The 140,778-nt window shown below is 48.6% G+C and overlaps 4 protein-coding genes and 1 long non-coding RNA gene across 5 annotated transcripts; 3 read left to right on the forward strand and 2 right to left on the reverse strand.

Annotated features, from left to right (window-relative positions):
• The first annotated feature begins 635 nt into the window (after positions 1-635).
• Positions 636-66,273, forward strand: HSPA12A (heat shock protein family A (Hsp70) member 12A). Its single transcript, XM_041742556.1, has 12 exons — positions 636-839; positions 32,267-32,352; positions 33,836-33,963; positions 37,711-37,897; positions 40,036-40,140; positions 44,493-44,609; positions 52,325-52,496; positions 56,307-56,393; positions 56,963-57,067; positions 57,976-58,234; positions 61,096-61,199; positions 62,136-66,273. The coding sequence occupies exons 1-12, from the start codon at positions 797-799 to the stop codon at positions 62,771-62,773; spliced, it is 2,031 nt and encodes a 676-aa protein (XP_041598490.1). The 5' UTR covers positions 636-796; the 3' UTR covers positions 62,774-66,273.
• On the forward strand, positions 21,309-25,080 carry LOC121484001. The gene is made up of 3 exons (XR_005985909.1): positions 21,309-22,190; positions 23,392-23,522; positions 23,979-25,080. It is a non-coding gene; the product is annotated as an uncharacterized LOC121484001 (long non-coding RNA).
• A 2,723-nt stretch (positions 66,274-68,996) lies between the features above and the next one.
• C2H10orf82 (chromosome 2 C10orf82 homolog) lies at positions 68,997-73,477 on the forward strand. Its single transcript, XM_041741348.1, has 3 exons — positions 68,997-69,051; positions 71,442-71,660; positions 73,290-73,477. Exons 1-3 carry the CDS (start codon positions 68,997-68,999, stop codon positions 73,475-73,477), a joined length of 462 nt encoding a protein of 153 aa, XP_041597282.1.
• Positions 73,478-86,290: 12,813 nt separating this feature from the next.
• Positions 86,291-107,631, reverse strand: LOC121481070 (pancreatic lipase-related protein 2-like). Its single transcript, XM_041738032.1, has 13 exons — positions 107,443-107,631; positions 107,109-107,157; positions 104,819-104,973; positions 103,316-103,441; positions 101,446-101,580; positions 100,112-100,223; positions 98,572-98,691; positions 97,097-97,216; positions 93,912-94,030; positions 91,689-91,818; positions 90,018-90,129; positions 88,949-89,116; positions 86,291-86,405 (listed from the first exon to the last, which is right to left on the reverse strand). The coding sequence occupies exons 2-13, from the start codon at positions 107,155-107,157 to the stop codon at positions 86,342-86,344; spliced, it is 1,410 nt and encodes a 469-aa protein (XP_041593966.1). The 5' UTR covers positions 107,443-107,631; the 3' UTR covers positions 86,291-86,341.
• Positions 107,632-115,289: 7,658 nt separating this feature from the next.
• On the reverse strand, positions 115,290-130,509 carry LOC121485114 (inactive pancreatic lipase-related protein 1). The gene is made up of 13 exons (XM_041745148.1): positions 130,500-130,509; positions 130,334-130,382; positions 129,595-129,749; positions 128,939-129,064; positions 126,968-127,102; positions 125,827-125,935; positions 124,069-124,188; positions 123,850-123,969; positions 122,280-122,398; positions 121,394-121,523; positions 119,335-119,443; positions 118,384-118,551; positions 115,290-115,396 (listed from the first exon to the last, which is right to left on the reverse strand). The coding sequence occupies exons 2-13, from the start codon at positions 130,380-130,382 to the stop codon at positions 115,333-115,335; spliced, it is 1,404 nt and encodes a 467-aa protein (XP_041601082.1). The 5' UTR covers positions 130,500-130,509; the 3' UTR covers positions 115,290-115,332.
• Between the last annotated feature and the right edge of the window lie 10,269 nt (positions 130,510-140,778).

The following is a 140,778-nucleotide window of genomic DNA, read 5'->3' on the forward strand; positions in this document are numbered from 1 at the left end:
TTATTAATGCCGTTATTCTCAGACTTCTCACGAGGGCCGGGCTGGGAACCCATATATGGAAAAGCGCGACTGCAGCCTCCGCGGCCAGCGTGGAATCCCGCGGAGTCCCGGCGCTCCGGGCTCGCCCCGGTGTGGCCCTTGCCCGCCCTCCCGGGACCCCGGGAGAGAAACGCACCGTGGAGGCCGGCGGGTTCCTCGGGAGAGCGCGGTCTGCGCGCGGCGCCGGCTGCGGGGCTTCGGCCCGGGCTCCCCGCAGGAGCGGACGCGCGCGGGGGCGGAGGGGACCTGAACCCCCGCCCCGCCGCTCGCCCAGCGCTGCGCCTTCACTGCGCCGGCGTCCGCCTGGAGAGCCGCCCGGCCCCGCCCCGCCCCGCCCCGCCCCGCCCCCTCCTCGGCGGCGACCGGCGCGGGGGCCAGCCCCGGGGAGGAGGGGCCGGACCCGGAGAGACGCGGCGGGCAGACGCCGAGCGGGGCCCGCGCCGGCCTTCCCCGGCCTTCCCCGCAGGCCGGGCTCCGCGGGGCGGGGGGGCGGGGCCGGGGCCGTGGGCGGGGCGAGCGCCTGGGGGCGGGGCCGTGGGCGTGGCGTGCGCCTGGGGGCGGGGCCGGGGCGGGGCGGGGCGGGCCCGGGAGGAGCGCGGGGAGGAGTCCGGGCTGCGGCGGCGGCCGCGTCACAGCAGTGCTCCCGCTGCCCGGAGCCTCAGACCCGGCCCGAGCGCCGCCGAGGACGCGGACGGGGACCCGCAGGGGCTCGGGGGCTGCGCCGGAGGTTCCTCTCGCGGGCGGGGGCTGCGCGACCATGGCGGACAAGGAGGCGGGCGGCGGCGACGCGGGGCCCCGAGGTGAGCGCGGGTCGCGGGTCCTGCGGCTGCGGCGGGCGGGCCGGGCAGGGGTGAGCGCGCTCGGCCCCGCGCCCCGCAAGCCCCCCCCCGGGCCGCGGGAGAGTGGGCGCGCGCCCCTGGACATCTGCCCCATTGGGGCGGAGCGGGGGTCCCGGGGGCCGCCTCCGGCCCTTCGGTCACGTGCTGCGCTCCCGGCCCGGGTGCGGACACTGCGGCGGGGACCGCGGCCCCCGCCCGAGCGCCCCGGCCACCCCCGGCCCGGGCCGGCGCCGCCTGCGGGGCCCCTCGCGATCCGGGTGCAGACCCCCTCCCCACGGGTGCACCCGCGCCCTGAGCCGAGGGAAGGGCCGGCAGCCCCAGCCGCTCATTTCCGTGACTCAGCGAGGCGGGGGTGGGGGCCTGGGGCAACCCGAGGGTCTGGAGCCGGCCCCTCGCCCCCGGGGTCGGCCGTCCGCGCGAAGTGGGGGTGCAGCTCCGGCTGGGCTGCAGCGCGCCGCCCGCCCCGCCCATGCCCAGGGATTCTGCGGGCCTGGGAGGGAGGAGCGGCGGGGGCTCCGCGGTCCGCTCGCTGCTCGGGGTGGGGGAGAGGACGGCGGCGCCCGGTGCGGAGGACGGACGCTCGCATCCTGCTAATGTGCCATGGCCGCTGTCTGCGGGGAGCGTGCTCGGGCTCAGATGGGGCGGGGGTGCCGGGGAAGGACCGGGAGAGGACTCGGGGGCGGGGGGAAGAGGAGGAGCGGCGCCTCGAGCACGGGGCTGTAAATCATGGTTTCGCCAGCGGAGGAGACGGCCTGGCCGGGATCGTGGGTCCCAAGTGGGGAAAGTTGGGCGCACGGAGGCGCCGCGCGCCCCTGACCTCGGGGGCTTTTCAGCAGGAGCAGCCGCTGGAGGGGAGCGTAGCCGGGTGGCTTCCGGCGAGCGGCAGGTGAAGCCGCCTGGCGAGGATGAAATTAAAATGCCTAGGACGTAAGGGAAATGCATCCAGGAAAAGCTCTGCCGGGGACCTCAAAGCTGGGGAAACTGAGTCCAGTGGCAGCGCAGCCCCCACGGGCGGGTGCTTGCAGTCTTGCAGTCTCGGGCCGCGGCCCCCGCCCTCTGCTGCGCTCTGAGAGGCACCTGCCCCCTCCCCAGCCCATTGTTCCTGCAGATCTGGGAGGTGCCTCCCCACTCGGCACTGCAGTAGTGGGGGAGTGCGGGGGGGGGGTTGAGGGGATATCCTAACGGGGCTCACTCTTGGGAGGGGCCTTGGAGAGCCCAGGCCAGAGCTCTGGCTGGGCCCTAACACGCATCCAAATCTGCCCCCGCCCCTGCCTTTCCCCAGCTGGCAAACGCCGGCAAGGGGCTGGCGGCTTTGTCTGGATATCACTCAGCAACTGGATTGATTCATTACCCCCCCCCCCTCCCCGCCCCAGCTTTTTCTTTAAATTGGAAAAAAGAAAATGTAGGATGATAGAGAGGGACATCAGATTTCCTAAGCCTAAGTTAGTGAACCAGTTTCTTGCTTCTCATGCTGGGATACATAGTGGATGGCTGTGTTGAATGCAAGGTTGGCCATAGGATGTGTGAAATCAGAAGAGCGATCAGGGATGTGCTTCCCCCCACACCATTTGTCTTGCAAAATGGAATTCAGCACCTTTAGCCTACAGACACATGCACACAGAGGCGCTGTGTGGTTGTCTATCCTCAGGCTGGGAGAGCTCCCCATCCAGGATGGGGAAGCACATGCTGGGTGTGCTGGGCCACCTGCCACTGTTCGCCTGTGTCTATTCTAGAGTGTTTCTTCACTTCCAGTGATCTGCAGTTCAAGGCAGCCTGTGAGAATATCCAGCACATGGACTTGGGACACAGAGCAGGCTGTCCCTGGCAACTTGCTGGGTCTCTCTTGGTTCCCATGCCTTCATCTCGAAAATGGGAGATATTAATAGTATCTCACAGGAGCAGAGCCTGCTCACCCATCATCTAACACATCTATTTCTAAGATTTCCTTCACTCAGTGTTTACTGTGCTGGGCAATGAGCATACATTATTTCATTTGTTAAAGCCTCAACAACAGATCTGTTACCAGAATTCATGTTTCCCCCAGGTAGGAAATCTAAACATAGGTTGAGTGACCTGTCCAAGGTCACACATCTAGGAAGTATTGATTTGGACTCAGGCGGTCCGATTCCAGAGCTCCAGCCCGTTGGGGCCATCCTAGGTAGCTCCTGTGGGTGTGGCCAGTGATTACTACTCTACTAGGAACATAAAAAGGGTGCTCTTCAGGGGATTATTTCAAGGATACTTCTGCTGCAAAAGGATGAATGTTGGAGGGATCAAACTATGTTAGGACTTGTGAGCAGTGGGAGCCCTGGGTGGTGGGATGTGCCAGAAAGGCTGGCCAGAAAATATTTTGGCAGAATATGGTAGCTGTGGAAGCTGGGTGATGGGCGCATGGTGGTTCATTACTATTCCCTTTGTATATGTGTGCAAGTTTCCTTAATAGAACATTTAAGTTAATTTATAAGGCCAGCGGGGCTACCTTTTAATCTTTAGAGCTTTGGACAGCAAAAGCTGAGATGACCTTCAATCCTGCCCCCACGAAGACCTGCAGTAGTTGACACAGGGAGCCCTAGAAGGATGAGATGAACAGGGGGGCGAGGGGTGGTCAGGCTGGGCTAGCTCCTGTGGTGATCCAATCAGGGGTAGGTGTGGGCAACAGACACCTGGTAATTTGCTCCAGGGTGGGGACAGGGTTAAGGAGAGGAATGGCAGACGGGGGCGGGGGGGTTGCCTGTGTTGGGGGTGCCTCCTGGAGGTGTTGGGGTTTAGAGACGGGATTCTTAACATCCCGGCAGTCAATCACAATAAAAAACAAACATTTTGAACATTGACATTTACTGAGGACTCAGTTTATGCTGAAATCTGAAAATATTGAATGATATCATTTGGCCCTGCCCACATTTGTTATGGAATGAATGGCTACAAGAGAGGCCCCGTTACCCCCATTTCACCCAGGAGAAAGCTGCCAGGCCTGCGTGGCACAGCCACGAGTGGGCTTGAGTGAAGGGAGGAGGTGGTCAAGCTGTCCAGCCTCTCTTAGCACGTGCCTGGCATGTCATAGGACCCTGAGGAAATTCCACCCAGGGTCCGAAAGAATGGGCACAGACTAGTGGAGTCTGGCTACCCCATGGCCCCATGGCCACCAAACTATAGATGGAAGTGGGAGGCCACTGGTCGTGGTCCTGTTTCCCAAAGTTCTGTGAACTCCCTTAGCCCTCCTGCCACCCCCTGCCAGGAACGTCCTCCCTTTCTCTAGCAAACTCCTACTTATCCTTCAAAACTCAGCTCAGGTATCACTTCTCAGGAAGCCTTCCCAGACTCATCCATCTTGGTGAGGTCTTGCCTTCGTGGTACTAGAGCTGCCGGAACTGACTGTTGGTAATCTCACCTAGTGTTCACCGAGTGCTTACAAGGTTCCAATTTTATATGTGTATACCCCACTGACTCCTCCAACAACCCCATGAGCTTGGTGTTATTATTACCCCATTTTGCCAATGAGGCAGTTGAGGCTTTTGAGGAATTGGATAGTTTGCCCAGCCAAGGAATCAAAGCACCCAGCCAGTGAACGTTTGGGGTCGGGGTGTGAATCAGTTGTGGACCATAAAAGCTGGTGCCTTTCTCTTAATGCCCCTTCTCCTGACAAGGGCAGGGAAATATGTCTTTCATTTCCATGCTCTTGGTGAGGGCCTATAGCAGGTGCTCAATAAACCCCCTACTGTGTGTCAAATGAATATCAGTAATCCACAGGGAGCACAGTGGTGGGGAATGGCATCTGCATCCTGCCTACTCTGCAGCAAAGCGGTGCTTCTAGAAACATGGGTGCTCAGGAGTGGGTGGAAGCTGTTGGGCTGAAGGGGGGTAGGCAGGGCTCAGTCAATCCTTGAGGAGATGCGACTTTGATTCCCACAAGGGTTTGAGTGACGACTCAGTATCGTGGGGGCGAAATGCTCTCTCGTTGCATAAATAGGCTTCTGGTAAGGGAGAAAGCATCTTTATTATTGCTGCGCATAATTAGAATAGCAGGGAGGAACCAGGCGCTTTAGTGAATGAGCAGCATGTGGCAGGGAGCGAGTGCCTTCCACTTGCAGGCATGTCTGGACATTGCCAGGAAAGCAGGATGAGCCAAGGAGGGGACCAAGAAGTACAGGCACTGCCCAGAATTGACGCTGACCCCACTGCACTGGGTTCTGCAAATCCTTGCTGCCTCCCCTTTAGTGGAAATGACTCCCAGTCCATTGCTCCGAGATGGGCAATAACAGGTGCAGAGGGGTAAAGGAGCAATGTGGCTTTGGAGCCCAAAGCGCATGTGAACTTCAGCTAAGCTTTCCTTCCCTGGTCTGGACAAGGGGCTTGTGAAGCCTGCCTAGGTCTGTTGTGGGAGCAGAGCAGATATCAGAGGGGCAGGAATTTAGCAAGTTCTTTCCTCCCTGGAGGAAGGGAGAGGTGGCTTTCCTGTCTCTACCTCCTAGATGCCCCCTGGGATTATCGCCGCGGGTCCAGCAGGTCTGCTTTCTTTGGAGGCTTTAGAAGGAGGGCAGATTCTGCTTGGGTTCTTCTGACTTGGGTCTGTGTGGGGATTATGTTCAGGTCCTGATGCTTTTGGATCTTCAGTGCTCGGTTCTGAAGCAAGGCCCTGCAAGTGATGAACACCTCTCTCCTGGCAAACACGAAGTCAGCCCTCCTTGAGCACCTTTTCTCCCCTGTCTGCAGAGTCCACTGGTGGGAAGCAAGAATGAAGGCAGCTGGGGCTGGTCCTGGAGCATGTAGTATCAGAAGCTACACTTTCTTGGTCACCGGAAGCCCCCTGGGGTTAGTTCCCAACCTGGCTGCCTATTAGAATCACCTGGGGAGCTTTATCAATGTCTTGATGCCTACGCCTCCTTCCAGAATTATTATATCAGGACTTTTTTTGGATGAACAGCCAAGTTTGAGAATCAGTGAGTTACCACCTATCTGGATTTCAGACTTGGGACCTCAGCATGAGGGGGGCGGAGGGCAGGAGCATCTGACACGGTTCATTCCCTGGTTCTAGACCGAGTCAGCAGAGTTTGTAAGCACCAGCTCTGTGTTAAATGCTTCACTTGTATTGTCTCATTTAATCTTCATAAATACTCCATGAAGTGGGAGGTTTTACACGAGGGGAAAGAGGCTCGGAGGGATTGAGTACATTCCTCAGGGTGAGATAGTGGCAGGGAGAGGGGTGATGTTAGGACAGAACTCAGGGCTGTCAGCAAAACCTGCACGGGCACATCTTATCCTTAGGGAACTTCTCAGTCTTCAGCCACTTGAGATGTACCTTCCTGACTCCATATGTACTGGCCACCTAAACCGCAATTTGTTAATTATTTTTAAAATTGATCTGATGTTTGTTGAAAATGCATTTATTTTAAGAGTCTGACTTATGTTAGTTCCAGAAATGGGAAACCTGTGTCACTTGCCATAAACAGAAGGTGACCACAGCGAAAATGTATGGAAACCAGGAACATGGTCAGAACACTTGAGGCAGATGCTGTTGCCCTTGGAAGACTTTGTGCTGAGGCCGCACTCTGGGTAAGAGGGAGACCAGAGAGTTTTAGAGGAGGTCAGGGATATAGGAGCACCAGACTTGAGACATTCTCTTTTCTGGAAATCGGTCTCCAGAAGGGCCTGAACAGGAAGAGAAATGCTTTAGGAATCACCTGGGGGAATGTCCTTATGATTCTTATTCCCAGACCTTCTGGAATTAGACCATCCAGGGAAAGGGGCCCTGGGAGTAGATTTGCAAAGCCTGCCAGTAAATTTTATAATCGGGTGAGAACTAGTGCCCAGTCCATGGATCACCACAGTCAACTCTGGCCATAGGGCAGTGGGCCCCCATCAGGGACCCTGAACAAGAACGTGCTGCTTTACGTTGACCATGCAGGGAGGAGAGAAGGTTTCCCTGCAATTTTACAGGGACAATTGGCTTGGATTCTAGTTCTCGCTTTACCACTTACCAGCCATGGGATTCTGGGCAAGTTACTTAGCCCCTCCCCCACCCCACCTCAGTTTCCTCATCTGTAAAGTGGGAATAATCAATAGTACCCATTTCAAAGCAGACTGTTTACTCCCACAACCTCTGGTAAGGTTATGGCTCATTTGCTGTTGTCTGTTATTATTTATTATTATGGATCCTGTAGATATAGGTAGGGCATTTATCAGTAGCTGGATTTTGTCCAGGGGCTCAGAGGGGAAGAGGGTTGGATCCTACAGCTAGGAAGGGGCAGACCCCAGCCTGAGCCTCAGTCCATATGGCTTCTTGGCCAGCAGGCCCAGAACTTTGGAGAGCTGGGTGTCTCAGGCTCTTGGCCACATTTAACACCCCTGTGGCCCTTTGCCAAGCCTCTGAGCTCCCTGTTGGGCTTCCTGATTAGAGCACTAGTAGGGTTCAAGGTCTTTTTGTATCCCTGGACTCTATCCAGGGCTGCTGACCTCTGCTCTCAGGTGGACTTCCGGTCTGCCTTTGGATGGGCCCTGTCTCTGGGCTGAGACTCCAGACCTGGAGTTTTGCAGATACTGCTCTGAGCTCTGCTAGGACTACCCCTCCTCTTCCAGCCTTGACCATGACCTGGCAGCTAGGGATGTCAGGTGGGGCTGGTGTCAGGTGGGACTCCACGGGGTCCCTCCCAAGGAACTGTGAACTGTAGCATATGGCCTGGGTTTTAATCTCCTTATTTTGAGGGTGGCCTTGTGTCCAGGTTTGCCGGGACAGTTCTGGTTTATACCTCTTGTCCCAGTGAAATTATTAATAGTGACTTCTTTCATTTTCTGGGTATCTCAGTTTGAGAGATAAATCCTGTGGTTGTGCTTCTTATCTCTCTGTCCTTTCCTCAGCCACGTGGGCCTCAAGTGGGATGAGAGTAGGATGTGTGGTTAAACCCGGGCTTTAGGCTCAGACACTTCTGGGTTCAGCTGTGTTTAACTCCTCACTGTAACTTTGCTGCTCTTCTATTTCTTCTTCTGTAAACAAGGATGACTAGTAATCTTGCTCCAGCGGGGTGCCAGGAAAATGAGATGAGAGAATATAAGTCAAGTGCTAAGCATGAGCCTGGTACATAGAAGATGTTCACTTAGTGGCTGTAATTGATTGTTCTCACTGCTGGTTTGATTTGGGAGTTGTCATGATGAAACCTGGGATCTGGAGCCAGGCTGCCCGGGTGCAACCCTGGGCTGTGCCATTTACCTGCTCTGTGGCCCTGGCAAGTTACTAAACCTCTGGAAAGCTCAGTTTTTTTCATCTGTAAGATATGGATTGTAATAGTCTTCTTCATGTGGTTTTTGTGAGGATTAAATGAATTTATATAAGAAGAGCATTTAGAACAATGCCAGCCCTAAAGCAGACACTGAATTAATATTAGTTATTATTATTAGCTGTTACTGTTATTATGATTAATAATCCTAAATTACATTCTTGCAGGCAGGGGGAATTATCCGGTGTGTTCGTTTCCTATTGCCATTGTAAAAGCTACCACAAACTCAGTAGCATAACACAACACAAACTTACTATCTTATTGTCTGCAGGTTGGAAATAAGTCCAAAGTGGGTGCTACTGAGCTGAAGTCAAGGTGTTGGTAGAGCCATGTTCCTTCTGGAGGCTCTGGGGGAGGCTCAGCTCCCTTGCCTTTTCCAGCTTCCAGAGGCTGCCTGCATTCCTTGGCTCGTGGCCCTTTTCTCTATCTTCAGAGCACATCACTCCAACCTCTGCCTCCACTTGCACATCTTCTGGCTGACTCCACCCCTCCTGCCTCCCTCTGCTGAGGGCTCTTGTGTAAAGACCTATTCTGAGGGAGGTGGGTGGGGGGTGGGGGTGATTGGGTGACGGGCACTGAGGGGGGCACTTGATGGGATGAGCACTGGGTGTTATGCTATATGTTGGCAAATTGAACTCCAAAAAAAAAAAAAAAGACCTATTCTGAGGCCACTTTAATAACCAAAACAGTCTCCTTGTCTCAAGGTCCTTCATGCAATCACATCTGCAAAATCCCTGTTGTCATGTAAAGTGACATATTTGTAAATTGGAGGGATTGGGACCGGGATGTATTTGGTGGGGTGCTGTTATTCAGTGTACTACAGCCAGGAAGGTTGGGGTCTTGCCTAAGGAGCGTTGGTTAGAGAGCCTTCAGCCTCCCTCAGGAGTCGTTTGAATGTTAGGAGCTGTTCCTCTTTGGGGTTTTATGTTTATGTCCAGCTACATGATATCTTCCTGGAATTGGGGTTGTTGGTTAGCCCTTGGCTTTTAATCACTCCTGCCTGGTAGGGTCCTTGGAGACACTACCACTTTGGGGGATTGGTTTAGCCCCTTCTCAGGGGTCTATAAAATCATTGAGACCTAAATAAAAGGTTTAGTGGCTCCCAAGTGGGTAGAGGTATTAAAATATCAAAGAATTGGTGAAATGTCTAGAAGATGTCACATTATGTTTGCTATGCAATGAACCATCCCAGAATTTAATGGGTTAAAACAGTAACCATTTTATTTGTGCAGGATTCTGTGCTAAATGCTTCTTTTCTTGGTCTTGCGTGGGGTCACTCACCGACTGCATCTGATGGTTCCACTGGGCCAGAGAGTCCAAGATGTTCTCACTCAGTGGCCCAGGGGTGGATGCTGGCTGTCAGCTGGGCTTCTTTACCGTGGTGGTCTCAGGGTGGCAAGAGGATGAGTAAGAGGTCACAATGAACGCCTTTTGAGAAGTTGTATGCTCTCACTTCTGCGTTCTAGTAGTCAAAGCAAGTCACGAGGCCCACCAGATACTGGGGGGTAGGGAGAGAGATCTACCTCTTCATGGGAGGTGCTGCAAAGAATTTGTGGCTACTTTGAATCTGAGTCAGTTTGACTAAAAGTATAAACTTTAAAAAAATTGCATTATGTTTTAGAACAGCTTGTGGGTTAGATTCACTCACTTCTTACAACTTTCTGTGAATGTGTGATGTCAAGAAGCCTGCCTGTGGTAAATCAGATGTTCCTTATAGTCAAATTATCTGAAAAGCAACTTCTAGTTATCTTACACTTGAAATTGTTGGTCAAACAAAATGTTAAAAACAAGAAAAAAGGTGGAGAGTGTCTGGGTGGCTCAGTGGGTTAAGCATCCGATTCTTGGTTTCGGCTCAGGTCATGATCTCAAGGGCATGAGTTCTATCCCTGTGGAGTCTGTCGGAGATTCTCTCTCTCTCCCTCTGTCCCTCCCCCTGCTCACACGCCCATGTGTTCTCTCTAAATAAATAAATATCTTTTAAAAAAAGCAAGAAATTACTTGGTTGTTGGTCTACAGCGTGTGTTTCCGTGATTGTTAAATGGGGGGATGATGGTATGTGTGGAAGTGGTGTTGGCTCGCTGACAATTTTTCCCAGGTGTTTGTGTTTTGATAGATTAGAACTTGTTTCTCATGATTAAGGAGCAACAGAAGAACCAAAAAAAAAAAAAAAAGGCTGAAAGTCTACAGGTACATCTTCTAGTGCAAGCTGTGGCTGTTTTAATGTCTTTCCACCCCCTCACCCTGAATGGGGAAGCCAAGAGGGCTGATGAAGGAGCCAGACTGGCATTATCTTGTTAAGACACCCTGGGTAGGGGTTTGGACTTTGATGAAAGTGCTCTTTGTAGGAAGTGAGCGCCCCCAAGGCCCGTCATCTCAAAGAAGGAGCACTAGACAATGAATGACTGGATGGGGTTTTGGGTCCAGGGGCCGGTGCAGCTCACTGTGAATGGATGTTACTAGAGCCATGACTATTTTGGGAAGGGCTCAAGTGACAAGGTCCCGTAAGTGTTGAGTGATAGGCACCAACACTGTCTTTCCCGTGAATCCTTTTATTTTTAGTGTGCGATTTTGCAGAGTGTGAGGACTTTCGGGGAAACAGACCACACTGTGGCAGAAATGCTTGTATTTCTGTTTGCTGTAGGATGAGTGTCCATTTACAAGTATTTGCCCTGTTACAGAGTGGGGCCTAAGAGGACGCGGCCTACGGGCAGAGCCTCTTCTCTTACCTGCACCTCATTTCTTCATACATTTGCTGAACTTTTGAGACTGTTTTACTTCTCATTGCATATTTTTTGAGTAGTTTCGCTTACTGCGTTCCTCTTTTACCATCAGAACACCAAGGCTCCGGGTAGGTAAGTTCCTGTACGATGCACCAGCTAAGCACCCCTAGATCTCAGAGGGAGGTGGGTTTTGCTAGTGTGTGGCAGTAAAATCCTCCTTGTTAGCTCGTGTTTTTTGTAAATAAGACCCTAGGGTTTGTGGGTTTTCCCGTGGCTGGGAACAGTGCTCTCTGTGCCCCGATTCCTGGTTTCGGCTCGGGACACAGATGATGCAGGTGCCAGGGCTCAGGCCTGCTGCCTCAGAGGTCACAAGCTGGCCTCTCTGTTTGTCCCCATGTTTCCATGGACCAGTGGCTAAATTCCTCTGATCACTTCCTTCCTTTCTTTTCCTTTCCTCATTATCCTTGAGGGGCCATCTCTGCCGGTTGGGATAAGCAACTGTGTACAGTACAGACGTCAGGAGTCTTGTTCTCAAAGAGGACACGGAAGCTGTTGAGGAAACAGAGCCGTAGGTGGCATCGCCAGCCCCGTGGGGCCCAGTCTGTCAAATGTCTGGCCTGGGCCGACCCTCTGGTGTTACCAACGGGCACACTGAGGCCAAGGAGGCCCGCAGAGGCTGCTCCCAGGTACTTGGCAAGGCCAGCGTGAGAATGCAGGCCGATTGTCTCTGCACGCTTCCCGGCTGAGCCCAGGGCTGGCCTTGGAATGTTCTCAACGCTCCTGTTGGCCAGCCCCCTCCCAAGCAGCGAGGGCTCCACAGTTTGGGGATCTGAACCTCTCTGCCATCAGTACCGTAATGACTTGACCCTCCCTGCAGGAATTACATTTTTAAAGGAGTGTTTGAAGAGATAACGGTTTATGTTAGAGGGCCCAGGTGCTCAGTCAAATTGAGCAAGTCTTTTGAGGAGTCCTCCCTGGTGAAGCCCCAAGGCAGCCTTTTCTCTTTCCTTGGCATTGTTCCTGCCTCAACAATGGTGGTGGCCCATCTTTCGTGCCAGCATTAAGGAGGGCTTTTAGTGGCGGGTAACTAAATGTTTTCCAGCTAGAGGAAGCCCAAAAGGAGACTTAAGAGAGGATCCCGGGATGGCTTCTGGAACTCCCTCCATGCTGCATGGAGCAGAGAACGAGCTGGGAGCCGGGAGTCCTCCCCCTCCACCCCCCACTCCATCCTGGTCTCTAACTTCTGCTTTACCCGGAGTTGTAGCCTCTCCCTCCCTCCCTGCACGCCCAGGGTGTGGGCTCCCCAGGCTCTTTCTCGCTTCAATCCAGATTCCCAGGGGAGGCCTGTCTGCTCCTGGAACTGTTACCCCTGGCCAGGGGCGGGGTCACTTGCTGGATGAGGGGATCAGCGGGGAGCCCTGGCCGGTGGGCAGGAAGTGATTGCCTCTTGTAGACGCAGTCACTGTGCGAGGAATTAAGTCATTGACAGTCGACGGTTCCTAGGTGAGGGCTGTGTAGACAGAGAATAGATGGAAACCTGTGGGAAATTTCGCTCTTGTTTCTAATAGCAACAGATAACCAATGCAGTCCTATTTTCCTTTCTTCTTCAACTCAAATATAATAGCAGATGATAGGTTTAATAAAAAAAAAAAGAGTTTCAGGGTGTGTCTGTCCTTGGCAAAATAAAAACTTCATACCACTAGGTCAGCAATTTGGGGCAGAGGTTTACAGCTTGGTAAGTTGAGGCATCATGGAATAAGGAATTGGTGGAGATGTGAGGGAGGGGCTCTGTACCTTTGGGTGTTTATCAGCCATCCGTTTAGCTTGGTGATCCAAGTGAGAAACGGGCAGAGCTGGAGGCTGCAGGTGGGGGCTTTCAGCACCCTGTGAGCCAGCTTCTTCGTTTTCCAGATGAAGACACAGAATCCTAGAAAGTGGCAGTGACCTTACAAGCACGCAGTGACCTAGTGACAGAATCAGGTCAGGCTGTCCCTTAACGCAAACTAACACTCCGCCTGTCTGGCTTGAGATCCTGGGGATGGGGGTGGCACTGAGGATAGGGACATCGGGGTGGCCGTACCCAGCCTGTGCCGGAGGGTGTCAGGGATACCCCAGAGGGATTTGGGAAGCAGGGGATGGTCTGACCTTGAGCATCAAGCTCCTGGGGGCCAGTCATAAAAAGAGTGGTGAGCAGAGGTGCTGAAGACCCAGCAAAGGGCCGATGGTGCCAGGGGGCTGGCTGGGTCCCATCGGAGCCATCTCAGGACGGGCTGCTGTGTGTGTGTGTGTGTGTGTGTGTGTGTGTGTACACGTGCACATGTAAGTATTCGTGTGTGTGTGTGCATGGGGAGAGAGGCAGTAACAGAGATGGAGGAGAGGGAGGGAGAGAGACAGGCAGACAGAGAAGGGAAAGACTAAGAGCCATTAGAAGAAGAAGCCATTAGGTCTTCCCTTGGAGTTTGTATAGTTCATTCAGAAATGAACCCAAAAGAACTCAACTGGTCATACACATCGTATCTGCCCTAACATTGCACTCCTTGGGTCTTCCTGAACATTCGGGAGTGAAATCCCAAAATGTCACATGCTGGCGAACAGCCTGAGGTTTTCCGGAAGGAAGAGGAGCCAGCAGGATGGGATTTATCAAGGCGCAGTAGGAAGGCCCTTTGTCCTGCTTATTATCTGTATCGCTACCTTGTGCATCGAATGCATATTCATATGGAGAAGCAGACTTCCTCGCTGCGTTATATTATGGGAGGGGCACGTCTTCCCATAGAGTAAGGCCAGAATGCAATGGGGGTCCCGTTAGGATTGCCCATCAAAAATCTGAGTGTGGGGGAGGGGTGCAGGGCCACTTTCTAATGAAACATTAATGGTGAGATTGAAATAAGCTCTAAAACAAAAACAGAAACCCAAAACACAGTGATTGTGGCAGAGGGATGGCCCCCGCTCATCCCGTGACCTACTGAAGAGCAGTCTGGGATTCCGGGTCCCGAGGTGCAGCCCCTCACCCACTTCTACCCCGAGAGCTCCTCCCTCACACCATTCCCCAGGCCCAGCTCACAACCGGTGCCCCTCTCACAGAGAATTTGCAGATTGGTTTCCATCTGTGAATATGCTTCCAACTCAAGGTGACCCTCCTGGCCCGCTTTCCCCAAGGCTCAGGGGGGCCATAGGGGGCCATATGGTCACCTCCCAGACACTGCCAGCTCCAGGCTTGTTGTGCTCAGTTCTGGCAACTGAATACCAGGGCTCTGACCAGATGTAGATGATTAAAGCCTCGGACAGTGTTGGTTGGAAAGGCTGGAGCCCAGAATGAGTCCTGGGACCCCAAACAGAGCACCCTCTTGCACCACCTTGCACCCCGACTGTGCAGGGTGGCAGGATTTGTGTCTTAGCACCAGGAGGGCCCATTTCAGGCAGGGAGCATTTGGGGACGTTGGGTGGGGGAGGGTCGAGTCTTGAAGTGACACCCATCTAGTGTAGCTCCCTCTACTCCTAGTCCTGGAGGAGGCTAGGCCAAGGCATTTTAAGATCCCCTTCTAGGAGGAGTCCTGAGGTGGTGTGGGATTGCAGGATGAGCTCAGGTCCTGAGTTCCAGTCTCAGCTCCCGCGGGAGGCAGTGTGGGGTTGCAGGATGAACTCAGGTCCTGAGTTCCAGTCTCAGCTCTGTGGAATACCTGCTGTGAGGCCGAGGGTAGACTTGGAAATCTCCCTGGGCTTCCGTTTCCTCATCTGCAGGCTGGAGCTGAAGAGTAAAGCCCATCCACGGGGCCGCTGCTGGGAAGATTTGTCTGGCAGGGAGTTGGCCCCCAGGAGGTGAGAGCTGGGTGATCACTGGGAGCTGATGGAGGCTGGGGTCCTGGTGCAGGGGAACAGAGGAGCAGGCGGGGGCCTTGGGCAGGACCAGCTCTGTCACAGACAGTAGGACCCCCAGGGGGTTGCAGGAAGTGATGCATGAAAGCCAACCTCACACCCTCCTCACCCCAAGCCACCCAGCCACCTCCTCTGTCCCCATGCTGCTATTCTGGGTCGGTACTGGGTGAAAAAAAGAGAACTCTATTTCTCACGACCAAAGCATTGCATGTTCATCAAGGAACACATAATCCAGAGAGAAGAGGGACCAGTCAGGCCCTACACCCAGAGTCAGCCCTGTTAACCCCTTGACATTCAGTCTTCCAGAATTGCCAGGCATAGGGAGACAAAGCAAATAGATGGGCATTCGTGAAACCCAGCACCAGAGCTAATGGGTATTATCCTCTTTTTATGAACAAGGACTCAGAGGCTAGAAAGTTTGTGGTCCTTGCTTAAAGTTCCTCAGGGAGAGAGTGGGTGGTGGGCCTCTTGGTTTCTGAGCCCAAAGTGTGTGTTCTTCAAAAATTTTTGTCCTGGATCATTTCTGTCATTCTCACTCTCATCCCTTGCTCCCAGTGGCAAGAATGCCACACCCAAGAAGCCTTGCTCCATTACACCAAACACCCTGGGAGCAGGGGTGCTGAGCAGTCACCAGTGCATGGCTCTGTGCAGGCGTGTGGGGGGGGGGGGGGGGGGAGGTGAGCTGCTGGAGAGCAGTCTTCACCCTCTCATCCCAGAGCTCCTGAGGTGCTTGCCTGGGGCGCTTCTGGCCATGGCTGGCTCTCCAGAGCTCTGCTAGTACCTGGGTAAAGGTGATCGGGGCCCCACATATTGGGGTGTGATCAGGGATGCTGGAGGAACATCCAGGAAAATGTCCTGGAAGCCCCAGCCCTTCTCCTTGCAGGTGCCTTGGTGGTGGGAGCAGAGCCTTTGGTCCCATCTGGAAGGTGGACCGGCTGCAGGCAGGAGGCCTCATTACCGCTGCCAGCATGGCCTTCCCCCAGGAGCTGTCTGGTCCCTTGTCACTGGGGCAATTTTATTTCCTTGCAGCAGGCTCAGTGCGAGGCCCTGCAGGGCCGAGGCTGCTGTTTGCTGGTGGGCCTGGAGGAGGCGGGAGGGGCAGTGGGCTGTGCCAGGTGGCTAGCTGGGCGCCTGTGGACAAACGCTTGCTCACCTATTTCAGTGCCTTCCCTATAATTGCAATGAATTAGAGTGTTCCTATTTTATAGCCTGGGTCTCTGCCCCCCTAGACAGGCAGGGCTCTCTGGTTTATAGCATCTGGAGTTCCACTGCCTACCTCGACTTTTCTTTTCTCATCCCCCTGGTCCCATTGTTTTTCTTAGAGCAGATTTAGGGGAAATTCTTGTACCCACAACGCAGTAAAAGTGGGGCATTAAGGGAAACCCCTTCTCCTTAGTGCTGCCTTCCTGACCCCCATAGCAGAAGTCTTTGATGAGGTTGGGGAGCAGGACTAGGGAGTCCTCAAACTTGGGACTCAGACTAGCTTCGTGTCCTGCCAGCTGCAAGAGAGGTTTTCTCTCACCTATGCCTCAGTTTCTCTAAAGCAGGGCAATGATGCAGGATGGAGTGAGGACTCAGTGAGGGGGTGCCTGCAAAGCCGTTCTGGGAACATGACACCCATAGCCCTCCCTGTGCACTCTTTAAAACTGTGATTATGGGTGTATTTGATATGCAGTGAAACATCTGATTGTGAAGTGTGCAGCTCGATGGATGTCTACATGCATGCATTCCACATGTGGTAGGACGAAGAATGGTCTCTGAAGATATCCACGTCCTACTCCCCTGGAACATCCTTACATGGCAAAGGGACTTTGCAGATGTGATGAAATTGGGGGTCCTGGGATGAGGAGATAATCCTGAATTATCTGGGTAGGCCCAGTGTCATCCCAAAGGTCCTTATATGTAAAAGAAGGAGGCCAGAAGGTCAGAGACAGGGATGGGAAGATGCTCTGCTGCTGACTTTGAAGACAGAGGAAGGGGCCACGAGCCAAGGACTGCAGACGTCCTCAGGAAGCTGGAAAAAAGCAGGCAAATGGCTTTTCTCCTGGAGCTTCCAGAAGGAACATGGCCCTGCCAGGGCCTTGAGTTTAGCCCAGTGAGACCCATTTCAGACTTGAGATCTCCAGAAGCGTGAGACCTCCAGAACTCTCTGGTTTTAAGTCATTGTGTTTATAATAATTTATTAGAGCAGCACTAGGAAGCTGATACACTGTGTAACCACCCCAGCTGGCAAGATACAGGATATTGTCATCATTCCAGAATATTCCCTCATGCCTTGTCCCAGGCTATATCTACCCACTCTGTTAGAACCATTGTTCTGACATCTTTCACTTCACATGTACCTGTTCTTGACCTTCACATAGATGGAATCTTCCTTCAGGTCCAGAGTCTTTTACTCAACATAGTGCTTTTGAGGTTCATTCATGTTACTGGGTGTATTTATACTTTGTTCCCTTTTTATTGCTGAGTACTGTTTCAGGTCTAGCTATCCCACACTTGGTTCATCCATTATCCTATTGATGGATGTTTGGATTGTTTCTGGTTTTGGGAGCTTACAAAAAACCAAAAAATCAAAAAAACCCAAAACTCACTGAAAATTCTGGAACAGATCTTTTTGTGGATGCATATGTACACTCACTTCCTTTGAGTAGAATCTTGGTTGTGGAATTGACAGGTCCTAAGGCAGAGATGTGTTCATTGTGGGTGAAGATTGTGGGGCTATGAAGTGCAGCATGAGTCAGCTTGGCCAGCCTTGGGACCGGGGGCTGGTCGTCACCCTGCTGGCCTCCCATGGTTTCTGGGGGTGCGTATGTGATGGTGTGGTTCTTTTATGGTCCAGGGCAGAGGCTTAGTGGCTCTGAGGTGGAGATTCAGGTGGAAATCCTCAGCCAGTACATGCGTGCTCTGGGCCTTGGGATAGCAGATGAGCTTGTGCTCTGTCCCCAGCACAGTGCTAGAATTTTCTTATAGGTCTTCTCTTGTATCTTCATAGAGCCCTGTGAGGGGGAGTAGTTGTTATCCACTTTGCAGCTGTGGAAACTGAGGCCCAGGACACAGTTCTGTCTGTGGCAGAGCTGGTGAAGGTGGAACTGGGTTCCAGGGGACCAGCTCTTCCTGGGCCCAGCCAACTTCAGGTTTTCCCTCCCAGCCCAAACCCTGGAAGAGTAGCCCGGGGCTTTGCCTGGTTGGAGGGCAGCTGTGAGGGTCAGCTCCTCCCAAGGGAAGGACAGTGGTGGCCTTTTCTCCCTGCAGACAGGTGCATGAGCCAGGCCTGGGGGGTGGCAGATGGCTTCCCAGATGGCAGAGAACAGTCCAGCTGGTGCAGGGGGTTATGGGGACAATAATATTGGTGGGGTGGTGGTGAGGGGCTAATGGAGGCATCTGATGGGTTAACAAGCTAGTCTGATATGTCGGGCGATAGAGAGCCACAGTAGATGCTTAAGGCTTGGAGTGACCTGATGAAATTGGTGGTTGTGATGTGATCCAGGGGAGCAGCAATGAGGCAGAGTAGGGGGCCCTCGAGAAGCTCTCCACACCTCTCTGCCTTTGCCCATGCTATTCCCTTTGCCTGGTGTTCTCTCTCCATCCTGTTCACTCAGCAAACTTGCCCTTGAAGATGCCAGTCAAGTATCACCACCCTGGGACTGCCTCCTCCACCTCAGGCCCCCTGTGGCATTTATCCCAGTGTCTAATAAAGAGTGCAAAATAGAATTTTACAGTTTTCTTAATTACAATATTTAAATTGAAATCATTCATTCTGTTTTGGCCTGATAACTCCTAGTCGGATTCTCCTGAACTAAATATGCACGTGATGCCATGTTCACTAGACAAGCCTAATGGCAGCCCGATGGGGATGGGGCATAGGAGAGCATGCACAGGCACACGGGGCTCAAGGGGGACAGGGGACTGTTTCACGAGCACCAGAGTGGAGGAACTTCCCAGGTAATGGGAAGAGATTGCCCTGCCAAGTACAGTTTCATCGTACGGCTATACCACACTCGGTTCATCCATTCTCCTGTTGGTGCATGTTTAGATTGTTTCCAGTTTTTGGTGATTGCGAAAAAAACTGCTGCGAACATTCTGGAACAGATCTCTCTGTGGACACCTATATACACTCACTTCCCTTGAGTAGAATCCTCGTCCTGGAGTTGCTGGGTCTAGGGCAGGGATGTGTTTAGCTTGGGTAGAGATTCCCCACTGCACGTTTTTAGCTTCCGGGGTCTTCTTGTTCACCAACCCGGAATGTCCGCAGAATTGTGTTTACATCATCGGGACCTTCTAGACTGGGCCTGTGGTGAGAGAGCGGCAGGGAGACGAGGGCAGGGAGAGCTGATCTGTGCTGGTGGCCCTGTCACCAGCTCCCACTTATCCCAGTCGGGAGCATTCCTGTGGGCACCTCCTGGAGGTCATCTCTTAGAGGGGAGGAGGTCACTGCCCTGTGCTCAGACATTCCCGTCTCAGAAAGGGTGTGGCTGCGGGGAGTCAGGCTGGTCACTCTGGGTCTGGAGCATTCTGCTCTGCAGAGGAGATGGCTGTTGATTAATTGAGTTCCAGAAGGAGCTGTTAAAGATAACAATGAAGTCAGAGAACCTGCCTATGCACATGGTTGGGCTTAATGAAGCAGGCAGGCCCGCATCCTGGGAGGGACAGGCTTGTGGGACAACAGTAATAAAAAGGCCACAGACAGACCACCTGGGCTTACGGATGCCCCAGCAATCTCTCCTAGTCGCCAGCTTGGGCAGTTGGCCATTTATGGATGGGGGTGGGGGTGCAAAGCCCCATTCCTTGGACCTCGGTTCTTGCCTACCTGGGCACTGCGGTGCCTGAAATAGGTAGGGGTCCTGGAGGCTGAGTGTACTGAAGTCCACATGTACACATGCTCCAGGGTGTGTGGGCAGCTAGGGCCATCTGTGTGGCCTCCCTGTGGCCCCTAAACACAGGATGTCTGTTATTTCCTGGGGATTCATGTAGTATATTTATACCTCATCAAAGCTGCTTGGTCTCAGGTGGGCCACGGGATGCTTTGGGAGATACTCTGGGTCCTGTGGCTTGGGGCTTCCCCCTTGCTCTGTGGAGTAGCCTGAGGACGTCAGCCTTGTTCTCCAGAAAGCACCTTTGCATGGCTTTTCCACTCCTTGGGAAAAGACTTTGAGCAAATTTGGTCCTGGGGGAATTGTTCGTTGGTTTTCTTTCTTTGTTTTTAATCTCCCTTTGCCACTTTGGAAGTAGATATTCTATTTGAAATCCTTTCAAGAGTAGTTTCTCTTGAAATTTTGCCATGCGTGCTTAACTTAGCAAAATCTAAAGTTAATCAATATCTTAACCCAGTTAATTCTTTCTTTGTAAGAATGCCAATCCCTCATGGAAGGTTTTGTATAAAAAAAAAGTAAGATTGAGGGATTTTAAACTTAAAAAGTATTTAAAAGTCTCTTCATGGGATTCCTCTCCTTCCTGCTACCATGGAAGTCTTTGCCACCATGTGAGCAGTGTTCTGTGTACAAGTGCCAGGGCCACCTGTGCTGAGAGGGCATTTGGTCCCTGGGGATGGATGTCCAGCATCCTGGGAAGCACTCCTTCTGCGTCACCCCCTTGGGAGCCGCTCCGTCCAGGCTGCAGTAGATAGTTCATGCATTTGCCTTCTCTCTCTCTCTCTCTCTCTTTTTAATCTTCTGGAAGCAGCAATTTCTCAGGCAGGTTCTTGAACACCTGCCAGCCCCAGGACCCTGGCTCAGTGGCAGCGGTACATACAAGTAGTTACACAGAAGAATGTTCTAGTGCTGATGCAGTTTGCCCTCCTGACAAGAGGAGGTGGGGATCCCGCTGAGGGCTAGTTAAGGCTGCAGGTTATTGGCCATCTTCTAGCATGTATTCCAGAATAGCTTGAAACTGCCTGTCTGCGGGGGAAGCACCGACAAGTCGTCTGTCTGCAGTTCTCCATCAGGATGGGGCTTGGCATTCGGTTCTGTCCAGCCGGCAGCTTCAGAGCATCCAGGGGAAAAGTGAAAACACAGCTGGTGGCTGGGGCGCCGTCCCTGCTCCGGGCCCACGTTCACCTGCTGCCAAAGGGCAGGGTGTCTGGGGAGGGGCCGGTGCCAGCCGTCACCCTGGCCCCCTCGGCGAGGCCGGGATGGGCAGCAAGCGTCACTACGGGACAAGTTCCAGGAGAATTGCTGCAAATTCTTCCAGGCAGAGAGGTTGGCGTCTGCCCAGGGATGGAGGGAGGGCAGGAGGGAGTGGTGGCCAGCGTGGTGGGAGTGACTGCTGTCTACTTCCAGGGAGGAAGGAAGGGCGCGCTTCTGAGCGCACCCGGGACAGGTGACAGTTTTCCTTCCTGGGTGGCTTCTGGAAGCTCTTTGATTTTTTTTTTTTTAATTGAGATTCACATATTATTAAAAAAAAAAAAAAATTGGGCAGCCTGGGTGGCTCAGTGGTTTAGCGCCACTTTCGGCCCAGGGCCTGATCCTTGGGCCCAGGATCGAGTCCCACGTCCCCCATGGCTCCTGCTTCTCCCTCTGCCTCTCTCTCTCTCTCTGTGTGTGTGTAAATAATAATAAATAATAAATAAAATCTTAAAAAAAATCAACCTGCCATAAAATTCACCATTTTAAAGCATACAGTTCAGTGGCTTTTAGTATATCCACAAGGTTGTGCAACCATCGCCACTGTCAAATTCCAGAATGTTTTCACCGCCCTGCAGAGGAACTCGTGCCCGCTTGCAGTCCCTCCTCAGTTACCTCCTCCGCGGTTCTCATTTCTCACCATGCCCTGCTGTCAGCTGCCCAGGGTGCAGACTCTGGCCACAGAGGCCTGGAACCCTGGGGCTGGAATGTGGTGGAGGGGAGGAGCTCAGGCATCGGAGACAGGTACTTACTCCTGTGTGATTTCAGGAAGATGCTTAACCTCTCTGTGCCATGATTTCCTCTGCTATTAAATGGTGCTAACAACCATTTATTTTCTACCCCATTGGGTTGTTTGTAAGGATGAAATGAGACACTGTATAAATAATAATAGCTACACTTGTTAAGACCTTTGCCTACATTCTTTTTATTTAATCCCCATCAATCCTGAGAGGTCAGAGTTATTACTATTATCCTATTTAATACAGAAAGAAAACTGTATTAAAGAAATACAGAAAATTGATGAGCCACAGAGAAGTTCAGGAACTTGTTGAGGGCCTGCACAGCCATGAATTAGTTTTTAGCTGCAGAGTATGGAAAATCTGACTTTATTCTGTTTCCAGAAAAAGGAAATTAAAAATGACTCGGCATGGAAAGTCCAGGAGTCCAGCAAGCTGCAAAGCAGGTTGATTTGGCAGCTCGTGGACCCCCTCAAGAATGGATGGAGGTTCTTTCGGTGGTATCTGCATCTCAGGCTGGCAGCAAGATGGTGCACAGGCTCTTCCTCTGGGCACTGGCTTTAGAGCAAGAATATTTCTTTCCTAGAAATCCCAGGTGATTTTCCTTTGTGAATCTAAACAGTCTAGTTCCCACCCACCCCCAGTTTCCCTGATCCGCTGTTACTCTTCTACAACAAAGTGGTTCCTGGCCTCTGCTTGAATCCCTCTAGTGATGTGGAACTCAGTGCCTTAACAGGCATTTCCTTTTTTTTTTTTTTTTGTTTGACTATTAAGTGCCACAGCTACCCCTCCTTTTTTTTTTTTTTTAAGATTTTATTTATTTGAGAAAGAGGAGAGAAAGAGAAAGAGAGAGAGAGAGAGCACGAGTAGTGGTAGGGACAGAGGGAGAGGGAGAAGCAGACTCTCCTGCTAAGCAGGGAGCCCAACGTGGGACTCCATCCCAGGACTCCAGGATCATAACATGAGCCAAAGGCAGATGCTTAACCACTGAGCCACCCAGGTGCCCCACCACGGCTACCTTTTATAGTGCTTTTAGATGAATTAGAAAAAGATCTGCTCTGGGGGCAAAAATTGGCAAGTGGTGCCTCCTCTAGGTGATATAGCCCTTCATCTCACAACTTGGGATGGCACCCCACCTGTGAATGGACGCAGCCCTGCTTGGGAGACATGCCTCCCCTGAGGAGGTGCCTTTGAGCCGTGCACAAACTCTCTCTTAAGACACTCTTGAGAGGGGTCTGTAATGTGGGCTCACAAGCCTCAGCTCCCAGGGCACTGGCATGGCAAGTTGGTGCTCAGGTTCCCCAGGGGGTACACCTGGGCTTAGGGCCAGGAGGTACTACCTGGAGGTGCTACAACTCTCCCTCATCAGGAAGGTTCAGCTCAAAGGGGGTGAACCAGCTGTCTGTCCCCACTCCCCTCACCCCCTGTTCAGCCTCTCCCTTAGCCCCGTCCCCACACCCAGGGACAGATGGATGTTTAGGAGGTGACGTGTGAGACCAGCGGCCCAGAATGGCACTGCCTCTGTCTATGCCTCCGGTACAGTCAGCACCGGTGTGCTGTGGCCTCTGCTGATGAGCTGTCCCCAAGGCTGTTCATGATAGAAACTGGCAAGTCTAAGCCAGGGTCTTCCAGGGGCCCAGGCAGTGGAGTCTTTCCTTTGGAGCAGGACAGAGCAGTTTCATTCACCTGTTCAGTTCTGAAACGTGCTTCACTGCAGAGAACAGGAAAGCCTACGTTTCATTCCCTGGTGGGAGTGGGCATGTGGCTTCCCCCATTCTCCTCCATCCTTCCAAAAGCACGCCTGGGTGAGCAGATGGGCTGAGCAGCGAAGTCAGGACCAGACCGTCTCTCCGACCCGTGGCAGCACCGGCCCTGTTCCCATCGCTGAGAGTTTCCCTGAGGGTTCCATATGCCAAGTTTCTGTCCGGTAGGTCTTTTTTTTTTTTTTTTTATCCTTGATTAACAAGCCTGCAGAAGCACCACGGAAAGGAAATGCATTCGCTGACTTGGCACATATGTGGGCCCTCTGCCCATCCTCTGGTGTAGGCACACGGCCTTTTTTTCAACAGCGGTTGTACCTATTTGAAGATGATGATGATGGTAAAGATAATAAGTAACATCTATAATTTACTGAGTGCTTGCCATGCATCGGGGTTTATACGTATTATTTCATTTAGTCCTTAGAGCGACCCTGTAAAACCCTATATCACCATCACCATGCTCCTCCCTTCCTCCCACTCCCCCCAGTTTCCAGGAGAAAAAACTGAGGCTCGGAGAAATAAAGTAGCTCACCCAAAGTCATGCATCGGGGAGGTGGCCATCCTGGGATTCGAACTCAGGCTTTTCTGACTCTGAGCTTGTACCTTTGACTTCCATTTATCAGCAGCCCCTCCCACGCCCTGATCTTTGGATTTGAAGAATCGAGGCTGTCATAATGCAGAGCCCCACAGTCTTCTGAGCCCGGAGGCAGAGCCAGCCAGCTGGGGCTTGGGAGTGCCCTGTGATTGTGCCCTCCTGACTCTCCTCGCACTGTTTGCTCATCTGTGAAGTGGCGGTTTATAACATCTCTCCCGCAGCTTCATCTGTCGTGAGCAGTGGCATCTGTTGGAGATGTGACATTGGGCAGAGCGCAGGCATGCAGGCTCAGAGCTGGAGAACTCTGTGCAGCTGGGTGGTGTCCTAACGGGGTGGGTTTCTTTCTTAGCCTTTTAGGCCTTCGTTTTCTCATCCGTGGAATGGGAAGAACGACAACACTTCACAGCCCCCTCACACAGCAGGATTTCACGAGCTACACCTGTAGAGCTCTTAGCTTGGCATGCAATTCAGTCTGTGAGTGCCGACTCTGATAGCTTTCCTGATAGATTTCTGGGTTTGTGCATTTCTAATAATTTCATATTAATAATAATGTGGGTTTGAATAAACTTGTACACAAGCCTCGAGTCAAAACTGTACCAAAACATCTGACCCGTTAAGGAATGCAGCCGATGGTGGGTGGGGGCTGTTATTTATTTCAGAGGGTTTCTCGTGAATTATGTCCTTTGTTTACTGAAACATAGGGATAGAGGCCCGGAGAATATGGGTTCATACTTCGCAGAGGGAGAAGGTGTGCCCCGAGAGAGGTGAGCAGACACACCTCTGCTTTCTCCAGCTGCCCACATTCTGCATCGTCGTCCGGAGCCCTTTGTTTGCCTTACATCCCTCTATGAACAACAGCCAAAGAGCCACCTCTGGCTTTGCTCTTCCTGCTCCTAAGCCGGCTTGGTTTTGAGGAGACCTGCCCCTTGGCCCTGCGGCCCAGGCTGGTGGCTGGGTCTGCCCCCCTCCTTGCCCTTTTTTTTTCTGTTCATTCGAATCACGATCCAGTAAAGGTCCATGCAATGCAATGATTTGAGAATCTATGTCTCTGAAGCGTCTTTTAAGCTGTAGGAGTCAGTCTCTGGGCCTGCTCAGGATGACCTGGGAACTCATTAGAAATGCAAATTTTCAGCTTTCCCAGACCTGTCAGAGTAGAAACTTTGGGGTGGGGGCTGGGCCAGCAATCTGTGTTAACAAGCATTCCTGGTGATTCGGATGCAAGAGTCTGAGACTTTGTTTTTTTTTGTTGTTAGTTAAAGATTTTATTTATTTATTTGAAAGAGAACAAGAGCGAGAGAGATCACAGAGCCAGAGGGAGAAGCAGACTTGCCACTGAGTTTAGAGCACCATGTGGGGCTCGATCCCAGCACCCCAGGACCGGGCCCTGAGCCAGAAGGCAGATGCTTAACTGACTGAGCCACCCAGGTGCTCCTGAGACTCTTTGATCTATCTGCTTCCCCTCCTTTCCTGTGTATTCCCTTTGTAATTTATTTCTTGGAGGAACCTGGCGCTCATCCTGTAGCAGTTTCCCCCAGTTTGGGTTTTGCCAGCTGATCCCCAGGTGCCAGGTTCCTCTTTCTTCCCTGCTGAGGATAAAGGGAGGCCTCTCCTCCCTCAAACACAGGGGGCTGACTTTTGGAGGATCCTGCAGAAGTGGGGTGCCCTCCAGGCCCAGAATGGGGCTGGAGCAAGCACAGATGTTCCAGACTCTGTGGAAAGGCTTGCTATGGCCAGGAAAGGGGAGCTGTGGAAGGAGGAGAGGTCACAGAAGGAGGTGGGGGTGGACTTCCAAGGGCCGGGTGCCGGTGCTGTGCCTCACTTCATTGTGTGGGCATGGGAATGGAAGACCCCGACAATGGTGGACTTGTATGAGCAGACCTTGGTTTGACCAGATGGGCTCTGCCTGCAGGGGAGCCTGACCTTGAGGGGCCAGACCTGGAGCAGAGAGCCTGAGAGACGCTGGGCAGGAACCCTGGTGTCAGTAGGATCTGGATTAGGCAGAGGAGGGAGTGAATGTGAAAGATGCTAAGAATCTCTCACAGGAATGAGTTGGCTTGCGAATGTAGTAAGAAGGGAGGGAGGAATCTAGGAAATCTATCTGGGAGCCATGGTGGCTGTACTGACCAAAGGGGATGTTTAAGGAGAGAAGCAGGTCTGGGTGCTTTCAGAGCAGAGCACACGTTGTTGGAGGTAACTCAGCACATGTATTACTAATATTCTGACTCGGGGGGGTCAATGCCTCAGTCGGGAAAGACCTCTGTGACCCTCCGAATCTGTGGATAGTCACTGAATCCACTTTGGGGCATAAGATACAAACATCCATCTGTCCATCTACCCAGCCATCCATTTATCCACCCAACTGTCCATCCTTTTATCTACCCATCTGTCCATCCACTCAACTCTCCACCTACCTATCCACCCACCCATCTATCCACCCATCTATTCCTTCTTTGATCTATTCCTTCCATCCATCCGTCCATCTATTATTTTATCTATCCATCCATCCACCTACTCAACATTTATTGAATGCCTGTGACATGTCAGGAGCTGAGGAATCAGAGAGGAAGTGAAACATAGCCTTGCTCAGATGAGCCCAGGTTCTGTGGAACAGAAGCCAGGTAGACAGAAGTATCTTAGTATCTTAATACTCTGTGTGAGGTGAGCTGTGGAGCCCCTCCAAATGCTAGGTTCCAGGGGTCAGGGCCATGAGGCTGCTGGATGTAATTCATGAAAGTTAGTAGGAAGACCTGTCGGTCTAGAAGCCATTCCCTCACCTCCCCTAGCAGTGGCCTGGACATGCATGTGTCTATGAACCATCCCCTGCTCATAGTCTGGGGTCGCGGGGACTTGTGGGGCTGTCTCTGGGGAAATCCAGCAGCTGCTCCCATTCTCTCTTGGGGCACTGCACCTCCTAAGCCGTCCTGGGGGGCAGACAACTGGCTGCCCAGTGTCAGCATGGGCCTGGTACAGCCCCCCACTCTCTGCGGTGCCTCGTGCTGTCAGTTTTGCCACTATAAATACTCATTTCCATAATTATTATTTAGCATTTGGAGAGCAGCTATTTTACACTCAGTGTTCTTTGTAGCCAGGAGGGTCTCCCGGTTCATGCCAATAAAATCTCCATTTACTCTGGACATCAACCATGGTGATTAAAAAAAAAAGAAACCCATAAATTATTTACTGAAATGGAAGTTCAGCTTACAGTAATAATGCATTAGTTCAGCTAGCCATGAAGCCTGTTATAGGGTAATAAAATTCTTTTATTTTCCTTCTTAAAAGATTTTTGCACGTAACCTACACATGACCTTGAGCTGATCAATTTTCAAAGATGACAGTGCAGGGAGGGCAAGTAAGGAGAGAGAAAGGGAGAGCTTCCTTTAAAAGCCTGATTTTAGGCAATTGTCAGCAAATACCTATTATCTCACAGCTAGGAGGGGAAAGGAATGAAAATATATATTGCATTTTTTAAATTGTAAGGACCAGACCTAAAAATCCTTTTGAAATTGAGCATTTATTTGATAGATACATAAATCTGGCAGCTAGAAAGAAGACCTATTCAGAAAAGCTGAGGAGTCACCATTGTTGAGACCACCTGTCATTTCACAGGAGCCTAGAGCCTTGTAGAAGAAAGTCAGCCCTACGGTTCTGTCTTTATTTTATTTTTTTTAAATGCTGTATTTATGGAGCAGGATTGGTTTTATGTATCTCAGAAAGTCTACAAATCTGCTCACGGCCATTTGCTGAGTAATGTCTTCAGCAGAGAACGACAAGCAAGTTCATGAATTACGGCTGGCTTTGACGTTTCTTATCAAGACTGTTTTTTATTTTAAGAACATCTGCTTTGATTAAAGCCATTAAATCCAGGAGCAAATAAAAATGTGTCTGACTTTCACATGTCTGGCATTTTATAACAAGAACCCCGATGAAACCTATGTCTTAATTCTCACACCCCTTAGGCCAGTGATGCATATTAACCCCTAAAGCCAGTGATGAGTAAAAAGCTAGTTTCTCCTCCACTATCTGGTTTGGGGTTCTAAAAAAATCCTGTGGCAGGAGACTTGTTGGTTGAGTCAGACTTTTACTTATTTATATCCTCTACTTTGCTGCAAAGATATTTTCCTTTATTTATAGACCTCTCTTTGCTGCAAAAATTATTTTAAAAGTGATTTGGTTGAAGAATGTGTTGGGAGGTGAGTCCTGGATTGAGTGAACCTAGAAACACCCTTACCAAATTATTTTTAGATTCACACAAACTAAAAAAAAAATTGCATAGTAAATACGCAAGACACAAGTGACGTGAAATTATCTGAAATTAAGAGCAAAGGAGATCGACAGTTATTTTCTGTTGGTTTACTAGAAAGCCTCAGGCTCTCTTTCTCCTCAGTTTGACCATCATTCTGTGGCTGATGGCATTCTTGAAATGTTCAGTGTTTTTCTAATTCTGTGATGTGAAATCACCAGATCTCTCTGTGTTACTACATTTCAGAGGGACATAGTGCTTGACATGGAAGATGCTGTGAGTGTCTATTTAATGTTGCTGGAAGAGTGGAGTAAGTTTTTTTAAAACTCCCAGGTCCCTCAGTGACACATCCTGATGGACTATCTTGCTCTCATCTCTATTTTCAGCCCGTCTTCTCTCCCTGCCTCCTTTTCCATCAGCTTCCTCTCTGGCTCCCAAGCCTGTACTCTAAAGCTCTCTATCCTTGTTGGGCACTTAGCTTTGCCTTGCTTGTCTGTTCCGATGTGCTTAGGCCTTCTGTGTCCTGAACTGGAATATCATATAGGCGGGTATATTCACGGGGCAGATGTCATTGCATTGGCTTTAACTGTCCAAGCTAGTGACAGTTGGTATTTCTTGCTGTGGATTATGGCCTATGTGTAAGTGGTCCGTAGCCAGGATATGCAGCAGGTGCCTTGTACTTATAGACATAACATATATATACTTTTTTTTTCTGTTGTCTGTTACCTCAGATCTGTCAAATATCAATAGATCAATGGATAATATTCCATTGACCCCATTGTGTTTATTCCTAATTACCTACCTATTGAATGAAAGCTCTCTAGCTCGGTTGAGATTATTAGCACATTAGAAATCACCCATACCCCTCAGGGCCTGAAGTATTTTTTTTTTCCATATCCCATATTCTTTTCTCCACAAATTTGTAAGCACCACTTGAACATCCTAAAAACTTAAATAATAGAAAACATTTGTCCCTACAGGCTCTGTGTATTCTGTTCCTGTGCGGGATTGATACACCTTAACTGGTGCATTATCTTTGATTTGGGATATACAGAGCTCTAGATGTGGGTGTGCGTGCATGATTAGCATGCATCTATAAAATGTTACTCCTCCATGCCTCTATGCAAATCAGTATTAAATCATTGCATGGTACAGCTGCATTTTCCCTTCTGATAGAGAAAGTCCATGAGGTTCAATTGCCTCTAGGCCTGGCTGAGTGAGTAATCAGCAAGGGACCGGGTTGGGGAGGTACAGGGGGCACCAAGAAAATCCTTGGTTCTTGTCCTCAAGTATCCTAGAGTCCTCTGGGGGCCTGAGGCATGTGTTCCATGTGTGGCCCAACACATGCTCTTTTGCAAGTCAATGGGACGTGCTCTGAGAAGAGTTGAGTGATGGGATAATTAGAACCAAGCAGACAGCGGGGTGGATGGTTTGTCTGTGGATAATAGCTTGTTTGCTAATTGCCAACACCAGATTTACTGGGCAATTAGACATTTGGTGTCTTCCAAGACCTTCTGTGCAAATGTGGACACATGGCCTCAGGCCTCGCAGGTAGCAGGTGGAGAGAAGGTGGCTCCCAGTGCTGGATGGCATCTCTCTGCAGGCTGCCCAAGGGGCCATGGGCAGGGCAGATTTCTCGCCGACAGGTGGGAAGGACCATCTGGCTGGACTCCCTAGCAGAGAAGTAGGATTCCCCTTGCTTTATGGAAGGGGGTAGGTACCCTTGGCTGAGAGATTAGCAAAGAAGGTGGACTTGAGTCGGCTGGGCCAGGAGCTGGGCTTATGTCTCTGTTCCCTTTTCAAGAGCACTGAGCCATGAGTGCACCTAGGACCCAGAAGTTGCTTTCCCTCTAAGATGAGCAAGTTGAGTTTTTTTAATTAAAAAACTTTTTATTGTGATTAAGTATATATAACATAAAATTTGCGCTTTTAACCATTTTTAAGTGTACAAGTCAGGAGCATTATTGCATTCTCAGTGTTGTGCAACCATCATCACTACTGTTTCCAGACCCTTGTCATAACTCAAAATAGAAGCTCGGTGCTCCGCATTCCTTCCTTCTCTCTCCCAGCCCCTGGAAACTTCTGGTCTGCTTACTGTCTCTATGACCTTGCCTATTCTAGATATTTCATATATGTGGAATTATACAATATTTGTCCTTTTGTGTCCAGTTTATTTTACTTAGCATAACGTTTTCTACATTCATCTATATCATAGCATGGATGGGGACTTCTTCCCGGTTCACAGCTGAGTAATACTCCGTTGTATAGACATGCCACATTTTGTTTACTCAACTTTTGATGGATACTTGGCTTTTGTCTACCTTTTGGTTATTATAAATAATATTGCTTCATTCTTTTGGGTAGACACCTGGGAGTGGAATTGCTAGGTCTTATGATAATTCTATATGTGATTTTTTGAGGAACCACTAAACTGTTTTCCATAGCAGCTGTACCATTTTGCACTCCCACCAGATATCTATAAGGGTTCCAGGGTCTCCATTATACTTGCCAACATTTTATTTTTTCTTTCTTTCTTTCTTTCTTTCTTTCTTTCTTTCTTTCTTTCTTTCTTTCTTTTATAGCAGCCATCCTAGTGAGTATAAAGCAGTATCTCATTGTGGTTTTGATTTGCATTTCTCTAATAGCGAATGATGTTAAACATCTTTTCACATGCTTATTGGCCATTTGTGTATCTTCTTTGGAGAAATATCTGGTGAAGTCCTTTGCCCAGCAAGTTGGTTTCGGGCCTTTGTACATTTTCTCCCAGGGGTTGGAACTGGAGCCTCCTCAGGAAAAGAGACCAGATGCCTGCAGAGAATGGAGGTGGCTGTGCAGATTTGAAGGCTCACATTCACCCTTTCATGATTCATTTCATTCCCTCAGCCCATTTGGCACCCACTGTAATGATGCTATTTGAGTTCTCACCAAGCAGGAAAAAACAAAAACCAGTAAGTGTGTGGGATTAACCAAAGTGATTTGGCAGCAGAGGGAGATGGAGCGATTCCTGCACTCCCCTAGAAGCAGACAGGACTTTCTCAGACACCTTACACCCTCTGGGCTTCCTGGACACAAGTATGTTTTAGCAGATTACCCATTCTTCCTACCAGGTTATTAGGCTGTGTACTACATGGAACAGTATTTGCAGAGCATCCCCAATGGCACCTGGGATTTGCAGGTGCCCAGGGCCGCTCATCGTCTCTACAATGGGAGCCCGCAGTCCTTGCTCTGCTGCTCTGCTGGCCCTGCCGGTCCTGGGGTGGTGGGCAGCGAGACCAGTGTGGAGCTTCCAGCAGGGACAGTGTGACTTCTCCTTGGGTGCTCATTCCTCGGGGGGAGTCACCGGGCTCTGGCAGGGTGTCACGACAAATTTCAGTCCCTGCATAATTATAAGAGTAGTAAGGCAATCAACAAAGTGATGCTGGTGCTGCTCTGCTGTTGGCTCTTCTCTGGTTTGACCTCATGTCTGTTGTAGGGCCCCATGTGCGAGGTCCAGGAATGCTGATCTACCTGACTTTCTGCTGCGGTTTTTCTTATTAAATGTCAAAAGCCTTCAGGATCACTAAGAGAGATGAGTTCCCCCCATTGTGATGTAGCCTCCTGCCAGGGGGAGCGAGGAGGTGATGTGTCCACTAAACAAGGAAGTTCTTTCTGGAAGCTGCACTCCAGTCCTGTATCCCTGTAATAGGGCTTGTTGATCTGTGGGGCAGGGTGGGGAACCTGAGAGCCGTGGATACTCTTCCCAAAACATGCACACAGACAATGCACACCATGCACACCATCATGCTGCCCAGGTTAAGAATGATGCGGGGATCGAGCAGTATCTCTGCTAAGTGGGAGTTGGTGGGACATAGTGAGAGGCCTGCTGGTCACGGGGAGAGAAGGAATGTCTCATTTGGTGGTTCTAAATACCCAGTACAAGGAGCCAGAACAGAACAGTGCCAGAACAGAACCCAGAACAGGCCCGGGTTCAGGCTTTCAGGGGCCACAGCGCCTGCAGCGGTGAAGCCTTCCTGCTCCTTTCTGCCCCTGGCTCAGCCCACACCACTTCTAAGGACAACCTTTGTCTTTCTTTTCAGAAACAGCCCCCACGTCTGCATATTCATCTCCAGCCCGGAGTCTGGGGGACACAGGAATAACACCACTGTCCCCTTCCCATATTGTGGTAAGAAATGTATATACGTGTATGGGGGTGTGTGCTGACTATCTTTGCTTTCTAGATCTGCTGTCACGAGACAGGCTGCTCGGCAGCCCCTCACATTGGTGGGTGGGGAGTACACTGTGCCGAGATTAGCCACGGGAGCCCACCAAGCCCATTCGCTACCCTGGGCCTGAAAAGGCTTTTTGTGGTGTGGTTGGTGCTTCTGGAGCTGCTGGCCTGGGTGCATAGAAGTCAGGATGGAAGCACCCTTTAGAGATTGAGGGCACAGAGACACTGGGGCGTCCTTTTGGGAGGGGAAAGCCACATCTGGCCGGTGCATCAGTGAAATGCAGCGACTTTTCGACTATAGCTAACTGCCCTGTCTGCAGGCCTGTGGCTGGGCTTGCTTCTGCAACAGCCAGCCTGGGAGAGAAAACCTGGATGAGGAAGGGGCTGGAGACTGGGCATTTGCTCCCACCCTACCCTTCCACTGAGAAGATGGATTTTGTGGAGCAGCTGTCCAAGGGACTTACATGTAGCTGACCAGAGAAGAGGGCAGAGGAAGCCTCACTCCAAGGAGGGGTGGCTTTGCAGGAGCCACCACTAGGTAGAGGCACCAGCTTGTCCTGGTTTTCCTGGAACTGGGTTTTACCTTACTTGGGGTCTTGGAACTCCCTCAGTCCTGGGGAAGCTGGAAGCCCGGCCACCGATGGCCAAGTCCTCACACTGAGGGTTTCCAGACTGCACTCTGAGGGTTCTGGGTCACCTTGGACTGTGCAGGGATGGAGGACAGTGTGAGAAGGGGGCAGATGGGTGGGGCTCTCACCCTCTGCTTGAGGCAGTACACTTCAAACCCAAACTTTATTGGTTTATAACTCAAAGTTCTGTGGATATTAAAAAAAAAGTCTACACTGCATTATTTAAAAAAAAAAAAAAAGGTTTGGAAACCTGGAATGGCCTGACCATCAACTGGCTTGATGTTGAGAAAAGGCTCTGGACCCTGAGGGGACACGACTTGCCAGGATCACATGGCCAGGGTCCCTGGCAAAGCCCTACTCCCACACACGACACGGCTGAGCAGATGGAGTGCTCACTTGGGATGTGGCAAGGCCACAGCTGGCAAATCATTCTGGGCAGTTCTGGAGGTCTGCATGGGAATTTGGGGAGGGCAGGGGAAGGATTGTGTCACTCAAGGAACCACTGGCCTTCCAGACTGGATGACTTTCCATAATTAGTCATGTTCATAAGCAGTCGATGAAGGGAGTGGTAGACAAGCTGTAGGCAAGTGCCTTCCCCCTTCAACGTGGTCCTCCACTCAGGGAGCACCTCCATGTCTCCTTGAGCCACTTGGGTGGAGAACCGAGGCTGGCTTGCCCTCTCCATAGGGCTCACCATGTGGCACACTTGAGCCAGAATTCTGTCTATAGTGTGTGCACAGCTGGCCAGAGTAGAACACCAGGCTCAGCGGCCCCCACCTACCCCCATACCTTGCTCTGTACACCTGCAGAATGATGCTGACCCGAACGTCTCAGAGCAGCAGACGTTTCTGGTGGTGGTGGCCATTGACTTTGGAACCACGTCCAGTGGCTATGCCTACAGCTTCACCAAGGAGCCAGAATGTATCCACGTGATGAGGTGAGTGCTGTGGGCAGGGAGGGCCGTGTGCAGGCGCCGGGCACCGTACCTGTGCAGATTTGGAGGAGGACCCTGGGGGAGGGGCGGGGCATTAGTTTGAGAAGCAGGTGAATGGCACTTAGTGGGTGGGTCCTGGATTCTGGCTCAGCTCAGCCCAAACCCGCGGTGCCACTTTGGGGCAAACCACTCTCATCTCTGGGCTCCAGGTTCCTGGTCTGTGTAACATCATTGGTTTAATTCTGACTCAGTGGGTCTGGGGAAAGGCCTGGACAGTGTGTTTGAAACCTGGCCCGGGTTATTCCAACATGCAGTCTGGGCAAGAGGTGCTGACTTAAAGGGTATCTGTGATGGAGGAGATCCAGGCGTCAGCTCAGCCACATACTGTGTGATCTTACGCAATTGCTGGACCTTCTAAATCTCAGTTTCCTCATCTGTGAAATGGAGGTATTGACGGTATCTGTCTCACAGGGTGTGTGTGCACATGAAATGAGATTTCCTGTCAAGGACTTAGTACAGAGTTGAATATAAGTGGAGAAGGTGCTACTTCTTACATGATAGTAACCAGAAAGCAGATTGGGGTGAATTTCAGCCAGGTAAACCTAAAGGGTCAGCCTGAAGTTGCCCTGGGTCTCTTGGGACACCTTCTGTGCTCAGGACACCGTTCCCCTTCTCCACCTCGCCCCGCCATGCACACAGAAGCCTAGAACGCCCTCTCGTCCTCTGCATCCCCACGTGATGGACTATCTGTGAGGACTCTGGTCTACCCTGGCACCCAGGCAGGCTCCTCCAGTCAGGTGCATGGTCCTCCTGCAGTGTTGTGACCCCTTAAAGCTTCAGGAGCCAGGAGTTTATCACTCTCATTTTCCAAATCCAAGGATGGCTCCAGAGATACACGGTGATTGGCTTTGGAACTCCTTTAGTTGACAATTGTGGAATTTAATTATGGCTCCCAGAGTAAGATCTTATGCATTTTTAGAGTGTGCTGCTTAAAACAGAAGTCATAATAGAAGTGGCCTCCACCCCAATCTTGGTTTAGATGTCCTAAGAGGCTCCAGAGACCCATGGGTGTCATATCATTAGGAAATAACCAAAAGCTTGTTCTCGTGGGGAACCCTGGTGACAGCATAGCCCTCTTGTCCAGTTGCCACCAGGTTTCTGCCTCCAGGTAGCTAGATACCTGCCGTGAGGTCTGCTCTGCTGTCCCCAGGGACGGAAACCCCGAAGGGAGAAGAACATGTTATTAAAAGCTAGAATGAGCATTAATAAGCTTCTACACAGTTGTTTTAAGAAACATTATTTCAAAGGGATAGACTTACAGGAAAATGGGGGGGGGGGCAGAAAGAGCATAAATAACATTAAAATTGCTTGGGAGGGATCCACGCAGTATCTGCAGTGTTTAGGCCTCTAGAGACATCGTCTCCATTCTTGTAGAGATTCTAGAGGGAGGTCGTATGTGAATTTTATTTCAATCAGAACATGTTAACCTTGATCCAGACTGACAAAATTGTGGTTGAGAAAGTTTCATTTTCTCGTATTTTAATAGGAACGAAGGAATAAAAATTGGAAGGGAGAAAACTCAGGAGGTTCTTTGCGTGAACCTAGTGAAAACGTCAGTTCTAATAGTAGCAGAAAGTCCATTTGTGACAGGTCATGTGTGGAGCACCAGGTGCCCAGCGTCTGCCTGGGAGGTGATCATCCCTGGGTCTCAGTGCAGTCGTCATGGAGACTTCGGCTCCCTGGGTAGAAGCCTGCATCTTGGTGGAGCTTGACCAGGGAACCTGCCAGGGATGATTCCAGACCCATCTGCGTGGCAAATCTAGGCTGGCTCTCCACCTGGACTGTGATGGTCCCACTAATGCTTAACGATGTCATGTCGGGAGCAGGTGTGAGCTCAGCCAGGCACCCTGCAGGCCGGGGAGAGAGGTGTGTTTCCCTTCGTGTACTGTGTCACCACCAGAGGCTTCTCATAGGTTGTGTGGCCAGTGGCAGGATGGGAGCCAGCTGCAAAGTCGGACCTGGTAGAGAAGAGAGCATCCTGGCTGCCTTGGCAGCTGTGGCTTCTCTGCCATGGTCCTGGAGAAGGAGGGGAAAGCACTGAGTCACCTGCCTTCTCTACTCCCCTTCCTATTCTTCTTTCTTCCTAAGAGAAGGAAGGAAGCTTCTCTGGGGCTCCACCTAGCCCCCGCCCCACTCCCTCACCCTGCCATCAGCTCCAGGATGTAATCCCATCACCTCTCTCTGCCTGTATTCACCTCTCTACTTACCTCTCTCCTCTTCTGGCACCTGCCTCTTCAGGACACAGCCTTACGGGACACAGTCCCTTCCCACCCCACTGCCCCCATCAGGGCTCTCCTGCCATCTTGTCACTCTCACCCCAGTGTGAGGCACCAAGTCTGTTTCCTCCTGGATCTCTCCTGTGAATGCCAGGCTTCCATCTTCAACCCCCTCCCGGGAGTTCAATGCTAGCAGGTTAGCCTGGAGTTCCCCACGTTCCCTGTCACCTCCCTGGGTAGGGCTCCAGGTTTCTGTGAAGGGTGCTTTCTCCTCTGAGCTCCCAAGTTGGGACCTCTGGGTGCCTCAGCTCCTGCTCACCACCATGGCCCTTTGGCTCAGTGCTCCCTCGGGACAGCTCATCCTCCTCCATGCCTTCCCTCTACCCTGGTCGGAACCCCTTCACCTCTGCTCCCAGACAAGGCCTGAGCCACCTCCTCAGCCTCCCAGCCTCCTGCCTAGTTCAGGACAGCTCTGATTCTGCTGTGCTCCGGCCCTACAAACTTCAGTGGCTCCCCCCATTGCTGACTAATTCCCCCCGCCCCAGGGTTTTCTGCAGCCTGGTTCCAAACACCTTCCCAATCTTATTTCTCACATTCCTTCTCTACCTCACACAATCACTCAGCATCCCCGCACATGCCCCGGGTTCACCTACCTCTGAGCAGCCCGCAGTGCCTTTCCCTCCTTCAAGATCCTGACAGCTCTGTCGGTCCTTCGAGTCTCTCCGGAGCCCTGCATTCCTCCCCCTGCCCCACCATCTGGCACCTCTGCCTTCTCTGACCCCTGAGTGCATTTCCTGGACCCCTCATTCCCGTGTGATAAGGCAAGTATGTTTATGTATACCCTACCTTGTTTTAGAGACCACATAAGCCAGCTGTACATTTGCTTTGAGGGCTTGCAAATTAAAAAAACAGACCCCCATCTCCCTGCAAAAAGATATAACCTACTGGGTTGTGAGTTATCTGAAGGCAAACACATAAATGTTTCATCTCTGTGTCACCAGCCGCTGCACCCAGTAGATGCTCCATAAACGCTGAGTGGAAGGTTGAAGCAGACCTTGTCACTGAGCAAGAACCTGGTGTGAGCAAGAACCTGGTGCTTGCTCCTTTCATTTTTTGAGAGAGAGAGAGAGAGAGAATGAGCAGAGGGGGAAGGGCAGAGGGAGAGGAGAAGCAGACTCCCCACTGAGCAGGGAGCCTGATGTAGGACTCTATCCCAGGACCCTGGGATCATGACCCAAGTCAAAGGCAGACCCTTAACCGACTGAGCCACCCAGGCACCTGCCCTTTCCTTCTTTCTGGCTGAAGTCGTGTCTCTGGTCACTACTCAACCAGTGGAACCAGAGTGCCCTGGTAGCGGCTACTGTGAGCACCCACACCTATAAGAACTGTGCACACAGGAGGTGCTGGGATCAGTGCTGCCTGAACCGGGAGGATGAAGGAAGAGCCCATAACCTCTGCCTTTCCTTGGTGTCAGGCGATGGGAAGGGGGAGACCCTGGGGTGTCCAACCAGAAGACCCCGACCACCATCTTGTTGACCCCGGAGAGGAAGTTCCACAGCTTCGGGTACGCCGCCAGGGACTTTTACCATGACCTGGATCCCAACGAGGCCAAGCAGTGGCTGTACCTGGAGAAGTTCAAGATGAAGCTGCATACCACCGGGGTAAGCCAGCCCTTCCCTGGGCCCAAGTCCTCCAGCCCTGGCAGGGGAGAGGTCTTCTCAACCCAGGGAACCCTCGGGTTTCTCCCAAGCAAAAATTAACATCCATTTGCTGTAATTTTAGGAATGACCTGGAGCACACAACACTTTGGTGGAATTCACAGCACTCTCTGATACACACGTGGGCAGAGAGATACTCAGAATATTTAATACTGTGTTTGCCTTGGAAACTGCTCAGAGTGGACGCTGGCTGGAGTGCAGGCAGAGGGGGCTGGGGGCTCCCTGCCACACCAGGAGCTCCCTCTTCAATTGCTGGGTTGCTGGGAGATCTGGGGATTCTGAAGGCAGGCCTCGGGGGCCAGGGGCATTTGGGGGACCCAGGACAGTGGCTATTAAACACAAGTTTAGAAGTAAACCATCTGTGAGGGGCAGCGGGTAGCTCAGGAAATCCGGTGCCCGGTGATTGGAGGCTCAACTCCCAAAGCAGCCCTGCTCCCAGTGTGCCAGTACTCTAAGCCGTCTTCATCAGTCGGGCCCCTCTCCCAAGCTTCAGGGGGAAAGTTTGGACCACAGGATAGGATTTTTTTTTTTTTCAGTTTGAGCATTGCATCCCACACATTTTCCTTCGCTCTCAGTACTACTTAGAAATTCAGGGTGGAGATGGTGTTTAAGACCACGCATCCTGGGACCAGACGCCCTAGATTTAAATCCTGTCTCTGACACCTGCAAGATACTTAATCCAAGTGACTTAACCTTTCTGGTTCTTGTGTAAAAGAGGGACACTGACAGTGCCTTCTTCATGGGGATGGTATAGGATTAAAGGAACCAAAATACATAAAGCTCTTAGAGCCGCGCGGGTACTTAGTGAGTTCTAGCCAATTGCTAGCTCCTGTTATTATTGCTTTCATTTCTGCTGTGAAGTGCTTGCAGATGACAAAACACATGTTAATAGGAACCCAGCAGCCAGCGCCCTGCCTCCAGGGCTCTGTGCTCCTCAGCCCGGCTGTCTCTTGGTAAAGCAGACAGGCTTCTGCCTGAAATGCAGCCTTCCTGTTTCACCTGATGACGTTCAATGTCAGAGGGGTGTCATGCAGGTGGGAGCACAGGACATTTCTTCCGTTTTGAGTTTTTTTTTTTTTTTTTTTTTTTTTCAATTCTGACCCTGTGGCTTCCCGATGCTTCGCCACCTTTCTGAGCCTGGGAGTTGCCTCCCAAAATCTGAGGTGTCTTTGTTGAGCACCAGGGGTGGGGTGTCTGGTTGGGAAGAGTGAGCTTATGCCAATAGATCAGGACAGCTGATGGGCTCCCCGAGGCTGGTTAGTAGCTTTGTGCCCCTTCAGACTCTCAAGGCAAAGCCTCATTATCCAGCCTAGATCAATCTGGAGGCTGATTTTTTTTCCCCCTCTGGTAATCATGAGCCTGTGCATCTGGGCTGCCTTGGGGGCTTCCTCCTGATGCTAGCTCCCACTCTCTGCCCGTGCCTGCCCTGTGAGCACCTGTCATTTTTTTTAATGACCCCAGTCCAGCCAGCATCTCACAGAGCATCCTCCACCCAAGGACCAGACTGCTTTAGCTTCTGGCAGAGGAAGGGAGGCAGTGATGCTGTGCTCTCAAGAGGATTAAGCACAAGCCTTAAAATAGGAGCTCTTCTATTTTGGTGACTTGGTTGGCAGCTCATCCGGGAATGAAAGCTTCATGTCTGTTTAGCATCGTGCACATCAGCGAGTTGGCATGATGACTTGGGCCTCTGCTAGGGGTCTCCCAAGGGTGACTGTGTGTGTCCGAGTGTGAAAATAGTGTGTACATTGCATCAGCAGTGGTGCCTGCTGCCTTCCTCTCTTCCTGGCCTCTGTAGCCTCCCTGAAGCCTCTGCTCTGTGAGGATCCAGGAGAGAGTGAACGAGAGGGAGGGAAGGAGGGAGAAGTGGAGATAGGGGCTGAAGGGAACAGTCAGGGCCCCCTACACAGTAGGGAGACAATGCTGCCCAGGTCCGTTTGGGGGGACACACTCTCCTCATCTAGCACATACCAGGAAAGAGGAATATGGCTCACCGGGTTCCCCAGATCTCAAGTAGCAGTTCCTGAAGCCACAAGTCGCGTCTCCCCTTGCTGGTCTCACTGTTCCTTCTGCTCCCCCACCAGGACCTCACCATGGATACAGACCTAACAGCTGCAAATGGCAAGAAAGTCAAGGCGCTTGAAATCTTCGCTTATGCCCTGCAGTACTTCAAGGAGCAGGCGCTGAAGGTAGGTCATGTGCCAGGGCCCTATGGTAGAGGGAGGTGCACCTGCCAGCGAGGGGAGCAGGTGCAGCCTCAGAAAGCAGCACGCATCCTCATGCACTGCTGGCGGGAATGGAAAATGGGACAGCTGCCTGTCAGTTCCTCAAAAGTAGAAACCCAAAGCTGCCAGCGATTCCACTCCTTGGTATGTACCTGAGGGAAATGAAAACACCTATTCACACACAAATGTGTACATGAGTGTTTATGGCAGCAGTATTTGTAGTAACTAAAAAGCGGAACCCACACGAGCATCCATCAGTGGATGAGTAGGTCACTAAGTGGGTCTATCTGTACGATGGGATATTAGCCAGAGAAAGGAACGGAGCCCTGACGCACGCCACCATGGGGATGAACCCTGAGAAATTGCGCTGAGGGAAGGAAGCCAGACAATAACTGTATGATTCCCTTTGTAAGAAACCTCCAGAGTAGGTGAATCCCCAGAGCCGGGAGGTGCCCCGGGGCTGGGGAAGGGGACGGGACTGGCCGCTCATAGGTATGGGGTTTCTCTTTGGGGTGATGGAATTAGAGAGTGTGATGGTTGCACAACCTTGGGAATATACTAAAACTCACTGAATTATACACTTTAAAAAGAGTTTTATGGTGTGTGAGTTATATCTCAGTAAGAAAACAAAACAAAAAGAAAGAACATACATGTGGTGGCTGTGGGATCTCAGGGCGAGGTGCTTAATTTCTCCAATACCCACGTTCCTAACCTGAAGAGTGGGGCAGGTCGTGTACCCTGTGGGCTGTTTGATATTAAATCGGGCATGAAACACCTCCCTCAGGGCTGGGCGCAGTAAACTCTTGGCAAACGGGTGCTCTGTCCCTCCTCCCAGTACCCCCCCCCCAGGCCCCAAGAGAGAAGCTGGTGGCTGAGGGAGCCCCTTGGATGGCTGTTGCAGTTTGCACAGTGATGACCCTGTATGTGTAGGAATTGGGTAACTTCTAAGTGGAATACAGCCATCCACTTGGTGCCTCTGCCCATGGGCATGGTGATGAGCGGGTGTAAATCAGATGCGTAAGGAGCCTCGTGTACTGAGCTTTATCCAAAAAGAATTGGGAACTTTAGAAGCATTTGGTATTATGTGATCACTAGAGGAAATTTAGTAAATTCCAGAAATAGTATAGAATTCTAGAAATAGGGCTCGAGGGAAACAAAGACGTGAAAACAGAATACTGCTTTCATCCATTCACGTACCTTCTTTTTCTTCTTCTTCTTCTTTTTTTTTTTTTAAATTTTGGAGTACCAAAATTGTGTGCCAGATCCTGTACAATTTCTGGCAGCGTCAAAATAAACAGTGCGAAGGAGTACGTAGTCACTGGATTGGTGTTGTGAGGGGGTAACTGTGGGTGTTCGGTGTTTGGTGAAGGCAGAGGTTCTGTCCAATGGGCAGCAGCAGGGAAGGCTCCCTGGAGGAGGTGCATTAGGGGGCTGTCACTGGCAGCAGCTGGAAGGGTGGGTGTTTCAAGCTGCTGGAATGGCATAAGGAGAGCACAGGGGAAAGAAAACAGCAGGCAGCTGTGGAAAGTGAGCAGTTTGTGATGGGAGAAGAGCAAGGCTGCAAGACAGAGTGGGAGCAAGATGGTGCAAAGCCTTGAATGCCAAGCTAAGGAACTTCTTGGGTCATGGGAAGCCATCCAAGGATTTCCAATAGGGGATTGCCATGGCCACAGAGACAGCATTAGAGGGAGGGGAACCACAGTGTCCCCAGGGCTGCCAGGGTAGAGGAAGGCCATATGGAAGCAGCAGACTCAGATCCTGAAGCAGGTATGTCTGAAGGCTCTGGGACTCGTGGAGTGGAGGGTCATTTGGGGAGCGTGAAAGCCCCTAGAAGGAAGAGGGGGGAAGAGGGGAGGGAAGAAGTGGATTCTGGGAAATAATTTTTCCACCAGAAGGGAGGAGAGGTGAGAGGACAGAAGGAAGGAGTAGGAGGGAGACGTTGGTAGTAAGGGGAAAGCATCATCCTTCCAGGCAGCAGCAGGCAGGCCAGGGGCTGCACAGAGAGGCGGACCTCTGCCAGCCGCGAGAGCAGGGATCTCAGAGGGATGGGCTCAGCGCCTGGTGGCCCTGACAGCCAAGTGAAGGACTGTCTGCCTGTAGTGCCCGTGGCCTCCTGGAGAAAGGTGAAGGAGCAGAGGGAGGCCGATGACCTGGAGGCCTCTGGGTTAGGAGGAGGAGCCGTGAGGACCTGGGGAAAATTTAGGACCTGAGAAAGTCCATGACATTGGATTGGGTTTCAAGTTGGTCAAGGGGGAAAGAGTGAACAGCTCATCTCAGAAGGGGAGGGGAGAGGTCGAGGGGGCAGAGGACCAGAGGACCAGCAGGGGTGCAGGAGGGTGGGCTGAACACATCAGCTCAGCAGAAGGCTTTAGGAACCTGCTAGCACCTTCTCCCAGCAGGGAACATGCTGCAGAGATTCCATGAAGAGAAGCTTTCTGAGGAGAGTTATAAGACCCAGGGCCTTCATGAGAAGGCCGGCTCGTATTTGAAGGACAGATGGATTCAGAGCAGGGGATTATTCGTGTTGGACCAGGATAAGCAACATAGAATATCTCCTCGAGCAGCACATCTCAGGAATCACAGGCTTGTGAAGCCGGCTTGACATACATGAAGGAAAGCAAGTGAAAGTGCCTGACATGATGGGATGTTTAATTAACGGCAAGGTGCTTTCCCTTCTAAGCTGTATTCCATCCACTGGTGAACAAACCGCTTATTTAAACAACCTTCCCTACAGCCAGGGAAGCCCAGCATTCACATTTCGAGCCTTTTCCTGTTTAAAGAGTTTAAAAGAGCCTGGATGGTAATCGGCAGGATGCTTAGAACCCTCCCCAACACATGTCACCACTCACCTGCCTTTAAAGCCCAATGCAGACCTGCAAGGAAATAAAACACAATAAAACAACAAGGAAACAAAACAAAAATAAAACCCGCAGTTTCACGCGGGCCTAATGCAGAGATGTTTTTAAAAATGTGTTTAAAAAAAAATTTTTTACTAAACGTACTTCACACTGCTGAGCTGTATGCTTAAAAAAAAAAAAGGTTCACGTGGTAGATTTTTCATTATGGGTTATTGTCGCAATTCAAAATGAAAAGAATTTTTAAAAGGGAAAAGAAAAATTTACTGTCTAATCACCGAGGAAGTTAATCCCGTGACAGAGTGGCTCAGTCAAGGTAACTACTGAAACGATAGAGGAAATGAGATACCTATCACAAGAAACAAATCATCAGCCTATTAATCTTCTGAAACATGTCCCCAGAACCAGCTCCGATGCAGCCGGGCGTTGGTGCGTGTTTAAGTTTGATTTCAGATTTGTCTGGTGAACGTGGCAACAGGAGGAGAGAAGTGGGAAGGAGCTTTGCTCTATCAGAGGTCTTTTCTGGGCAAGGTGCTCCCACGTGTTCTCACTTAATCTCACCAGAAACACTGGGCATTGGTTTTATTCTCCCCATTTTACAGATGGGAATACTGAGTCTGGGAACTATTCTGGGGTATTTTATCTGTATGGACTTGGTGTGGACCTCTGATTTTTCCGCCCATCCTATTGATCCATGTGGTTCCGCTGATGTGGTTTAAACCTCAACCAAAAGTTAAGGGCAGCGTGGTTCTTTGCTTAGGTCACGTTGTCCGTGTCCTTCCCATCCTGCTAGGAGAACTCCCCTGAGGTGCTGGCCTCGCAATAAGGTTGCGGACAGTGACAACTCTGACAACAGCTGTGGGCCAGGCCCTGTTCTAGATCTGAATCCACATGTAACAATTTGGTGAAGACTTTGGCCTTTAGAGTTGAGATCCACCTGGGTCTGGGTACAAATCTTGGCTCTGTCACTTTCCAGCTGTGCAGTCGTACAAAGGTACTGAACATATCTAGGCCTTAGATTCCCGTCTCTAGGAAGGGTATGCAGTAATGATCCCTTCCTGATGGGATCCTGAGATTAATAGAGATGAGGTCTGCAAAGTGCTGAACGAGGTGGACACAGAATAAACTCCCAGGAAATGTAGCGCTCAGAAAATTATCACTCCTTCCAACCGCAGTGTGACCTAGGTATTATTATCCTCACTGTGCAGATAAGGAAACTGAGGCCAAAGGCCTCTGACCTGCCTGCCTCCTCCTGTAGTCACATTCAGTGAGTGAAAGCAGCAGAGATCCCTGCTTGCAGAATATTCAGGAAACTGACCCTTGCTCCCTGACACTGGTAAGTTCAGGAGACGGTAGCATAGATGCCCCAAGAGTTCATGGCCAGAAAGCCTGGAATCCTCAGTGAAGCCGTAGGAGGACCAGCTGTGTCCACCTGACCTGTGGCATTTCCCTTGGCTTTAGGAGCTGAGTGACCAGGCGGGGTCAGAGTTCGAGAACTCTGATGTCAGATGGGTCATCACAGTGCCTGCCATTTGGAAACAGCCCGCCAAGCAGTTCATGAGACAAGCTGCCTATCAGGTGAGTGTGGGGGTGGGCGGGAGGGGGGGAGGGCAGGATGTCCCCGGTGGTGACTGTCACCCCACTCTCATAGGCCTCCCTGGGAGGCAGTGAAGGGTGTCCCACGGGCCCGGGGATATGGAGCCTTCTTCCTGGGGGAGGAACGGGGGTCAGGTCCGCAAGGGTTGGGCTCGGTTTTCTTTCTTTCTAACACCTTCTACGCTGTAGATTCCCCAGGGCTAGGATTTCAAACTGGGGCACAGAGACATTTCTTCACGGGTGAATGGAAGTGAGAACCTCAAGGAAAAGGCTTGGGCAGTAAGAATGTTTGAAGAAGAAAAGAGTAAAGACAAAGCCGAGGGCCGTGAGCCAGGCACATCAGCTTGGATGGAGGTTGAAATCTGCACATATGCAGCCGGGACATAAGGGACATGGGATAGTCTTCTGTGCGTTTCACCTTGTGACCTACATGGGAGCACACATGGTCATCGGGGGTGGTGAGGCCACCAGGCCTGCATGGTGGCGGACACCTGGATGAGGGCAGTGGCACGACTGAGGAGTGTGCCAGTCAGTGTGGCGCCGTGGACAGAGCATTCCATTGCCAATGGCCAGCTGGTCCCTCCTGGGCGCTGGGGGCATCCCTGGTACCATGGACCCTCACGGCCACCAACCCTCACACTGTTCACAGGCAATGTGTGCCATGATGGGGCTTCCATGAGGGTCTGACATCATGGCAAGAACGGCTGGCCGAGCTGACCTGCAGGTCAGAGTTGGTCCCTGCTGTGGTCAATCCCCTGGGTTCATGGAAGCCCACCCTGGGGCCTGGGCCTACTCTGTGCCATGAGAGTCAGTTTTCAGAGCCTTCAACCAGAGCTGGGCTGGGGAAAGTCACCAAGGGAAGAGATGTTCCCTTGCCCACCGCCAGACCTCTCAGGGGACAGCCACCCTTCTCAGGGGACATGTCTCTGATGTTGAGTTTGTAGCCGTATGTATAAACCTTTCCTTTCAAAACACCCACCAGAGCAACCCTGAACGCCGAACGTAGCGAAATGGCCATGGGTACCTTGGTGTCATGAATTGTACTCAACGCTTGGAGCTTTACTCCAGGTGACAGAGTTCCAGGGAGAGCATTGCCCCCGCGCCCCACTTCTCCTTCGTCCCTCCTCTGCCACAGGCTCTCTGCTCTGCTCTCCCTTTCAGCGTGAGAATCTGGCTCAGTCTATGTATCTGCCAGAAATAGATTTGTTTTGATAGGGATGAAGGAAGAGGGTGGAAGTTCCAGAAAGAGGTAACTGCTTTAAAAAGGAAGAAACCAAATGCAGTTTAGCTGTCCACAGAAGCCCTCGGCCTCCTGGAGCTTTTCCACGGTGTCAGCCTCCAGGCAGTGTCCAAAGATGGGACGCCAGGACATGACTGTCCATGAAGACACAGCCGGCTTTCTGAGTTGTCACAGGAAGGACACTCAGAATTCATGGCTCTGACTCTCATTTTCCCATAGGAAAACTGCAGTGACAAACAATGTGACCCGGAAAAGGGTCAGTTCTTATTTTAGCCTGAAACAGAAAGAGGTGCAGGGACTGGTGGATTTGTCGGGGCTCTTGGAGCTGTGGGCTGGCTCTCTGAGGAGTGGGGCCTGGCGGGGAAGCCCTCCTCCTCGGGGTGAGTAGGAAACCAGACAGAGGGGAGTGCGGTGGCCTTCAGGGTTTGGCAGACTCAAAATGACACCTCAGAGGGTTGATGATGGGTCAGAAGCTCCTTGCGAAAGTGAAGGTGAGCAGTGTTTATGGACCTGGGAATGTTTCTGAAGCCCAGAGATACTCTGCAGACTGGCCAATCCTTTGGATGCTGGGTAACTTCTGGTTGGTGTAGTGTTTGTGCAACTTAATTTTGGGCTCATTGTAATTCTGATTTGATACTCATGTCCAGTTTAGCCACTGAGTGGCTTTCAAGATGGCAGGGGCCTTTCAGTCATTCTTTGTTTCCTCATTCATTTTTTTCATTAAGCAAACCCACACTGGGGGACTTCTGTGTGCTGGGATGTGGTAGGCGCTGGATTCATACCCTATGTAACCAGGATGAGGCCCCACTCTCAGGTTGCTCATAGTTGAGTGGTTCACTGAAGCCTTTTGTACTTTGGGGAGGGGGCAGAGGGAGTTACAGGGGCTCAACTGCTTGGCCGACTAGTCTATGATATCTTTATCTTGTCTTCTGGAAGAGTCCCCATGACAAAATGGAAATGAAGCATGGTCAAAGTTAGCATCTCTCCCATTCCCTCTCCTTATCCTCCATTAATTATACAGAATAAGATAAATATATACCCCTGATAGTTAATTTTATGTGTAAACTTGACTGGGCCGAGGGGTACCTTGGTCAAACATCATTCTGAGTATTTGCCGTGAGGATATTTGTTAATGAGGTTGACATTTAAATTGACTGAATAAATAAAGCAGATTGCCCTCCCTAAGGCTGGTGGACCTCATACAATCAGTTGAAGGCCTGCCTAAAACGAAAGGCTGAAACTCCCCAGAATAAGAGGGAATTCTTGCTGCCTGTCTGCCTGCCTTCAAACTGGAACATTGTTTTGTTTTGTTTTGTTTTTTCTTTTCCCTCTCCCTTTGGACTCAAACTGAGACATTAGCTCTTCCTGGGTCTTGAGCCTGTCGGCAAGGGAACAATACCATGAGCTCTCATGGTTCTCCAGCTTGCCGACTGTAGTTCTTGGGACTTGTCAGTCTCCATAATTGTGTGAATCGGTTCTTTGTAGTAAACCTCTTTCTGTGTTTGTGTACATCCTACTGGTTCTGTTTCTCTGGAGCATGCTAATAGAGAACCTGAGCAAGGAACATAGTTCTTGGGTCAGCTGGCTTCTGAGATCTGAGAATGCCCACCATCCCTTCCAACCAGAATGCTGCTCATCAGCCTGGCTTCAGGTGGAAGAGCTGGAAGGATGAGGTAGGATGGTCAGGACAGCAGGGGAAACTGGTCACATTTACTTTGCTTGCATGTAGGAAGTGGAGTCCTTCCTTCAGACCTGTTGGTGGCCCTGTGAACCCAGGTTCATGACATTGTCATATGGGGGTTGAGCTTCATTCCTCCACTGGATGCAGAGCAAGAGATGAGGCTCTGGGCAGCATCTCTCATGGAAGAAGCAGGCCTGGAGTGGATGGTTCTGGGGCCGCCGCTCAGAAGTCTGTGATTCAGTGCAGGGATTGGTGGGGCCACGGGGCACTTTATGGATACAGTTTTATTTGTGAAACTCCAAAAACTCCTCCTGTGTCAAATGCTTGTTGGAAAAGTGGGTTAAATCTCTATCTTTTATAATTCACAGCCTCAGGATATCGTTAGACCCGTTAAAAGTTCAGTTTCACTGAACAGATGGTATACTGCAGGAAGAATGGCTGATCCCTCTTCTGAGGCCTTCAGGAAAGACCTAGAAGGAGAGACAGTTCCACTGAGTCTTGAGGGAGAGTCATCGTGGATAGGAAGTAGTCCAGTTGATTTCTAGAGGCGCTTTGCCTAAAATGTGTAACCCTAGTGGGTTCCAGAAACCCGTCAAAGAAAAGACGTTCCCTTACATATGATGATGTCACCTAACGTGGAGTTATAGCTTGCACTGGCTTCCCTTCCTGAACAAAGTGCAGTGAGAAAGAATCACATGGGGGGGGGGAGAACACAACAAGCAACAGCCCCTGACACCCAGAACTGGGGCAGCTGTAGCCCTGTGCGGCTGGCCGTGGGCCGGGAGCACTCGGTCGGTCTGGCCATCTGCCACAGCTATGCACACAGTCCCTGGCCAGCTTTCCTGGGTGACAGCAGGGCTGGGGGGCAGAGTAGCCGGTGTGAATGCCCACATCCCCAGGCTCCCTCCACTGTGGTTTTCTCACACATCTGCTCCTCCCAAGTGGGGCTCATGACCAGGTAGTGGTGCCCTAAGGGAGACTGTGGTGGTGCTCCTGCTGCCCTGGATTCATGGAGGAGTCAGATGGGATAGTGCAGTCTTGGCTCAGACACTTTCTGTTTGTTGAATCCCCAGGTCATGTCAGCAGAAGGCTCTCATTCAGTGTATTTATTTATTTATTTATTTATTTATTTATTTATTTATTTATTTATTTTCATTCAGTGTTTTAGAGACGAGGGCCAGGAAATGCAGGATAAAGGCTGGCTGGGAGGGATGGTGGGTTCATTCATTCAGCAGCTATCCCCTGAGCACCCACCGTGTGCTGTGGGACGAGAAGACCTGAGAAAGCGTAGCTGCCCTTAGAAAGTGTAGCCTCTTACGGGAGAGGCTTGGCGTGTCTGCATGATGTGTAGTTGGAGACAGCGTAGGCCGAGTGCTCGGCCAGGGCCCCGTGGAGGCAGAGCTCATGTGGACCAGCGACTACGAGGTACCAGCTTCAGAGGCGGAACAGCCAAAGCAGCCAGGTCCCCTGCTCTGGTTGACCCAGGCTGAGGCTTCTGCTGAAAATGACCGCAAGTGTTGATGGAGAAAGAAAGCCTACCCTTCCAGGCACTGGGTCCTCCTGCCTAGAGAGATCAGGGCATCTGAGTTTTTGAGAGTCTGGCAGATTCTTTTGCATTTCCTCTCTTTCTTGATGTCCACAAGCAGGGGACCCCTCCTGGGAAGAAGGAAGCCAGCTCTCCACCGTAGTCCCCATCAGAGTTGCTGTTGGGACAGGGTCCCTCACTCTCTCTGGGGAGCAGGATGGGGCATGTTCGAGCAAAGGAGTGTGGTTACTTTGTCCTGGGCCTCTCACTGATCTTATCTTTTCCTCCCCCCCTGGTCTGAGGTCCTCTGCACCTCCGCTCCCCATCTGCATCCTCTCTTGGGTACCATGGGGAGATTTCTACCTCTGTGGAAATGGGGCAAAGCTTTGGCTGCAGGGCTGAGGCCAACCCAGCTGGGGAGGGACAGATGAAAGGCCTCCCCTGAGGGGTGCAGCCATGCTGTTTGGGGCAGACAGTGTGTCTTTCATGTCTTCGGAATGTGGGTGCATTCCAGGGGGAACCTGGATTGTGTAAGTCCCATACTAAGGACACGCAGGCACCTGAAGTGGTATAACTGTACTCAATGCTCTTTGCTTCTCTCAACTTCTTGATTTGGTTTTCTGTATAAATACTTCACATCTATTTTTTTTTGAAGATTTATTTATGTATTATGAGAGAGAGAGAGAAAGAGAGAAATAGCCAGGAGAGGAGCAGAGGGAGAAGGAGAGAGAAAATCTCAAGGAGACTCCCTGCTGAGCACAGAGCCTGATATGGGGCTCAAACTCATGACCCTGAGATCATGACCTGAGTCCAAACCAAGAGTCAGACTGACTGAGCCACCCAGGCTCCCCGATACTTCACATCTAAATCAGAGCGGCTGCTCACAGTTTCAGGGGAGGTGTGGAGAGGGGTGAAAGCATTTACTTTTTCTTGTTTTCCCCTCCTGCCCCACTGCCAGGGCCAGGCCCGCTGTTGCTCTTATGTGGTGACTGCCTGGTGTGTGGACATCCTAGTGGGACATGTGGCGGTAGTGAGCCTGTCTTCCTTTATGCTGCCCCTGGGCGAGGCCCCGATGCCCTGCTCTCCTCACCCCTTTCTCCCAGGCTATCTTTCCTTCTGAACTTTGGAAGAGCATCTTAAACATTTTGGCCTAGTTGTTTCTTTGTAGCTAGTTTGTCCTTCTTCCTCATGCCATTTTGTGGTAAGCTGGAAACCTGTTAGCTTCTATTCTAGGAGGTCCTTGACTTTACAAACCCATAATCTGGAAAAAAAGTCAGTCTTCCAAAGTGGTCCTTTAGAAGGGGGCTCCCCTTGGTTTTATTTTGAATTTCTTCTGGAATCCTTCTGGTTGAGATTTGGAGGACTCAGCTTTCCTGGTGATGCTTAGGTCTCTAACTCTTATTCTTTGTCATGGGGCACCATAGCCTTCAGCTGTCTTGGTGCTAAGGCTGTCTACTGGGACCCTTTGGGAGGCTGGCACAGGGGGACTTTAGTTCCTTGAGTAGGGAGCAGTGGGAAATCTGTGGCCTGTTGATGGGCACACAGGCCCTCTTCAACCCAGGGACCAAACTGATGGTGTAGGTGCTACCCACGTGGTTGGCTAACAGCTGAGGGCACAAAACCATAAGGAGGCAGTTATTCTGTAGATGGTATAGGTTTTATAAAGTTGGTCTTCCAGAAGGGCTTCTACCACTGGTGAGCATTTGGTATTGGTGGGGCAGGGGATTTAAATCACCTGCCTGCCTGTGGCTTCTCATTAAGACACAGTTACTGGTTCATGTGGGGCATAGCTATTATGGAGAACTACTGCATGCCAGTAGAGGCGGGGCACCATCTCGTGCTCTCCCCAAGAGAGTGGGTAAAGAGATCGTACCCTTAGACCAGTGGAAGGAGGATCATTAGAGACACCCCGGGAGTTTTGTCCAAAGTCCAAAGGCCTGGGTCCCACACCGGTACCTGGAGTTACCCAGAGCAGGAAACTAAGGACCCATTAAAGGGCTGGTCTGCAGGCCTCGACACAGGGCCCAGGCTTGCTCTGCCACATACAGGTTGGATACACCTGAGCCCAAGACTATCTGGGATTCAGCACTGAGAGTCCCTGTCCCGAGAAACTCAGGACGGTTGGTCATCTTGCCTCTCTGAGCCTTGGTTTCTTTCTGCATAAAGGGAAGGAGTTGTACAAAAGGCCAAGAAGCACCTTTGCATATATAATATTCTTACTTGAACCCCCTCCCCTGCCTGTCCAATAATGGAACCTTCGAAGCCCCTTCTATCTGTGACTCTAGGCCAGCTCCTCCTGGTGAGAGGTCACTTGCACATGTGACCTTAGGCAGACCTTCCACCCCTGATCTCAAGATGAGTCCACTAACTCTTATGGGCCTCGGGGTGGAACTGGTGTCTTCTCCGGAGTGGGTGTGGCATGAGGGCCACATCCCAACGTTCCCTAGGGAACAGCAATGAATCAAACACGGGAGTGAAGGAAAGAGCTTTTCTGTCCTGTCATGCTGGCAACCAGGAGGCTCTTGGGCTTGAACGGCTTCAATGTGCCCTTGAGGCCTCGTGCTTCAGCCAGGCCCAGGAAGTGGGCAGAGACCTGTCAGAGGCCACGCCAGGCTTGTGTCTCTGAGAGCCCTCAGAAGGGTGGTCCCAGAGCCTCGTGTGAGGGGCTGTGACTGGAACAAGCCAGATGTCACAGAGCAGAAGCATTGCTGCTATTAAAGGGATAAAGGCTTTGAATAAAATAACTGCCAGCTGCCGGTTGACCCATATTCTAGAAAGCGTGAGACTATGTGAGATTCCAGGAGGGCTTTCTCCCAGAGACAGGGCCAGCGAAGGCCCACCCGTTTCCTGGGCCACCAAAGACTGGAGGCTGCTCTTCGACCATTTGGCCCATTGTAACCAGAATCAAACCACCTACCTTCCATCCTCTGACAGTTTTCAGAGTCTGCGAGCATCTCCCCCTTCATGCTTCTCAGTTCCAGGCCAAGCAAGTCCCACATGAAAGAGGCCCCAGGGTCCAGAGAGCCCTGCATTTCCCAAAGGGACTCGTACATCTTCCTTGGCCACTCCACGGTGTTTGGGTCCCCAGCGTGGGGCCCAGCGCCCCGTCACCCCTGAGTGTAAGCCCCGCAGGGGTCTGGGAGGGAATCTCCCAGGTGGGCAGAGCAGAGTCCCTCCCTTGAGGGCCTGAGTGTCCTGAGTTCTCCTGCCCGCTGGGGGCCTGGGTCCCAGCCTCTGCCTCTGTCTTCCAGGCAGGCCTGGCCTCCCCTGAGAATGCTGAGCAGCTCATCATCGCCTTGGAGCCCGAGGCGGCCTCCATCTACTGCCGGAAGCTGCGGCTGCACCAGATGATCGAGCTGAGCAGCAAGGCCGCGGTCAACGGGTACAGCTCCGGTGACACAGTGGGAGCTGGGTTTGCACAGGGTACCTCCTGCTCTCTCTCTCCCCTCCCTGCTCACCCCCCTCCCGCCCCTGCATGGTTCTTGGCCCTGATTACTTAAAGGCCCTTGTAGTGAAGAATCAAGATGCTCCCAGAATGTCAGCTGTAAGCCCCTCTGTCCTTGCCACCCTGTGCCCCCCACCCCTGCCTCCCCAGGGTCCCTGGGATACTCTGCAGCGGTTGCCTGGGGGCCTCACCTGCCCACCCCGTGGGCCTTAGGCATGGGGAGGGAGGGTGGCCCGAGGGCGGCTCTTGGCCTTACATTTTACTAGGCTCTTCATTTTTCTTATTTATTAACTGATTCTTCATCTAACCCCACTTGCCTGTTATTAATTCCTCCATTAAGATTGTTGATTTACTGCTGACTCACTCATCAGGGCCACTTCGTGTGTGTGGTGAGCTCATTATGTGTCTTAACTGGGAACCTGGCGGAGTTTAAAATGCAGATGACAGCGGCTGAGTCTTCCCGCCCCTGTGGATGCTCATTTACCCGTGGGACAGAAGCACCGCCCAGGGGCAGCCGGGCTGGGTGTTAAGGAACTTCTTCCCTTCAATATTTCCCTACGTGCAAGACGGTCATGGTCTCGTCCCCAGAACTCTTTTCCCCTCTATCCCGGGCTCTGTGAGTCTGGCCAGGGCCCCGGAGTTGGCAGACAGCCGAGGTCAGGGTCAGAGCCACCCACGGGAGGGAGCACAGGCATTAAATCTGCGTGCCGTGGATGCTGTTCCCAGATGAGGGCCTCCAGGCCAGAAAGCCACCCATCACCCATGCCCACCCCCAGGATGGAAGGCCCAGGCCCCAGAGGAGGAGGAGGGCGTTAACGAGAACTGGAGAACTGCCACCCACTGTGCCCCCTGCAGCCCGGTTCTAACTTTTCCTTGGTCCCTGCACCCGAAGCCTGTCTCTGCACTGCCCGAGGCACTGGGGCCGGGCCCTGGCGCCACCTTACAGGCGAGCATGCCTGCCCACGTGGCCCTGCATCCTCTCTTCCAGAACTTTCCTCTTCCTCTTTGCCCGGACACTTTGCCCCAGAGGCCACCACTCTGCATTTTCAACCCAAGGTGGAAGAGTCTGAGAACCTCAGCCACCAGACAATGGCAAAGTTCTTGTTCGCTTGAACCCAGCCTGCCAGGGCTCAGTGCTCGCACCTCACACCTGATTCACCTGCAACGAATGGGCTGCCCTTCAACTCCGAGAGCTTGATTAGCCTTTTTAAATTTTTTTTTTCTTTTGGCAGTGCCTTGGCCTCCATCAAAGCATGCCGGGGCTAGCCTTACTCTTAACTCAGTCGAATGTCTTAACATTTTAAACACTCAGGATAACAAATTTATTTAAATCTTCTTCATTGTTTTAATGGGAAAAGAGACACATGACTGGCTGGGTTTCATATCTCATGTGCTAGTTCTTACTGGTTCATAGACAAAAACTCACTTCAGAACTAGCTAATTGTAGCTTAGCTCTTCTTCCTACTCTGAAGTGTAACACATTTGAAGGGGAAACTGTTTCTGAGGGCTTGCCTTCCCGGAGAGCTCCGTTTTGGGCTTCCTTTCCTTTAATATGTCTTGTCTACCTCCACACTGCTCTGTGTCTGTGTCCTGTGGAGTTTGCTCTCGTCTTGTGCTCAGAAGGTCTTTCTTTCTTTTTTTTTTTTTTTTAAGATTTTATTTATTCATGAGAGGCACAGAGAGGCAGAGACACAGGCAGAAGGAGAAGCAGGCTCCATGCAGGGAGCCTGATGTGGGACTCAATCCAGGGTCTCCAGGATCACACCCCGGGCGGAAGGCAGTGCTAAACCGCTGAGCCACCTGGGCTGCCCAGGTCTTTCTGGTTTTTGAAATCCTCAAATTGTTTGCCACTAGCCCTCAGAGGGGTGGTGAAGCAGGGGTTCTATCTCAGCCTTGTCTCACACTTACAGCCTGTCTCCCCAGAGGAGGGGGTGCTGCCTGGGGAGGCGTGGCAAGGCACCTCATCAAGAGTGCCCTGGATGGCATTAGGGCCCCGAGCATCCCCCAGGGTGTTCTCTGCCCTTTGATGCTCCTCTATGATGGATGCCCAGTGGACAGTACTGGGGAGAATGGGGGTGGCCTTCTGCCCCAGCACCACAGGGTTGCTGTCTGTATTATTTTGCCCCAGAAAGATTTCATGAGATCAGTAAAGGATACATTTTTTTTCATAATCTTGGGCTTAATTTGCCTGAAAATATGATAGTTTTTGTTTTCAGAGCTCAGAATATGTTTTATTACTCTTGCTTGATCATTTTTTTAAAGAATGCCATCTAGATTGTTTTAGCAAACCAAAGGCCCACTGCAAGGTCTGCAGTAGAAGCTCACCTGGAGCCAATGCTCAGAACAGGACAGAAGCCCTGGGTTCGAGGTTCCCTCCCGGGCCTGCAGGAACTTTTTAATCCAGATGGCCTCACCACTGTATGCGAGAAATTTAGAGCTGAGCTGCTCTTGCCATTCTAATCCCTAGAGAAGACATTGTTTTGCAAACATGGTGCTCCTTGCTAGATGGGGCTAGAGGGTCAAGAGTCCTTAACTGGATAACCAGCAACAGATGGATTTATAGGGCAATTCAAAGTCAGCAGCACCAGTTTAGGGACTAAAAAAAATTGGTGGGGGCTGAGGTTGTGGGATGGGGCAGCAGGGCAGTGGACAGAGCCTTTATCTGTACAACTGGGGGTTGTTCTAAACTGTTCATTGGAGTGATCATTTGTTGGGTACCGGGTCTCATACTTGGTGCTTTGCCTTCATCATCACCTATTATGTGCTGGGTGTCACATCGGGTGCTGAGGTAAAACCCAAGAACCGGTCCCTGCTCTGGCTGTGAGGAACTCAAGCCAAGTGTTATTATCCCCCTCTTATGGTTGTGGAAACTGAGGCCCAGAGGGGAAAAGTGATCTGCCCCAGTAGGGTACTCGGCCACACTCCCTGATCCCCAATACCCTGTCACAGCCCCTTTCTCATCTCTTAACATTCATGTTCTGGTTTTTCACCTTAAACTGTTATGAGGGTCCATTGTCCAAGGGTTGATTTGGAGCTGCATCTTAAGACAGAGTCATGGGAACTGCAAGCTCCTTAACCCCGTCTGACCTGCTTTCCTCCTCTGTACAGAAGGACGTTGAATTGGGCCCCGTCTGGCTCCCAGGGCTTCAGGTGGCCTGTAAGAGATGCAGTCGCCCAACACAATGCATCACGGCCACTAAGAGCCCCAGCCCCTGTGGCTGCCCAGAGTTAGAGACAGGTGGCCATGGCTGGGCTTTGCTGGGTTCAGGTGGGCCGCCCTGTGGCTGAAGTGCCACCTTGTGGCTGATGAGCATATTGGCTTCACCGGGGTCAGGAAATGGCTCCAGTCCCCTTTACCCAGGATCCAGATTAGGAAAACATACCCGACATTCCTTGCATCAGACACAGTGCCTTGGGATGAAATTATTTAACCGAGTGCACTGCAAGCTTCTTGGCAGACAAGTTCCTCCCCGGGACAGCACAGCCAGGAATTTGGTCGATTTATTAACCCCTTCCCCCCAAAAAAGTGTCACCGGGGGAAGGGCTGCGTCTCCAGGGCAGGTTTTCCAGCAGGGCGCAGGCCAAGCTGCCATGCAATCAATAGACTGAGACTGGTGGAAATGGTCTGCCTTTGCGTTCCCAGTGTTGTATTTATGTAATCATTTTGGTCAAGTACTGCTACAGGCTCTGTCCCTCGGCCTCCTCGTGCTGTTGCCTCCACTGACTGCAGATGACGGCCTGCTTTTTCATGCTTTCTTACCCATCATTTTCTTTCTGTCGGCCACTAGCTAAGGAACACATCCGGCGTAATCGGCAGAGTCGGACCTTTTTGGTGGAGAATGTCATAGGAGAAATCTGGTCCGAGCTGGAGGAAGGTAGCGTCCTTGAATGTCCTTTGCCCTTGCTGGATTTGTTTTGCGCGGCTGGCAAAAATGCATGTTCCTGTTTGTTCCTTTTGCACTTTTGGAAAAGGTTGGTTTTAAAGACCCCTCACCCCAGGGTGGCTCTTCCGGAGCTATAATTTTGCATGTTTTAAAGCCGTTCAGACAGACTCTTTAGAAGACAAGTAGGAATGGGAATTCCCCAGTTCCGGCGTAAGTCTTGTGTTAAACAGCAGGTCATTTTTACGGCGCTATAAACTTGGCAGGAAGTCATCCGCCTGTGTGTGCCAGGTACGCAGCGGCGTGTGACATGAATGCTTTCATCTTAAAGATTCACTCATCTGGGTTCCCTATCATCCATGCTAATGACACTCCTGGCCAGACGTTATTGCATTCTCTTCAGTCATGAATAACTTTGCTGTGCAGCCAATTAGCAAAATCACGGTGGTAATGAGAAGTGTGCACGGGTGTTGAGTCGGGTATACCAAGTCCTCACCCTCCAGCTTGTCCCAGGAAGGGGCTGACAGGCGGTTTTATGTAAAGGATGGCTGTCTTTGTACCAGGTGACAAGTATGTGGTTGTGGACAGTGGCGGTGGCACGGTGGACCTGACCGTCCATCAGATACGGTTACCGGAGGGTCACCTTAAAGAACTGTATAAAGCAACAGGTGAGTCCCTGCATGGCTGATTTTCTCATTCCTGAGCCGCTTCTCTCGTGTCCGATTTCTCCTCGTACTTCCTTCCCTCGGTGCTCCCAGGACAGGGGACTCGAGGCCCATCTACTGATAGCTAGATGCCTGTGTGGAACCAGCTAGCAAAACGTAGCTAAGCGTTCTTTAAAACACAAACCACCATAACTGGGGTTTTGGCATAAAACGAGCCTGTTTTAGATCCTGGCCAAGGGAATTTCTTTCTGAAAGTTCTGGAGGGATCAGATTGTCACCTGATCATATGTCACTTGTGATTTAGCGCGATGGTTAAGCTTTCTAGAGAGGTCTCGGGACACCTGGTCTTGGATCAAAGTTGTCAAAGCAAGCAACAGGCTCTCTCTTTCAGTGGGGGGTGGGATGATGAGTAATGAACAGATCACAGGGTCTGGGTGGGCCTACTGATTTTCCAGACCCTATGCTTGGATTTCTTGGGTGGGGAATACTATGATGCCCCTACATATTACACATATCCATTTTATTTAAAATGAAAGTGATGATACGGGGCCCCTGGCTGGCTCAGTCCATGCAGCATGCAACTCTCCATCTTGAGGTTGTGAGTTCAAGCCCCACGTTGGGTGTAGAGATTACTTTAAAATCTTTAAAAAAAAAAAAAAGAATGTAATGGATTTTAAACAGCTAGTTGACAGGTTATTCTGTAGGAGAAAGTATCTCCACCTGGGAGGAGAAGAACTGAAGGATTTTAAAGTGTTAGTAAAAATGTATAGCCACAGTCAGCTTGCTAACTGGGTCTCAGCTGAGCTACTCCATATTTCAGGGAAGAACAGCGGGTACGCTGTTCCTCAGAGTTTGGATTCAGTTTCTGGCAGTTTTTAACATGGTGGACTCCCATTTTGTTCTTGACCCAGGTGGACCCTATGGATCCTTAGGAGTAGATTATGAATTTGAAAAACTTCTGTGTAAAATATTTGGAGAGGATTTTATCGAACAATTCAAAATCAAGCGTCCTGCAGCCTGGGTTGACTTAATGATTGCATTTGAGTCTCGTAAAAGGGCAGCTGCTCCAGATCGAACTAACCCACTGAACATCACCCTGCCCTTCTCCTTCATTGACTACTACAAGAAGTTCCGTGGACACAGTGTGGAGCATGCCTTGAGGAAGAGCAAGTGAGTTGGACTCACCAGGGGCTTAGGCCATTCTAGAGGGTGGCTCATGTTGATGGGAGGGAAGAAAGGGGTATGGACTCTGAGTTCCAGTCCTATCTAAAAGCTTGGGCAAGTGACTCAACTTCTCTGTTTCTCAGTTTTTCATCTAGAAAACAAAGATGATGGTTCCACTTACCTCAAATGGTTGTCATGAGGATGAAGTGAATTCATATGTGAGGCACTTAGCACAATGCCTTGGACCTGGAAAGTACTATTTTTGTGTTAGCTTTTATTATGTGCTAATAATTATAAGCTTTATGAAAGCAGGGACTTTTGTGTGTTTTGGCCTCTGCTATATCCTCCATATCTACAATAGAATCTGGTGTGGACATAGCAGGTGCTCAGTAAATATTTGTTGAATGAATCCTGTGGGATCCTGGGTTTCCTGCTACTCTGAGTCTCTTGGCTGCAGGCAAGTGTTTGTAGTTCAGCTTGTTGCAAAATGAACATTTGGAAGCTATTTTAAAGCTGAAGTACAAAATTAATAGACAAAAATCATAGGTTTCTAAAAATCTTTTTTATAGTGGAAAATTTCAAACATGTACTGGGCAAATGAATCTCATTATTCAGCTTCAACAACTGTCAGTTCCTGGCCAATCTAAATCCTCATGTACCCTTCCCCAAGCATTTTAAAGCAAATCTGATCATCATCTAATCCATAAATATAACAGTATATCTCTAAGGGAGATAATTTGAAAATCAAAACCATGACACTTATTCCTATCACACTTAAAACAAGTAATTCTTCAGTATCCTTCAAATATACCCAGGGAACATTCAAATTTTTCCTATCGTCTTATTTTTTTTTCAGTTTGCATTACTATCTAAAAGATGGCTATTCATAGCAATGCTCTGGCATGCCTGTATGTCCCACTTAACATATAGGATCACCCTCCTGTTTTTTCTTTAGTTTATTAGATGATAAAGCTGATTGTCCCATAGAGACTTCTACAGGCTGGGGTTTTTGCTCATTGCATGCCCACATAACATGTTTGGTCCCCTGGTATTTTTTATAAATTGTCAGACTGAGCTAGAGATTTGGTCAGATTCAAGTTTGAGTTTTTGGCAAACCTACTTCATGGCCGGGGCTGGGGATAGTATTTCCCTTTGCATCACATCAGGGAGCACATGCTATTTGCTGGTTGCTTCTTTTGGGATGCTCGCTAGCCATTGTTGCCTAGGCCCACCAAGCTAATGGGTGACCTCTTCGTCTCTCACTCCTCCTCCACTTGTTAGCTAGCATGCTTCTGGAGAGAAACTCTTCTCCTAAGTGGTTTGGTTGCCCACTGAAGTACAGTTCATATAGAGAAGACAGGACAAATGCTTGGTTCTTTCCTTTCATTTAAACATTTTTTGTTAAAAAACAACAACAACAAAAAATTGTGGATTTCCTAGCATTCTCCTAAGTGACAAATGCTTTTTTTCCTTTTGTGGGGATACCATTCAGACTTCATGGATTTAGGCATATTTGGTGTATTTTAAACCATGGCAGTTGTATCCTTATTGATCATCACAATGTCCTGTCTTGGCCAGGAGGAGCCTCTTCAAGTTGGCTCCTGAGTCCCATTGATATGGTATTTTGGTCTGACGTCTGGTTTGAGAAGACTTATCTTGTATGCTCCCCATCCCAGACCTGCAATCGGCCAGTTCTCTAAGAAGCTGGGCTTTGTTTAGCAGGAAATAAAGGAGATAGGATTTTGGGTCTTCTTGCCCTTGGAGCAGGGTCCTGGTTGGACTCTTATGAGACTCTAGGCTCATGGTCTCTCTGTCCACTGGCCTCCCACAGAGGTGCTTGTTCCCAGCTGAACCCCAAATCCTGCTCACACAGTTCTGGGGCCTGTCAGCATTCCTTCTAGGGAGACTGGCTACAGCCAACCCATGGATCATCCCATACCATCCCACATTGTCCTTTGGCCGAGGCCACAGAAAGACTGCCTGGTCAGGGAGACCTGGAAGCATCTAGAAGGTGATGCTAGGAAGCAGCTGGCACATGCTTTGCTTCAGGGACAGATGCCATTTGCTTGGTCTTTGAACTTGAGAATGAGCAGGTACAGGCTGCAATAACAGTCCCTGGCATTTCCAAAGTGTTTTCACAAATGTGATATTTAACTTCATCTTCACAACAACCCCAATGAGGGAGGTAAGATAAGTTGTATTATCTTTGATTTCCAGATAAGAGACTGGGGCTCAGAGAAATTGCAGCCCAACTTTCCCAAAAGTTCCACAGGTTCTGAGGGGCAGAGACCATCCTGGAGCCGGGCACTCCTGACTCCCCATCTAGTGCTCTTTCTGTTCCATGCTGTTGCTTTGCATGTTCTGTACCTTTGACAGAGAAAGGGGCATCCTAGTTGGATTAGGCCTGTCACTGTCATAGGACAGGTGCCCACAGGGCTTACGAAAAGGCACCTGAGCACACAGGCTTGTAGCCATAGACCACAGCACAGTGGACACATCATATGAGCATTTAATGGACTCATTAATGAACTCAAATCTGACTATCACTCGACTGAAAAATGTGGACATTCAAACCAGAAAGATCCCTTTAATTCTTACCCTATATTTTGCACTAGACTTTGGCTTCTGCCATTCCAAGGGAAGGTTGGCCACAGCACAAAGCAAAGAGAAACAGAAGAGGCTGTGTCTTGGCTTTTGAGTGTCTCAGGGTCCAGGTTCTGGCAGTTGAGGATATTTCCAGGGACTTTCAAACCCTTCTGTTCCCTTCGATGTGACAGCTGTTCTGCTAGCACCCATGTCTGTACACATTAGCCTGGGTATCGTTCACACACTCACTACCTGTTTCTCTCCATGCCACACCCCCACAGTGTGGATTTTGTGAAGTGGTCCTCACAAGGGATGCTGAGGATGAGTCCGGATGCCATGAATGCCCTTTTTAAGCCAACCATTGACAGCATCATTGAGCATCTCCGTAAGTATCAGCCAGGGCTCAGCCACTCAGTAGGGCAGAGCCAAGAAAGGGGACCGACTTTTCTAGCATCACTAGCTGGTGCGTGTGAAGTCAGGTTGGCAGGGGGTCTGGGGCTGGGAGCCACAGGTCGGGGCCTGGGCAGGAGTAGACAGGGCCTGGGCATGTATATGGGGAGCTTTCTGGGGATAGGCTGTCCAGATCCCTCCCCTCAGGTACTGTAAAGCAGCCCAGAGCCTGTCTTTACCTGGGCCTTGAGTTTGACTTCAAAAGTCAAGATGCTGGGAGCTCTGTAGCAATATTCTCCTGGACTGACAGGGCCTCGGGAATGTATAGTCTTTGCTTTATCAGGATACATTAGGAACTGTAATCTTTGCTGGGGAGGAGGAACAGTTGTGTGGACCCAGAGAAAGTCTCCGGCAGGGGGGGCAAACAGAATCTGGCCATGCAGTTCTTGTGCGCCCTCAATGCCCTCACTTGGGGACCCGCAGTAAACTCACCGGGCACCTTTTGCAGTATCCAGGCCCCCCATCCACTTCCCAGCCCACACCTCCCACATCAGAACCCCTTTGAAAACTAAAGAACAGTTTTGAGAACAGCCTGCCTTTACTGATTTAATAGGACCACAGGTTTGGAGAAGGTTAGGAGTATTCATTTATGCCTAACAAATTACTAGTGAAAACCATCACCATCTAGCTGTAAAAATGAGTTTCTACTGACCAAGAACTTTGGTGTTCACTTCTTGAGCATATTAGTGTGCAAACCCCTCTCTTTCAAAGACCAGCTGTACAAAAATTCTGTCCAACCAGCATAGCCACATCTGCCCCCGCAGCGGGCCCAAGTGGTTTGGTCTGTGTTCCCCATGCTCTTGGGCCACCAGTCTCCCTTGGTGGTGTGGCTTTTGGTGACAGCACATTGTCCCTTACTCTTTGTTTTCAGGGGACCTGTTTCAGAAGCCCGAGGTGTCCACTGTCAAGTTCCTCTTCCTGGTGGGAGGCTTTGCGGAGGCGCCCCTCCTGCAGCAGGCAGTTCAGGCCGCCTTCGGCGACAAGTGCCGCATCATCATCCCCCAGGACGTGGGCCTCACTATCCTCAAGGGCGCGGTCCTCTTTGGCCTGGACCCCGCGGTCATCAAGGTGCGCCGATCACCGCTCACCTACGGGGTGGGCGTGCTGAACCGCTACGTGGAGGGCAAGCATCCTCCTGAGAAGCTTCTGGTGAAGGATGGGACTCGCTGGTGCACCGATGTGTTTGATAAGTTCATTTCTGCTGACCAGTCGGTGGCCCTGGGGGAGCTGGTGAAGCGTAGCTACACCCCGGCCAAGCCTTCCCAGCTGGTCATCGTCATCAACATCTACAGCTCCGAGTGCGACGACGTGAGCTTCATTACCGACCCGGGGGTGAAGAAGTGTGGCACGCTCCGTCTGGATCTCACAGGGACCAGCGGCACGGCCGTGCCTGCTCGGAGGGAGATCCAGACCCTCATGCAGTTTGGGGACACAGAGATCAAGGCCACGGCCGTCGATATAGCCACCGCGAAGAGTGTCAAGGTTGGGATTGACTTCTTAAATTACTAACCGGCCCGCCCCGCCGCCTGCCCCCTTGGACTAAGCTCACCTGCATCTGCGGACCTCCCCCCTACCCCTTGACTGTCCTTTCCCCCTTGTCCTTGACCCTCAGCATTGCTCACCTGAATTTCAGCAGGGAAGATGGGAACAACTAGGGCTAGAAATAATTAGGGATTTTCGAGGGCACACTGGAGTCAGAAAAACTGTTGGAAATTGAGGTTGAGGTTTGGGGATGAGAAAGCTGAGGATCCTGGAAGAGCAGCTAGTTTTCACAGGTACAGAGTGGTGAAACACACCCACCCGCACAAGGGAATCAGTCTGTTTCTGCAGCAGTGATTCAGCCTCATTTGCACGGATCTCCGTTAGGTGGAACGTAGGAGGCCCTATTGCTATCTTTCTAGATTTGAAATGAGATCTTTGAGCCAAGAGGAGATTCTTCATCTATTTGAGACTTTTCTTTTTACATTTTGTGGATGGCAGTCGACCCAGAATGCTGTCCATCTGCAGTTAATTGCTTTTCATCATGTGATTAAAAGCGATGATTCACGAAACTGGGAGCATTTTCAGCTGGTGGGAGAGGACTGGCCCTGCTGGGCACTATTTTAGGGTCTCATAATTTCAATTCTGAATAGGTTCAGGGAGGAGTAACGATAGCCTGAGCTAATCTACTAGGATTTGAGTGAGTGGGAGAGCTGACACCTTAGCTTTTCGGCAGCGAAAGCTTGCTTCGAGGGAAATGGATAGTCAGGCACTGCTGACTTATACCAAATCATATGCTGTGTGGCATCTTTCCCCAGATGCTAGATCCTGATTTCTGAATTCATAAATAATTCAAGCCAAGTTTAGTGGGCTTCTGCCTGAGGAAATGGGCTTGCGGTTTGCCTTGTTCACATCAGCAAGCCCAGGAGTCTGGAACAGCCCCTCACCCTGACAAGGGTACGTAACTTAACTCCCTCCTCATCCTCATCTCTCAGAGAGTTTTGGCCAGCACTCCCACATTTCAAAAAGAATACATTGGTTACACATGGATAGAGAATCTGTACGATGAAATGTTTCATTAAAATCTTCCGTTTTTAAAGCGTATCTGAAAGGAATTCATAGATCTGTACTCAATGAGTTAAGCCAGGTCTTCTCAAAGCTGATCTGTGGATCCCTCTCGTCAGCACTGCCTGGGTACCTCTTAAAAACAGGTTTCTGGATGCTGTCCCTCTTAAAAATTGAAGCTGAGTCTCGGGGAGGGCGACCAGCATTTGCATTTTCAGTAGACACCACAGAGGACTGTGGCTCCAAGGGAATCTGAGAACTAACTTTAGGTTTTGTTGGAAGCTGAGGCACAGACCAGCGACCAGCGCCTGCAGTCTTCCTGTTTGGGGCTCCCTTAGGGAGAGGATTTTTCTAGCGAAGAGCCAGAGTCCCACACCCTGCCCTCTGTGAGTGGGGCTGGGGCTCCACCTGGCTTGGGGACATGGCCTGTGAAGGAGACAAGTTGGAAGAAAGACACCCCGGTAAGAATGAGGTGAGGAACCAACTGGTGTGTCTGCTGGAACTCATTTCGATTTTAAAGATTTTTAAATCCCTGGAGGCATGCATAATGAATGAAGGGAAGATGAGCTAAGGAGCTAACTTCAGGGCAAGCTGGATTCACAAACCCATTCCCATAGCCAGATATGCAGATTCGAAAAAGCATTTCCAGTTTCATTTGCACATGTCTTTTCACACCGCCTGCTGCAGAATTCCCTGCTCGAACGTGAAACACGAACAAACCCCTGACCCAGAGAATGCTAGAACGCTAGTCACGTTAACTTTGCCGCAGGATTGCGTGTCCAGGCACAAAGGTGTGCTTGCTAGGGTTCTGGTTCTCTTGCCTGCTCTGCTTCAAAAGCTATAAATGTTCTTGGATCTCTCTTTGGTGTTGCCAGCCATATTCTGCAAATAAGACTTCTCAACTTAGTTATAAGTAATATAATTTTATGTACATACGATATTAGAATATTGTACAGAATCTTTATTTCTACAATGTGCTGCTTTACTTGTTAAACAACAACAACAAAGGGAAAACGCACTTTGAATTTTGTTGATGACATTGTTGCCTTTGATTTCCCATGGCTTCATTTTTTAATTGCGCTTACTTACCTATTTGTACTGATACTAAGCTTACGGACTATGTATGCGAGGCTGAGCAAGAGTCAGAGGTGCCCAGGCTCCCCATACTCTGGAAAAAAAAAAGGGACAACAGCTGGATCGCCAGCTTCATCAGACCTTGCTTCACTCACATCCTTCCCAAAGGCTCACAGTTTATATTGAAGGGAGTGTAATCATGTGTCGGTTCTCCTGTCCCGTCTTTGAGAGCTGAACATCCTGGCTATTCTGTAAGCCGCGTGACTGTGCAGGAAAACTCTTTGCGGCCCTGCAGGGCTGTCAGCTGCTTCTTGTGGGGCAGAGCGGTCCCTCTGAGGGCCAAGTGTGGTCTGTCTGCAGTGTTGACAACAGGGTTCCAGGAAGGAATCGAGGGGTACGCAGATTCCAGCTGTTCCACTCGATTAAGTGTGTGAGTAATTTAGTCGTTTTTTTTTTTGTTTTTTTTTTTTGCTGATGTAAGGCTTTTCCCACCTTGCACTGAGGATGTCTCCTTGCCTGTGATTTCTCTTTAGCAAATTGGTTGACTTCTGCACTGTTGGCAAACCCATGATGGAGAGGGAGTGATAGCTTTACTGGACTTTCTTCTGGCCCCAGAAATGCAGCCCCAATAGCTGATTCTTAAAGGGAATCCCCCAATCCATCCCTCCTCTCTCTCCTGCCCACAGAAATATTCTAGAATGAGAACACTGGATAAATATACTCAGACACATTTTCTAATCTTAGGAAGTTTCTAAAAAGCCTGTTGTCTTGACCATTACTCAACCGTCCCTGGGATATTATTATCTGATGTTCATTGTTTTGGAGGCAGAATTGTCAGGGAGGACTGCCTTTAGAACTGCCCTGTCTGTACACAGCAGGCGTCAATAAATGCTGAATAACAGACAAGTTACAGAAAGACAAGATAGGCAAGAGAAGGAGACACATAGGCACTTGCACAACGTGATGACTAAGACTGAGTCCAGATTGCAGAGCCTGCCCGCCCCCTAGGATGTTATTTAGATCAAGTTTAGCTTTTAGAGTCTAGGTCTGGTTAATTGCCAGGGTGGCAAAGAATCGCATGCGTCAATATAAGCAGGAGTCCAAATGCATTATTAGTCGAAGATCGAACTTCACATGTAGAGATGAAGTAGCTGTAAGCTGCATATTTACGCTGGGAAATGACTAAGTGGATGACTAGTATAAAAGTCGTTGTCCGTCACACCTCTCATCCGCTTGGAACATGGAACTTTATTCTAAACTATCAGCCATTGGGGTCTTGTTCACTACAAGATAAATTCACACTCCACCGAACTTTGCAGCTGTTCACAACTTGACGAGATTGTACTCGCAAACTCTGTCTTCACAGATGTCTAATAAAGCGAAACTCTGGATCTTGTGTGGCCCAACTTTTTTTTTTTTTTTTTTTCTGTATGAATCTGTGAATGGAATCGCGGATGCATCATTGCTGACTTCCCCCTCAGCTCCATCTCGCTCAGATGGAGACAGACTTTTAGGTTTTTTCCTAAATGTTGCAAGCAAGCTTTTTAAAAAAATGTTTTTAACTTTCATTCCAACAAGACTGGCTCCTCTGTTTGCTGGGAACCAGGATTCCATCCGTGTTCATGAGTCCCTTTCCCCTCCAAGCTACAGAAAGTGGCTTCTAGCCAGACAGAAGGCAGGTGAGCCGGGGTGGCCACTGACAACTCCACGGCACCCACGTACATGCAGGTCATTGAAAACAAAGCGGAAGGGCCCAGGACTGGCACCTTGCCCGAGTATCCTAGCAGGCAGGCCAGGCTGCCTGCTGCACCTAGAGCCTCGAGAGTGTTCCAGAGCTCGCTTTAGAAGCTTCCGGGATCTGTGGTGGAGTCCTGGGGCTCTGAGGGGGGTACAAATGGGTTCCTCCTAAGTGAGTAGTTTCACTAGCCTTCATCTGAGGCTGAACTCCCAGGAAGTCAGGTAGGTAAGGCTGGGAGATGCAGTGAAACACACCTACCGGGAAAGAGTGCCCTTGGGTGGTCAGCTGTTACAGGTTTTTGTAGATACAGGGCCCCACTGGGACTAGCAGCCTTGAAAGGCCCTCATTGCCTCTGCCTGGGTCACACAGTGGGCATCCTGGTTTGAATCCAGGGCGATGAAGGCTCAGGCCCCCTTTAGCTCCCAGAAAATGAGGATGATTAGAAAGGAGTAGGGCTCCACTTCCTGGCACCCTCCCTCCCACTCTTCATTTTGGTGCACTGCCCCTCTCCAGCCCATCCCAGGCTGCTTGGTCCCCCTTCCCCCAGGCCAGCCCCTCCCACAGCCCTGACTCCCCGCAAGAAGGCCTGTGGCCAGTGGCCAACCCTCCTCCCATCCAAATCCAGGCCGCCCCAGTGTGGACCCGCAGAAAAGGCAGCTTTGACCTAGATCCCCTCACGTCGCTCTCCCCCCAGTTCCAAAACCCAGGGGGGCCCAGCTGGGGGGACCACGTGTGGAGAACAGCTGCAGAAGCCAAATATTTGTTGGGCAAATCACTGAACAGGCCCCGGGGCCCACGCTGAGCCGGGAGAAAGGGGAGGCGCCCCCACATCCACTGGGGTTCACCCAAGCGCGCCCTGGTCGCGGTGGGGGAGGGGCAGCGGGGCGTCCGGCCCCTCCTCGCCCCTCCTCCCGCCCCTCCCCCAGGACGGTGAGCGCACAAAGGCTGCGGAGGCTGGTGGGCTGGGAGGACTGGGAGGACTGGGAGGGCTGGGAGGGCTGCAGGCCGCGCAGGTGAGGACGCGCCCCCGGGGAGGGGGTGCTGTGCCGCGCTTTCGGCCCCTCCGGGGTCCCACCCCCAGCACACCCCCTCTCCACCTTACTCCTGGATTCCACCTCCTCCAGGCAGCCGCCCAGGCTGCCACCCACCGCACCAGACACAGGCCTCTCCCTAGGGCCACGCTTTTGGGTAACATAAGCCTGCCGTCCGAATTTAGACGTCCTCCGTGCTTGCCTCCTTGAATGACGAGTTACTTAGCCTGTCTGTGCCTTATTTTTCTCTTCCGTAAGTGGAGGGCTCAAATGGGAGCTAAGCCTTAGGGCGGCTGTGAGGATTCACCAAGACAGGTAGTCCTGCATCAGCTGCGTCCTAGCAAGGGTCCTGTACGTGTGTGTGTTTAAGATTCCCATCACCGCTGAGTAAACACCACTGTGGCCCTCCCCGCCACCCCTGAGACCACCTGTCCTGGCCGCTAAGGACTTACTTTTGAGAGATGAACTGGCTTGGTAGTGTAGCATTTGGCAGCACCGACAGATGCCCAGATGCAGGCCCTGGCCCCTTTGCTGGGACCATTAGCCATCCTGGAAGTGGGGAGGCAGCGTCCACATAAACCGATGTGGTGATGATCTCACCCCCCTCCCCTGCTCGCCCATCTTGGACTCCATGCCAACCTTTGGGGACTTCTGAGCCCTTCCAGCCATAACTTATTCTAATTCTCTGTCACGGGGCTGCCCTGTGTGTTGTAGGATGTTTAGCAGAATCCTTGGCCTCTGGCTCCCTAGATACCGGTAGAACCCCATCCCCTGGTCGTGACAACCAAAAATGTCTCTGCACACTGCCAGGTGTCCTGAGGGTGGTGGTGGGGGTGGGGACACCAGTGCAACCTTTTCCTGGTGGGAAAAGAAAGGCTCTGGGGGTGCAGATGCTTCATCTCTTCCCTCTTTTGAGGTTCAGGGGCTTCACACAGGGGCTCCTGGGTCCCGCTCATTTTTACGTTCCTCACCTCCTCACAGTTGACCACAGTGTGTATACAGTTCATGATTGCTGGCTGGATGCATGGAAGGTTGGGTGGAAAGTTGGGTGGATGGAGGAGTCGCAGGAGGGGAGACACTCATGGGTGGTGATCTGCACACCTGTTATTCTAAGTTCATGTAAAAGGTGAGCAATCCTTGGTATTGGGCCATTGGTTTTATAACTGACGCCAACTATGTCTGCTGGTTCTGTGTTAAGATGGCGGTGCTGCCTCTCTGTCCCAACCCCCTGGTAGGCTCATTCGAATCCCAAGGGCTCTAGCCCACGCATAGTGAGTTCTTGAGGCAGGGACATTTGATAAGGTAATTTCATCCCCTCTTCCCTTCATTAACAGCAAGTGAAATCATGGAGTCTTCCAAGATCTTCATGAGACATCTGCCAATCACACCAGGCTACAGTGGTAAGTGGTGATGTGCCCTGCAGATGTGCATGACGGGAGATCCACGGTCCTGGTCACTGTCCCTGCCTTGGTCCACCGTCCATGTCTTTCTGGCCTACTGGGCCAGTATGGCCCTCTAGCCTTTTAAGACACTTGTTGAAGGCGCTCCCTTGCTGACGATGGCTGATAACTGAGTTCTGATGAATGGAATGATGTAATAGGCCAGATCTCCCAGGACATGGCCTGGTGTGCAGGAAGCACTTCATGTCTTTTCAGCATATTTGGACCAAGGTGGACACAGTGCTATGGGGATAGACACAATGAATAATAAGGCCAAGTCATTTTTCCCAAGTTGAGCTTTCTCAGGTCTTGCACTAGGGCTGTTTGTATGGTCCCATTCCTGTGTCCCTGAGAGGGAGAGTGATCAAGTGCCCTGGTTTGTCTGGAATGGCCCTGATTTTGGCACTGAAAGTCCTCACCCCCAGGAAGCCCCTAAGTCCTTGGCAAACAGGGATAGCTGGTCACCCTACCTAAAGGTTCTCCTCCTTGGGCTTCTGGGCTACTGAGAACTTAGTCACATCTCTGTGACAAATCCAATGGTCTTCATGGGCCCTCAGCTCTCACATAAGGTGTTCTTAGGAGAGGAGATGCATGGGGAATACTCCAAGGTTGCCCAGCCTCACCCCTCCCTGGTCCTTCTGGCTGGTTAAGAGAACAGGTTCTGAGTTCTAACAAACTGAGGTTCTAACACCCTGCTTGGCCACGGTGTAGGGTACTTTCTGTGGTAAGTAAAAATGTCTATTAAATGGGGGTATTAGTCTCTTAGGGCTGCAGTTTAAAACATTATGGCATTTAAATTTAAACAACATTTAAATTTAAAACAGGCATTTAAAACAACAGCCTCAGTTCTGGAGGCGAAATCCAGGTGTTGGTAGGACCCTGCCCTCTCCGAAGACTCTAGCGGAGGGTCCTTTCTCGCCTCTTCCAGTTTCTTGTGGCAGCATGGATGCAATCTCTGCCGCTGTCTTCACATGACTGTTGCGTGTCCTTCTGCCCTGCATCTCTGTGTCTCTTTCTCAGGTCCCCCTCTCCCTTATCTTATAACTGAGTGCTTTCAACAAGTGTCCTAAAAAGCTAACATACCTGTACTGGCCCAGCCAGCTGGCCAGACATAGACAGTGGACCAAGTGGACTAAGGCAGAGATGGTTAGATTTGGGGCTCATCCTCAATCAAGGATAATCTCATTTCCAAATCCTTAAAGACGTCTGCAAAGACCCTATTTCCAGGCAAGGTCACATTCATGGGTCCCAAGGGTTAGGACTTGGACTTGTCTATTTGGGAGACACAGTTTCAAACCTCTATGCAGGATAATGATAGATTTCTCCTAAAATTAGTCCTGGGCCTTAGTAAGACTCAGTGAAGGTAGCTTGTATTCCTCTGTGTGTGTACATATATACAGTTACATAAAACCCAACCGGGCCAAGGTAGGTCCTGGTGGCAGGCCCCTCTGTTTCTACCATCTTCGCCCGCCGCAACACGAGGGTATCTTTTAATTGCCCCAGGGTTGAGGAGACTGGTTGGTGGGTGGAGGGCTCCAAGAACAGTCTAGTAATTAGATTCTTCCAGAAGTGGCTTCTTGCAGGGCGTGGGAGGCAGGGTTGCTGCTTTTAACTCTGCAGTCAGATTTTCTTTAGGGAGAAAGGCAAAATGTTGGGCTTCCATAATGAGCGGGAGGTATTTATTTATTTAGCCATTGAAAACCAAGTTCTTAACCAGTTTTTCCTCATTTGTTCTTTCAAAAAATAGTTTTATTGTGACAATAGTATAGTCCCTGGGATTCAGCATCTAGTTTAAATAAATACTTGTGTTTTACCCATACTAATTGTAATGATTATATGTTATTTTGTGGGAAGTGGTAAAAATTGTTCTAGGGGGTGGGCCTCACAGATAATGAATTTACCTTTTTTTGTGTAATAGGTCTCAGCTTTTAATAAGCCCGCAATTTCCCGATGGTCCGACAAAAAGGATCCCAAATTGCATTTGGGAAGTGTCAAGGAAAATAAGCTTTCTCTCTAAAAAGATGAATAATTTCAATTACTCCTCAGACTATCATTTTGGCCCATTAAATGCTTTCCCCATTTGCTGTTCAGACTGACATCAGGGGCTTTGCTATCAAAGAATATTACTGTCATCGTCTTTGTTGAAATGGGCCTTCCCTCCCCAGCTCCAAGGTCACTTTTCATGGCCTTGGGAGGGCCCAGCACCGCCGTGCAAACAACAGCCCTGCTTGTATTAATGGCCTTTGGAAAAATGCAGTGTTGTGGGCCAAGGAAGAAATGCCAAGTAGTGGGCTGAGGTTCTGGGGAGCTTCTGCAGGTTCTGACCGCCTATGATTCGTCGGCTCTTGCAGGCTTTGTGCCCTACCTTAGCTGCCAGCAAGCCACCAGCAAGGACAGTATGTCCCACTGTCTGAAAATCTTCCAGGAGAACACACGGCGATATAAAAACCAGCTGGAGGAATTTCGCTGCTCGGTGGCCACTGCCCAGAAGCTGAAGCCCGTCTGCTCGGAGGAGACCGTCCTGCAGGCGCTGCACCAGTACCTCCAGCAGTACCACCCCCTGAGTCTGGGTACCAGCCCCCAGGAAACCAGTCCCCTCCTCCTGGGGTCCAAGTGCAGGCAGGGTGGGCCTGCTGAGCCGCCCCAGGGAGCACAGACTCCAGCCCCCCTCCAAGGTCCAGATCCCCGGGCGGTGTGCAGCAGGTCCCAGAGGCTTCGGTTCATGCAATGAGAAAGAAACATTTCCAGGGGGAGAGGGACACGGCCCTGGTCAGGCAAGAGGGTGCTGCAAACTGAGACCCCCCTCTCCCACTCCCAGCCCCTCAAGTCACCAGGAACGTCCACATCTCACCTGCCGCCATGGTCTGTGCACTTTGTGGTTGTTTTCTCTGTGCCAAGCACCATTATTTCCATTTTAGAGATGGGGTTCATGAGTCTGCAGAGGTAGTGGCCCTTGTCTGAGGTCAGACTTCAGCTGGAACCCAGCTCTTGCAGGCATTGAATGACAACCACTAACAGCCACAACACCAATGACAAAAACAACTGATGATGTGATTCTATAATGCTAATTACAAGCATGATTTGCCCTGGACCATTTTGTTTTTGTTTGTTTTTTTAAGATTTTATTTATTTATTCAGGAGAGACACTGAGAGAGGCAGAGATATAGGCAGAGGGAGAGGCAGGCTCTCCTGTGGGGAGCCTGATGAGGGACTCAATCCAGGACCCCAGGGTCACTACCTGAGGGAAGGGTGGATGCTCAACCCCTGAGCCACCCAGGTGTCCCTGTTTTTTGTGTTTTGGTTTTTTTTTTTAAGGTCTAAAGGTATATAGGAAGAGAATTGTCTCTATTATTATTCCTGTAATTGTTTGGGGTGGCTAACTCACACGTTTGTTGGGCTTTAAAGTTTTCTGAGCCATAACACAGAACATCTGCCTAAGAGTTTGAGATTTAGCCCAACTCTGACTATTTGCTGTGTGACCTAGGGCACATGGCTTCCCCTCTCTGGGTTGTCGTTCCTTCATCCAGGGCAGGGAAGGATGAACTAGATGCTCCCTACCTGCGCCTTCCAGCTCTGAGGTTCTGGGACTCGGTGGCCTCATTCTATTCTGACAGCAGCTGGAGGAGGCGGGCGGGCAGGAGTCTTTCATCTCCCAAATGTGACAATGCCCCGGGTCAGCCAGCCAGAGTCATTCATGACCTGAAAGCAGATTCCTGGTGCTGTGTGTGATGTGTTTTCTTCCCACCTGGATGCTTCTCCTGCTTCCTTTATGTAAACTGTGAAAGAGCAATGTGTGAAGCTTTTTTTTATTAGTCTGAAAGAGGAGCAGGGTCTGTTAAAGAGAAAGAGCTTGAGACTCAGACAGATGCAGGTTTGAAGCCTGGCCCTACCACTTCCTTGCCGTGTGACCTTGGCCAAGACTCTCTTAACCTCTTTAAATTTCCCCATCTTGCTCTGTAAGGTGTAGGTAATAATGGTGTCAACTTCTCACAGTTTGTGAGCGCATGAAATCAGAGGGTATTTGTAAAGTCCCTGCCAACGTGCCCAGAGCACAGAACTAACCAACCCATGGTTGCTGCTCTCAGGGCATCTAGAAGCCTGGGGTTTGCCCGGGGTAACTTGGGGTGCCGGCTAACTGGGGAGCATCACCCCCTGTGTGGCTTCCCGGAGGCCTCAGGAAGCACTGTGTCTTTTGACAGAACACAAATACATAAAGAAACCTCTCCAGGAGCCCCCGATCCCTGGCTGGGCTGGCTACCTCCCGAGAGCCAAGGTCACTGAATTAGGCTGCGCCACACGATACTCTGTCATGGCCAGAAACTGCTACCAGGACTTCCTGGACCTCATGGAGCAGTCCAAGAGGGCACACCTGAAGTCATACGAGTAAGTCCAGCTTAGGGCGTAGCCACGGGGGACCAGAACCAGGACGAGAGCTGATACTGGGCCCAAGGGGGTTTGCAGACACCCCATCCCAGCTCTAGGGCTGCCTTTATGGTTTTGTTGCACAGAAGAGGCCTTGTTTGTAGTTGCAGGCCTGTCACCGTAAGCAGCCATCCGCCCTCCCCATCCTCCCTCCACATCCCGTCCAGCATTCTCCAGAAGACTTGCCTATAGTCTGTGCTGGTTTGCAGGGAGAGGCCGGGAGTAAAAAACCAACAGGGCCTCAGTCCTAAGGCCTGAAGGCGCTGAGGATGGGGTATAGAACCACTGAGGGCGGCTCTTTGGCCTCAGTTTTCCCTTCCTTGAAAGGGAGATGTGATAATGCCTTAAATTTAGGATAAATTGTCAGGATTAGAAAGAAACCTGCTGTGCTCACACAGGATCTACATAGATTATATTTTTCTTTCTTTTTTTCTTTTTTCTTTCTATTAAAAAAAGGAGTAAGTCTATGACTTTTGTTTTTTAGAATATATGCAGATGGGTCCACACAGCTTCCTTCTGCCCCTTCTCCAAAAGTTTTGCAACGTGAAGGGCTGCTGCCCAAATATCTGGATTTTTCTAACCCAGGTAAGGGAGTACTCTTTCTTTCCTTCCTACTACTTTTAAAAACGGGATGATATGTTTGTAGTAGCCTCTCTGCTTAGCTGAGCCATCTGCCTACAGCTGGTTAGGGTGGTTTCTCTTCCAGGTGGTAGCTGTCTGGCCCATAGAAGACCCCTGACAGAGGACCCCAGACTTCTGGTGACACGTGGCTGTAGGCAGACGTCAAATATGTCATGCAACGGGAAGATTTATTTAGAGCCACTGTCCTCAGCAAAGTATGCAGAAAGCTGACGCAGACAGCCTCCCAAGAAGAGGTGACCTCAAAGGGGGACTCAGAAGCTCACTGTTCTTTCACAAGAACCAGCCCCTCACCCACACCCAACAGGCGCTAGGGAAATTTCAAAACCTAAGAATCCTTTCAACTGCCACCTGCACCCTGTCTATTTGGCAATAGCGTGTCATTGATGATAAAGACCTTTTATTGTTGTGTGGGGATAAAAGAGGTTACTGCTTGCATGCTGAAGGTTTCTATGGGGGGATGTGGTTTCTACACATTATGTTGACCTTGAGAAGAGCCAAGGTGAGGCCCATCTCCTGCTTACTTTGAGGTAGTGTTGTGCACCTGGACCAGGCTTCTACTGAAGCCCTAGCCAGCCCTCTAACCAGAGGTCCCTGGTGTGGTGATTCCCAACACTGGCACGGAGCCATGCCCATCCAGCCCTGGTGTTTCAGAATCCCACTTCTCAGGAGATCCCAATGGGCAGACACGAGATGTATTTGTTTCACAGGGCCACTGTAACAGTACCTCGAACTGGATGCCGTAAGACAATAGAATTTTATTGCCTCACAGTTCTGGGAGCTAGAAATCCAAATTCAGGGTGTTAATAGGACCATGCTTCCTCTGAAACCTTAGGGCGAGAATCCTTCCTTGCCTCTTTCCAGCTCCTTGGCCTTCTTGGTGCCTAACTACAATCTCTGTCTTTATGGTCACATGGCGTCCCTCTGTGTCTGTGTCTTCATATGGCTGTCTTCTTTTAAGGATGGCAGTCACACCGGATTAGGGCCCACTGTTTTCTAGGATGAGCTTGTCTAAACATGGCTAATGACACCTACAATGAGCCTCTTTCCAAAGAAGTCATAGTCTGAGGTACCCGGGGTGGGGGTGGGGGGTTCGGACTTCACCATAACACTTTATGGAGACACAATTCAACCCATAGCACTAGCTAACCTGTTGGCACTAACAGGCACTCTCTCTCACCTCGCTCTGTATCTACTGGCACTCAGAGAACATTAAATGCAGCTCCCAGAGCAGCGAGACCATTGGAGGCATCAAAAGGCTCAGAAATGGGCAGAGCCAAAATATATAGCACTCTACTCCTGAGTCTTGCCCAGCATGGGAATGTTCATCAGGGTTCTCTGGGCAGAAAGATCGGGTGTCAGATCTTTAACTCTGCTGAGCATAAAGAACTTTGATAAGAAAAAAGTTACGTAGTCATTTTTACGAACCTCCAAGTGTGATTTAGTATTCCCTTTATTTATGTGACAAACCATAGCCATACCTGTCACCTTGGTCTAATGGAAGCCACAGATCTGTTCATATCATCTGACATTTGTTGCACACAGCTTAGAATAATATTAGTGTTGATCACTACTTCATAATTATGTTATTAAAGCTACTATACCTGCACTCTAACATATTGTTGTTCAATCTATGTATAAAGAAACACATGGTTAGTTCACAAATTTGTCCTGTTTAAATACTTTGATCATATTTCAATATAATTAGTTTCCCTTGTAATGTCACATATTTTGCTTCCTGCATTTAAATACATTTATTGTGAGAAGAGGCCTGCATATTTCACCAGCCAGCCAGAGGGGCCTGACACAGATACGTTTCCTCATTCAGGGAGACAACCAAGGATGTAGGTACAGGGTGACTGTCATACAAAAGAAAGCAGCAGGGATCCCTGGGTGGCGCAGCGGTTTAGCGCCTGCCTTTAGCCCAGGGCGCGATCCTGGAGACCCGGGATCGAATCCCATGTCGGGCTCCCGGTGCATGGAGCCAGCTTCTCCCTCTGCCTGTATCTCTGCCTCTCTCTCTCTCTCTGTGACTATCATAAATAAATAAAAATTAAAAAAAAAAAAGGTTTAAAAAAAAAAAAAAAGAAAGCAGCAACCCAAACCTCACAGGACTTGGGAATACAGTCTATCCCATCACTAAAAAATAATAGAATACTGTTATGGACAATTATTTATAATATAGGACATGAAAAACAGGCATAAAACTGTACGATGACAGCAAACCCATGTGTATACGCACACACACAATATGATCTTGTTTTTCATTTGTAAAACGGTTGGGGGAAGGGAGAGGATGCTAGCCCATAGTGCTACCGATGGTTATTTGGATGATGGTGTATCATGAGTTATTTTTATTGTTTGTGTGCTTTCCAATTTTCCGCAGCCAACAGCTATTGCTTCATAATAATGCAAAAATGTTACTTTAAAAAATCTTTAGATATTTCAATCTTCTTGAGATAGTATGTTTAGAGGAAAAAAGCCACGTCTCAAGAAAAGGTAGCTGGCATCTTGTTCAAAGGGTTGGGACAAACCTCAGTGAATATAGTTAAGACTTTTTCCAACTCTCTTAGAACCCTGGGAGCTTGCGTTCCTACGGGTATAATGCTGAGTGAAATAAGTCAATCAAAGAATGACAGTTATCATATGGTTTCACTCATATGTGGAATATAAGAAATAGTACAAGGGACCACAAGGGAAGGGGGCAGAACTGAATGGGGAAAAAATAGTGAGGAAAACAAACCTTGAGAGACTCTTGATTCTGGGAAACAAAGAGAGGGTGGCTGGAGGGGAGGTGGGTGGGGGAATGGGGTAACCGGGTGACAGGCATTAAGGAGGGCAGGTGATGTGATGAGCACTGGGGGTTATATGTTGGCAAATTGAAATAGAATAAAATAGAATAGAATAGAATAGAATAGATAGAATAGAATAGAATAAATAAAATAAAATAAAATAAAATAAAATAAAATAAAAACCCTGGGAGAATGGAAGAATGACCCTCTGTACCCCCTCCCCCTCCCACCCCGCCTCTATCTGGAAAGGACAGGAGGAGATAGATGAGTCACCTGCCTGGGCTGGTAGTCCAGCCTGCCTCAGCTCTGCTGGCCCCCTCAGAAATGAGAGAGGCGGAAGCCTTGTCGGCCTGGCCACCTCTCCCAAACCCATAGAATTTGTAGATGACTGCTCTGGACTCAAGGTTATTGAGCTCTTCGCCTATGAAATTAAGGGGTGCCAGGATTGAAACGATTCCCTGCAAGGAGCTCTCATCTTGATCTTATCCATGGGATCATATTGCGCATCGGTGTTTGTCACCCACTAATCCAGTTGGCACTGCCTTTGAAAATTGGCTCGAACTGTAAAACGAATGCAAAAAACAGCAACCCAGTGACAGAGGTAACAAACCTGAATGAAGGCCATTAAAAACGGTTTTCGTAGTATCTCATTCTTCTACAACTTCATGATTCAGATCACCAATTTCAATGTGCAAATCTGTAGCCCCTTTGGTGGAAGCTGCAATTCTTTTCCTTAATCTTGACTCTCGCCGTTTCCCCCTAGCCTGTAATTTCTGGAGCGTCGTCTGTCCGGGGAGGCGGAGAGGTGGTTTTACTGCAGAGCACATTATCATTATTAGCACAAACTGCATCCATAATGAGCTCACTCTTGCCACTAAAAACAATTCCATTACCTGATAAGACAAATGTCCCTGAGTCTGGAGACACTGAAGAAACTAAGGATGAGGGTTTGCATGTTCGCTTAATGACAAAGGGGCCTTTTGTCGGGGTAGTTTGACTTCCTGGCATTAAAGTGCTCTATTGCGGTGACTTCTTTATCTTCTGTGCGAGAATCCTCTGGAGGCCTGGCTGTCGGGAAGGAAGGGATGCTGGGTCTCTTGTCCTTACTCCCCACCCCGCAGGGTGGTGACAGACTGACTCTGAACAGGATCTCAATCAAGGCTGTAACTTTGCTCCAGCTCAGCTGTGCAGCCTGTGGCTAGGAGCCAGACTCCCTGAGTTCAGACCTCAACGCTGTGTTTTTCTGGCTGTGTGACTCCGGATGCTTTCCTTAACCTCTCTGAGCCTCAAATTCCTACTTTGTACAATGAAGATAACAAATAGCCCACTCAGTAGCCCGGTTGGTTATGAAAATAGAGAGCCCACACGTGCTCAATAAATACTGTTATATGTCAATCACTATTGGGGCAATGGGACCTGGGAACGTTGCTGACATAGGTTGGGGTTGGGGGCATTATGTCTCTGAGCTCACACAGTGAATTATTAACAGAAAGCGGTTCAGAACCCTGGGCTCCTGGCCACTAATGAAGTGCTCTTTACTGCTGCACGTTTCTTCCAGGGATTGTACCCCAGGAGGGAGACAGAACTAGCACGACTGGCCAATAGTAAAACCAGCAGCAGCTGCTAATGTGCCTGCTTATGTCAGGCTCTGGCCTAAGTCCTTTACCTGGAACAGCTTATTTAAATAGTATTCTTTATTATAAACATTGTCCCCTTACGGAATGAGGCACTTTGCTCAGGGTCACACAGACAGTAAATGGCAGAGTCAGAACTTGAACCCAGGCCATCGGAGGCCAGAGTCTGCACACTGGCCATATCCGGTGCTCCCCTGAGGCCCTTGTCACCATAACATGAACTACTGTTACATGAGCTGTGGTTTCAACAGTGAATCGATTCAGAAAGAAAAGAGATGAGAGGATAAATGAGAAACATGAAAGTCTACTAAACACGAAGGAGCCAGCATAATGGGGTTCAGCATGTGGAGAGTTGGGTTTGGGGGCCTCACACCCATTTGCACCATGTGACTGCTATATGAAACTCAGCCATTCAAAGCCCCAGTTTTCTTTTATAAAATGATAGTGCCTTCTTCATGAGGTTATTTGAAAGGATTAAATGGAATCATGCACACAAAGAGCATGGCCTGGCATTTTGCTGGTTCAAGACTCAGAGGCTTCCCTTGATGGAGCTAAAGGCTGTAGAAAGGATCCACCAGGGGGATCCCTGGGTGGCTCAGTGGTTTAGCACCTTCCTTCGGCCCAGGGCGTGATCCTGGAGTCCTGGGATCGAGTCCCACGTCGGGCTTCCTGCATGGAGCCTGCTTCTGTCTCTGCCTCTGTCTCTGTCTCTGCCTCTGTCTCTCTCTGTGTGTGTGTCTTTCATGAATAAATAAATAAAATCTTAAAAAAAAAAAAAGGATCCACCATGAAGTTAAGAGGTTTGCTTAAGGCCAGAGACTGGAGGCTCTCATGTCCCTGCCCCGTTCTAGCCCTGGCTTCATCAGCCTCTCTCCCATCCCCAAGAGCTTCAAGAGCTGGGGTCTTGGCTCCTTTCCCAAAGGGCCTCTGAGTTCCTTAAGCAAATTATCGCCATGCCCACCACTACACCCGACTTCTTCCCTAACAAATACCCAAAGATTGCCCTGAGGCCCCATCCAGGTGCACTACAGTGTGAGCTGCCATCAGGTGGGAAAACCCAGCAGGCAGAGTTCCCATGTGCCCTCTCCTTGAAAGCCTCTTTTTCTCAGATGACGGAGGTGGGCTTGGTGGGGAGAGTGGGGTACAGCAGCCTCCATCAGTCCTCCAAAAATAGGCTCCCCCAAAGAAAGCTGATATGTCTCCAACAAAAGCCCATGTTCATATTTGGATTGGAACCAGATTTGCTTGGATGCTCCAAAGGCTGCGTGGGAGCATGTATGTTCTCCACCTTTCCTGACCAGCCTGGGGTACTTTCAGGAAGGGGTACCAGGCATTCCATGACCTGAAGGGGCCAAATACCCAGCCCCAGGGTCCTTTAGGCCTTGTTGTCCTGAAGGTCACACCAATGGCAACTCTCCCCAGGCCTCTCCCTCTGGCTGAGGTACCCCCTGCCTTTCACAGTCCGGGTGACTGGAAGGTGCCAACAGACCTCTGGATTAATGCCATATGACCCAAAGCCACTTATGTTTCCTTAAATCCAACATAATTTTGGTGGCTGCTTATTTTTCAACCCATTTGGCTAAGGACATTTTTGACTTATTTTATAATTTGTGTACACGTTGATCACATCTGTGTCTTTGTGATGGTTGGGACTGTTTTATTTCCTTTGATTATCCTTTTTTCCTTATTTTATCTAACTGATTTTATCTAACATTTTGAGGACCTTTTAGCCAATGTGTCTATAAAGCTTTCCATGAAATTTATTGTCACAGATGCAGCTTTTTATTTGAGTGCTACCTCTGTCTCCTGCCCTGAAGGTGACAAGCCTTTTAATAAGACATAAATTACTAGGGCCCTCCCTCTTAAACCAAGGTTTGAAGACTTTCTGAAAGGCCAGATAGTTAATTTTTTAGGCTTCGCAGGCCATCTGGTCTCTGTCACAAATATTCAGTTCTGCCATTTTAGCAGGAAAAAGCAGCTCTAGATAATATGTAAATGAACGAGTGTGGCTATGTTCCCATAAAACTTTATTTATAGGTACTGAAATTTTAAGTTCATATAATTTTCATGTATCATGAAATAAATAGTATTCTCCTTTTGATTTTTGTTTAAAAAAAAAAACCTTAAAAATGTGAAAACTCTTCTTCCCTGAGGGTCGTACACAGATAGCCCATGGGCCCTCATTTGCCGACCTCTGCCCTACACAACAAGTTAACCCAAGGGGATGTTGCTAGCTAGGATCTAATCATAAGTGATGCATCTTTTAAGTAATTTGGGTCAAGCAGGTGCCCTCTTAAGAGAAACCCCTTTGGAGGCTCTGGGAAACAGAACCACGGTGCAAGTGGAACACAGAACATGGTCCAAACTCACTGTGGAAAGAGAGCAGGGTAAGGTGATATGGAGCTCAGATTAGCTGGAGGAAGCGCGCAATGCATAGAGAGAAAAGGTAGAGACAAAGGCCTAGCAGAGGCTTTTCATACCCTGCATTACAGTTAAAATCTAATTTAGATGAAAATAGCACAGAAATTAAACGTGCATGTGAGGCTTTGGTGGCTAAGTTGTGTACTCAGTAATGATAGCTTCACCAAATCTACTCCCGTGGCTGGAAAACAAAGATGCTTTTTGAAATTTGATTTTGTTGTTTTACAAATTGTTTGAGCTTTGTGAATAGAGCAAACCCCATTTCTGATCTGCCTGAAACAAAAATAGAACATTAAAGTGTTTAAGATTCAATCAAAGCCTTGCTGTGAGCGGCACAATATTAAAATAACAGAAAAATCAATTCGATTTTTATTTTGTACATGATTTGTCACAAATAGCATTCTAATAGATAACACTGATTATATGGTAGCAAATGTAATTTATATATACCGAGCTCTACGCCTTTGTCAGAGTCATCATTAAGAAATTTGACACATATGCAGGAGAACAATAAATGTCAACTGAAATATATACCAGTTAGATATAAATGGGATGCTGAAATGCGTGATGCTGGCACACGCTATACTTATAAGTAATAATATGCAGCCTAAAGTAGCTCGCGTTTTCAAACAAGAACTCTTTTTATGTTGTCATTTAAAATATCTCATATTTCTGAAGGTCAGGAATAAATGGCACTATTAGCATTAAAAGCTAGTAAAAGAAAAAGTAATTTGTTGTTCATTTAACATAACATGTTATGAAATAGCTTTGTAAAGTATTCATTATTTTTCCCCCATGGAGAATGAGAAGACAAGACGGAGACGCCTGGTTCTTAATGGAGGGCTTTGTATCGCACCTTTGTTACCATTAAATCTTGATTCAGTGAGATCTTTGTAGGAATTACGTGGTTTGTGCCAGGGCAGATAAATGCTGAGAAATAAAGCTGTCTTTACATCTGTGGTCTCTGCTGGCTCTGGCAGGGTATTGCCCAGGTCCTGGGTTTTGTCCTCATCCGTATTGCCAGTTGGTAGAGGCACGACAGCATGACACTGGGTACAAGTGACAAGACTACCAGAGGCTGAAGATGGAGAGTTTTGATGTGACAAGTGCAGGTTCCCAGGATAAGGAGGAGGGAGGCTCTTGGTGTGTGTCTCCAGAACAGTAGCTGATAAATCAGAATTTGAATATAAAAAGAGGCATGGGACCATCTTAGGGTCACCTCTCACCGGCAACCCCTCCTACCAGCCACAGGTTCTGAATTCCAAAATATTGTAAAGCCTTAACTCTCTCCTTTTTCTTTCACAACTGGATACAAAATTAAAACTACAAAGAATAGCATTGACAAACACCACTGTGACCACCATGTGGAATGAGCAAAGATGAACTTTTTGTCATATTTGCTTTGTGTCCTATTGTAACAAAAATAAATGACATTGCTGAGACAGAAGGATTCTGAATGTCCAGGTTTTGATATTTTGTAGCACGTATGCAGGAGGTAGCAGTATTTTAAGAATAATAAGGTAGATAAATGGTAATTTCTGTTTCTAAATGCTATCTTCCCAACATTTGCTTTTCCCCCAACAGGACATTTGGGGGATCTACCCATGTTGGTATATTGAGCTACCCATATTGATATATATGGACGCTTCATTTCTTTTTTATTGCTAAAAGCAGTCTGATGGGTTCAAATGTCATGTTAATTTCATTTATATTCTGCTCATTACTGGTGAAAGTAACTCAAATATTTATTTTTTAAGGATTTTATTTTATTTACTTATTCCAGAGAGAGAGAGCGAGCGAGCAGGGGGAGAGGGACAAGCAGACTTAGTACAGGATCTGATACGGGGCTTGATCTCAGGACCCTGAGATCATTACCTGAGCAGAAATTAAGACTCCAACACTCAATGGAGTGAGCCACCCAGGCACCCCAGTAACTCAAACATTATTCAGATCCCCCTTTGTGCATTCCCTGCTCGTGTCCCTTTGTCCATTTTTCTATTGGGCTGTCCTTTTCATTATGTATAATTCTGTTGTATCCCCTTCAAATACCTTTTCTGAGGCTGCACCTGTCTTTATTCTTGGTCATGGTGACTCTGACTCTTAAAGAATAACTCAGGCCCACCTGCTCTTCTTGCTTCCTTTATTGGCTGTCGATCACGCATTAGGCACTGCACTGAGGGGTTTGCATGCTTCCTCTTACTTAATCGTTACAGCAACTCTATACTGGAGGGCTACTGTTTCTGGGGAAGCACTGAGGTTGGAGATGTGCAGTAACCCACCCAGGTAGTTCAGATAGAAAGACAAGACACGGAGACTCAAAGCCAGCTCTGCTGTCCTGTGCAGCACAGTGTTACGGGGTGAGAGGTGGTAAGAGTAAAAGATTAGCAAGTGTTCTTACAAACTCCTAAAAGGAAACCTACAGAGTACTCAATCCTGGCTGTACATCTGCAGGAGAACTTTAAAATTACTTGTACGGGGCTCCACCCCAGAAATTCTGACTGCCCTAGAGTGTGGCCTGAACATGGAGTTTTCTTTTAAAGCTACCAGGTCAGGAGGCCTGGGTGGTTCAGCAGTTGGGCGTCTGCCTTTGGCCTGGGGTGTGATCCTGGAGTCCCGGGATCAGGTCCCACATCGGGCTCCCTGCATGGCGCCTGCTTCTCCCTCTGCCTGTGTCTCTGCCTCTCTCTCTGTGTCTCTCATGAATAAATAAATAAAATCTTAAAAAAATAATAAATAAAGCTACCAGGTCAGTTCTGATATGCAGCCAGGGCTGAGAACCTCTGCTCTATAATTTGTAGCTTTATTGAGGCCTAGGGAGCCTTGTAGATCCCTCATATGGACTGTTTCACTATACTAGGGCAAGATTGCTGGATAGGGTCTCAAGAAAAGAATGTAGAAAATACCAAGAGAAAAGGCTAATAAAGAAAAACCACTAGGTGTTGAGCTCAGGCACTGCTGTTCTGTTGTAAGTTAGAGAATGAGGGTGGAGCTCCTTCCACCCTCATTCTCGGAATCTCAGAATGAATCACCTGCAGTGCTCTGCTACAAAGTCATTCCCAGAACTGCTATCTGAAGCCGTTTCTGGATTCTAAGAATTGAACAGTAAATACCCCAAGTCCTGTCCAGCTGGTGTACCCTGTAGCACCACGCTTCAGGCTCCGAAAGTAACATGTGCTACCTGTCACCAGCCTTCCTCTTGCAAGGCCCCAGGAATAAGTGGACAGGCTGGCCAGGGGGTGTGGGAGGCCACGTGTGGGCAGAAGGCCAGCCAGAAAGGCTGTGCTCCACACAGGCCCCCACTGCTCTGCCTGGAGAGGCACCAAGACTCCCAAGATCTGCGCACCTACTCCATTTGCTCAGTGGCCTTAAAAGACCATACAGACCAGGCTTGGGAGGGAAAGCTGGAGACCTGGGCCTGCCTGCACCTCCTGGCCTTAACTTAGTGTGAGTTCAGGTGGTTCAATCCCTCTGGGCAGCCCCTTGGATGATGGTACCTGCAGAACCTTCCCTGTAGGAGCCAAGTCCAGGCCCTGTGAGGAGACACCCAGGCCCTTCAGCTGACTTACCATTTCCTCCCAGTGAGAAGGATAACCTGGGAAAAAATATTTGCATCTGACATAATATTTAAATTAAAAAAAAAGATTTTATTCTCAAGAGACACACACAGAGAGAGAGAGAGAGAGAGAATGAGGCAGAGACACAGGCAGAGGGAGAAGCAGGCTCCTCGAGGAGCCCGATGCGGAACTCAATCCCAGGACCCAGGATCATGCCCTGAGCTGAAGGCAGATGCTCGACTGCTGAGCCACCCAGGTGCCCCAGAATATTCCAATTTTCTTAATTTTAAAGTGCTCTTTAAAGTAAAGAATTATATGAAAAAAAAATGCCTACAATTGGCAAATGACTTGGACAATTTACAGAGAAAGACAAAGAGCCATTAAACACTGAAAAGATGGTCACTCTCATTCATAGTAAAACAAATACAAATTACAATTTAAGGAACGGCACTTTAATCTCCCCAGTTCAAAAATTGTTAGACAATTCATCATGCTGGTAAGAGTGCAAAGCGCCCCCGTCAGAAGGAACCACATGAAACACCAGGATTTGGCTTTCTTACAAGGTTGGCCATTTAACATGGGTCAGCTGACTGTGGTGTTGGGGGGTGGGTGTAAGTTGGTACATTGGCAACAGAGGGCAACCTGGCATGTCGACCAAAGGAAATATATCTAAACATTTACTGAGCAAATCTAGATAATGTAAGACGATCATAAAAGATTACTGTGGCATGAATATTCATTATGGGAAAATTCTGGAAAACACTTAATACACCCATCAGCAAAAACAACCACACCACATGCATCCCTCGGTGGAAACTACAAAGCTGTAGGAAGAATGAAGAGGCTCTTTCTGTACCATTAGAGTATATAATGTCCAATTTATTGATACTGCAAAAAAGCAAAGTGAGAATGGCACCCATTGTGTGCTACCATTTGTTTGAAATAAAAAGGTCGGGAGTGGGGCTGGGGTTGGATGTGTGAGATAGGAACATGTGTGCACATGTTGAATATTTCTGGGAAAAAAAAAAAAAAACAACTCTGGTTGTCTCCAGGAAGAGGGAGCAAAGAGGGTGAAGGTGGACAGACATATGCCTTGTGTAAGAATCCTCTTCCGGATCTTTTGCATTTTGTACCATGTGCATGTATTTATTCATTTTTTTAAGCCTCTCTTCCTTCACACCACAGGCAGGTTTTTTAAAAAAAATTTATTTATATATTTTAAAGATCTTATTTATTTATTCACAAGAGATACTGAGAGAAAGGCAGAGACATAGGCAGAGGGAGAAGCAGGCTCCCTGTGGGGAGCCCCATGTCGAACTTGATCCCAGGACCCAGGGATCATGCCCTGAGTTGAAGGCAGACCCTCAACCACTGAACCACCCAGGCACCCACATAGGCAGGTTTTAATCTAAACAATAATTGCTCTGAGTTTGTCCTGCTATAGGCTGTTCTTATATGGAGTCAGCTTCTTACCCTAGCATGTGAAAAGTTGGGTGGGTGACACGTGGAAGCAGTGATGACCCTATCAAGTAGGATAGAAATTCATTGTCTAAGGAAATAAAATATGTTAGAATGGGCCACATAATGTGCCCCGAAAGAGAGAGACGGTGGCAGGGGAGGGCCAGTGGGAGCTTTTCAGGCATTACCTCTGGTCACACGTGGTTCCAGTCCCACCAATCATTTCTGAAATGTGACCCCAGAATGTGGAGAATGTCAAATGAACACCTCAACGTCAAACTGAAGGCATTGAAAAATTTATTACAGCAAAGATACAAGAGGACCCTACTTTTTAACATGGGTAAAGAGACTGTAAAACATCTTCTCGCACCATGTCACTGCTACAAAAATTATACCTGTGGAGGAAAACATTTTCAGCATGAGACTCATGTGCTTATGGAAATGTGACCTCAGAGAAGCAAACAGCAGGTAGCCAGCTCCCTGGAATTCAGATCCCTTTGACCAAAAGGCTCTGCGACACCCAGTGGAGTTCAAGTGGATTCTCTCTAAGCAAAACCACTCAAAGAATATCCTCCTCTCCTGTGGCTTTTTAATGAGCTGACAGTGAATCAGCTCTGTCAGACCAAGGATTTTTATTTTTTCAAACCAAGAGAGGCTCTGATGGGCCTGCAGCTCTGGGCCTGGCGTTGCATTACCAGGGGCACCCCGGCCTGCCCCGAAGGGACTTTCCCTAGAGAGTCAAGGTCACGAATATACTTCGTACACTGCTTCTGGGAACCTAAAATGTGGCAGCCACTCTGGAAAACAATCTGGCCGTTCTTCTAAAAGCTAAACCGAGGGATCCCTGGGTGGCGCAGGGGTTTAGCGCCTGCCTTTAGCCCAGGGCGCGATCCTGGAGACCCGGGATGGAATCCCACGTCGGGCTCCCGGTGCATGGAGCCCACTTCTCTCCCTCTGCCTGTGTCTCTGCCTCTCTCTCTGTGACTATCATAAATAAATAAAAATTTTTAAAAAGTAAAAAAATAAAAATAAAAAAAATAAAAGCTAAACCGAGAGTTCTCATATGACCTAGTGATTCTGCTCCTATATACACAAGAGGAAGGAAAACGTATGTCCACACGAAAATTAGTATATAAGCAAGAGTATCATAACAGCCCCCAAATGGAAACAGCCCAAATATCTGTCAGCTGATGAATGGATAATTAAAATGTGGCCTACCTGTATAATATTACTTGGCAATAAAAAGGAATGAATAAAAAAGAATGATACAGGCTACAATATGGCAAAGCCTAAGAGACGTTGTGCTGTGAATGGAGCCAGTCGTGAACGACTATATATATGTTACATGATTCTGTGTGTGAAAATGTCCAGAGCAGGAAAACCTACAGAGACAGAAAGTACACTAGTGGTTGCCTAGGGCTGGGTAACGGGATAGGGAGATTAGTGGGCGATGGCCAATGGGTGTGGGGTTTCCTTCTTGTGTAATGCAATGTTCAAAAATTGATTGCAGTGATGATTGTACAGCTCTGTGAATCTGCTAAAAGTCATGGAAGTACATACTTTACATGGGTGAATTATATGGTATGGGAACGCTATCTCAATAAAGATGTGGAAAAAAAAAGATTGGGAAGGGTTGTCACTCCTCAGAGGCAACCAGCCATGAGTTGCAGGGCACTTCTGGCCTCCTGCTGCCTGGAGGTGTCTCTAGATAAATGAGGATGGTTGACCATGCCTGCCCTTCCTCAGGGTTCAACTTCAGGATGCAGCTCCTTGACGAGGGATCTCTTATGTGAGGGGATGACTTTGGTCATTGCAATCTGTCATGTGTGGACTCTACTATACTTGAAAACCATAACTCTACCCAACCCCACCTCACTACTATGGAATCTGGACTGTTCCACCATGCATTCCACCACCAGGTCTGACAGAGCTTTAGCTCCACATCTGGCTGCGAGAAGCTGGCATCATGGCAAGAGGACCAGACTGACTATCAGAAAATCTGGGTCCAAGTCTGAGCTGCCCTTTATGCTTGTGTTCTGCTCTTGAGTATACAAAGGAAGGGCACAGCCAGAGTGATATCTGATCCTTCCAAACACACGCAGAGGAATTGGGCTTATTATTAACATTATTAACAGCCAGCACAGTTAAGTGATGAGGCTCAGCATGGTCTTGGTCTATGTTTTTGAACATTTTGGGGTCCAGTATTCTTTCTAGCTTCCCTGTGTGGACTTAGACAAGTTGCATGGCTCTCTGTATCTTGCTTTCGTCATCTTAAAATGAGAGCAGTTGAGAGGTGATAGCTAAGTTTCCTTCAGACCGTAAGAGCCTGTTATTTTATGATGATCTTCCTTGAAGGTGGCCTTCTTTCTTTCATTATTTTAAATAACAGTTATATCCTCTCCCAGCCCCTACCTTGAATGAGAAGAGAATGCCCCTGTGAACTAGATCTCAATGCAGTTCCTATCATTTTCATGAAACAGTCTCTAAACAAACCAGTTTATGTCAGTAATTGCTCCTCAACTGGAATTAACTTAGTGATTACCAATTCTGCTCAGGTGTTTTCCTCATTGTTTGAGAGAAAACAGCCTCATGTTTGCCTGTTTCTCAAATCTATGCCTTATAACTAACTGATGCCTTGCTCCTACCAAGTTCAATTTGGCTTAAGGAAAATGATATTTGATTTTTCAAAGTGAATCAGTTGGATAGATGGGGAGTTGAGATGAATAGTTGGGTAGATAATGGCTGGATGGCCAGAAGATTGGATAGATGGCTAATGGGTACATGGATAGGTGAGTGGTTAAGTGGATGGACGGAAAGGGACAGATGTATGGTTGGGTAGATAGTTACATTGTAGGTGACTGGATGGTTAGATGGAAGTGTAAATAGATTAATAGGTAAATACAGACAATGAGACGTAGGTGGAATAAGAGATACGCACTTGGTCCCATTTTCACCGCTTTGCACTGTGATTTGTGAAGCCCCCAGCTTGGGCCGGAAAAGATTTATCACATGGTTGTTCCAGAGGAACTTAACCTTCTGGATTTTTCCAACATTGAGGTCCACATCAATGTCACGCATATGAATTGCATGTGGTTGGAGGGATCCTCTGAAAGCACAGACATAAAATGTTATATCAGCTGGATATATGAATACGCAGGATGATAATAATCTATTGTTTCTCCAAATAATGGCTATTGTTTTTTTTCTGCAAATACCTTGAATGACTCTGTATACATTCAGGGGCTGCCAAAACACAAATGTATTTGTGAAGAACACGTCTTCAAAAAAATATAGGACTGTAGAATTCTACAGTCTTAGTTTGTCCTTAGGGGAAATCAAATATTTGGGGAGCCATGTTAACCTTATAGTTACACTACAAGACTAATCAATATAATGTCTTATTTTAAGGATGCATGTGGCTTCAGAGGTCTTCTGTTAGGATTTCATATGGAGAATAGAGAGTTGTGAAAGAACTTGAACTTAACATGAAAAGCATTCTGTAAAAGTTAGTAAAAAAAAGAATATTATTTTATAGCACACTTATGTATTCATCTGGCATATATTTACCAAGCACCGCATATGCCCAGTAGAAGCTAGGTGCTGAGGCTACCGCAGCAATAAGAAGCTTAGGTGTGCAAGTGTTGGGGTGGGGGGCGGTGGAGAGTGCATGTGTGTGGGGGGGAGTTGCTACATAAACATGCCTTGCGGAAGGAGAATTTGATATCTATAAAACCCAAGTCAGAAAGCGATGACTGACATTCCAAAAGAAGTTAGCAAATATCTGATTTTAAATAGTGAATTCCCCCTCTGGGCTTCACTCTTCTCATCTGTAAAATGGGATGATCGGCTTAGAATTTCCTCCGGCTCTGACATTCTAGAATTCGGTGCTTCTCCAGAATAGATGGCTACATTTATTAAGCATTTTTATACCCAATTCTTAGGAATACTCTATTATGAATATTATGAGTATGAAAAGTATGACCATTTCACTTTACTGTCAAACTTACTTGAAAATTTCATATTGTTTTGAGTTTGCATTACTTCCATACAAGGCAATCCTAAAGTACCCACTCGTTTTCTTTTTTCCAGCCAGTGTGACTGATACCCTGTATCTCCAACCTGTCCAAAGACACATAATCAGTTCAATTAACTCACTTTGTTGGAAAAAAAAAAAAATCATCCCATGGAAGCATTCTTGTTCCTAGCTCTGAATCCCCAGCCTGAAATGTCGCTAGTACCGAGGTCAAGAAACCCTAATCTGGAGCTTTCTCAGAGCATTCATACATATACAGATAAGTTTATAAAAGAATATCCAGGCTTTTTTCCCCTTCCACAAATAGGATGCGCTGTTATTCTCTATGGTCTCCACCACTCCCCCACCCCAGACTGATTTACCACCTCTCTCTGTCCTGCTGTGTTCTGGAACGCTACCCCCACCAGGGATCTTGCCACTGGCATTCAATTGAGTTCAGCTGATAAGAGATGTGCACAGGAGATCAGAAGGCAAGATGAAAGGGGCAGGACCATCTCTCCTGCTCCCCTGGTGCCTCCCTGGTTCCAGTACCAAGTGTCTGGCAATAACTACCCCCTCTATGATAGCATGCCATTCCAGGAGCCCCACAACCACCAGATTCTGGGTGCCTCAGCATTCCTTGTTTGTTCCTTTAACCCTGCCCACACCTCTCAAAGTAGATCCTTCAATAAAGTCTCTTCATTTGAACCACTTCGATGAGTTCTCTGTCCATCGGGCCCCTGACTGACACACACTGTAATGTACTGATATGTGGGGTTTCTGCCTCTTGTCTTTTCATTTACTATGCATTAGAGGATTTCTTTCTTTAGTACATGGAACTATCCCCTTGCTTTTTATTGGTTATTGGTTATTTACCAATTTGCGGGCACCTAGGCTTCTCCTCACTAAACTTTTGGTATTAAAAACAATGCTGCATTGCACATCCTTGAGCACATCTTCTTATGCAAGCATTGTCCTAAGGTATGTCTGAGAAGTGGGGTGACTGGGTTGAAGGAATATGCATATATGCATATCCAGATGCATCCGGATCCATATCTGCATATCCAGATGTTATAGTTACTCCAAACTGTTATCTTCCATCATAAGTATAGTGAGGATTACATGAGATACTACATGTGAAAAGTGTTTTGTAAAGTGCTATATATATACTTTTTTAAATTTATAACTTCCTTGAAAAATAACACTCTTCTATTCAGCCACCATGTGCCAATACTTATGACAAATGAATCTTGATGATTTTACCAACTTGTACTTTGTTGGTAAGAAGCGGGGCAAAATAACAACACAAACAGTGTGCGTGTGTACGCACAGGTGCACATATGCATGCACGATGGTGTCGGGGAACTAGTAGGACAGATAATCACAGGCGTGACCTCTTGACTTACAGTGACTTTGCCTCGTGCGACCCTCTCCTTCCGTTAATGGATTCATCCTTCCTGCCACCGGGGTGGGTGAACATAGGACCAGCCTGTGCCAATCATCATTGTACTTCACTCTACTGATCAGGATTGTTGGTTAGATAATGTCCTTCTATTACATCTAAGCTGGTTGGTGTTGTCCGTTGCCAGGGGCCCTGACTAATTAGGCTGATAACACCTTCCAAATTACTTGCAAGAGGTTTTAAAGGAGTAAAATGGAAACTTACAAGTAAAGTTACCACTGTCTCCCGTGTTCAGGAAAAAGGTTTGTCCCACAGCACTGGTATTCCTCTGAAATCGGTCAGCGTAGTGCCCCATTTGGGGACATCCTTCAGCTGGGCAAGGGAAACAGCTATCCTAGTGAAAAAAAAAAAACATAATTTGCTTGTTAGGAGTAGGCTTTGAGTGATTCAGACAATTAAGCAAATAATTCATCTTTCCATCCTATTAATCTACCCATGCACCTATCCATCTCCCATCCATTCTCTCATCCATCCAACCATCCTCTCATCCATCCATCCATTCTCCCACCCTCCACTGACATGCATGCATTCATCTACCCATATATCCATGTCTTCTTCCTTAGTGTTATGCAGGGAACTGTATGAAGCCCTGCTGTGTCCCCAAAGACATACCCAGAAAACTTGGAGTATAGTTGAGTAAAAAAAGTCCTATCCAGGAAGCAATAATGCTACAATATGGAAGGGAAATGCAAGACATCTTCTAGGAGGAATAAATGGGACATGTAAGTTATTTCAAAAGAGCAGAGGAAGAGAAGGTCTGGGACCATCTACGCTTTACTGTGAATTATATAATTGATCCCTCTTTGATGTTCCCCAAATGGTAGTTCATTCATTGAGTCTGGAGGATGTGGTTTGTTCTGTTCAGATCAGACCAACATTTTATGCTACCATGGCACTGGTCTTCTGTTCTTTGCTCACATCCATCTTCCATGGTGTGCAGAGCTATTTTGCAATTTGGAAAGCACAAGACAAGTACGGGAGGCTGTGTATATTATTATCCACCCCCTAACAATACCTAGGATGGTCAAGGCTACACAGTGAATACTCACAGACCCTGGGGATTGAACATGATATCCTTTGGATCTTAGTTCAACCCAAAAACATTAAGGTCAAAATCAGTTTTGAAAGGAAATATGTGAGTATAGATGTATTTTTATTTTTACTTTTGAAAAAAAATATTTTGAAACTTCAAACTTTTGCAACCCCAACATACTAACTAATTCAGGCAAAAAGCTCAACCTTTCACACTGGTTTGTTGTTGGGGAACAGTATCCCCTCATAGATCACTAAGGGGAAATGGGACTTCCATAATGGAGAAATTGGGTAGATTTTTTTTTTTTATCTTAAACAAGTAATCAAACTGTAAGTCATCAAGTATTAAGATGATGTGCCACTAAATGAATGCCAATGCCTCTGGTTGCCATGCACTGAGGACTCAATAACACCCAGTGAATCATGAAGAAATAACCCGACAAGTTCAGATTGTGGAATATTCTAGCAGACACTTGGTCTGGAATATAACTGTCAATGTCTCATAACTGTCTTGGACGACCAATGAAAGATGTAGAGCTGTTCTAGATTAAAGGAGACTCAGAAAGGGACTCAGTCAGTTGAGTGACTCTTGATTTTAGCTCAGGTCATGATCTCAGGGTCATGTGATTGACCCCGCATAGGGCTCTGGCTCGGAGGTGGAGCCTGCTTAAGATTCTCTCTCCCTCTCCCTCTGTCCCTCCCTGCCTGCTCATGCTCGCTCTCTTAAAAAAAAAAAAAAAGAAAAAGAAAGAAATTAAAGGAAAGGGAAAAAATGCAATTCAAGAAGAAGAAGAGAAGAAAGAAAGAGAGGGAGAGAGGGAGAGAGGAGAAGAAAGGGAGGGGAGAGGGAAGGAGGTAGAATGAAAGAAAGAAAAAGAAAGACAGCTAGAGGACATTATTTGGATATTTGGAGAAGTTTGAATATGAACTATGTATTAGAAAATATTAGTATATCAATGTTAAATTTCTTGAATATTGTTCTATAGAATGGTCTTGTTCTCAGGAGATAAACATATTTATGAGTAAAGTCTTGAGTTTGCTTTCAGATAATTTAGAAGTAAACTATACATATACACACATTCAAATGTTAACAATCGGTGCGTGTAGGTGATGGGCGGACAGGTATTCATGTACTCTTGTAGATTAGGAATTTTTAACTCCTGTGTAGATTAGGAATTTTCCAGAATAAAAAATTGAGATCTAGGGAAGGCCTAGTAGTCAGGTCCCCTCCTTCCCACCCTGCTTCCAGGAGAAGGCTCTATGAGGCTCGGCACGTGTAGTACCTCCTCCCTTTAGTCATGAGGCTAGAGCTCTTCTCTGTTCCAAGCCATAGGGACAAAATCCCTACCACCAACAGGGCCACCAGCATCTTCCCCCAGCCCTGGGGTGACCTACCTCCTGAAACTCATGGTAAGAGGCACACGGGTAGCCCAGGAAGCCATCGGGGCTCAAGATGCTGCTCGAGTAATACTTGTAGCTTCTTAGGTGATTGCAAGCCACAAAGTCTCGGGCTCCTGGGGGAAGCAAAGGGCACGGGAGCTCGCAGGAGGCATTTTACTTCTGAAGGCTGAACCATTCTGCCTGAATGAGGAATCCTCTCCCCTTCCCGCACCCCCCACCCTGCACATTTCACAGATGGGTGTCAGGGCACAGTTTGGAATTTCGGTGCCTGACACTTTGACATACTTAGGGGAGAGCAGAAAATCTGGGACGTGTTTAGTAGTGGTGGTTGGCCAGAGTGGTTTTTCCTCTCCCCTATACTGTGTCCACTTGCTGGGAAGGTCCAGCTCAAGGGCTGGCAAGTGTTGGGGAGTGACAGGTGCTAATGAGCACATTTGTACAATCCTCTGAGGGTGGCATGTAATGTAAAGGGATGATGAGGGCTGGGGGCCATGCAGGGGGCAGTGAGGAATGTCTATGCAGAGAGTGAGAGAGAGAGAGGATAGCAATAGATTTTAAAGGGATCCTACATGGCCCAGTCATTGTATGGTGAAGGCCCAGATTATTTGTTCTGAATTTTCTTGAGAAGCCAGTGTCTTGACTTTCACATGAAAATCTTTCTATGCTTAAATGATAGCAGTACATTCCCACGTTTTTATTAAAGATTTTATTTATTTATTTATTTGTTTATTTATTTATTTATTTATTTATTTATTTATTTATTTATTTATTTATTCATGAGAGACACAGAGAGAGAGAGGCAGAGAGACACAGGCAGAGGGAGAAGCAGGCTCCCTGTGGGGATCCCAGTGCAGGACTCGATCCCAGGACCCCAGGATCATGCCCTGAGCCAAAGGCAGACCCTTAACTGACTGAGCCACCCAGGGCCCCTCATTCCCACTTTTAAAATAGCCACTGTGAAAGCCAATTACACACTGTTGTGGGCTGTATTCTGAGTCTGGGCCTCAGTTTGTGAACTGTACACATGGGACAGGCCTTTGGAATGAAGCAGGCTTATTTGTGGCTTTGGCCCCAGGCTGGAATATAACTGTCAATGTCTCATAACTGTCTTGGACGACCAATGAAAGATGTAGAGCTGTTCTAGATTAAAGCTGTTCTAGATTTAAAGATTAAACTTCTTTCCTACTCTTCCAGGCACAAGGTAAAAGCATCGGACAGTATGATTACTGTGGCCTCCAGCCACTCTATCACTGCATTTTATTTACCATCTTTTTCTTGAAACCAAAGTCTTCTTGTTTGGAAAATTATTTTTTCACTTCTCCAGCTACTGGGTACCAAACTTCTAAAAAGTGATCTGCAGCAACATCAGACATACCTGGAGGTCACTTTGGGGCTGGGGCTCTGGTGGGCTTCACCCACTGCCCAGGGAGAAAGGCACATTTCCCTTTGCTCCGGGGAAGCAGCGGTGGGATTACTTGCCCACAGTTCTGGGCTCCACCTGCCCCAAGGCCCAGAAACTTCCTGCAGAAGCTGGTTCCGTGTGCCCCACACCAACGCTCATTACCAGACAACAGGAGGAACTGTTTCAAACTTAGTTTCTTTCATCCAACACTGCTGCCCTGGGATCCCAACACAGAGGAGCAAGTGGATTTAATTGTTCCTCTGCGCAGCGCCTGGGTAACTCGGAGCTCCACACAATAGGTACACACTCCAGTGTTCATGGGCTTGTTCACTCTCAATTGCCTTTTAAATTAAACCTGGCACCTATTATGTGTACCCTGCTCGTCACTGCTGGGAAGGGGCAGCCCTTATTGTGACTCTGGTGGTCTCTCAGGGGGCGGAGAAGCTGCGTCTTCCCTGGAGTTACCTGGTGCAGAGCCCAGAGGAGGTTAAAGCCCCACTTACTGCCAGTGGATATTGGCTGTGGCTTTAGCAACCTGCTATTTATTTATTTATTTATTAACATTTTATTTATTTATTTATGAGAGAGAGAGAGAGGAGCAGAGATACAGGCAGAGGGAGAAGCAGGCTCCCTGCGTGGGAGTCTGATTCAGGACTTGATCCCAGGACCCCAGGATCATGCTCTGAGCCAAAGGCAGATGCTTAACCACTGAGCCATCCAGGCATCCCTATTTATTTGTTTTTTAAAGGTTTTATTTATTCACGAGAGACAGAGACACAGGCAGAGGGAAAAGCAGGCTCCTTGCAAGAGCCTGATGTGGGACTTGATCCCAGGACCCCAGGATCACGACTTGAGCCAAAGGCAGATGCTCAACTGCTGAGCCACCCAGGTGCCCCGCAATCCCTACTTTTTAACCTCAGCATATGAAATATAAAAATGGCACCAAAGGTCACTGAGCTTTGTGTAATGGACTGGACTGCTTGCTTTGGGCTAGACTTTGGTGTGTCTGGGAGGCCCTGACACACTCCCTGGCTTCGGAGAACTCTCAGCTCAGACAAGTAAGGACTAAAATGAAACAATCACAGACTCGAAGCCTCCACTCTCACGGAGGACAGTGAAGCCGGGTCTTGCAGGGCAGGGTGGTGATGGGGTGGACAGGAACAACCAAAGGTCAGAACAAAGGCAGCTAGCACAGATGATGACACAGGTCATCTCATACTGGGGGCACTGAGCCCACCCTCTCACACGAACAGAAGTCCACACAAGGTGCATCCCTCAGAGCCTAGGTCCTCCTGCTCCCAGCTCACTCTCCCCAAACCCACAGAGCATGTTCTGCACCTCCACCTCTGTCTCCCTACCAGCTCAGCTCCTTTCTGTGCCTAGAACTTGACCACAGCAAATGGCAAGGACGTCTAACCCTTCAGATCTTTGCTTACGCCCAGCAGTCCTTCAGGGAGCAAGCACAGAAGACAGAGGGTCAAAGCCCAAGCTGGGTCTTTGCCGGTGGACTGGTCCTGTCATGCCTCAGCATCCTGACAAGGGGGAGATGGTGCAGGATGGGGCACGAGATGCGGGGGTCTGCAGCTAGAAATTGGGCTTAAATCTCGAGTAGCCTTGGGCAAGTTTTATAACTTTACTGACCCAGTGTCCTTGTCTGTAAAATGGGACTGATCAAAGCAAAGACCTCATGACATTGTTGGGGAAATGCCTGGCACACACCACGCACTGTTTCTCCCCAAGTGGAGCAGCCGCTGTCTTGCCTCCCTAACTCACCTACCTTCCCATATGCCATTTATGTCAATGATGGTTGAAAGGGCATTCTTCTGACATCCAGGCATTTGCTTTCCTCCATTTGGATAGAAATCCAGATGACCCACCTTTTGGCTCATTCCAAAACCTGAAATATTGTAAGCAGAGATGATCAGGGAGGTGAGTGGTCCCAATGTTAGGTTGTGGTCACAGACAGCATTCGACTCCTTTCAACCACATGGAGAACCTTCTTGGCAAATTCTCTTCTCGGCAGAGCCACTGTACCGTGCCTGTGGCTCTGCAGAAAGTGCTCAGAAATGGGCATGTGACAAGACAAGAAGGGAGGAGAGCACACAGGAAGACAAATGGGGGGAAGGTAGGCTCTGGGTGAGCATGCACACATGTATATTTGTATGTGTATGTGTGTCGGTCTGACGTGGGGAGACCCTGAACAGTCCTGACATGCCCTGACACCACTATGTACCTGCAGATACATACCAGGACTGGTGCAAGTTTTATTACTATATTCATTCAAAAGTTTTGACTTCTATGTTATATCATTAAATTGAGACCACATGCCATTATATTGCTATCTTGAGAACCCAGTACAATGGTAGGAGTTTTGGTTTTTGAAGCACGCAGACCTGTGATCACAACCTGGTTCTACTTATAGACTCCGTAATGTTGGGCAGTTCCCTCGGCAGTGAAATTGTAATAATAATAATACCCACTTTTAGGGTTGTTAGGATTAATGAGCTAATGTATGCAAAAGGTTCAAAGCAGCACATAGTAGATACTCAATGACTGATATAATGATCATTAAAAACAATTTTCTATTGGCACGTTTCACGAGTGGTTGTATAAGAAAATAACCAAGAAAAGAACATTGACTTAGAAGAACCAGACAACAGGATATATTTAATATCCAATAAAACAAACTGCAGCCAGAGCTTTGACAAAAGAAGTAAAAAAAAAATTCAAAAATTAACTTTTGCATTTTGCAAGTACAGGTCAAATGTCAATAAGGACACATCTATCTTTGGATATGAGCAGACTGGAAAGGATGCAAGATTTGTTTTTTTTTTATTTTTTTATTTTTATTTATTTATGATAGTCACAGAGAGAGAGAGAGAGGCAGAGACATAGGCAGAGGGAGAAGCAGGCTCCATGCACCGGGAGCCTGACGTGGGATTCGATCCCAGGTCTCCAGGATCACGCCATGGGCCAAAGGCAGGCACCAAACCGCTGCGCCACCCAGGGATCCCAGGATGCAAGATTTGAAAACTAGTGACAGCCTTCCAGGCTGTAGAAGAGCTTCTGGTTCTACCTGGGGTGGTACCGGCTGATACCACAGGCACTGTCCTGGCTGGCACCCAGTTCAACTGCTTGGTGCCCAAGGTATTCGGAAGGTGCGCCTTTTTGCATATCCTCCTTGTAGTATGTGTGTGGGACCCACTCTCCTCAGTTACAGCTGGTCACCAAGAGGTAAGGTGGGGAACTCACCTAGGAAGGGGATTATGGGAGCACAATCCGTGTGAATCACATCCACAAACATGGCATCAGACGGGTCCAGTCGAACCTCCTCAGGTGTGCCTTGGAAGCATGGCTGTGCTGGATCCAGTCCTGAAATCGGGCGGGTGGGTAGTTAGGCCACACTCTAAGACAAACTAGGATCTAAACTCTTTATCCACAAGATCAATGGGGATTCCTGGGCAGAGTCCCAGATCTCAGCAGCATGATTTAGGAAATTGGATCTGTAGCTCCTGGTCTGCTTAGGAGAGAGAAGGTAACATGGAAAGGCTAAAAGTGGGGTCACTATCCACAAACCTCCAAAAGACCCCAGTTTCTGACTTCTAGCAGGATCTAGGTGACCCCTGGCTCCTTCACTTCCTTTGTCCTTTTCCCCCTCATGTGTTACTATTTGGCCACTGCTCTCCAAGACTGCAAGCTCCCTGACCTCACCCAGGTCCAGCCAGTCCCCAGGCCCCAGGCCCCACACTGCTGGTCCCCTCTGGCTGCTTATGCTATCCCCAGTCTGCTGCTCACCTTCCCATACCCTCCCCTAATAAATCTGTTCTCTCCAAGACCAGGCTCAAACACCACCTCCTCAGGGAAAACTTAGCCTCTCCTTCCTCAGTCCGCGCTGTCCCCATTGTATAGGATTATTCTGTGTTTGATTAATTCGGCTCTGAATTTTACTTGCCTCCTTTATGGTCTGCCTCCTGGACTAGACTGTGGGTCTCTTGAAAGGAGCTGTGCCCACTTCATCTTTGGGGAGACACAGAGGGTGGAAGCAGCAGGGCACCCAGGACTCGGGCACCTGTATTTAGCCCTGGTTTTGATCAAGGTCAAATACCTGTCCTCGCTGAGTTTCAGTTTCCTTGTCCAGAAGGTGGGAATAACAACCACCTCTCCTACAGGGTTATGATGAAACCCCCATGAAAAGATGGAAGAGAAGGGACTTTGCAAACTGAAAAATTCTATAGAAATATGAACTACAATCCCCGTATCCCTCACCCGATGCCAGCAAAGAGCCCTGAGCAAAGGAGACATTCATTACATGTTAAATTGAACTGTTTGCCAAAGCCACATAATGATTTGCCCGCACAAAATAAATAGTTGTCTGTGGCTTGTGTGCGTTCATCTTGCCAAGTAATTTATTCATTTATTCAGTATTTACTGAGCACCTCCAATGTGGCAGTTTTCAGGTGACCACTTTTCATTCTCTGCTTGTGCATGGCACAGCATACATACTTGTGGAGCTGATGACTCAATTTAAAAACCTCAGCTTATTATTATTATTATTATTATTATTATTATTATTATATTACTCTTGCAGTAATAACCCTGAAGTCGTGTGCCTAATATGCCAGTTGTATTTTCCTTTAAAAAAATGTATTTTTATTTGCAATCAGGTGTTTTCGAATACGCATGAATACAGGGACAGCTCCTTTCGGATTCAAGTCGGGGCAGCCCCTGCAGGCTGCACCTGGGGGCCCGCCCGCCTCTCCCCGCACCCGCACCGGCGGGCGGCGCCGCGCACCTGTGATCCTGCCCACGTGGCCGCCCAGCCTCCTGCCCGCCTCGGCCGCTGCGTGCGCGCCCAGGCTGTGGCCGATCAGGTGCGCGTCCTCCGGGCGGTAGCCCAGCTCGGTCTGCGGACGGGTGGCGCGTCAGGTCCCGCCCGCGCGGGGGCGCGGGGGGCGCGGGGCCGTGGGGGAGCAGGAGGCTCGGGGGGCGCGGGGGGCCGCGGGGGAGCGCGGGGTTGCAGGGGGCGCGGAGGGTGCGGAGGGCGCGGGGGGGGGGGCCGCGGGGGCGCGGAGGGCGCGGGGGGTGCGCGGAGGGCGCGGGACTGCGGGGGGGCGCGAGGCCGTGGGGGAGCAGGAGGCTCGGGGGGCGCGGGGGGCCGCGGGGGAGCGCGGGGTTGCAGGGGGCGCGGAGGGTGCGGGAGGGCGCGGGGGGGGCGCGGGGGGCCGCGGGTGCGCGGAGGGCGCGGGGGGTGCGCGGAGGGTGCGGGACTGCGGGGGGGCGCGAGGCCGTGGGGGCGCAGGAGGCTCGGGGGGCGCGGGGGGCCGCGGGGGAGCGCGGGGTTGCAGGGGGCGCGGGGGGTGCGGGAGGGCGCGGGGGGTGCGCGAAGGGCGCGGGGCCGCGGAGGGGCGCGGGGTGCTGCGGGGGGGCGCGAGGCCGTGGGGGCGCGCTGGGGCGTGGGGGCGGTGGGGCGCGGCCCGCGGGGGGCGCGGGGGCCGCGGGGGGGCGGAACTCGGGAGGAGCCGACTCCAGGGAGGAGTCCCCTGGAACTCGGGAGGAGCCGCCCGGGATCGCGCTACCGGGTCCGCAGCCTGCGTGGGCCGTGCGCGGGGCAACAGTGCTGACCAGTGGCCACCGCGTCAACTGCAGGCTGCCCTGGAGGGGATGGGACCCTTGCGCTGCCTGCAGCCACCCACACCCCGCGGGGGTGGGGGGGACCTGGTTCCCGGCTGGGGTCGGGCCTGTCTGGGAGAGCGTGGGTAGTGGGCCTGGCTCTGGGATTCTCCAGAATAGACCTTCCAGAAGGCTGTAAGGGGCCTTTCCTCCTGGGCTGTCTGAGAAAGAAGACTCATCTGGAACTCTCAGAATAGCCTGCAGGAGAGACTTTCTTTCCAAAGAGGAAACTGAGGCTCAAAGAGGTTAGTTTGACTCAGGCCCCATAAGCAGGAGTCTTTGGGACAGTCCAGGAGGGAAGAAAGGTGCAACTTCACATTAGGAAGGCCCTTCTTGGGCTTCCCGCCTGGCCCCAGGCCAGGGAGCCTTAGGCTGCCTCTTAGGTACAAGGGAGTGGTGCTTGGGTAGCCCCTTCTCTGCCTGCTACCCACAGGATGTGCCCAGGCAGGGTTTTACCGACAGCTGTTGTATGAAGAAAGCTATTTGAGCTCCCACAACCCGAATGTTCTGGGTAGCTTGGGAATATCGTGTCTTTGCCCCACGTTTCCAGTCCACACAGATGCAATTCACCTTCTCCACTTTAAACATTTTCTGGGGAAGACAAGAGAGAGAAACCAATTTATTAACAGCCACAGACTGTACACTCCAAAGATAGGAATTCACACCCATGGAGCACCTAGTTGTGCCAGAACTCTAATATTCCTTGCACTTGTCCAAACTTTCACCACGTCACTATTGATTGAGTGTGCTTATCCCCACTTAACAAATGTGGAAACCGAGGCCCAGAATGGATTAAATGACTTGAGCCTGAGGTCTCACAGATGTGACACAGCCAGATCAAAAAGTTCACTTACTAGATGAGGGGTTAGTTAGCAAACTATTGCAGTAGGGCCAAATCTACCTGCTTTTATAGATAAAGTTTTATTGGAAGGCAGCCACACCCATTTGTTTACTTATCTGTTATCTCTGCTTCGGAGCTAAAACAGAGTTGAGCTGAAACCATATGACCCAAATCGAACACAAATGCAGGAGGGTTGAAGCCCTGGGTATGTTGCTTTTATGTTCCCAACAATGCTTTGGTGGGAGATCTAAGGTATTAAGGGACACGTTTAATCAGATGAAATTTAGACTGAAATAAGATAGGACCCTCTCAGATATGCACATCTTTTACACCTGGGCCTGTGACCACAGTCTGCTGCCCAAGCAGAGATACTGGTCCCTTGGCGTAAGGGCAGGGGGTAGGGAGTAGGGGATCAGATGTCAGATAGGGCCACTCCATACACTTTGTTCATTTGGGGATGCCCTGGACTGAGACTTGGTTCAAGATGGGAAGGCATTGGCTAGAGATCCGGGCATCATGTTGGGTGGCGTATACCTGACTCTTCCATGTCCAGGTTTACACAGTTTCCTTCTGGGGCTCAGGGGGCATGTGCAAACACCCAAGAAAAGAAGAGAGCCCTTGGAGAGAAGCTGTCGAGGTTGGTCCCTGTTCAGACTAAGGCCCAAAGAGCCATGGCCCCCGGGCACCAGGTTAAATCTGCAGACACACAGCATTGTGGTGTTTTATGGACAGAAGACCTGGTTTTGCATTCCACCTCCAGATTCAACGTTGGGCAAATTCTTTGTGCCTTAGTTTGCTCATCTATAAAATGGGAACATAGCTATACCTTCCTCACTCTACCTGCACGGTGTCAGGTTCGTGGTAAATGCTCGGGAAATGGATGTTATAAATAATTCATTACTAATATTCATGATAACTTTAGAGCTGTATTGTCTAGTACTGTAGCCACTAGCCATGGGTGGCTATTCAAAACTAATTAAAATTAAATGAAATTTAAAATTCAGCTCTGTGGTCACACTAGCCACATTGCAAGTGTTCATTAAGCATAGATGACTAGTGGCTCCTGATTTGGGCAGTGCAGATACAGAACATTCCCATCAGTACAGAATGTTCTATTGGATAGCAAAGCTCTAGAAGTTAAATTTAAGCACTTTTCTGTCACTCAGGGGTTTTACATAAACCATCCAAGACAAATGTCAGGTAATTTGCTATAGTTTCCACCTCTGGGACTTTCTGATTAGAATCTGGTTTTTTTTTTTTTTTTTTTTTTTCAGCCTCAAGAGCTGGTTGGCTAGAAGTTGTTGGGTTAGGAGAACTTGACCACACTTGCCTTGAGAACCTAGGCTTTCCTCGGTGGTTTTGGGAAGATCACTTCTCTCCTTGGGTGTTTCCTTTCCCAGCCTCAGGGATACGGGGCTGCGGTGTTTGAATCTGGGTGCTGGGTGCTGGGTGCTGGAGGGCTAGACGCTGGGGGTTTGCCCCTACCTTGCACATGTCAGACAGCCAGTTCTCCTCCCCCTTGTCTATGAAGCCGTGGATGATGAAGCGTGTCTTGCGGTCCAGTTGGAAGTTTGAAGCCTCAATGGTGTCTAGATCGGTGGCAGTGATCAGCTGGTTTAATTACAAAACATGAATTTGAATGTTGGCCTTTCCAAGCCATGGACTGTTAGAGCCAGCTCCATCCAGTAAGACTGAAATTGGATCGGGCTGGAGCAGGCCTTCCTGACCTGAGGTTGGAGGACAAAATTCATAATGCCCAAGGGCATGGACTTCCTGTTTTCATTAACCCCTAATTGAAATCTAGCATTTCTGTTAATTATGAAGCTAGGCAACAAACCACAGTAGCCTTATACCACTCAGTTTCATGGCACGTCGCTGTTGTTAATAGGTATCTTAAAATAATTTATACTCCTCACTATTTAAGATTGCAGCAGTTGTTAGACCAACTGCTAAATCTTGTTTAGTGAGATAGTAAAGCAGCACATAGGTCACTGTAGCACATATTTATCTTTTTAAATGTTCTGATAACTGTTTTTCAATACAATTGGTGTCCTTTGTAATCTTACGTGTTTTACTATATGCATTTAAAAACATCATCCGGGGAACGGGCCCTTAGGCTTCCCCAGATGCTGAAGAGATCTCTGGCCCCGAAAAGATGAAGAACTCATGCACCCAGAAGTACCGGGCTTGAAGGGGAGGTTCAGCTCCGTGGAGCCCTGAGGGGCATCTCCACCAGACCCCCTAGGCAAGATTCCATGAAGAAGAATCTCATTAAAACAGCACAATAGCTATGTCTAAGCAGATGCCCCGCTGGAAGCTCAGAGTGGGGTGCTGGTCCCCGAAAGCCCCACTGTGAGTGACCTCAGGGACCTATAGATAGACACCTGGCTCTCTGAACTTTGACTGGAGCTGTGAGCTGCTTCGATTCTGAGCAAGTCCTCCTTGCCACTTCTAACCACCTGCAGACAGCCGGTCCTGCTTCCACCTAGCAGGCCCTCTGGGAACTGGAGGGTGCTCCCAGGGTCCCCACCTTTTGTCTTTTGTGGCTAAGCATTCCTTCTTCCCCGTCTGTCTTTTAGCCCCTCAGGAAGGATTTATACTTCCACACCTCTACCCAACTGAGGGGCTTCTCTCCTTCCACTGCCTGGTGCAGAAAGAAGACAGACCCTCCCAGGGAACACCAGGCCTGGGCTTCTCCATAAATGCTGCTTTCCCAGGAACAGGCTGCTGATGCAGGGAAGCTCCTGAGGTTCTATGCACAAGTGTGTGTGAATGTGTTAGTTTCTGGTTTGGGCGTCCATAGATTTCATTAAATGTGCATAATGGTTTATGATCCCGAGAGCTAGGATGGCTGCGGGTCTAACATTGGTGGGGAAGCATCACCTGCAAAGTTTCAAGGCAGTGCATTTTTCCTTAGACAACCATGTGAAGGGTCCAACATGGGCACCCACATCTGCCCACCTTACGGTGTTTCCATCCCACACTTACTTGGAAGTTGTTGGGATTCTCATTTGTGTACAGAAGAAAGCGAGTGTTGATGTCCTTGGGATTCCAGGGAAATAACTTGAAAGGCCGCTGAAGGGTCCCACTCCATGGTTTGTCATCGGGAAAGCAGCCAAGATGTCCATAACAGATCTCCTTTCCTGGGGCAGGAAGAGCAACCAACAGGGCACTCGTGGGGTTCTGGAAAAGAGCACTGTATTCTCAACTACACAAGAGGATTCTTCAGGATGAGCCCGGGCTGACTATGGCCAACGCTAATCTTCACCTATGCCAGTCATTGTTCCCCAAACTTCCTGGTTATAGGGAGTCACCTGGGGGCTGGGAGTGACTGTGTGTCATATACACCGTTGTCCCCAGGCTCCTCCCTCAGAGGTTCTGATTCAGAGGATCTAGGGTGGGGTGCTGGGAATAGCATGTGTAATGCTGTTTGACCCTTATCATCCCACTTGTTGGGGAATCACTGAGAATTCCTGGGACCCTTCTGCCTTGAGCCTGACGTGGGATTCGATCCCGGTTCTCCAGGATCACGCCCTGGGTCAAAGGCAGGCACTAAACCGCTGCGCCACCCAGGGATCCCTTAAAACTACTTCTTCCAGGAAACTCCCAGATGGCCTTGGATGTATATTCATCAAGCATCAGGTATTTATCAAGTGTGATATCTGTGGCACGGTACTTCTTGAGTCACCTTCCTCTCTCCATTACATCAACCACCAGCCATGCATTCGTGGGTAGCTGCCCAGTTCACATAACTTCATGTCACCCTTTTGCACACACTTTTGCCCCAAATTATTCTCTGCCATTTCAGATTTTCCCTGTCTTTCTTTGGAAAGGTAGATTTTTAAAGAACAGAGATAATTTATTTTTGCATCAGTACATGCAACTAACCGATGGACCCAAATGACCATAAGTGCCCGGCCTTTCTCTAATCTACAACACGAACATTTCCACAATGAATTGTCACTGAGGATGACATAATCCCATCTGGGGGATTGCAGTGGGTCTCTCTTCTAGGCTTCCTCACCATCTAAACTGGTGTTGCCAAATGTTGACCGTTTTTTGAAAAGCTGGTAAGAGTTAACACTTGTTTCCTGTGTGCCAGCTATCATGCTAGCACTTTACCAGGATTATCCCATTTAAGACTCAAAACAGCCCCATGAGTAAGGAGTTTGTATTATTACACCCATTTTACAGATGAGGAAACCAAGGCACAGAGAGACAGAGCAAGTAGCTCGAGGTCACAGCCAGTGGTGAAGCCAGGATTTAAACTTGTAAAGTTTAATTGGGAACATAGCTAGGTGCTGAGGAGATATGGAGACAGATCAGATTAAACCCTGCCCTGAAAGAGAGAGAGAGAGAGAGAGAGAGAGAGAGAGAGGAAATCTCACAGGGAAGGAGTAATGATGGAGTGAAATTCACACTGGAAAGACAAAAGAGGAAGGGCTGCAGGGAGATGAAAATGATGCTTGCCTCTGGTGGCAAATGCAGGGGCTTGGGGGCCAGGTTACCACACCTGGGCTGTTAGGGGGAGACGGAGAAGTGCTGGAGGGCGTGAAGCTGGTGAGTGGTGTGGAGACTCCTGTAGGTGGCTCAGAGGAGGGAGAGCCTGTGATTGGTGTGGGGTGGGGGGGGGTATGGCATGGGACAGTGCAGGGCCAGTGAGCCTGGGGAGGTAGGTCACAGGCATCCTGACCTCCGATGACAGTGGAAATTAAGGCACAGGTGGGGAGATGGGGGTAGGAGGTGGCTTCTGAGCCTTGTATGGGACAAGTGAGTTTGAGGCATGGTGGGAGGCCCTGGGCTTCAGGAGGGTGGGCAGCCAGGCCAGAGGCGAGGCAAGGGGGAAGCCCGACGATGGAGAAGGAAGAGGAGGAGGTGCCTGGGAGTGACTTTTGGGGGCTGCCCAAGTCTGGGGCAGGAGAGGCAGTAAATCAGCAAAGGAGACCAGAGGGGTCAGAAAGGCCTGAGATGCAGCCACATCTACCCCAGATTCTGCTGTCGGGAACCAGGTCTCGCTCCATTCATTTTTGAATGAATCAATAAATAAAATACATTTTTAAAAGATTTTATTTATTCATGAGACATACACACAGAGAGAGAGAGGCAGCGACACAGAGGGAGAAGCAGGCACCATGGAGGGAGCCCGACATGGGACTCGATCCTGGGACCCCAGGATCACACCCTGGGCTGATGGCAGCACTAAACCGCTGAGCCACCCGGGCTGCCCAAATAAAATTTTTTTTTTTTTTTTTTTAAAAGATGGTGACAGCATCCTCACCTCTGACTGTGGCCAGCAGGAGAAGGCCGACGGTCCAGGAAGGCAGCATCTACGTGGATGAAAACAGGGACTTGCACGGACACCCTGGTGCACAGCTCCGAGGCCGCGGTAGCAGAGCCGGGCAGGGCAAGAGGCCCTGGAGCACAGCGTGTGAAACCAAAGCCCAGCGCCTGGGCTCCCCGGGCTCCCCCCAAGGCTGAGGCCTCCGCACGTGTGCACGTGTGCACACACACACACAGGGCACCTGTCTGAGCCCCCCGCCCCCGTCTCTGGGTCTCCCCACTGCAGTGCCCCCCCCACCCAGCTCCCTGTCGCCACAGGGACCATGACTTACTGTGCAGCACTGGAGCTTCGTCTCTGAGCCCAGTGGGTTGGCTGCGGCTTTTATACGCAGGCCCTATCCTTTGCCCTCCTCGAGGAGAGAATGGGGAGGCCAGCCAGGGCTCTGCACATGCGTGCTCGGAACGTAGGTTACCACAAGCACATAACATAAGCGCATAAACACGTACCGCCTGCTCAGCCATATGACCAAGGAGCTCAAAAGACTAAAACGAACACTACTCAGTGATAGCTTTGTTTAGAAACAGTCTATCTTAAGACCATTTCTGAGCTGTGCCAACTGTACCTTGACCTGGAGATAAGAAGGTCACTGGCTTCACTGCTGAGAGGAGGACTTGGGTGAGGAGCCAGGTGCCGCCCTGCCATTTTTTTTTTAATTGACATATAATTTAGATATACCACAGTGCACAAATCTTAAGTTTAAAGTACAGTGTAATGGGTTTTGACAGATGTGTGTATATGCCCTAGATCAACATATGGGACACTTCCAGCAGCCAGCAGTTTCTCTCATGATCTTTTACCATCATGGCCCCAGCAGTGCTTTGGTTTCTGTCACCATGGGTTAGTTTGACCTGTTCTAGAATTGCTTGGATAGTATGTGCACCTTACATTTTTGCTTTTCCCACAACCCATTTTTTTTTTTTAAGATTCTACTTATTTATTCATGAGAGACACAGAGAAAGGCAGAGAGACATAGGCAGAGGGAGAAGCAGGCTCCTCGCAGGGAGCCTGATGCAGGACTTGATCCCAGGACCCTGGGATCATGCCCTGAACTGAAGGCAGATGCTCAACCACTGAGCCACCCAGGTGCCCTCCCACAACCCCCCTTTTTTTTTTTAAGATTTTATTTATTTATTCATGAGAGACCCAGAGAGAGAGAGAGAGAGAGAGAGAGAGAGAGGCAGAGACACAGGCAGAGAGAGAAGCAGGCTCCATGCAGGGAGCCTGACATGGGACTCGATCCTGGGTCTCCAGGATCACACCCTGGGCTGAAGGTGGCCCTAAACTGCTGAGCCACCCGGACTGCCCTATTTTTTTTTTTTTTTTAAAGATTTTACCACAACCCATTTTTGAGATTCATCCATGTTGTTACATGTGTAAGTAATTGGTTACTTACTTTAATTGGTTACTTTATTACTTTTAATTACTTTTTTATTAGCTTTTTATTACTGTGTCATAACTGATTTATTTCCGTGAGTACACGCCAGTTGGGTTATCCATTCTTCATTGGTGAACATGTCAGTTCTTTCTAGTTTGGGACCATTATAAATGATGCTTCTAGGATTGTTCTGGCCTGGTATACATTTTTAGGAGGACACATATACTCATTTCTCTCAGGCTTATACCCAGGAATAGAACTGCCTGGTCCTGCGGCGTGTGAATACTTAAACACTCTCCCAAAGTGACTGCACCCATAAAGCCCCACTGGCAGTTGGGTGACAGTTCTAATTATTCCACATTCCACTTCTGCCTTTTGACCAATCCCAGAAGCCCTGAGGTTGCCATCAATTTCCTGAGGGTTTCAAGTGTAGAAAAATGGCTTCTTTTTTTTTTTTTTTTTTGATGACGCTCCCTTCTGAGAACTCTGAGGTGAGCAGTGTGGAGTTGAGGGAAGCTAAGGAATGAATTGGCTTCTGAGAAGTTTTTTGAACAAGTGAAGTGATGATGAAGCCTGACAGGGTTGCCTGTGCCTCAGTGACCTCAAAGCTTAATGTTGTCCAGCAGCCGAGAGAGGAGGTCAGCTCTGGGGCTCATAAAGGACCCCACTGAGGAGCCTGGAATGACATTAGGCTGAATGGAAACCCAAAATCCATGACATGGCGCCAGTGTGGCTGCTCATTGCTCTTGAGAAAAGTCAAACTCCTTACCATGGACTTTAGGGCACCTGAAGCTTTAGGTCGTCCCTCCCCTTCCTCACCTTGAGTCTTGCTTATGGAACTTCATGCAGGCCAGGCATGTGCTGCTTCTCTTGAAAGTGTCCATCTTTGGGGGGAGGGTCTTTGCATATTTTGTGTCTTCTTCCTAAAACACATGACCCTCGCTCTTTCCCTTCCCAAGTCAGTTGTCCCTCAGGGCTCCACATCAATGTCACATTCTCCAAGATGCCTTCTTCAATGTCCAAAGCAGAACCAGATCTTTCTTTACATCTATCACCGCCCTGATTTTTTCTTTCATAGAATGCATCCCAGTTGGTAATTATATTTCCATGATTATTTGTTTGGATCATACCTTCATGTCAGGGTCAAGGTCCCTACACTCATTTCTGCCTCCAGAGCCTAGCAAGTACCTGGTAGATACTAGGTAATCAACAAACATTTGCTGGGTGGAAGAATGGGACATTGGAAGCTCATGACTCACTGGGTTGTTGAGCTAGGTAGCTCCTAGATGTCTCCTGCCATCTCCTCCCTGATCTGTGCCCTCCTCCATGGACTGCCTCCCTAAGCCACATGCCCTTGGCCTTCTGGTTGGGTTGAGCGAACAGGAGGCACCACAGGAAGATCAGAGGGTAGGAGGAAAGAGAGTTTGGAGTATTTCTTCCCAGGCTGCTGTGCTGTGGTTGGACAATATCTGCACTGACTTCTCAATTTAGGGACATTATCTCTGCACTAAGCTGCCCCTCAGGGAGTGCTTGGGCACCTCTACCACAGTTACCAGTGGCTGAGGTGGACTCTACTGGGTGCTCCCAAGCATCCAAGAGCCTGATTGGTTTCTTTGGGAGGGTGGCCCAAGGTAGGCCAGTGCAGCCCCTGGCTGCCTCCCACTTGCCCCCACAGGGCAGGGCCAGCTCAGCCCCCCATTCTCTCTGGGGGCCTGAGGTTCTGAAGTTCTAACATTCTGCCAACTGTCTGTCCTGGGAAGGAAGGGAAGGCCAGCACCTGTGGGAAAAGACATTAACTGGCCACATGTTGGCAGGCACCAGGGTCAGGGCTGGGGGTACCTCCAGCTGGTACAGTAGCTGCCCAGGGAAGGGGGCAGCTTGGGTCCTCCTTCTCTGCCCTGAGATCTCTTGAAACTTATCTGTTCCTCTCCTTCGACACTTCTTTCATCTGTTCCCTCCCCTCTATCCCCCCTGCTCTGGTCCTGTAGCAGTTGGCCTCACCTCTCTCTAGCCAATGCATCTCCCCTCCAGTCATCTCCCCCAGCTTCCTCCTGGCTTTGTCCTGTGCATGGCCCCTTGTTGCCTTCAGGTGCATGTTTGATGGGTTGTCTCATGTACTCATGCTCATTTGTATGTGGCTACAACATGCTGGATGCTCTTCCAGGCTTGAGGGGATAGCAGTGAACAGAGCATGCTCCTTCCCTGCCCTCACGGGGCTAATGGCCCCAGGGGGCACAGGCACTGATTGCCTACAAGTAAATACACAATTAGAAATGAATGCCTGAGTGGCTCAGTGGCTGGGCACCTGCCTTCGGCTCAGGTTCTGATCCTGGGATCTGGGATCTAGTCCTTGTGAGGAGCCTGCTTCTCCCTCTGCCTATGTCTCTGCCTCTCTCTCTCTCTCTCTCATGAATAATTAAAAAAATCTTTTAAAAAATGAACAAAGACACTAGAATAGAGGAGAAAGCCCACAGAGGGCATTGTGTACCAGGTATGTAGTACAGAGAGCATCCTGGGGGTATCTGGTGGATGGGGGGGAGGTCAGCATTTAGCAGAGTCTAAACTCCGAAGCGGGGGTATGAGGTTATGGGTTGAACTATGTCCTTCACCGAAAAGATATGCTGGAGTCCTAACCACCAGGACCTCAGAATATGACCTTACTTGGAAATAGGATCTTGACAGGGAAATGTGAGGGAAGTAGGGTGAGTCCTAATCCAGTACGATTACTGTCCTTACAAAAAAGGGGAAATTTGGACAGAGAGACATGGATGCACAGTAAGAATCCTGTGTGAACACGAAGAAGATGGGGTGACGTTTCTGCAAGCCAAGCATCGCGAAGAGTGCCAGCGACTGCTGGAAGGACGGATGCATGAACAGATTCTGGATGGCTCAGTAGGTTAAGTGCCTGCCTTCAGCTCAGGTCATGATCCCGGGGTCCTGAGATGGAACCCCGCATTGGGCACCCTGCTCAGCAGGGAGTCTGCTTCTCTCTCTCCCTCTGCTTTTCCCCCCGCCTCCTGCTTGTGCTCTCTCTCTCTCTCTCTCATAAATAAATAAATGAATAAATAAATAAATAAATAAATAAATAAATAAATCTTTTAAAAATAAAAACACAAAATTAATAAATTCTCAGAGAAGAATCTATGTCTGGAGCCTTGAGAGCCAAACAAAGACTCCTGTTTATCATGGAACTATTGTGTCAGGGTGGAGTTTTTTTATTTTTAAGGTTTTTTATTTACTCATGAGAGACACACAGAGAGGTAGAGGCATCGACAGAGGGAGAAGCAGACTCCCCAAAGGAGCCCAATGTGGGACTTGAGCCCCGGACCTCGTATGGTGCCCTGAGCCAAAGGCAGAGGCTCAACCACTGAGCCACCCAGGTGCCCCCAGGGTGGAGTTTTATAGGCTGCATATGAGAATCACCTGAGAGCTTTTCTTTCTTTTTTTTTTTTTTAAATGCTTGTGCCTGAGATTATTCTCAGTTAGGATGGGGCCTGGGATTACCACCCCCACCCCTCCCTTTTTTAAGCTCCCAAGTGAGCCTATGAGTCTGGTTTGTAGCCAGGATGCAGTGGACCTTGACGGCCCTTTGCCCATTGAGTCCTCGGAGGCCCCAGGGGACACAGCCAGCCTCCCCACCTTGGCATGTGCATGCAGAGCCAGGGTGCGTGCATGCGGAGGCCGAGCACTGCTGCATGCCCGCAGCCTTCTGGTGGCTCTGAGTCCAGGGGCAGACGGTGACCACATTCCTCGGGTTGCCTTGCTCACTTTGCAGGGCACTGGCACTAACTTAAGGACAGAACCTTCCTTCCTGTGGAGGTGTTATTCTCTTGGGAGATCCCTAAGACAACAGCACCAGGAAGGCAGGGCTGGAGCTGTGGCCTCCCTGTGACAGGGGAGGAAGCTGACACCCAGAGAGGTGGAAATTGTGGGGTGCTCTGTGGGCTGGGGGCTGGTGGTGCAGGGCAGTGAAAGACTCCCAAGGTGGAACAAAAGAGAAGTTTATTGAATACACTGCAAGGGAGAGACTGTCTGCACAAGGCGGTGGGGAGGGAGCCACGGTTATAGGGCAGAGTGAGGGAGTTTGGGGAACAATAGAATTGGACCTATTTTTGGGTAATCTTAGGAACTGTGCCTGGTTGTAATTGGCCAGTGAGGGCCCATGGCTGTTTTGAGGGGGGTCGCTGAATAAGCCTGTGTGCATTCAGCTTGGTGGTCAGTGTGGGCCTGTGGGTGTTGATCAAGTTTCCATAGCTGAAGCCTGTTGCCTTAAAGCAGCCTCTACAGAAACCCCTTGTTCAGGGTCACCTGGCTTAACTGGAGCCCTGAGCGGGCTCAGTGCCTTTTCCCTTGCTTCCAGACAGACTGAATGACCTTTATGCTAATAAACTGAACGTGATGGGACATCTGGGTGGTTCAGTGGTTTAGTGCCTGCCTTTGGCCCAGGGTGTGATCCTGGAGTCCCGGGATTGAGTTCCACATTGGGCTCCCTGCATGGAGCCTGCTTCTCCCTCTGCCTGTGTCCCTAAAATCCGGCAAGTGGACCAGATTTGGCTTGGGTCACAAGGACACTTCAGGTGGGACCCCAGGGGAACTACAGAGAGCCCCAAACTCACTACCATTCCAGGAAGGTGTGTTTGGATTGTGGATCTGTGTGGCTGAGCTTGGTCCCCTGCCCATGGTGTCAGGAAGTGGATGCTCCAGAACCACATCGATAAGTAGCCAAAATACACAGCAGTGATCTTGGAACCTGCTGTTCTCTGCCTTCCTGGGAGTTTTCCCCAGCTGTGCATTTGATAACAGGACATGCATTTGAGAGAAAGGATGTGGGAGGAGAGAGAAGGGGCCTAGCCCCCCTCCACTGGGGTCTCCACCAGCTGCTCCCCTGCCCCTGGAGCTTATGGCCACCACTGTACCTGCAGTTGGGAACCAAGTCACCCCAGGTTCCCTGTAGCTCAGGGCCGGGCCTGGGCTGAGTGCTCGTGTCGTGGCGCACAGCCTTGGGGAGTATCCCCAGCTGCCTTCCTCCCTCTGTACCGCAATCTTTAAAAATCATTTTCCCCAAGTCTTTGGCCATGTCTGTCAGTCTGGGGAGCAGGTGAACCAGGTTGTCCTTGACCAGAGAGAAGGGCTCATGGTCAACCGAAAGGCTCACCCTTTCTGCTTTAGTTCCACTCGCCACCTTCATGGTCCTCATCACCTCGTGTCTGCATACCTGCAGGGCTGCCTCCTCCTAGCTGACTACCAGCCTGCAGTCTCAGTAGGCCATCTTCCTGCAAACATGGGCCTCGAACCAACAGCTCTCTAGAGCCTTCTTCATCTTGGTTGTCCCTCTCCTGGACCGCCCTGTCCTGGGACATGCTTCTTTTTTGTGCTATCAGGTGGCATGGTGGTGTTTATCTAGGTGCTGGGCTCCCTTATGAGTGTGCACACCTCTGGGACTGAATTCAAGTCTTCTGCTTCCTCAGGTTCTAGAAGGTGGTGCAGAGCTGGCATTTGGTGGTGTTTGCAGAGTCTGCATTCCACTGATTGAGCTCTTCTGCCAACATGGTGCTTCCTTGCTCAGGGTGTGGGTTCAGGGCCAGCGCTGGGCAAAGCCGTGGCAAAGGGGCCTCAGCCCCAGGCCTTGTGCTCTCCTGCTCAGTGTCCTGACCCAAGGTCCTTCCTGCAAGTCCCCCTACCACCACCAACATCTTCAATACCCTCTTCATTACACCATGATTGACCACTGACCTTGTGCCCTTCACTGTGAGACCCTGACTACAGTCATTTCCTTAATCCTTACCCCAGGAGCTGCTTTCAAGGAACAATCTGGAGTCCAGTCACATTCAAGTTTGAAGCTCAATCACCACTTGACGTGCCACCAATGGTGAGGAGCAGAGTCCAAGGCAGCAAAACTGTTGTGATGTGATGTGAGGCCTGGTGACCAAAAGGGGAGTCACTTAGGGGAGGTGGTGACCTTTTTGGGCCTGGAAAGCTCCAGGAACTGCTTATGGGATGGGCTGGGCCACCTTGAAGGACACCCTCTACTTCCAGGTGAAGAATACCTGTGTGGGTGGGGCTCATGGCACGTCTGATTGGTTGAGAGTGCCCTGGTGGCCCCAGCTGATTGGATGACTGAAAAGTCCCTCCTCAGCAGGGGCCAGTGCCAGGCGTTCCTCTCCGAAGCCATCCCTCCTCAGTGCTGAGCGCAGTGTGGGGATGGCACCTACTGGAGCCCAGGAAGAGTAGGGGCCGGGAGCCTATCAGTGCGCAGCAAATAGGCCACCAGAGACAGGACTACAAGTGGTTTCATCATCATCGCAGAGAGGCCACATCGTAGCACGGCCTTTCCACGATCCCTCAGGGTGATCAGAGTCAGGGATGAGCTCTAGAACCAGAGTCAGGGGAATGGGCCCTCAGTCCTCAAGGGACCCTGACTCACTCAGTACTCGAATGCTTGCCTCCCCCTCCCTGGGCCTCCCTTTTCTCACCTGTAAGATGAGGATCAGGGCTAAAGGCCCTGCCGAGGCCCCTGGAAGCCCATACTCCAGCGGTTCTATGCCACCCCCTGAGGTGAGGAGCAGACAGTGAACATGAAGGCCACAGAAGGTGAGAAGAAGTGCGTGTGTGGTCAGAGTCATAGCAAGAAACCCCAAAGCCTGGAAACACTCAGAACTTATTTAAATGATCTGTTCCCAGATGTCCCCCCAGAGGTCAGCTGACAGCAGCGACAGACGTGGGAGTGGGTAGATGCATCAGTGGTTTTTATTGCCGTTAACACAGTGGCCGGGTTGCGCCTGGACGTTAACAGGGCGTGAGGGTGAGCAGAACATCCTCCCTCACGGTGCTTTCGCTGCAGAAGCTGTGCCTGCAGACCAAAATGAGGGCTTTGTAAGTGTTGTGAGCTTTACGTAGAGTTGTGAGTCGTTAAGAGACGGTAATGGCTGGTTTACAATTCACAAGGAATGAGGGAAACCCTGTTCCTGGAGGACCGATTGCCTTGGCGCTTCCAGTGAGACAGGCAGGTGGCTGGTGTCTGCCACAAGGTCCCCTGTCGGCTGTTGCTCAGAGCAGCCCTGGTCTCTGGGGCCTCAGGCTGACAGGACCGTTGGGCCGTGAGGCAGTGACAAGACCTCTCACTGGCCTCCTTCTCCACAAGGACCCGCGGGCCCTCCTGGAGCACCGCACACTGGTTTACAGAAGGGCTCGCTCTGGCCTGAGCCACTCTGGAGACGGGACTGAACCTTCTACTGGCTACAGTAAATTGGGCTCTGACTCGCCCCGGCCCTGGCACTAACTGACCCACTTGTGCAGACTCATCCTCACAACACGTGTGAGAGGAGGTATTGCTACGAGCCCCCACATTATAGGAGGAGAAGCTGAGGCACAACGGGCTCTCAGTAAATGGAAGAAGGTGCAAATACAGGTCTGTCCGATGCCACAGTCCACATTGTCCAGGGCAGAGTCACACTTCACACCTCCCTGGACCTTGCCTTCCACACCTGGAGTCCGTGAATCTTTCTCTTTGGGCTCCCCCCACCGCCTACCAGGGATTACTTGAGTCTCTCTGAGCATCGGTGTCTTCATTTGTAGGAGAGGGCATGGTTCCCTCTTGTGATTGCTGAGAATCCCATGTTAATAATGCAACATCTCATGATGGTAAATGTAAAAAAGCTTTGTAAATTGATTTTTTTAAAAAAAACAATGCAGATATAAGGGGCTATCATCATTATTATTATTCCAAGAACCACGAACTTCTTGGGCCTCACGATCTTTGATCTCTGAGGCTTTGTCAGGCTTTCATCCTCATCTTCACCACGGTCCCTTTTGTATCTCATTTGTCTTTCCTAGCTGCCCTAACCCTGTCTCCAATCTATTGCACCTTGAGCCCTGCCATCTGTGGTCTGGGTGCCCCCTGCCCCTCACACATCAAGCCCATCGCCGCTGCTTACATTCTTCCCGGTGGAAATCCCTCAGCCCAGGAGATCCTCGTGGCCTCCTCTCATCACCACCTCCCCACCCGGCCCCCTGGCTCCCTGCCTTTCTCTCCAGCCACACTCCTTGGGCAGCCTCAGGTGAGTCCTTTGCCTTTGCACGTGAGCTTTAGGTCCAGTTGAGCTCAATAGTTAACACGCTAACTTTTCAAGAGCAGGATCTGCCTTTGCGTCCCCTACCATTTTGTAGACATACAGTAGGTAGTTTATAAAGTCAGAGAGGAAAGAGGGAAGAAGATGCTGGGAGTGGGAAAGAAACGAAGAGAGTGAGAACTACATTTATCTTTTGATGTCATGTCACTGGGGAGGAATTCTAGTCAGCAGGCTACTTAGCTGGACTTGCGACCTTAACGGGGCAACTAGAAGAATTTGAAGGGTACCTGAGAAGCGCTTGGATTAAAAGCTTGATTTTCTGTTGCCTCCCAATGACGATGATTATTTTTTTAAAATGTGCTTACTAGCCATACTCCTAACAGCAAAATATTTGAGTAATTTGACAAATTCAGCTTTTTTTACTCCCCATACTAGTTTGTGATGTTTGATGATGATTTTGATCTGACTCTATCTTAAACATCTGATGTCCAACATCTAGCTTCTCTTAAGAGAGATTTCCTCTGCAGTTGACAGGCAGGGGAAGAAAGGACTCAGGGACTCAGGCCACTGGAGGGTTCAGATGGCAGCTGGTGGACTCAGGGCCTCACGGGTGGCCCCAAGTACATTCTGCTCCATTTTTAGAAAGTGCATAAAGTCACGGCCTTTCCTTTGAAAACCTGGAAGTTACAATGCCCTGATTTGGTCTTGTATCTGTGTCCTTCTTCAGATCTGCCTGTGAGCAAGTCATCTCTTGGGAACACTCTGCATTTTTAAGGCTTTAATGATACCATCTTTTTCCGACACCTTTTTAACCACACAATCCCAGGATTCAGGCCATGGTCCAATTCCGACTGGGGCCCTGGGCACTGACTTTAGAGGCTCATTGTCCTCTGATGGGGGTGGACAGGGAGGCCCTGGCTGCATGCACAGCCTGCAGAGGGCTCTCCACTGGCTCCCTCAGTGCTCTGCTCTAGCTGAGAAATCCTCATTCTGCTCACCACCTGGCTGGGCCAGCCCCTCTGTCCTCCCCGACTCATAGGGAGTTGGAGGACCTCACAGGAGTCATCCAACCTGAGATGCAGCCAGGAGGTTGACCAACCCACCCTCCCTTCCTAAGGGAGTCCCATTCTCTGAGGCCTGAGTTTAGCAACCTCATCTAACCTCCCAAATCCCAAGACCATCAATGACCGTGTTCCCAGATCCCTTTCCACAAAGCCACCCCAGGAGGGTTCTGCTGACCACAATTCTGGTCCCAGCCTTGGGGACATTAGCTCTACCCCCGTCGGGTCACTGTGCCCACATCCTTCCAGCTGCCACAGCAAAGGACACTGAAAGTCAAGCTAAAGATCCTATAAGGATAGCTAACTCAGCTCTCTCCTGTACTATCTCAGATTTTATATCTTTTGCTGAAATTGCTTTTTTTTATTACCCTGAAATTTTGTGATCTTCCCCTCTTTAAAAGGCAGCTACTCTCCAGCTCATACTTACAACCTTATACTCTCAGAAATTATTTCTTTCTCTCTTTCTCATTTTTCTTCCTTAGTTTTCCTTGAAGACAGGGTGATACCATCTGTATCCTTCTCAGATAAGGCTGAGACCACTTAATAGAAATGCTTTATGCTGTCTATCAGTAGCTTGTTTGCCCATAATGGATAGATTGTCTTGGCTTTTCTGGCTGAGCCATGACCAACTTTCTGGGGTGAGTTTCCAATAAAAGCACCAATCTCTACCAACATCCTTAGACACAATCCAGCAAAGATATACATACACTGTTTTCTCCTCTCCCTTTTGCACGGTGATCTTGGCTGCACCCACTTTGGGAAAGGTTGGGTTTACCACGTTGTTATTCCAAAGAAATTTGACTTTCTCAATTGTTCCAACATCAAGCTTTGCATCAAACTCATTGGAATGAGTAGTGCCTGGTTTGAGAATCCCCCTTGAAATAAAGAGATAGAAACATTCTCATGCATAGAAACAAGTTCCAATGGCAGTTAAGGCCATACCACTTTTTTCTATTGAGATTAATGAGATCATTTTTCTAAATTAATTCTCAAAGGATGGAGAAACAGAGAAGCCAGCTCTATGCCAGCAGCCTGACACTATTATTTGAATATTGTTTTCTCAAACTCAAGTTAATTTCTACTCAAAATATTCATATAGAAAACTATATAATTCCTCCATAGGGATGCCTGGGTGGCTCAGCGGTTGAGTATCTGTCTGCCTTTGGCTCAGGTGGTGATCCCAGGATCCTGGGTTCGAGTCCCACAACAGACTTCCACAGAGAGCCTGCTTCTCCCTCTGTCTGTGTCTCTGCCTCTCTCTCTGGGTCTCTCATGAATAAATAAAATATTTTTTAAAATTCCTTGATATTATTTTTTTTCTGGGAGGAATTATTTGTCTAGTAATAAGTTATCTACTTAGTTTAACAAAACCAGCATGTGTTACTATACTAATCAGGAAACATGACACCTGGGGTAATATTAGATATATTCTTCTAAAAATCCATTTTTAAAAATGGATCTATTGAAAGAGAAAAATCTAAATGTGTGGATTTATAATTTAGAAAAGAAAATTGTCAGCAGAAGTCTGAAATTGACTTTATCACATAAAGTAAATAATTTTAAATCAATTGATAAGGAGATGATAAGCATTTCAGTACATCGACTTGAAGGCCATGTATAGCATTTAGTGAGATGTGATGCTGAAAAAGGGAACTTACTTGAAGATGTTGAATTGATGAGTATTTCCCTTACTTCCAAACAAAGCAACTTTAGCCTGACCAGTAGCTGTTTTCCCAGACAATGTTATAGAAACCCCGTATCTCCAGCCTGTACAGGGGATAGAAAAGAGTTCAATTGACTCATGCACAAACCAGTTGACCCAAACTTCAGAATCCTGTCTCCATATCTTACATTGAGGCATCAAAGTATGAGAAATCCTACCTGTTAATCTACAACTCAAACCAGGCTATAAGGAGAAGTATGTATCTAGTAGTATCCCCTCTGGATCTGCACTGCCCAGTAAAAGGACCACTACCCACATGTGGCTGCTTAAATTTAAATCCAAATTAAGTAAGACCAAAAAGTAATTCTTCAGTTGTACCAGCCACATTTCAAGTGCTACATTGCCACATGTGGCTACTGGCTACTGTATTGGACAGCAGAGGATATTTCCATCATTGCAAAAAGTTCTGTGGGACAGCTCCACTCTAGGGGCACCACACTATGAGATAAGATGAAAAGAGAAGGGACAAGGACTTGTTCCCATGTTTGGAAAGGTGGCTCAAGACTGCAGTCCTGCGAGCACCAGAGCAGGGTCTGTGTCCTATCTGTGCATCCCCAGTACCCTGGGCGGTGTCGAGAACAGAGTGGGACCCAGTTGTTACCCAAATCTATTCCAGGGGTACTGTCTGTGCCCATGAGCACAGGTGCATACAACCTACACACATATAACCACATACTCACAATACATATACTCACATACATATAGACATATGCATACAACCTAGACACATATAACCACAACCCCCCCACATAAACACATGCACACAAGCCCACACACACATGCACATACCCACACACATATGTACATAAATGCACACACACATCATTTGTCTAACTCCTACTTGGCTTTCATGTCCTCAGAGATATTGCCCCTGCCCCTTCGTCTGGGCAGGGTCAGGTCCTCGGTCCCAGAGTGCCACAGAAGCAACCCACCAAGCCCAGGCACACTAGCTGCTTGCTCAGTTTCTGCTTTCTCTGCTGGGGTGTACATTTCACACATGGAGTGTCTTGCTCATCCCTGTAGCTCCAGTGTCTAGCATAGTCTGTGGTTCATAAATAAGTGTTGGTTGAGGAATGAATATGTGGTTTTTGAATGTTTAATTTGTTGTTTTAAAATATGGGCCAGCATTTTATGCATCCCTACAACAGAAGAAGGATTGATTAACCAGTGTCTTTTTTTTTTTTTTAAATATGTATAGTGTTAGAAGTGTTCTACATCTGGATTGCAGAGATGGTTACATGGCTCTTCATCTATCAAAACTCATAGAACTCTGCACTACAGAGGGTGAATTTTGCTGTATATAAATTGTACCTCAATAAACCAGACTTAAAAACCTAGATAAGACATATGTTATATTTATATCTTTATATAAGCACAGTGTCTTTTTTAGTGCAACTTCTTAGGGAATTGTCACAGGGCAGGTTGGCACAGAGTGGCCCAACTGCATCCTGTCTCTATCCTACGTTCTAGATGATTCAGAAGAATTTGGAAATAAATCAACCCTTCCTTATGCCCACCCACTCTCCACCATAGAGGGACCCCTACCAGGGGCATCAGGGAGGGACAGAGAGAGGGAATGGAGAAATAGGAACTGTGCTTCTTAAGGGACTCAGCCCAGCAAAGAGCTGTACCAAATAAATGTTTGATGAATGAATAGAAGAACAGGTGTGCATGACACAATATTAAAAATAAAAAGAATAATGAACTGTGGAATGATAAAAATTCAGTGGTAAAAATTGCCACAGAGGATATGTAAGTTGCTATTATCTCATTATTTATGCTTCTATTCATTTCATGCTATAATCACACAATGGAAGAAATGCAGACTCTTCCTAAATCCTTAGTTGAGTCTTCAATAGGATTATTTGGACAGATGTGTCATTTCACTAAGATAGAATGTGCTCACAAATATTTCAGGTTAGAGATAAGCCCTTCTTGTCTAACAGAAGCTAAACTTTCTTGACATGGGTGAGCAGGGTCAAAGTAAAACTTACGAGCAAAATTGCTGGAATCTCCAGTGTTCAGGAAGTATTTCTGTGTCTCATCACTTGTCTTGAGAGCAAATTTATCAGCATAGTGACCCATCTGTGGGCACCCTTGATCTGGGCAGGGGAAGCACTTATTCTAAGGAGAAAAGAGAGAGAGCCAGCTGTAAGATGTAAATCTATCTTTTTATGACCCACACATCTAGGAGAGCAATTCTACAGCCTGAGTTCCCTCACCTGTAACAGGAAGGAGATTGAGATAGATGATTTCTAACTTACTTTCACCCAGGACAGGACCCCCAAGCCTGAGGTACATCACGTTAGGATATACTGATGCCTGGGCCCCGCATTAGATCAATGACACCTCCCATCACGTAATGTGCTCTTGAATGATTGACAGCCAGCTCTGAGACAAAAAGCCCTGAGTGTAGCATTTGCCAATTTCCGTGGTGTAAATACTCTGTGGCCAATTTCAGAGGCCTGAACCCCAAGCCTGGCATCCAGAACCCGAGCATCCACCTTTCCTTCTCTCTAGTGTATGAATTTTTCTCGCATATGTTCTTCTGTTCTTGCTCTAGTTTTGCTCTACCCTCAGCAGAAATGTGCACTCCTTCTCTTCCTTCTAAACTCTTAGATTTTTTAAGCCAGATTCAAACATTGCCTTCTGCAGGAGACCTTTCTAGATCATTGAAATGATTATTCTTCTGGTGCCCCAGCGATTTCCTCACCCACATGACTTATCTAGAATTTTAGCCACCTCCTGCCTCTCTGTTTCCCAGGATCATAAACTCTGGAGGGCAATGCAAAACAAGTAAGAGATGGTCAGAAACTGCAAATTCCCAACACAGCAGGACAACCGTCCCACAGAGGGACTCAAGGAAGGACGATAGCTTACAGATTCAAAGGCCCTGTAGGAAGCACAGGGGTAGGAAGCAAATCCATCAGGGTTGAGGATGCTCTCTGAGTAATACTTGTAACTTCTCAGGTGATTGCAAGCCACGAAGTCCCGAGTTCCTGGAGAAAGAAACAAGGAAGTCTGCACGAGTGGTTGAGGGGCCAATGACTTCTCTCTTTCCATGTCGAGAGGTTCTAAAGTGGAACCATATTTTCAGAAATTTAAAGTAAGGTAAATTTAAGGTAAGTCCAAAATAAATGACAGCTGACATAAAGAGGCAGCTTTCTGTGTGCCAGGCAATGATCTGAGTACTTTACATGCATTATCCCTGTAATCCTCACCGTCCCTAAGTGCAGAATGATATACAGATTACAGCCTCAGATGTACAGATTATAGCTAGTGAGGGGCAGAACTGGGAGTTGAAGCCAAGCCTATCTGGTGCTTGAGCCCATGCCTCTAAGCCTTGTGCCATCCTGTGTCCCAGGCACCAGGCTGGAGGTCCTTGAAGACACAGCCAGATGTGACGTGACCTCTCAGACATGACAAAACCAAGGCAAGGACATCTTCGTGCTGTGTTTAGGCAAATAGAAAGGAGAGTCGAGTGGCTTTAGATGGCTTTTCTCTCTCTTTCATGGCATCTTGACTTTGCTGATAGCCATCTTTGGCCCCTACAGTTCCTGTCAAGTGACAGAGGTCATAGCACACCTGCTAGATGCGACCATTACTGATGGAGACTTTGGACAACTCTATCCATGTAAACCCACCTGAGGCTGTAAGAAACAAACACATAAACCGGCATACTTAATGTTTGCTTTGATGGCATCCATTCTTGTTGAGCCATTTTGATCCAATTCAATAAAAATATTACTCATTGCATTTGGTCAGACCACCAAAGTTTTAAATCTGTGTGGTGCCAACTGATGAATCGGGCTGAAAAGTTCCCTTATCCCTTGTCCTTTTGACCAGATAGAATCTGTATCTGAAGGCGCTCCTCCTCCCTAGGTGTGCTCCACCAACAATGAAGAATAATCACATCGAATAGCACAGTCTCTGCGTAGCCTTCCCTACAGGTGATAGTTTCTTATCCTGACCCAACATAAAGGAGTAGTGACTCTCATTGTGCAAATGGCTTTGCCATGGAATGACTGGTGAACATTCTCTTTTTGGCTATAGAATTGAACCCAGTTACATGAGCTTAAACAATATCACTGACTCACGAGGGAGAATTGGCAGAAAAATTCTTAGAGCCAGGATATTTACTTGTATGGTATTTCTTTTCTTCATTAGGTAGCTACCAGTTGGTTGCTGGAGTAATGGCTTTAAGCAAGAGTTTTGTCATTCTTTGTTGCTTGTACAGTCTAGGACACCCACGACTGTGTTTTAAGGAAGTATAAAATCAGTAGATTGAAGATATAACAAATAATATGCAGGCATATTTTTTTCAGAAGTAAGATCCAGAAGGGGGAATCATCTATTTTTAAAGAGTGATGTGTTTTCATTTTTGAAGTTTTTTATGCAGAAGATACTGCTCACCCCAGGGAAGTGACGCCCTATTCTGCTCAGGCTTTACCTTCCCAAATGCCATCTAGGTCCACGATCTGTGACAGGGCATTCTTCTTGCATCCTGGCATTTCCTCTCCACCATTGGGGAAGAAGTCAAGGTGACCCATCTGTTGGCTTGTTCCAAAACCTGAAATGTTTGGAGCAGCAATGAGCTTTTCAGCACACAGGGCTCTTTTGGTTCAAACATTATTGCACGTGTTTGCAACTAAAGCATCATTGGGCTCACCCAGGAATGGGATCAGGGGAGCTGCATCTGTGTGAATCACATCAACAAAGTCAGCATCAGTGGGATCAAGTCGAACCTCTTCAGGAGTGCCCTGGAAACTTGCTTCCACAGGATCCAACCCTAAAAGAGATGATCAGTGCTGTAGACTAATAGACTTGGCTATAGGTACCAGCAGGACCACAGTGTACACTTGTTCGGGTTCTGCATTGCACAACTCAAGGGATGCTATACTCTGAAGTTCTGAAATGCCATGGCCCTGCAAATTGTATATGGGGGTATAGAGTTTCGATGTTGCTCCTCAGAGGAGAGCTCCAGAGGCATGGATAAAGAAGGGCAGGTGATCCAAGAGATTTAAATTTGTCTGACCAGGGCACCTGGGTGGCTCAGTGGTTGAGTGTCTGCCTGTCTGACCAGGGTCCTGGGATCAAGTCCTGCACTGGGCTCCCCAGAGGGAGCCTGCTTCTCCCTCTGCCTATGTCTCTGCCTCTCTCTCTCTGTGCCTTTCATGAATAAGTAAATAAAACCTTTAAAGAAGAGATAACATAAATTTGACCAAGGATTTTTTTCCCCACATTATTTTCTCCCATTTACTTGCATATCTTTCTTCTTTAACATTCTTTTCCTTTTCTCAAGTTTGAAGGAAAAAGGGACAAAGCAGTATGGTATCATAATTAAGAACACAGATTCTGGAACTGGGCAGCCTGGCTCTAACTCCCTATTCAGCTATTTCTTGGGCAAGTTGCTTGACCTTGGGCAAATCACTCAACCTTCTTGGTGTGTGTGCGCCTTGGTTTCCCCATTTATAAAATCTGGGTAATAATATGGTTATAATAAGATTAAATGAGATTACAAATATAGCTTTTAGCACAGTGCCTGGCATATTATCATGGGAGTTTAAGTAAAATATTGATGATTATTATTTCCTCCTTCTTGGCAGGGCTCCTGAATTTATGAATAGCCATCTGGCCAGAGCAGCTGAAAAGGCATGAACATAATTGTCTGTTGAAAATAAAAGTAAGAGGTCTTAGAAGCTTGAGCCACATGACAGCAGAACTGGGTTTGAATCTCAGTTCCGCCATGATTTGGGGCCAGTTACCCAGTTACCTGAACCTGTTTCTTCAGTTCTGGGGATGAAATGAGAAAATGTAAAGCACTTGGCATAGTATTTGGGATAAGTAGGCACTTAATCTATGCTTACTATAATAATGATAATAGCATTACATTATTATGATGATATATAGATACATTCTGTTGCTGCTGTTACACGTTAAAGGCTTTGCTTGGGTTAAGAGAATGACCTGCCGGACTGGTGGCTGGGTTTCCTCTACCAGCAGAGGCAATGGATGTGTGATTTTCATGTTCCACCCTGCCCTTGATTTCAAAGAGAAAGGAGAAGGGAATAACAATGTGGACTCTTAATTATGTTTGCTCATGTTCACACTAGCCTTCCTCTCTGTTTCCCTGGGTGCCCCGTTCTGCTGAATGACCCAAACTTTCAGGAAACATGGATCTAGAGAGGAAGGATGGGGACAAAAGTGGAAGAAGCAAATGGAAGCAAAGGAGAATTAAAGCACTACCCCTTCTTCCACAAGGATGGGCCTCTTGGAGTCTTCCTAAAATGTCCTGTGCGGGCTCTAACCAGCTCCACCACAGCGAGGTCACAGACTACTTTGGGCCAGCTTCTAGCTGGGCAGCAGGCTTGCACCGTGTTCTGGGGTTACTGGGGACAAAATCTGGAGCCTGCCCCTTGGGTCTTACCTGTAATCCTGCCCAGACCTGGAGTCCTGCTCCCTGCCTCCCCAGCCACGTGGGCTCCCAGGCTGTGGCCAATGAGCTGGACTTGGGAAGGTGAGTAGCTGTAGTTTGCCTGGAGAAGGAAGATTATATTTTCAGAACATTTTTGTGGTGTGATTTTTATAACATGCAAACCTAATGTTGCGCCTCTGCTGAACACCTTCTATGGCTCCCATCACTCTTGAGATCAAACCCAAACTCATTACAAGGGCCTCAGAACTTTCCTGACTCAACACCCATTTTTCAAGATTCTTGCAAAACCCTCTGGGAACTTTCAGGCCTCAGATACATCATAATCTCTCATCTCTGGGTCTGCTCTGGGCTCCTCTTCCTCTTGCTATCCATTCCCCAACCACTTGCCCAGCTCATGTCAACGCAACCTAGATATCAGCTCTCAACTTAAATGTCTCTCCCTGGGAGAAATCCTTAATCACTCCCCAGCCCTCCAGCCTGGATTAGCTGCTCCCCCATGTGCTCCTATTAACCCCTGTAGTCCCCCCATTAGAACCCTGACCACACTCTGTTGTCATTGCAAGTCTTCACCGTGAGCTCCCCCAGGCCTGGAATGCATCCTCTTGACCTTTTAGCAGGGCTCCTGACACTGTGTCCTCCCCATATTGGAGAACAAACAAATGTCATGAAGCTATGAGTGTTTGCACATGTTAGTCTCAGAGGTATCCACCCATTTGTACTCATTCATCGATCTTCAGTGCCTCCAGAACAAACCCCACTGGCTTTAAATCTTGTAGGGATGCAGAAGTAGTTAGAACCAATCAGTTCTTCCACAGACCCTTTAACTAGAAGACAGAAGTGGCTGGGGCCTTTATCTAGTACATAATAGAGTCATGAAGAGTTAGTGACTTCACTGAAAGGACTAAGGTCTTAAAGAATTAGCCAAAAGGGAAGGCCAGGGTAGATAAAAACAGCTGAATTGATTGTGACAAACAAAATTCTCCATCAACAGGACCTTCAACAGGGCAAATACCCGGACAGACACCCATTCTTTCTATATCTTTTTTCAATATATAACTCCCAGCTGCATCTTTGGCCAAAAGAGACCAGTGGGCGCTGCCTACCTCAGCAGGAGCCCGGCCGGCAGACTCACCGAGAGCATGCTGAGCATCTGGGCCACCTGGGCGCCCACCACCCGCACGTTGTTGGCAGCCTGTGTATATGAGGTTTGGGAACCTTTCTTCCAGTCCACGCAGATGCAGTTCACCTCCTCGACCTTGAACATGTTCTGATGTTGGAGAGACACCAGGATGTCATGACAGGGGCACAGAAAATCATATCCAGGCAGGGCTCAGAAGTGGTTGCTAACAGTTACTACCTGTCTTTGTGTCTTCCTTGGTGGGGCCTGAGATACACTAGGCTTTGTTAGGAATCCTGCGGTCAGTTAGGAGTTAGTCCTCGGGGTGCGGGCTGTAGAAAAGGCAAATCCATTCCCGCTCTAGCTTGTAGATAAATTAAAAGCTGTCCACTTTCTGGTTTTCTTTGACCAGATTCAGTAATATTGATGGGGGTGGGGGGTAGAAATCAAGGGCATCCACAGAAAAGCCCTATTTTGAAGAGGAAAGGTCTCAAGTGCCATCTCTGGTGACCAGTGTCTAAATGACCTTGTGGACTTGAGCCCTAGCCATCTTACAGATTTGAGCCATAGACTCTTGGCAACACTGCCAATAACTGGCCTTGCTTTCATCCCAGGCTTCTGGGCACTTACTAAGTTTTTACAGTCAAGTATTTACAGTACTTCGAGGAGGAAATACACTCAGTGGATATTCGAAGAACAAAACTGCACTGATTTGAAAGAGATTGAAGAATCCTGAATGGAAGACTTCTTCTAGGATGTCAAAGAAACTCATATATCCTTAGACATTCTGCCAAGGAGGACATATGACCAGCTTGAGTTTAAAATGGAGCAATGAATTTATCATGCGCTTAGAATTTTTCACATATGTGATACTAATATGTGTGATCGCACACACACACAGACCGAGAGTTGTTTCTCGGGACCTTTATTTTTAAAGCAACCCTGAGGAATCTCTTAAAAACCTGAGGAATTTGGGGTGTAAATTATGTCTTACAGTTTTATCCATTATGATATTTATTAATGAAGGGCACCTGGGTGGCAGTGGCTCAGTCAGTTGAGCGACCGACTCTTGGTTTTGGCTCAGGTCATGATTGCAGGGTCATGAGATTGTGCCCCACCTGGAGCTCCACGCTCAGTGTGGAGTCTGGTTGGGATTCTCTGCCTCTGCCTCTGCTCCACCCACCCTCAAATAAATAAATAAAATCTTTAAAAAAGATATTTCTTAATAAGGGGAACAAAGAGGTAGCAAGAGCTAAAAGCCTGGTAAATCAAGGCCACCTGCAGAATGACTTTGATTGTCTAGGTTTGTAACTTTCCCTGTTGGCATGATAGGTGGGAATTATTAACGTGTGTGGGAAAGGCAGGCTGATCAGGTAAATTCTTAGGTATCAGAAAAATAGATTGCATCGGTGTACACATAAAAAGAAGGATGATGGTATGTTGCATACGTGTGTGTGCCTATGCACGTGTGTGTGCATGTGTGTGTGTGTTCCTCTATTGTCTGCCCTTCTAACAAATAGATGCTGTATCACATATAATTTTGGCACTTTCTATTCTGTCATTTGGTCTCCTGGTGCATCTTAAGTTCTCCGTTTCTCAGATAAATGGTCGTAGCAACACATCATCTCAGGGATGTAGAAGAAGCTTGAACAAAAATAACATAATCCCTCATTTACTGGTAAACGAAGTGCCCTCCCTAAAAATGGAAGCAGATCTTTGGCCTTGACTTAGCCAGAAGATCATGGTCACGTGTGCCAGCACAGCAAATGCCACTGCTTCAGGCTAGAAGGTAGTCCAGAGGTGTGGAAGTAAATTCTTAGTATTGCAAAGAGAGGCATTTTAATTGCATAAAGGTACCTCCTAGATAGGGATTTCGTGTTTTCAAGCTCATCTGCTGTGCTTGCTGAAAGGAGATGGAGGTATTAGTGGGGAGCAGGGAGCAGGGAGCAGGGCAGACTATGAGTGAGCCTGGGAGCCGGCCCCTACCTTGCACATATCCAGCAGCCAGTTCTCTTCTCCCTTGTCTATGAAGCCATGGATGATGAACCGGGTCTTCTTGTCTGTTTGAAAATTTGATGCCTCAATCGTTGATGGATCAGAGGGAAGGAGAGTCTGTGACAAAAGTGGGAAAGGGTCGCATTATTTTGTAGCCCAGCCACTCAGGCCAGCCTCTCCTTCCCCATCTCTGTTTGTCCCAATGCCATGATCTTTCAAAGCTCAGCACAATAGCCACCTCTTCCATGGAGCCCGCCCTGACTCTCCTTTTCCCGTCTGTCCCACCCCCATCCCACCCCCGCCTCCGCCCAGTCAGGAGTTCCTACCTCCACTGGGGCTGGATTACAGTTCACAATCTTACCTTCCATAGGTTTCTTGGTAGATGGCAAGCTCTTTGCCCCAGACCAGAATCACACAACCAGTGAGAGGTTTTGGCAAATGCAAACCATTCATTCTTTTGAGCCAACATTTCACAGAAGCCCTACTCTGTCCAGATCTGGCTAGGCCAGGGGGGCAGCTGGAGGGTAAGGCGGGACAGAGCATGGAGGAGGAGGAAGGTACAGAGACAAGGAGCCTCTAGCCTGGGGGGTGAGGTGAGCACAACCCTTCACCCACTCACAATGGCGCTAAAATGACAGAGGTCTCACTTGAAAGTTGTTTGGGTTCTGGTTGGTGTAGAGCAGGAAGCGGGTGCCGATTCTCTCGGGGCTCCAGGGGAGAACTTTCAGAGGCCTGATTGCTGTCCCGGCCCAGGGCTCCGCATCAGAAAAGCATCCGATTTGTTCATAGCAAACTTCCTTTGCTGTAGAGAAAGGATGACTCTGCTCACGGCTTAGCTCCCCAGGCTGGGCCCTGGGAGGTCACAGCCATTCAGGTCCTCACTCCCCTGGCTGGGGACAGTCTGAAGACAATGGAGACACCCTGCCTCTCCCTACAAACTCTCTTCTTACTCCCAGTGCACCTTCTGATCTGGGACCAGTCCCATTGCTTCCCATAGAGACCCCAGCTGTGCCACCACTCAGAGCCACCATCAGAACTGAGAAGCGGTGTCCCATCCCCAGCAATTCAGATATATTTATTTAACTAATATGATAGTCACTGATGAGCTAAACTGTTAACCCAGGCAGGTGTTTAATGCTTTACCTAGAAAAATCTAGCCTAGAGAGCCTGGAGATGAAGACAGGCCAGAGGGGAGATACTCTGAAGTGGGTCCCCCTCAAAATGCCTTCTCTCCCTGGGCAGAGTGCCAGCACCCGCCTCCCTCTCTCTGGAACCTCAGAGTTGTCCGGACCTGTTAAAAGCCCTGCCACAGGTAAGGCTCTTTCTGGCCAGTCCTGAGATACTGTATTTAAGTCCTTCCCGAGGGGCCGGTGTGACGTTTCCTACCTTTGGCTGCTCCCAGCAGAAACAGCGCGATTGTCCAGATGCTCATCATCTACAATAAATTCGGACATTCTCAGTCTCACCGATTATTACAGCAATGAGCACAGACCCTCAGAAATTCAAAGCTATCTGCTTCAACCCTGGTGGGAGGACAGAAGAGGTGACTTACCCTGTGGGATGTTCTGGGCCTTCCCTCCCTTTCAATCAAGTACCCAGGCCCTTTTTTTTTTTATACTGGAGCCTTATCATTTGGAGGCCGCTTCAAGGAAACAGCAGGTGATGATAGAACACGCTGTGTGCACTTAATATTGTAATCTGCTCAAATACACAAAACAAGACTAATTATAGTAGTCAGATCTTCCCACAGTCTGGGAAGATGAAAGAATGCTTGATTAAAAGGAGGTAAAAGATCCCTACCTTTGTACCGATGTACCTGTGCATGTAATTCTGAGCCAGTGGGGCCCCTCTTTCCCATTTTCTATTTTATCATCAAATAGTTTACAAGTTCCAGTAAGAAGACAGCAGCAAAAGCCAATGATGGAGGGTAGTATTTCTCACTTAGAATAGGTGGAAATAAAAATAAATAAATAAATAAAAATAAAAATAATAAAAAATAAAATAAAATAAAAAAAGAATAGGTGGAAATGCCCTCCAAAAGCTGAAAGTTCTGATCAAAAAAAATCTCTTTTCACTGTCTCTTTGTCTGTCCTCTCTCTCTGTCTCTGTCTCTGTCTGTCTCTCTCTCTCTCTTTCTGGCAGTCTAATATCCAAGCACATGAGCTTTGGAGACAGATTCCTCAGCCCCCACAATAGCCTATACCATAATCCTCCATTAACTACCTGTTCCAGTTATCAATTGCTAGATAAAGAATCAACATAAAACATAATGGTTTAAAACAATAGTTATTCTATCATCCTACTAGAATTTTGAACAGCTAATCTCAAGAGCCTCTAAAAGCCCACGTCATCAGATCACGTCACGTCTGTGCAGTTTCCCCAGACTCTCCGAAGGTTGCACACCTGTCCTATGAGACGAGGCCCCCATGAGGCCGTCATGAATGACCCACTGACCCGTGCATCTGTGAGCAGCCCGGCCAGTTCACACCACAGGCAGATAAGCCTTCACATGGCAAACACCACTGGTTCTCTATCCCACAGTGCCCCCCGTCTGTGTTTCCTGAATTAAATATGCATCAAAGTCAAAGTTCATGCCTGAATAACCAAAATTCTGGAAGACAGCCTTCCTGTTGAAATGCAGAGGACTTTCCCTGGGGTTGTAAAGAATAGCAGCCAATAGCCACTGAGGCTTACTGGGTGCAGACAGAGCACTTGGCACCTATTACCGAATTTGTTTTTTATTTTTTTTTATTGGAGTTCAGTTTGCTAACATTTAGCATAACACCCAGTGCTCATCCTGCCAAGTGCACCCCTCGGTGCCCATCACCCTGTAACCCCTATTACCAAATTTACGTCTTACAACAACCCCACGAAGCGGGTACCATTATTTGTCCCCCTTTATGGGTGTGGAAACTGAAGTACAGAGAGATACGTAAATTGCTTAACTCTGATAAAGTCACACAGGAAATGAGTGACGAGATGGGATTTGAATTCAGACCAGCGTGAAATAAGGATTTGCTGAACATTCAGTTAATCTGAACAAGTTGTCTATCAGAGTTGTTGAAGCTCAACCACAGAGAATAAGGGAGATACCTACAGAGAACAAGTTGAAGTAGAAAATAAATTTTCCCCCACGGCGGCAGACTTGTGTCATGTGGTTGACCTAAGCAAAAAGATATTTAAACTTTGGAAATCAGCTCATGTGGTCTAGGAAAGTGCTGTAGCAATTTACAGACTGTGGGCAAGTCAAAGATGTCTATGCTTCTCTTTGACATTGTAGTGAAGAGATTCATGATACTCTAGTGGTGGATGAATAGGTAAATTGGTTGGTAGGAGATGTCAGATGACCCACTCTGCCTCTTGGACCTTTTCTCTTTACCCTCCACATTGGCCTCATTGACCTTCATCAAACATGCCAAATCCTTTCCTATCTCAGGGCCTTTGCACTTACTATTTCCATGTCTTAAAACTCTCCTCCCTAGACTTTCACTGGGCTGGCTCCTTCTTGTCATTCAACAGTTAGTTTAAATGTCACCTCTTTAGTGAGGCCACTGATGAGCATCCCTGAAGCCCTTTCACTGACAGCCTCCTACCCAACCCTGGACGTCAATCCCCTAGCACCTTATGTGTTTCCTTCAGATCATTTGTCACGGGTTAGAATTATTTATCTTGATTATCTGTGTGTTTGGGTTTTTTTTTTTTTTTCTGCAATCACTTTTCCCACCTTGGAATGCATTTTCATGAGGACAGAGGGACAGAGACCTTATCTGTTTGGGCCACTGCTCTACCTCCAGCCTCTAGGACCATGCCTGGCACTGAAGTGGTTATGAATTATTGAAAGGATGAATATACACACAAATGGAGTTCATTGGCATTTTATCCTTATTCTGAGAGTGAAATTCAGGGCTAGGGAAGGGTGATAGGACAACGTTCAAAGGAGGGGAAAGAAAGAGACGTCAGTCTTCAGATGAGCAGTGAGAATAGAAATATTTGATTAGATTTAGGGAAAACAGTCATCACAGGATGTGCCATGATTTGCCTGAGGGTCAGTCCCCCAAGCCTGTTCCCTAGAAGCTCACCTCACCTCACTGCCAGTTCATCTTTGGGCTCCATGCTCACCCCAAGGGAAAGGCCCTGCCCCGTGGATTCGATGTTTGAAACCACCTCAGGATGATCAGAGTTGATGGAGAAATTCTCCAAGCAGGACAGGAGGGTAGGGTTTAATCTGCAGCAGCCACATGGGTCTGGTCAGCCAGTGTGGGCTCCCGACCCTGGAAGATAGGAGCACAGACATTCAGAGAGTAGTTTTCTTTCTTAAAAAACTTTATTTCGCTCATGTTTGTAAATGGGTAATGCATGTTCCTACACATCTGATATGGTATAAAGTGCTTCCTTTAGTAGCTCTTTGTGTGTCCTTCCAGAGATATGTATATATACATTATATTTTACTAAAAAATATAAAGTTTGGGGTGCCTGGGTGGTTCAGTTGGTTAAGCAACAGACTGTTGGTTTCAGCTCAGATCATGATCTCAGGGTCGTGAGATCAAACCCCGCTTTGGGCCCTCTACTCAGTGTGGAGTCTGGAATTCTCTCTCTTTCTCTCCCTCTGCCCCTCCCCTCTCTCTGCTCATACATGTGCATGCTTGCATGCTCACTTTCTCTCTCCCTCAAATAAATAAATAAATTTAAAAAATAAAGATAAATAAACAAAAATATAAATGGTTAGTATGTACTACACACTATTTTGCAAGCAGATTCTGAAAAATTAACCATGGTCCTGAAAATCATTCCTTGTCAGTGCATATAGATCTGTTCCAATATTTTTTCCAGCTGCATAATATTCTGATACTTGGATATTTACTTAATTAGTCCTCTTCTTCTTCTTTTTTTTTTTTAGAAGCTTTACGTACTTATTCATGAAAGACACAGAGAGAGGTAGAGACATAGGCAGAGGGAGAAGCAGGCTCCCCGCAGGGACCCTGATGTGGGACTCGATCCCAGGACCCGGGATCATGACCTGAGCCAAAGGCAGATGCTCACCCACTGAGCCATCTAGGAGCCCCAATCAATCCTCTTCTGATGAACATTTGATTGTTTTCAATCTTTTACTGCTAAAAGCAATGCCTCAGTGAATATTCTTAGACATTTGTCATCTGGAAGGACGGCATATCTGTGGGATAAATTCCTACAAGTGGAATTTAAGGGTGAAAAGACATGTACATTTAACGTATTGATAGAGGCTGCTGCCTCAGGTCTCATTATCAAAAGTCCTTGTGTATGTTGGCTAATCTCCCCACCCCACCCTTTTTATTTTATTTATTTTTTATTTATTTATGATAGTCATACAGAGAGAGAGAGAGAGACAGAGACACAGGCAGAGGGAGAAGCAGGCTCCATACACTGGGAGCCCGACGTGGGATTCCATCCCGGGTCTCCAGGATCGCGCCCTGGGCCAAAGGCAGGCACCAAACCCCTGCGCCACTCAGGGATCCCTCCCCACCCCACCCTTAAAACAGTAGTGAAATAGAGACCATGAGCTATTTGAACAGTCTACTTTTGGAGGTATGCTGGTCATGGTTCTTTTGGTGGTAAGCAACACAAATAAATTCTGACTAGCTAATTTTTTTTTTTTTAGAGGAGAGATTTATTGGAAAAATATTGCGGCTTCTCATGGAATCCATAAGTTGTTAAACCATGAGACCTAGGGAAGCCCCCCACCCCCCTCACCAATGGAACCACCCTAGAGACCTCAGCAGGTTGTCCTCCGATCCTCTCTGCCCTGGACCTGATACTGTTACAGACTGTGCTTGTGAGCCCAGAATTTTTATTTACCAATTGGCTTGGTTAGGTCAAAGGCTGTCCCTCAATTAATTAGCAATGGGATATGCATCCTCTTGGGTGTTCCTGGGCAAGGGGATCCCCTGTGCACCCAGACATGGAGGTGAAGTTGTGAGCTGGGCAACCACCAGAAGAGGTGTGTGGTTCTGAAGTAATAACAATCGTAAATCAGCTGGCTCTTCTTGTTTTGTACAAAAGAGCAGTTAGTGGCTCAGTGATAATAGATGGGAGATTTCTTTAAAAGTATTGTATGGGGGCAGCTTTGCTTTTTTTAAAGATTTAATTTATTCACGAGAGACACACTGAGAGAGAGGCAGAGACACAGGCAGAGAGAGAAGCAGGCTCCCTGCAAAGAGCTTGATGTGGGACTTGATCCCGGATCCCACCATCACACCCTGAGTTGAAGGCAGACTCTCAATTGCTGAGCCGCCCAGGTGTCCCTAAAACAACTTTTTTTTTTTTAAGTATTGTTTGTGTTTGTCAGGCCTTACAGTCATGATCTCTATGAATTATCAAGAGTGAATGATGACTATGGAGGCTTGATTGCCTGATCAGGACACTTGTGTTGTTTTAAGGTAAGAAGAAGCAGCTCTGTGTAGATACGCATCAGTTGTTTAAGACAGCATGTACTCTACTGGAACACTCTGCTTTCCATAAAAGTCAAAAGCAAATGAACGAAAAAGGTGCCCTCACTTCTGACAATAGCTGTGAGGATAAGGCAGTCTAGAGACAAGGTCAGCCTGACCCATTGCTAGGAAAACCTGTCTGACCCCACAGGGGTCAGAAGGGCCAGAAAGACAAGCTAGGGATGGTGAGATGGAGGGTGAAAATGGCCACAGTTCTTCACCTCCTTCCCTTCTGTACGCATGCTCTTCACAGGTGATCTTGCAGCTCTTCCCATTAACAATGGGAGTCTCTTTCCCGACACTTGTTACCTGGGCCAGATGTGTGACTTGATTTGTCATTAAATGTGAATGCAGCAACATCTTGGATCAGCTCAAAGCCACCCAACACCAAGTCTGTGAGAGACCCAGCCAAGATTAGCACTGATGACTCAACTCACTCTGACCAAAGACATGTGAGTGAATCTAGCCAAGAACAGAAGAAACATCCAGCTAACCTGGAAATTCATGAGCACTAATGTATACCTAGTGTTTAAAGCCATTGACTTGGGTGGCAGGTGTGTTTTGCAGCAGTGGCTAAGTGGTACAGGAACTCTGCTCAGCCAGGCCAGAGATTTGGAGAGAGTAGTTCTCATTGAGTTCACTGGTGCCATTTTGGGGCACAAAGCATCAGATGAGGGCATATTCTCTCCTAAGACAGTGAGGAAACTCTCACATCTGTCAATAGACACTGCGTTCTAATGCACTGGCTCCTATTAAATGTCCTGGGGGATTTTTTTTTTAATTTTTATTTATTTATGATAGTCACAGAGAGAGAGAGAGCTTTTGTTAATAACAGTGCAAGAAATATGCATGAACTTTCTATCTTCTCAGTCGGCTTCAACGAATTAGGCAGGATCCATATGCACACAAATCTATGGATCTTTTTTAAAACTGTGACTTCATTTCTACTAGACAGCTCTCTTGTCTCCCTTGTGTATGGTTCCTTGAAGGTCACAAAGTAGAGGCTGAAGTGGCCAGCTATCATCTGCCATTTCCACATGTCCAGACGGAGCCAATTAGCTGCTTTTGTCCAGCCAATCCCCTCTGTCCTTGTTTTCTCCTTCAGTCTCAAGTTCAGAATATACAGATACCTTGTCATCTTGTAAGAGAACAGTATTCTGAATTTGGGGTGGGGGGAGGAGTGGGGTTGGTTCAAATGGGATTTTCAGAGTCCTTTAAGTTCAAAGAGGTTTTTGTCCTGAGAAAACTGTTTTCTAGGTTTTCCCCATGGCCAGGACACTCACACACTCAATGGAACCACATTTTTAAATATTCTCTGTACTGGATCGCGCCCTGGGCCAAAGGCAGGCGCTAAACTGCTGCACCACCCAGGGATCCCTTTTTTTTTCTTCTATCAGAGATGGTCTATTGGTAGCACATGAACTCAGCTTTTGAGTGTAGGTCAGACTTCTCAAGTCCTTTCCAAAGCCATTGGTTCCTATGGGCTGGGTAATAAGGAAAAGTCTGAGGCCACACAGACCCTGGTGCCACTTGAGGAGCATTGGGCCCCAGAGTCTGGACCCCCCATGTTACCTACTTTAAGAAGCCTTTCTCTGTCCTCCCTATTCCCTCAACCTCTCTCCTCAAAGTAACGCCAACTCCTCAGTCTTCTCAAAGTACCTTATACCTCTTAATCCTGCTTCATAACTGGTTCACTGTCCAGTTCCCTTATCAGATGATAAGTTCCTGGGAGGGTGAAGAATATATTATTTATTTCACATCCTTAGTACCAAGAGCAACGTCTGGAGTATGGTTATAGAGATTCCATGAATGTTTGTTAAATTAAGCAACATACTCAATTTCAGTTTTAATGAGGAAGTGACCAAGCTGGCATCACTTCCAGAGAGACCTAAAAGGGAACAAGATGAGACCCTGTGGTGGCCACAGTGGTGTGCCATTCAGATTCCTTTAAGAGAACCTGCTGCAGGAGCAGAGATGACGGATAGCCTGTATGCCATACACTGGCCCACCATGGCACTCTTGCAGAGGCCACACTTCCGCCAGCTGCCCGAAGCCAACGACTGAGCATAGCATAGGTACCGGATCCCATCCACTCCTGCTGAAGTAAGATTCCTGCAAAGGGCCACCTTCATCTGGGGACTTTCTGTGAACCTGGCCAAGACTTTCTCAGAACTTTGCTGAGGCCTGAGACACGTACAACCCCATCTTTCCTTCCCTTTCTCCTCTCATGAGTGTTTGACCTGCATTGCAGTATGATGGTTTTCCCTATCAACTCTCGCTTTCTCCTCTTTTATTCTTCACAGACATTTCCCTGAAAACATTTTTTGCATGTCTGATCCCATCTTGGGTTCTGCTTCTCAGAAGACCCCACTGACACAGGCATAGAAACAGACAAGGACAAGCAGTTGAGAGAGAACAGTTCAGGCTAACACTAGAGACAATATTTAGCCACCCCTGACTAAAGTCTCATCTGTACTTTAGAGCAGAGAAGTTGGCAGTAAACCTTACATGAAACCTACACTAGGCCTGAATATGATTCACTACTTAGAGCGTGTATGTGTGTGATACGTGTGTGTGCATGTGTGCCAAAGTGAACTGTTTGTTGGGTATAAATTTATGTAATTCATACCATAAAGTGGATTCCCTTTTCAGCTAATTTTTTTTTTTTTTTTTGCTGTTGTCTTTGCATCTTAAGCTGAAAAGAATAATTTTGAATCTTTTGAGGAGGGATACATAAGTTAGTTTGGATTCAAATGATATCTAAAAAGTAGAGGTAAGAAATCGTTATCTTAACAGTTGGAGTCAGAATTCCTCTTAGGGCAGGACTGCCTTTATTTAGGAGAACATTCTATGGGGATCCACTTTGACTAGAGGGGACAAGGCACCCAAAGTGTGGTCTCTAATCCTAGAAAACCATGGCATAGCTAAGTCCCTCTACACAAGGAATGCTCAGGAGTTTGGGAGTGGGGTAAAAATCAAAAAGATGTCTAAAGAAGTTGAGAGGACATTTTTAGGCAGCAGGACAGATGGGGAGCCTGCAGAAAAGTGACCAGTGGGGTTTCCAGGGGCAAGTTGCTTGTGTTGCTTCAAAAGTTACACTCCTCCATCTCCACAAACCTTCTAGGACTTATCACCACATAAGTGACTTGTTTAAATTAGGAGACAGGAAAATCGAGGTGAGAGCAGATAGCCCTAGGAGATGAGGGCCCTGGGAGCACAATGGGTCAAATGTGCAATTGCCATTAAGTCAGAAACTGGGAATTCTCAGTGCTCTTGAGTTAGCACTGCTGTCTACAGTGGTTCAAGTTGGGTCTGCCCCAGGGTTAGGGAATAAATTTTTATTTGGGTGACTACACCTATTCAGGAAATACCAGCTAATTTACTCACCATGCAGCACCCTCCCATAGTCTGTCTCCTTTTAGGCAAACATTCACCCTATTATCTGCAATGAGTATCCCTATAAACCCTTATCATAGTACCATATGTTAGTCTCGAGGTGTTTTGGGAGTTCAAGGCCTTGCTCACAGCTATGTAGATAGTAGACAAAAACTTGTTAATTTTTTACTTGCTATCACTTGAGAGGTCCCCTTTGTATATTTCTCCCACCCTCTCTTTGATTATAACGTGGGTGTGTGTGCACATGTGCACATACATGTATTTGTGCACAAGAGTCCCGGGGCATTTGGGAAAAGAAGAAATGCCTTTGCAGAGTCTTGAACCTCAGCAGCTGTTACACAACACAGTGATGAATCCTAGCATCCTGGAACAGGAATGGTGAGGCTGGCCGAAGGCCACTGAAGAGTCCAGTCGACCAAGAGGGACACATGAAAAATTTTACATCGTGATGCCCTTGGGAAAACCTAGATCCGCTAAGAAATAGTCTGTGACCTGGGGCAAGTTGTGAACACTCTGTGCTGCAGCTGCTTCCCATGAAAATGGGGATAAGAGCACCGACTTTATAGTGTATTGTCAGAATTAACTGAGTAATGCACATAAAGCGCTTAGAATAATGCAGGGCTCACTGTAAGCAGAATGCATATGTTAGGGAAAAAAAAAACAATACAGAAGGGGCAGTCAGTTGCTTTCTGAAAGACCCTTTCAGAGCAGGATGAACCACAGAGTTGATGCAATCAGTTTTTAACATCTAACCTTGAAAAAAAGAAAGTCCTGCAAGAAATAGGTTAAACATCACAGACTCAAAGTGAATCATTTATACATGGACTGGTTCATCCTTTCAATGGATATCAAACTCCCACCTAAAGGGCCTGTAGAAATAGAAATATTTCCTAAAAATTTACTGAGATCAGATATAGGTAAATGATTTAAGAAAACAACTTCCCTGAAACAATTAAAGCAATTTGCAAACTGCTTCATTATGATGAAAATGGATATCCTTCCTAACAAAAGGGTTTTTAACAGATGTATTTTTAAAGATTAAATTCTTTTAAAACCCTTTGTTCCATCTTCTTACTTGAGTCAATTTGCAGGCAATCTTTTTATTCATTTATTTTATTATTCACTATTCATCATTATTAGTGTGTTATAGAAAAGTTCCAAGAGGAATTCATAGTAATTATAATTAAAAATATTTATTAAACACTCAACATGTATTAAGCATTGCATAATCTCTTTACAGGGAAATTCGGGGCTTAAAATTATTTCATTCATACACTGATGACATCAAAGTTTACATGTGTAACCCAGACCTCTACCTTCAACTCTGTGCTTGTGTATTTAAGTTCTCGCTTATATGGCAATTGGATGTCTGATGAGCATCTCAAAGCTGATGAGTAAATCTGACCTCCCTCCTGGAAACTGTTCCTCCCAATGTAGTCCTCATTTCAGCCAATGGTGTCTCCATCTTTCTAATTGCTCCAGCCAAAGCCCCAGGAGTCCTCCCTTCCATTCGAATTTTCATTCCTCCTCCACATACAGTATCCAAGTGTTGCAGGAGTACGCCCTGACTGGGTTATGCCAATGGGCACATTCCATTTCTCAGGCCACAGGCCAATCAGAGTAAATCTCAGAGATTTCATTTGGGAAGACAGGGAGGAAGATGCACTTTTTGTCTCTTACTGAATGTGAAAGAGAAGGTCTGTATGGTCTTAATTATGGTAAATTAACTGGGAGAGGAGCCAGCCTTGGTATAAAACTAATAGACACCATAGACAAAGAGCATGGGAATAGGAGAAAAATGGCTCTGAAGAGGTCATTAAGTTGTTGGCTCAACAAAACCTGAAGCTTCCCCATCTCTGGGCTTTCCAATCATGTGAGCCAATCCAGTTCCTTATTGTTTAAGCCTGTTTGAATTAGAGCTTTGAGTTCATGCAAGTGGAAGCATCCTGATGAGTATGGATTAATGATTCT

Source organism: Vulpes lagopus, chromosome 2 (genome assembly GCF_018345385.1).
Source record: "Vulpes lagopus strain Blue_001 chromosome 2, ASM1834538v1, whole genome shotgun sequence".
Classification (NCBI taxonomy): domain Eukaryota; kingdom Metazoa; phylum Chordata; class Mammalia; order Carnivora; family Canidae; genus Vulpes; species Vulpes lagopus.

Bases quoted from the DNA above. Each gene is read 5' to 3' on its own strand.
- HSPA12A (XM_041742556.1), top strand. From the start codon at position 797: ATGGCGGACAAGGAGGCGGGCGGCGGCGACGCGGGGCCCCGAG. The intron at 37,898-40,035 runs GTAAGCCAGCCC...CTCCCCCACCAG, and splicing joins TGAAGCTGCATACCACCGGG to GACCTCACCATGGATACAGA. The intron at 56,394-56,962 runs GTAGCGTCCTTG...TCTTTGTACCAG, and splicing joins CTGGTCCGAGCTGGAGGAAG to GTGACAAGTATGTGGTTGTG.
- C2H10orf82 (XM_041741348.1), top strand. From the start codon at position 68,997: ATGGAGTCTTCCAAGATCTTCATGAGACATCTGCCAATCACACCAGGC. The intron at 69,052-71,441 runs GTAAGTGGTGAT...CGGCTCTTGCAG, and splicing joins AATCACACCAGGCTACAGTG to GCTTTGTGCCCTACCTTAGC. The intron at 71,661-73,289 runs GTACCAGCCCCC...GTCTTTTGACAG, and splicing joins GTACCACCCCCTGAGTCTGG to AACACAAATACATAAAGAAA.
- LOC121481070 (XM_041738032.1), bottom strand. From the start codon at position 107,157: ATGCTGCCTTCCTGGACCGTCGGCCTTCTCCTGCTGGCCACAGTCAGA. The intron at 101,581-103,315 runs GTAGGGGCAAAC...TGTCTTCCCCAG, and splicing joins GGCTGTCTGACATGTGCAAG to AAAATGTTTAAAGTGGAGAA. The intron at 97,217-98,571 runs GTGAGTTCCCCA...ACAATATTTCAG, and splicing joins TCCCATAATCCCCTTCCTAG to GTTTTGGAATGAGCCAAAAG.
- LOC121485114 (XM_041745148.1), bottom strand. From the start codon at position 130,382: ATGATGAGCATCTGGACAATCGCGCTGTTTCTGCTGGGAGCAGCCAAA. The intron at 129,065-129,594 runs GTGAGACCTCTG...CTTTTGTCACAG, and splicing joins AGAACCCAAACAACTTTCAA to ACTCTCCTTCCCTCTGATCC. The intron at 121,524-122,279 runs GTAAGCTATCGT...TTTTCTCCTTAG, and splicing joins CCTACAGGGCCTTTGAATCT to AATAAGTGCTTCCCCTGCCC.